Below are 144,179 nucleotides of genomic sequence, written 5' to 3'. Positions count from 1 at the left end.
TTAATGCTATCGGAATTTGTCTCTAAACAATTCTTTTGATTTGATGCTTCTTCAAATTCATATGCATCATTTACATATATAAAGATATTCATAAAAATATTGTACTTATGCATAGAATCAGTTTTGTAAAGGCAAAAGATATTATTTTGTTGTTGTTGTCGTCGTTATTGTTGTTGCCATATACTAGTCCAGGGACCAAAGTCTAAACAATTTTAAAAAATCAACAAAATGTCAAAATGCTTGCATATAAGTAAAACCATATTTTATACAATTTCAGTTTTTGTGAATAAATGAAATATTTACTTTGTAAAATTAGATTGGACTGGATTGGTTTAAGAGAAAAATTTTGTATTTTTTTTTCAAACCCCTCCCCAACGTCGTTGTGACCCCATTCTACCCCCAGGGATCATGATTTGAACAAATTTTGAATCTACCCTACCTGAGGATGCTTCCACACAAATTTCACCTTTTCTGGCCAATTCGTTTCTCTTTGATTTGTTTAATTAAAGATTATCTCTATATATTCCTATATAAAACTCGCCCCTCATTGTGGTCCAAACCTAACCCCGGGGTTCTTGATTTGAACAAACATTAACCTACCTTACCTGAGGATGATTCCACACAAGTTTCAGCTTTCCTAGCTGATTAGTTTCAAAGAAGATTTACTCTATATTTTCCTATTTAAAAGTTCTACCCCAAATTGTGGCCCCACCCTACCCCTAGGTAATTTCACAACTTTAAAACTTTGAATCTACACTACCTGAGGATGCTTCCACACAATTTTCCGCTTTCCTGGTTACGTAGTTTCTAAGAAGAAGATTTTTAAAAAATTTACACTATATATTCCAATTTAATAGTTCGACCCCCCATGGTGTCCCTACCCCATCCCTGGGGTCATGGTTTTCACAACTTTGCATCTACATTACCAGAGTATACTTTAACATAAGTTTCACTTTCCCGGCTGATTAGTTTCTGAGAAGATTTTTAAAGATTTACTCTATTCATTCCAATGTAAAAGTTGAACCCCCCAACTGTGGCCCCATCCTACCCCCGGGGGTTATGATTTACACAACATTAAATCTACACTGCCTGAGGATGATTGCACACATGTTTCAGCCTTCGTTGTTGAGTAGTTTCTAATAAGAAGATTTTTTTAAAACATACACTATATATTCCTATTTAAAAGTTCGACCCCCCCCCCCTTCCTGTTGTTGCCCTGCCCTAAAACCAGGGATCATGGTTTTCACAACTTTGAATTTACACTACCTGAGGATGCTTCCACGCAATTTTCAGCTTTTCTGGCTCAATGGTTCTTGAGAAGAAGATTTTTTTAAATAATTCCTAATTATCTCCCCTTGAAAAAAGGCTTGGTCTTTCATTTTCATAACTTTGAATTCCTTTACCTAAGGGTGATTTGTGCATGTTGAAAATGTGAAAAGTTTACAGACAGACAGACGGACCACAGACAAAATGTGACCAGAGAAGCTCGCTTGAGCTTTCAGCTCAAGTGAGATAAAAAGGAAATGATATTTGCGTCCAAATAATTTATATTCGAACCAAACACCTTTAAATCATACATAAAACAAACTTATAAAGTTTGAAAATGCGGTAAATATCAAACATTGATTACTCTCGAATTTTGAAACATTCAGTTTCGTCAACGCATAACTGCAAGAGCATTATGTTTAGAACAAAAGTTGCAAATATAGCACACTGCTAAATAAATTTTAAGTCATATCATGCAACGCGAATTTCCAACCTCATTCTTGTTTGCGTTAATTACAATAAGCCATTATATACTGAACGTTGGCTTGTATTCACAAAAATATTTGTTCCAGCAAACAACAACTGCGATTTATAGATGATGTATGCGGGTTCACAGATAAAGGACTTTATTCCTCTTTAAAAATATCGTTGCATTGCACCTTTTGTCACTTAGTTCCGCTTCGTTTCATCAACATGGACATGATATGACTCGAAGGAAAGGAATCTACAAATAAATATTCATACACCATGACAACAAAATGTCGATTAAAAGCCCAAATCACCATTACATTTTTCCTCCAGCTTTTGTTTAATCTTAATTAAAACCAATGACGTAAATAGAAAGTACATCTAGAAAAAGATCAATACACATGTAAATAATTTAGTTTTCATTTGTTCCGTCTTTTAAACAAAAAAATAAGATTATGAAAAGAAAACTGGTTGTTGCAGATTTACTTTGCTATTTGTATGATCTTAGAATGTTTGCACACTTTTAATTTAAAAGTACAATGTAATGAACATAGGTCTCTCTAGAGTTCTGGTGACTTTATAAAGATATTTGATTTAAAAGCATTTAAGGAGGCTGGGTGGTCAACTTTACTACTAGATCTGTCATAAACTTTGATAGTTTTCGCAATGCACTCTACCAATAGTAAATTTTGAAAAACCCGAATATTTTAGATTTAAAATTAAAGCAATTTCTTAATTCTTTATACAAAGCTCTTCTTCACGATAGCCTTAAAATGGTCAAGAGAAAAATTCTTAGCTAAACACTTATGGGCTGAAATATAAAATGATTAAAGATAAAAGTTAAATTAGCAATAAAAGTATTAAGTTAACGCTTCCATATATTGATAATTGATTACTCGTTACAGTGTTTTAACAAGATAATTTATCATAAAATTGTTTTTATTTTTTTAATCTATTTGGAATTATGTAACCTGCTTATGCTACCACTAGATGGCTGGGTCTGAGCTTGAATAATGCTATGCCTATATATGTAGAATACTTACTACACACTCCACATTTTTTAGGACAAAATTCTCTAAACATATCTCTCTCTTCTGGAAATGGAGAGTTACACTCCTCATCTGTCAATTCTTGACAAATATCCCAATCTTCGTACATATTTTTGTTTTCACATTCCTCTGAAAAAAAGCCATTGATAATGACATAACACAACCTCTATCTTATAATTTTCTATTCCACCATAAAAGTAATTTATCTGGTCACAAATTCAAAACAATTTATTATTTCTTGTAGATTTCAAAGCGTACCAACCAATTCAAACATGTTTAAGTAAAATCTTAACTATTTCAAAATTACTTACTCTATTATCACATATATTGCTAATTACATTTTTTAATCTGCTGGGAATAATTTCGTGACTTTCAATGACAAATAGTTTAACATACAGACTAGTAAACAAACAATGAGCGATCATGTGATCATTATTTTCGTAAAATTATAAAGTAAACGTCTGTATTTCTATCAAGCTTGGCAAACTAGATTGCTTAATATAAGTACAAATTAAGCATTTTCAATATTACATAAACACAGAATATCGAGTTCACTAAGTCACGCTTATGTTTGAAACACTAGTTCTGTTCGTTTTGTAGTAGGCTATTTTGCTGGACACACGATCAATAGCATTTGTACTTCAATTTTAAGACAGTATGAACTAGATACTTGAGTTTTTATAGTTTACACATGGCTAAAATGTAGTGTTTTTCATTTGTTTTTTTGAAATGAATAAATACCAAGATTTATCAATGTTCTGTCAAATATTTAAAAAACAGTCAATCTCTGCATCCATATTCGGTTTAATCTTGATTCATTTTTCATTGGAAAAAATCAAATAACCAAAACTGGTCACACCATGTAAAACTTTTACTTCAATCGATCGATATGACATGTTTTTTTTTTAAATCGTGAGATCTGTAACCTGAACTTAGCCGAGATCAAACTTCAACAGAAATTTGTGAATGACTGACACAATGAACTACAAAGTGTTTCAAAGCTCAGAACTTAAAGGTCTTTTCAAAGTGATATTAATTTAGAACAATACGCTACAAGTGACATACCCAAACCTCACAGATCTATACTTGCTCAATTTAGATGTGGTGTTATTCCTATCAGAAAAAACGCGGGCGATTTGGGGGGGGGGAGGAGTAAAGGATAGACTATGTATTATATGTTCTGTTGTTCTGTAGAAGCAAAATAAGACAAATTTAATTTTTCATTGCATTGTACATCTTACTTAAAACCGAATTCTTTACTAGTATTGGATTTAGTAATCATTAATTACTATACATGTCAGACTCAGATTGTACTAATTTACTCTTATCCAACTTTCTATGACAAACTGCCAAATTCCTATATTCAGCTTTTATGTACAGACAATCTATCCTATTCAGAAATAGCCCTGTGTAAACGTATTAATTGCATAGGTAATGTTTATAAAGTGACATATAGGTTAACCGATGTACATTCCTTAAGCTATTAAATAATAAACATGTCTCTATGTTTGTTTATATAACACATGTCACTATAATAAATCATTTACTTAGGTACATTCGTCCAGCTGACATAAAACACTGTATAATAAGTGAATGTCATCAAAGAATCCCATTAATTAGCGGTACATTTATTTTATAAAAAAAGCGAAACTATACCACTTAGAATATACATTAATATTTTTGCATTAAGACTTTAAGACAGGCACATCGATAATGGAAAATATTGTTATTTATTCGTCCTTCTTCGGAAATTAAGACTTCAAAAGTAAGAATTAAAATCTAACAGGCGGTCGTCTTATGATATTTACACTGAAAACCGAGAATGGTAGGGAGTAAAATCTTACAGATGTCAACCTTGAGGCATTAACATAAGGATACCTTAAAATCTTAAAGTCTCCTGATAATATTTCATGTAACTTTAAGTTTGTTTTGAAACCCTTGGTTGTTTAGAAATGATAGCATTTGGCAAAGTGTTACATATTTCAGACACTTTTCATATCCAAATATTTAGAATCACTGGATTATGGTTACTTTTACACATAAACAGATCAACTATTCTCACTGCTTTGTGATAATGTACATATCAAGTGTCATTATGGTGCCAAATTCTTATAGCATACAAATATTGAATAAGTGAATTACCGTCACAATTAGGTCCCATTCCAAAGCTACAAGAACAAGTGCAGGTGTTGTTATTTAAAGTCCCTCGGCCTATTAAAGGTCGAAGACAAGTCTTTCTACAATCTGAAAAAGATATTATGATAAAGTTAACAAAACAATCGTTCAAGAATCGTTAACTATTCATTGCTACAATGAATTTCGTGAAAAATATTTACAAAGGGTTTTGAACTGGATAAAATTAAAACATCAAAAAGGGATTTCTATTTAAGGGCATTGGCAACGTTCCTGGTTTCTGGACAAAATTTTTCATAAATTCTTAAATGAATTTATATGTGTCTATATAGACAACAACAGCCACTACAGACCCCTCTTTCCGTCCTTATTAACAAATTTGTCCAAAAATATTAATTTCGCATTTAACATTGATTTCAATGTAATTCAAGTAACAAATCGCAATAATTAATATTTAAAAGGAGCAATATTTTGATGAGTGATATATATGATTATAAATTAAATGATACATATTATTGTAAATCGATTTTGTATGATATCCTACTGATGATGAAATGTAGGACCAATATTTTCAGAAAAGTGTGAACCTGAAGTTGCTATTTTCTGTTCAAGAGTTACCGTCCTTGATTTTGTCACTGTACACAAACAGTAAATAATAAAGATCATTAAAAAGTATTTACTTACCTCTGAGGTATCAGGAAAGAAGAAGGTTCTTATATTTTTGAATTCCTAGTTAACCTTTAGGCGTGCTCTAAGAGAGCAAAAGTAACACCATTATTTAATGTCAGAAATGTCTCTTTTACAAATTAATAATTAAACTGTGTGACATCGATAATTCTGGCTTATCAATGAGGTCAGTTTAATTTGGAAATATTCTCATTGTCCGCAAAATAAAGTAGCTATGAATAGTTTATGTGTGTATAATATTTCATGCATATAACTTATATGTGTGTATTGTACTATAATATCAAAACAATAGGTATGAAAATAAATGAATAAAAAACTTTCGGTCAACTGTCTTTTGTAAAAGAGTATCGGAGTTAATCAATGTTTGGTTTACTTTTTGGTTTTTTTTTTTTTGCTTGTTGAAGATGTTGCGGTAGGTCTTACCCCCCGCCCCTTCCTCGGTCGTCTGTCTGATAATTGTCAGTAGTAAATAAAAAAGCCGAAAGGTCATTTAAAATCTTTCTCACAATGTTTGCCATATAGGAATTTGCTCCTCTCTTTTCTGAGGCCCATGTAACCTGCTTGTTGACGGAGAGTGATATATAAATATCACTTCATCTTTATACATATTTTGTTTTCCTCGGAAACACTGCTTTTTTACCATAATATTCAAAAAGAGCTCATATTACGGGAGATTACTCCCAGTTGGAAAACAATTCAAGAGGGGTAACTCTAATTCATTGTATAAAAGAGAAAATGCAGGAGCGGATTTTTTAAATCCGGAGCACTTCGTTGCCAATGCCCTTAACTAAAGATGAAATTTTCTTATGATAAACTCACCACATTTTTCTGTTGAAGGGTCACAAGCAACTTAAAAGGGAAAAAAGTGATGAAAGTTAAATGATATCATCATAATTGGATTATTTTCTGATATGGATTCTTGTTACGTGTATGCAGGGAGTACTCCTTATAATGCTTATGACTTGTAAGGGGAGTATTCATTATAATACCAATATATCGTACGGAGTCCGAGAGCATTCAATAACATGTCTATAACAACGTATGCATTGGAATGCGTTTTCATTCAGAGGACCAGATGAGATTCAAACTCAAACAAGACATATCTTCTGCTACATGTATTAAATTTGTAATCTGAGCGACAGTTGTTTTAAATAAAACTAACAATGGCAATTACCACACAGTCCATTATCACAAAAAGCAGCTTCATCCGAACACTTAGTACAGGGTATACCTGGTTTGTAAACTGGTGGATATTCAGCCCTGCAAGTTGATATCAAGACTTTATTTATGACCATTTCACTAAGTTATCACGTCCTACTCTTTATATTACAAAAGTAAGTAATTACATTATGAATTGCAGATAATGTAAATTTGAAATTTGTAAAATGAGTTGATCATAAAGAAAATTTAACCATATGTTGCCAGTTTTCTTACCCTCCTTCGTATATACATAATAGTTTATTTTTTCCGTTGCAACTTTTATAAGAGCAGCCTAAGGCCTGGTGTTCAGCATTAATCATCTGTAGTTAAAAGAAATAGAAGGTTACGTCTGTCATGGTGAAGGTCATTTGACCGGAACTTCACCACGCCAGACTGGTTTATACAAATAAAATTGTATTGAAGCATAAGGACTATTCGAAGGTGTGTTAATACGAGTCCTTGATCAACTTGAAGCATGTCATTTAAATAGTATATCAAGTGTCCAATCAACGTGGCCGCTAAAGGAAGTTATGTTTTAATGTAAATATTGATATTTTCTCTTTACAAGTTTTGACCATTGAATTGTATCCTGAATTAATGTACCAGTTAAACTTTGATATAAAGGATTAGCATGCACTAAGTTAACACATACCGTTAAAATGTTACTGCATTGAGAAAAGTCGAGACACGAGGCCTCATATGGATATAAATGTTGAATTTCTCGAAACCACTTGTTAATTATCTCATGAATAGAAACACCTTGTCCAAAGTTGACTGTTAGGCTATTCTGGGATAGTTCTGAGCTCTCCGTACTACACTGTAAAATTTCAGAGGCATGCCGCTGTAAGGCATTACTCCACGTCTGAAAATGGAACACAAATATGATTAATATATAGAGCAAAAAATGTTCTCTTTTTATTTTCTCTTGAATATAAAAAAATTCAGAATACAGCAGGACACGTATTGGTGCAAGTGCCAAAAAGGAAACGGCCCAAACAGTTTTTTTTTTTTTTTTAAATATCTTAAAAAGTGGCTTTAAAACGAACAAGATTAAAAGGTATTGGAAATAATCACAGTACATGGAAACTCTCTCAGAGACATATTGAATCAGCCCAATATCTGTATATTAATGTAAGGAGTACAAAAAGCAGAACGTCTTTAATGTCATTTACGTAAATTGGGAAGGGAATATTGTCGAAAATCTAGACATGCAAATTGGCTAATTTCAAAATAATTATTGTTTTAACACTGTTTTTTGAAATAACAATAAAAATGGACAAAACTAATTACGTATGTTCCTTTAAGATAACAATATTGCCATCAACACCACATTTGGATATTGAAATTTATTTCTGAATCAGAAATGTTTGAGAATAATGCATTTTTTTCGAGAAATACCAACACCGAAAAATATATTGCACTCCTGAATGCTTCGTTTTTATTATCCTTTTAATTGATCTTTATTATGTCTAAAGGTTTGAAAACATTCAACTGATGAGAAAAAAAATTAAAGTTATAAAATCCAATTTGAAATATATGAACGTCTGATTTTTTTAATCATATCGCTTAACGACGAAACAAAAACTTTAATTTTTTTCATTCTATTTAAAAATATTTCATTCAATGTTTTAATTTTTATTAAGAACAGCGCATTCAAATATTCAGTAAATTGTATATACTGTTAAAGAATTACACTTTCAAGAGAATCACTATACATGTTTGGAAAGTAAAATCTACTTAGGGGGCGGTCTGTGGTCTCTTTCAGTGATCTATACTGAAACCGCACGATACAGTAGCGGTTTAAAACGATTTGGTAATGTGAATGAAAAGCACAGACTTACATTTGAAGTGGTGGAATACAAACGCTGAATTGAATTAAGGAATGTAAATCGTGTTTTGATTTGATCTTGGAGAAGAAAATGTCTCCAAAAGATTTAATTTGTAAATATTTTGTGACTGTCATTTCAAATACTTAGAAGTTAAAAAGAAACCTTGGCTTAGATCTCACCCACGAAGGTGCGGCATGGTTTAATTTCGTTGACAACTAAAAACAGGCGCTTTTTTATTAATAATATGCCACAAAAGAAAAAATAAAGATTGAGCGAAACTCTTCATTGTGTTCATCGATTTTCATTTTTTTGGAAATAAAATTTGATAATAACTTTTAAAAATATCAATTTTTCGAGAATTCAGAACCTCATTTTGACGTTTGTCGTACAAATTGTTGGAATATATGAGGAAGGATATCCGAATTGTTGAAATAACTTGATAAAAAAGAAGAAGAAACTTACCAGTTTTATCATGTTTGAAACAGAAGTACCATACAATCCTAAGGCAAGATCTCGCCTGTGTCGATTATGTTCACGAAGAATTTCTTCAATTTGTCGAATTCGTAGCCGAGATGCCCCCAGCCGTGTCACTGCTGAAAAGGGAAAAAACCATCAAGACGTTTTACAAATTATTGGCTGTCTGTTAAAGAAACATAAGCACGCACAAACACTACAATGTTTTATTTTTGGTGAGGGAGGGGGAATATACGTCACCGATTTTTGTGAAATCGTTTTTACCTAAAAAGTTTAAGAAGAAAATAAAGTAGATCCGATGTGAAATCATCGTTGTCGAGTTATTTTCACCGGTCGCTTGACCTGTACGTCGCTATGAATCTGTTTATTTCCATAAAAGTTTTAAAGGTTCTTTTATTGAATTTGCTCCCGGGTTCTGACCAATCAGATTTTGTACTCTCTTTGTCCAATTGTACTATTCAGACTCCACAAATAATCGAATGAAATTAAAGAGGCACGCAAAGTTAAGCCTAAATCTCAATTGTTTTGTTTTTGTTTTACAATAATTCGAAAAATCAATGGCCCGCCACACTAAAGCTCAAATCGTTGGTTCCTAGTAACAGCCTTCAGTGATAAAGAATGCGTCTCCTGCTTGCGTTACAGGTGAAAATATCTTTAGCATCATTTCATTTATAAGCCCTTTCTTGCGTACCAATATTTTATTCTATTGGAAGATCCATTGTCCAATAATCTTTGAACGTCTCGTTTATTTCATCATTACTGACAAAATCGATTTCTATGAAAACTGACATAGCTAGATTATCGTTTATCATTTACCTTTAAGGAGACTGGGTGGTCAACATTGTAGTCTTCAGGTCCACCTTTAATTTTGAGATTTGGTCTTCACATTTATCATAAGACAAATCTTAAGATCTGACTTATAACAATCATAAGATTTCACAACTCTATCTTAGGTGTTTGAAATCTTAAGACATTACTTAAGACACACTTCATGCTAGCAATTACTTTATTGCGAATTGTAAAAAAAAAATATTGAAATGCGCTTTTTTCATTTTGCATAGAGTTTTTTTTAAAAATACCTTTTCGTTAGTGTATCTAACAAACTCTAACGAGTTTTATGCTCTGTTTGCATCAATTGAATATCTTTTAAGGGGGAGGGGGCTGCTATTGCTTAACTGATGGCATGAGCCTTATGTTTCTGTATTTTTCCCCAGTTACCTAAACTGTAACTTAAACAGATCCCCATCTAGGACATGCAGAAACTAAACGAATGATGTTTAACAGTCCATCGATGTTTTGCAAATAAATACAAATTTAATAGAGTACAAAAAAATCTTCCTTATGAAAACAACACACAAAACTAATATAAAAGGGCGGGGTTGAATTACATACCAAATGACTTTTCATGAGTAAACTAATAAAACACACATTTAATACATGAATGTAAAAAAAAAATTGCGTATCGCAATCTTACTGTGTGTTCTACGTTGTCACTTACCTTCAAAAGAGTGTAAGTTTTGTAATTATTTTTTTTTGGGGGGGGGGGGGGAGGGGAGAGGGATTTTTTTTTGTCTGTTCATTTCTTTTTCTTTTCTCCCTCTTCCTTCCCGCAAAACAACTAAATCTGTCAACTTTTTAGTTGGAGGATGTAAACACAAAAATTCTGTGAAAACTTAAATAAAGTATGCTATTTTTGTGTTTATATTAGTAATGAGACTGAGAGTAAAACCGGTCAATAAAGAAGAATATAAAGAATATAATATTTTCACGTACATGTATTTATAACAATAGGATTATCCTAAGGGAAGGCTGAGGCCAAACTACACTAACGAAGAGGGCATATCTCCCACTTTCAAACATTTAATGATCAAAGATATTATTTCAACAAGCAGTTTGAAAGTATTGGAGTACATGTTCCCTAACAGGACACAACTGTCGTCCGCAGTTTATGTGCTAAAAAGGTCTAAAAATTAATCGGTGAAAGATTTTATTTAAGATCAACCCCGATAATTAAATTTTAAAAAAGAGTTGTTTTAAATTAATTTCTTCGTCATCTGTTGATTATTCTCTATAAAACTCAAACTTAATGTGTATTTTCTCATTATTAGGCAACGCAGCAAGCTTCAAATTAATTAACAAAACCATAACGAAAAACAGTATAGACGGTTTCAACGGTATAAGGGACTAAAAAAATCTTAATCAACTACTAGTATATGTAAATATATTGTTAGGTGTGATTTTATTGGAAAAAAAATTATGAAATTTTAGGCTTTGAAGAAAAATAAAGTATAATAAGAAGCAAGGTTCTCTGTTGTTGCAGTGATATTACCGTACATCCGGGGGATTTTCGCTTGTCACAAAATTTGGGAAAATGGGGAAGATGTGTATCATTTTTAATTTGCGTTAGTCTTTTTTGCTATTTGAAAAATATCTTATCGAAAATTAAAGGCCCTAATTTCTGCGAATTCAATAATTTGCAATGTAAAAGTGATCGTGAAAAAAGCTTAAATTAGATCTTAATCGAAAAAATTACGGATATAAGGTATATCTTTCATCACAGATGAAGACAATTAATAATGGAAAAGGGGAACAAAATATGAGCAAATTAACAAGATTAAAAAGATTTCTTTTTCAAAACAAAGATGCTTCAGTTTTTGAACATAAATAGAAAAAAAAAAGTGTTGAAGTAAAGAAGAAAAACAATGGAAAAAAGAACTCATTCTTATCAATTACTTCCAAGGATGTCTAGGTAAAGCGATACATTTAAGAAAAATAAATTGCAAAACAGAAATTATGTAAATTGTCAATATAGTCCCACGCATGTTTATGAAAACAATAATTTCAAAAAGATCATAAAAATTATGTGTTGTGCTTATTTTAAGAATTCCAGAGAGACGGTAAATACAAGTAAATAGAAACGTCCAAGCTGTTCGAAACTGTCACCAGGGCTTCAGATTAGAGATGTTAATTAGACAATTTCTAGGGAGAAAACAATGTTAACTTTCTTCTGAATCTAATCTAATGATCTAAGTTTCAGTCCTTCAACTACCTCGGGATTGGAAAGAATTACCGGTAATGAAAACCCAAAATTTCAAGGTTGACAAATTCATAAAATTTTAGATCATGTTTCTTTGAAAGTATTTGGTCAATCAAATTTATTAGTTTTTAATGCTTACAGTGCCTCAGTAAGGCAATTGAGAACTAAAATGTGAGTGTCAGTCGTAGAAGAATTAGCGAGATACAGAGCTCACAGTTCTATGTTATAAAACAAAGCTAAGGTAATGTAATAATAGAATTCTAGGTTTCGACCTAAAATGAATGTGGCAAATGCTTTGTATTATTTATTTATGTTCAAACAAATTAGCAGATAGAAAAACTGGCTTGAAAAAGAACTTTTACCGGTATAAGTAGATCATTAGAAATGCATTAACTAAACATGATAAACAATAAAAGTAGAAAATCTAAATTTACCAAAAATATGACCATACTTTTTTTGTAAAGAGTCGGTTGAGAGAAGATTGAAGGAATTAAAAATTACCTTTGCGAACAAATCATCGAATAAATGGAGTGGTAGACTACCGGTTGTTAGGAGTCTAGACAATCAACATCAACTTTAAAATTATAGACATAAGTTATAAACGTCATAAACTACTATATAGTAACGGAAAACACCTTATATTTAAGCTTTTTATAATATTGGAATCTTATAAAACAAATCTTCTTTCAAAGGAGTTTATTATGTTCTAAAACATCATTGACTCATAGTAAATTCAGCTGTGGCAAAAAACCCCAAAGCGCTTCAAACTTGGTTTCACCCTTACTGTAAAAGAAAACATGAAGAATGCAGAAACTACTCACCATTTTAAAGATAGATTTTAAAAGATGTTAAAGAAGGATATGCGCATTAAATTGCAATTGAAGATGCTTTATACCTTTTGTTAAACCCTCTTATATATCTTTTATCTGCTGATAATACTACTTTCTATAGTTTTTTTTGTTATCTGCAGAACAAGACAATTACCATATAAAAGAATCTGAATACAATGATTAAAGGAATACACAAAAAATTATAATGGAGAATTATACATGTAACATGCTATAAAATAGAAAGTCCTGGATTAAGGTATTCAATGTATAATGAAGGGATATTGAACAATTTTGAATCATTTTAAACTAGTTAAATATGTATTGCTAGATAACTATGAAAGTGAAATGAACCAAATTCACATGACATACAACATATAAGGAGGTGGTCATTTTGCACCTTAAGATTTTTTAAAGAGTTATCTCCCCTTGATGAAAAAAAGAAAATTTTAATTTCGTCAAAATATCTGCGGTAAATGATTAATTTTATTTCATATTTTAATAAAGAGACAGTTTATGCAGGTATTAACCGAAAGAGTTTTACAAATTATAAGTTACTTTTAACAATATCTTACTAAAACATATGTTGCCCATAGACTTCAATGCAAAATTCAAGGTGTAATAAGTTGGACCATAATCAAAATTTTGAAAATTCCTTTGGTGGAGTATTTTATTTTGATAACACCTTCAAAATGATATTATGATTAAGAATATTGGTCCATTCATTTATTAGGTACAAAATGTGGTCGTTATACATCAAATACCTTAAAGTGATGGCCTTGCCCCACTTCTAGTGAAGCGCTTATGAATACAGTTATAACTGTTATTGTTCATTAATATCGTTGAATAAACGTGTTACCAACAGAAAACTATATACTGCATGAGATCAATACCAGCGATGAATGTGACAAACTGCTAGCGTCAGACATCAGCTATGTTCGCTCGAATTTGCATATTCTGGCATTCACAACATATTTTGAATGAACATATGTTTTTGGATATTTTGTAAAAAATAATGTAAAAAATATATAATTGCAAGAATACTATCTGTCTTCATTTAATCTTGAAAAGAATTTTTGCAGAAAAAATTTAAAAAATATTCTTTTTGTCTGCAGGACTAATAACAGAAGAATAAAAATTTTCATAGGAGACAAGTTATTTGTAATTTTTAATTTATTCAAATTATTTATCACGTAGATTTAATTGTACTATTACCGAATCAGAGATATTCTAAACATTTGAACCACGGACAATGTTAAAGACGGGCATTATTATTTCATTATATGGTTACGACATTTTATATAAAAATGAAAGAAGAACAAACTAATATGCATCATGTTCCCACATTACTTGACAATGATACACAAAACTGTGCCGGATAATTATGACAGTGCTAATGTGGCATTTTGCACCCATTTAAGGTGAATGTGTCGAAAAATCAAAATATGTCACACAATAGACGATTGTTAAAAGTGTTTATAACCACTTTTGTCGTTGGTGTATCTTAACTGTCACTTGAAATAAATACCTTTAAAAATGAATAAAAATGAATTCCTACCAGCTAATAATTTTTCCCATAGGATAAAAAAATTTCTTATAGAATTCTACTGTTTGTAATTTTATATCGGAATAAAGGAATTTCCTGTAGGAAATAAAATTTGATAGAATTAATAAAAAAAAAAACAACTCTCAATGGATTTTAAAATTTTGGTTTCTTATAGGAAACATGTCTGAATCAAATTCCTGTAGGAAATACTTTTCTCCTATAGGAAATATATAATTCCTGTAGGATATTTTAAATATCCCACAGGAATCTCAATATTTCCTTCAGGAAAATTATTTTTTATATGAGATTAATTTTTTCTCATGGAATATTGATTTTTAAAGGTAAATATCTCACCTTTTAGGTTAGCTGCAGGTCTGTAGCTCCCGGTCTGAAAAAAATTTGGATGGACGACCTGGGAGCTACAGTGCCTCCAATAGTAAAAAAAAACTGCAATTCTATGGCGCACAAAAATACTTAACCTTATTCTCATACAAATTCTGGGAAAACAGTTAGAACCATAAAAATTTTCAGGCAATTTACTACTGATATCATCACTTTACTTGCCTCAGACTATCTCTTAAACATGCTATCTGACCTCGGAAAATGAGGTATATTATTTTACGTGGAGCTCGAGAGTCGCCATTTTTACATGTGAACAAACTGCACCACTTCACTTAACGGGGCTGGTGATGGTGTTTAAAAGAATATCAGAGGCAAGTGAAGTGACGATATCTGTAGTATAATGTCCGAGTAATTTTTTGGAATCAAACATTTGTACAGAATGTGTACGGAAATGAGATTAATCAGTCCAAACCTAGCGCGATTTTTTGTGCGCCGTAAATTGCAGTTTTTTTACTATGGGAGGCACTGTAGCTTCCAGGTCGTCCATCCGAATGTTTTCAGACCGGGAGCTACAGACCTGCAGCTATTTTTAGGTGAGACACAGTAAAATTAAAAGAGGTCTTAAACTCTCTTAGCAATGGTCTATCATTTTGTTTAAATGGATTTTTGTGAAGCTGCATCTTTAGCAGGTACAAAAATGCCACCTTACCACTGAAAAAGTGTCACATTAGATTTGAAAAAGTATGCACTCAATCTATAAAATATAGATAAAAGGAGCAGAACTCCCGAAAAAACTATTAAATCATAAACATCCTGTAAATAATCCCATCTAAGTTACGTTATGTAACAACAACGTTAATTGAAATTCGATTTAAGAAGAGATGCACTGGCACTGTTTTAAATGTATATAAAAAAAACTTCTAAAGAAGTAACTACTTAAAGAAAAATGGAATCCGAATTTCTTGTTAATATACACATTTAAATACTTATTAACAACAATATTTTATTAATTAACTATATACATGTATTTTCATAAAATTCTGTTTTCAGACGTTTCAGAGGAGTTGTGCTGACCAAAAAAAAGGACACTCGGGCTAACTGACTAAAGGACGGTCAAAGAAATTACAACTTCTGTCCTTTCTGATATATTTCATTTTATCAAATAAAATATACAACATAGTCATGTTGTATATTTTATTTGATAAAATGAAATATATCAGATAGGACACTCCCTTCCCAACAATTCATTTTATTGGGTAAACATACTGTTAGCATAAGCAAGCAGTACGTTTAAATCTTTTAATTGTTTGGCACGCATATGTTTTAAAAGGGCATGTTTACTTTGCTTGTTTCTGTTGTTGTTTTTTTTAGTTGCCAGTTAACATGTGTTGAATTGAAAAGAATTGAGCATTTTATTACATGTGTCAATGTAAATGAGACAATACACATGTAGCGAAAAATAACTGATCTTTGAATAAAAAGCACAACTGTTACATATCTGTGTTATTACTATTACAACTGTATAAGAAGATTATCATAGGATTATCTCAAAAGGAGCGATGCCTATTTCAATGAATAGTCGCTTCCACGCCGAGTGTTTGTATACATGCAGCGTAGACTATAACGAATTTTTGATAGTTTCTGTTCAATGTTATATTTCTTCCAACATTTTTTCTTCTTACAGAATTGACAGATTTCGGCATTTATTTACATGAACAAGGTAAGTTAAAGCATATCATTCTGAGCATTGAAGTCTAAAATTGTATGCAATGGAAATACTGTTTGATGTATATTTTGAATCCAATCTGTGTAAAGAGTAGTTCATATATTAAACTATTAAACTATTTATAGCTGTATGTCATGAAAACAAATGTCAAACTACATTATATTAACTAGTTTAACATGACGTAATATAAATTCATTTTGAACCACAGACAATGTAAAAGACGGGTATCATTATTTAATTATATTATTTTAATAGATAACTCTGTGCTGTTATGCGACACTAAGCTTGCAAATAGATATTTATTAAAAGTGGAATATTTTAACTCGTTGAGTTAGTCATTGATACCTTATGTTTCAATCTTCTTTAAACTATATCAAACATGATATATACAGAAACCTATAATCTGGCATTTAAGAAAATAGTATAGTCTTCTACATGTATTATTATTAAGGGGTAAAATATTTTTTTAAATAAAGTTTGTCCCGTCTTTATAAACATTCTCACAATTAGCTGTGAATTTGTAGCTCCCGGTCTGATAAAAATATCGGATGGACGACCTGGGAGCTACATTTCCATAAGTGTTAAAAATATGAAATTTACGGCGCACAAAATAAATTGGACCGATTAACCTTATTTCCACACATATTTTAAGTGGAAAAAAGTACCATTAAATTTTTCAGGCAATTTACTTCTGAAATTGCTACTTTACTTGCTTCAGACTTTCTCTTAAACACGCTAACTGACCTCGGAAAATGAAATATATATTAAGTTCACGTGCAGATCGAGACTCGCCGTTTTTACATGTAAACAAACTGCACCACTTTACTTTACTGGGCTGGTGATGGTGTTTGGAAGACTATCAGAAGCAAGTGACGAGATCTGTAGTAAAATGTCAGAGGAATGTTCAGAAATAAGCTTAATCAGTCCTAAAGTAGCGCAATTTGTTGTGCGTCGTAAATTGCAACTTTTGACACGTACGGAACAGTAGCTCCCAGGTCGTCCATCTGAATTTTCTTTCAGACCGGGAGCTACAGACATGCAGCTTTCTTACTATAAAACATCAGTCATGCAAGATAAGGGTTCGTGTCTTTGTCACAATTTCCACGATTTTATATTTCAAGATAGCGCCAATATTGAAATTTTCAAAAATATAACGCAGGTAAAAGATTTGAATCTGAAACACAGTTGACAAAACTACTTCGTTGTCTTTCGTTATGAACAAACTGCAATGTCACTGTTGCATTTCAGTGGGTGCATATTTTATGTCATGCTTTACGATTATGACTTTTCCTGACACTGTCTTTATGTGTGCAGCTGCACCTTTTAATTTTCTTTCAGTATTTTAAATGAAACAGATACGCTCGGAGCAAGAACCTGGCAAGCTTCTACCATCCCACACCGCGCCAACTTGGGAAGACGTTTAAAAAAACGATAAAACTTCCCGTTATTGGCGTATTATGCTAATCAAGACAACATTTGATTAGAAAAAAGTGGAAATCGAATGTGAAGGTCATGGTACATTGTGAGTAGTTTAAAGGATTGTCAAATCTGAACATAAGATATCAGTAAAAAGAGCAATACAAGTATTTAGTTACTGTATTGAGTTAAGTGCCATTGAAAACTACTCCGTACCATTTGAAAGTTCGGGAACTTAACGCAGACTTACATGTACTGTATATTACATATAAAAAGGTAAATGAACAGTAAATTACATATCTTGTATTGATACTTTTTTTCGGTCAAATGATATAGTGGCATGACATATAGGCATGCGTGACAAATAGTATCGGAGTTGTGTAATGAAAGATACCTTTAGGTCAGGAAGAGGCTACAAAAGAAATAAAACAAACAAACAAATGGGAGAAGGAATCAAATTAGGACTTTGTTAATAATTTCTTCTTCAATTCAGCCCCAGAATTTTCATACGAGTATATTATTTGGCTAAACAAAACAAATACAATATCATAGTGTTCAATGATAATGGCTTCTAGATCTTAAGAAGGGGTATTTCATTGGTGACTTTGTAAGTAGAGAGAGTAGTCCTGGGTTCGATTCCGAGTCCTTAGAACTTAAGTCACGCAGTGAAAGTTGTAAGTCTTCTAAGGTCCTGTTGCATGCGTTGGCACGATAAAAAACTCTTATTGTACAAAGGTCTTGAGTGCCGAATGACCATCTTAATGACATTTGAAAATGTGAGTAAAATGATTTCTAAGTGATATAAAATAGCAACATATACCAAATCATTTAATTAAGAGATAAAATACATGTGTTATAATTTTTAAAGATCCTGTAATGATCTTTCAAATGTAAAATTTGAAAACCTTATTATCTAAAAAACATTATATTGATAAAATTATGCTAGAAAATAAACTCAATATTTAATTTTTAGATGAATGGTCCTATAATAAAATATTTAATTATATTCACAAATAATTTTAGATGTATGAACGTTAAGTTGCCAAGCACCAAATTATAAACATCACAGTTTAGAGATTCACCTATGTATGACAGCTGGTTTGTCTCGATAAGCTAATAAATGTGACCTTCTAAGTTATTGCAAACTTATACCTATTGTCTCAAAATGCTCTCGTTTGCAATACTTATTTCGGGCAGCATTTCAAATAATAGATTGGCATTGATGTAAGGGATGCATTGTGGCGAAACCAAATTACAAGTATAAATGCCTTTTCATGGGCGAGTTAAGAAAAGTTGAATTTGATTTGATTTGAAAAGCATGGAAAAAGGAAATGGGTTTATTGGTTCCATCAGGTTTGTTACCCTGGGGATACCATTTCATTTACATGCTCATTCAGATCTGTGAATGAAGAAATGTTTCATTCATTTGCTTTTAGTATTGTAAGGCGAGTTTTCGGCTATATTTACAGCTGGTTTAGAGCAATTCATTGATATTTCCAGGTGGAAAAATCTGTTGACTTTCCAAAAGCAGAATATTGAATCTATTAACATGATTCTGTATGGGATTATAAGTAAGTCATTTATTGATTGACTTAATGACTATATTTGTTCTGCGACAGGCGACGATAACTCTCAGAATTATGGTATACTTGGAGCTACTACAACTTGAACAAGCCCGTCTACCCACAAGTTTCAATATTCTCGACTTTCTTGATCATATATTTCAGAGTAAAGTCCTCTCATTGGTTCTGAAGTTATTGAAATAGGCCAAATGGAAACCGTAAGCAGGTATAGAGCATATGATATATCGAAGATTTAAGTTCAAATTTGTATCTTTAGTTAATCCAAATTCAAATGATAATTTGGGTATGTCCTCATAATTACCCCTTGCGATCCGTTATTTTTCTGAGGTCGATGGTTGACCAATCTATTAACGGGTCGTAGAGATTTCAGTCCTGTCAGTGGTATATTTTCTTTTCTTTTTTTAATTTTACCATGTTCTTAATTAGCTTTTGAAAAATTGTAGTTCATTTCTTTTCTTTTCATAACAACTAAAGACGCCTTCACTATTAGCTTAATGTTCCAGTACATGTGTATTGACTTTCTGGTATTTCAAAATTTTGCCTCAAATATCTATTGCGCAGCAAGTTTATATTTTTTTACTAATTGATAGATAAACAAATCTTTAAACTACAAAGCAACCTCCCCATATTTAAAACTTAGACCATGACCCCTGCTTCTGAGAAAAGCTTAGGCTTAAATTCAAATATCTTGGTACACATAAACTAAACCGTTATCTTTATAAGTAATAGAAAACTAGTTTGAGTTCCTTAAATCAATTATTTATATGTATCAGTGACTATCAGGTTAATATACATCTTACATCTGACTAATCAGAGTATATAACACTGAACGAATATTATCAGGTGTAATAAGACTTCAACTTCAAAGTAAAATTATTTCTTGTCTTAGTCTGAAAGCTGTAAAAAGGAATTGAGCATTTTTTTCCACAAAGGTTACAAAATAATGTTTTAAATAATACCGAAACAGTATGAAAGCACCTTTAAAATTAGTTATATCAGTTGAAGAACTAATTTACATGTAATTGAAAAACTAATTTACATGTAATTGAAAAGTTTAAGTATATCTATATACCGGGTACTATATAAACTTATATTGTACAATAAGTTTAGTATATTTATAATGTTACGCCTTAATTAGTTATCCATTACTTGAACTTTTAAATACATGATTAGTTCTTTATAATCCAATACACTGGTCTTTTAAAACTACAATCAAAGAATTATATTGAAAACGAAAATTAAAACGAAATTGCAAAATTTGTGATAGATCGATATGCATAGTAAAAGCAATTTATTTACAGACCAATTTAAATAGAAACAACCTACAGTAATTGCCAAAATTATTATTTATTTCCAAGTTTAGTAATTTCGGGTTCAGTTTAAATTCAATCGGTATTAGTTTAAATTTTTATAAACAATTGCAATTTCTTTTCAAACTTCATTTTAAGATTTGATTGTTTGAAAATTGCTTTATACTATTGACTTATATCCTTTAGAATTATTCTATAGATTTGATTCAACAAATAACAATTTTTATATTTACAATTTGATTTTTCGTAGAATCTGTTTATCAGCAATGAAATCATAAAATGTTTTAAGCAGGTTATTAGTCTCAAACTGCTATTTCTGTCATATAAGTGTGCAATTCTTGCCATTTTGGTTTCTGTAACAATTACGGAAACGTATAAATAAAATCTTCATTATCATGTTTATCATCAGGTTTTCACTTATTTCCTGCTTTGTTTCTAGAAATATTGCCCTGGATAAAATTCAGATAGGAATTACTGAAATGGTAACCATCAGAACCAAAGAAAAATAAGAGTACGAAGACTTTTACTAGGATTGACGATGATTCGGCTCGGCTTTTAATGTTTCTCGAACCCGGGTCATTCCTGTGTGAACACAGATTTACGACAATTTGTTACAGTGTATATTTTAGTCAACTAATAGGGTAAGGAGAATGACAATTTCTTCTTATCATTGTGTGAATTAAAGGCTATTCAAAATATTTTCATACATATTTTATTGTAGCTTATTGTCGTGGGAACGACTTTCCCTAATTAAAATTAAGGTCAAACGCGACTTATCTGTCATTACTTTCCTTTTTTCCTTCTTCACAATGTGACGTAACTCTGTAAGTATATTTTTTATATGATACTTTCTCTTTATATATATTGTTTGAATGAAAACTATACCATGACGTTATTTATGAGCATTCAATTGCATTTTGGATGATATGGTGTTATAACGCACTTTGAAAAATTACGCACTTAAATTTTTTTTAAAAGTGCGTTAATTTTGGGACCAACGCAACGCACTTTGATTTTTTTTTCAAAGTGCTTTTATATTGTCGATATTAACGCACTATGAAAAACGTGTTCATGGTTTAGTCGAAATAATTAATACTATTATATACAAAAAATATAATTTGATTAAACGTGTTAAGCTCAATGGGATATATTAAAAAATATGACTAATGCATTCTCAGCCTACTTGGTAAACAGTTTCTAGATTTAATTTTTTTTCTTTTCTCAGAAGGTTTAACAATTTACACATAAAGTACAACTCGGGGGATTTGAATTATCCAAGTCTGAAAAAGCTGTATCTCTTAGCAACTGCCTTTTCCTATTTTTGTGTATGCAGCAAAATTACTTCTTATACTTCTTATCTGTTACATTAAACTATGCCAGAAACGAAAATGATTTATGGAGATCAGTGTATAACATATTTCATCCAGCTTAAATTGCATGTGCATATAAACAAACATGATGTAAAAAAGGATACATAAGTTATGTTTATCAAAAAAACAATATGATCTTTTATTAGAACATCAGTGGGGGGGGGGGATAATTTTAATGCTCATTTCGAAGTTTATATTAATGTTTGTCAATATTACTTTTTGTTACAAATGAAGAGATTTATTTGATAAGAATCCGAAAAGAGGGTTTATGTTGAAACCCTAAAAGTTTTTTAACATACATTTGAAGAAATCTTTGTTGGGCCAGCTCGTTTTTACGATATCGCTGTACTTTATTTACAACAATTCGTATTTCTTTTTCAGTTTTTATATGTTTACTCCAAGTTGCTGAATATCATATGGATTGGAAGGTAAGCTGAGAGGTAGGGGGGCTTTCTACCTGTTATCAGTTGAATGACCAGTATCTTTAGTTAATCCAAACCCAAACTCCACTCTCTAAGACGGTAAATTAGAAACACTAGTGTTAACAAATTATCATACTATCAACAAACTAGAAATTTTGTTATTAAAATATTTTTTTTTCAAAGTGCGTCAAGTGTTAAGTGTCTCGATGATAAAAAATATTGATGTACATGGTCCCAAAATTATGGCACTTTGAAAAATATTTTCTTACCTACAGCTAGGACTCTGCTTTCAGCAAAGCCGGCTAAAATATTGTTGATTTCGTCCAGTCATGAGAATTCATATATCAAATTTTATAAACCTGCAGGCACCTTTCATTTACTAGACCATTACTTGACATTAGGACAATATTGTGCAAAGACACCTGCATCAACACATTTAACATCAGTGATCAGTGATGAGGTATTGATCCAAAGGAACTTGTGTCCAAAAAGATTTTTTGTTCTATACCCTTCCATATAAAGAAACATTTTTGAAATACAATTTTAACCCCACAAGTACAATAAAATGGCGAAACAAAGCGAAAACTTTAAAGTCCTTTTGTTTAGGAACGGATGAAAAAGAGCATTCAATAGGAACGGATTTTAAAAATAAACTAGTGGGTACTATTTCTAAACTGATAAACTAATGTGTTTTTAAAAAGTTTTATATTGTTTACCATATTGTTACATGTTTTAAAATGTTTATGCTGGATAATTTATTTTTGTAAATGTCAGAGAATAAAACAATTTCGATTATTATATGCGTTGGTTTCTGTCGTAATTTATCGTAATCTAACTTAATCATGGTTTGAATCAGCAAATATATACAAGAATAAATTAAGAAAAACCAAGGATCAGCAATTTTGTAAAACAAGAAAATGCTTTTTATGGTTCATGATTATATGATGGTCGCGATCATGACCTTTGGTCCCGGTTTCTCACGATAAGAGAAAACGTGTAGTAGGTTACGAGTTTATCTTGAATACACTTTTCAAGAATTTAAGACAAGTGGCTTCTTATTATCATTATCGTGTTTTTAGAGATGTCTTTTCAAAGATACTACCATATAACTTTCTCGATGGACCAATGTTTTGCACGTATATGAAGTGAGCGTGAAAGATATACAGTAATATTTCGGTCATTTAATGATGGACCGATGTTTTGCACGTATACATGAAGTGAGCGTGAAAACAAACTTAATCACGTGATTACAACCGATGATACAGTAATATTTCGGTCATTTAATGATAGGATAATTAAGGTATTAATGAAATATAAAGGATGACTGTCAGATGTTTTAGTTTATGGCGGGAAAATCAATGCTTACCTCGTGGGTATTTGCATGAACAAACAAAGTACATGTGTACCACTGTCTCTCCAAAAATGATCGAAATTCACTTTGCGCGAGTCCTTAAAAAATCTGGTCACGCTTTATTATTTAGAAACTTTTTGCGAACAAAAAATATTTTTTCTTAAAAAAGATTCCCTTGACATGTTTTCTTGTTAACCTTTCATAAAATACCTTAATACTTGTTAACAGACAATCATAAACTATTCCGAAAAACCTCTTACTGTTATATAATAGCTTTTCCAGCACATTAAGACTCATTTCCGAAGTCATTAATGGAAATTTTCCCTCATCCCCTTAGGGCATTTTGTACTATGTCTTATTCATTCTGAGAGGATTCATTGCAAGTCAAGTCAAATGTGATGGACGACGATATTGCAATATTTAGACAACCTGCCCAAAATGTATGCATAAACAAAATTGGGAATTTCTTAGTTGATCTGGGATCGCCCTTGCTTAGATACTCAGGGGGTTTTGAATAGGTGGTTCTTGGTCCTTGCAAAGCTTTAGATACTTTGTATAAAACATTTGCAAGAAATTTCCTAGATTGAAAGGTTTTAACGGTCCATTTAAAATTTGGATTGGTAAAAATTACTAATATATTAGATTTACTGTAACTCTTTTCTTTCTTTATATATATATATATATATATATATATATATATATATATATATATATATATATATATATATATATATATATATATATATATATATATATATATTTCCAGTTGTTGTTTTTTTCAGAAGCAGTTTTTTCTTTCAGAAAATAGTGAACAAACAAAATATTTTAATCAAAGGTGTATATATCCAAAACTTATAAGTGGCAAAAAGTTTGTTCTAGTTCAAGGATTCGCTTTATTTTACCCTTTTTAATAAAGATAAGAAAATGTCAATTTTGGCTGATTTTGAATGAATTTTTCTAACGTCATATTCTGTCAGGGAGTGCAATTAAATCATATAAATAGGTGAAAACATATATCAACTACTGTATTCTAAAAAATGGTGTAGAATGTACCCGAAACACTTTCAAAAATTGCGAATTAAAGGGACTTTTATCGAAAACAGTTCTTTTATATACGATATTCTAGGCCAAAACTATTACATAATATGTAGTAAAAAAAAAAGTACAGAGATTATGGCATTATTAAATTTTTTTTTACTAAGTTGATATTAACAAATATACCATATTTTCTGCTATTTCACAGATTATCAAGATTGCAGATTATCTGTCGGCCTTACTTTTGGCTAATCTTGATATTTGTACTCACTGCATTGTCAAATTTCAGAGCAGTCCTTCACAATTCACGTCAGGAAATTCTTCCCTATATTTGGTCGAAATAAATACAGTAATGAAATGACAAAAGAATTTCATGCCTTAATTATTTCAAAAGTGTTTTAATTTTTTTTTTGGGGGGGGGGGGGGGGGTAGTTGCTTAGGTTTGGTTTGGACATATTTTATTGCATGTTGCAATTGGTTTGAACAAAAGTTCTAACAACTTACGAGGTTCTTACCAAGTATAACAATTTACAACTGTGTAGTAGTTTAGAATGGAAAGTACATAGAAATGGATAGTACTAAAGTGGTTAAAATATTGAACAAACGTACATGTATTTATAAACAGTTGTGTTTGAATTTAGTCTAGGCAGTAAGACTGAAATTATGAGTATCTACCACAACCTTTGATAAATCTTTGAACAGCTAAAAAAATACGCTGGTTTAAATTGGTTGGTTTTAAAAAATCCATAGAATGTATGAATGCTCGCTGTACCAATACCTTTACGCCACTGAATGATCATTATAGATACATATTATATCAACCCGTTTTTTTATCAGATTAATTGCTCACCCAAACGTACGTATCCACTCCTTTTCATAAGAACATTAGCATTGTTTTAAAAATCATAATAAATTACAATATGCATAATTACTTAATTCATGGATCCCCTCTTTAACAATAGGTTAAAATCTAAATTTATCTTGGCGTTTTCTAAACAACACATTTTAATGATAATGTAAAATTTGATTTTTAGAAGTCAAGTTACAAGCGAGATCCAGAGGAAACAGTCGTTGTTATGTAAACAAAGCTCGAGTCATACATTTCTTTACAAATGATGTAAATTAAAGGAATTACCATTTGTTTGACAAAATAACTAGTGGCAAACAAGATAAACTGATTCGATGTGTTTATAAATAATTTATTTACAGTAAAAAGCAACATTAGATTGAAACTGATTCCAATACAACACATACGTAAACAATAAAAAGACTCGAGCTTTGTTTACAAAATAAAGAATTCCAACCTCTGTAACTGGATTGTAACTCAATATTTGACTTTCAAAATTTCACAAAGCATTAAAAACAGCCATTTTGACCATTCTAGATGTTTAAAAAATGAAGAAGTAAATTTTGAAAAGTTTGAGCTCAAATCGAGTCTTACACTTGCCGTTTACAATATTGGATAATCATCACTTATTGGTACACTGTACTTGTTTCTAGAGGGATTCTAGTTTGCCTTTTATATAATGTGTGGCAAACCAAACGAATGCAAGTACATTCACATATGTATATTTACGTCCGCTACATGTAAGTATTTTCTTCTAATACGGGTTATGTAATTTTTTCTGCAAAGCTCGTAATCCATGGGAATCAATTTAGTTTAATGTAGTACGGGACACCTATTAAGTTTAGAAACAAGTTTAATTTTTTTTTAAAAACATATCGCAATGGCATAAGTCTTTAAATAGATTATTCATTAAAAATTTGAATGATACCACTTATTTACTTAGGGCAAAAAAGGGTAGTACTTTTAATCCAAAGGTCCAAGTTCAAATATGTTGACATTGTTTACGATTATCATTCAGTCATCTAAAATATTTTAAAAATCCATATTAATCTTAAGTTCATTGTTATTAAATCATTATTTCATATATTGTAATAATTAAGTCATGGGAATCCTACTGTATAATAATTGCAATTTCTTAAAAATATTTATAGGTTTCATTACATAGAACAACGAATAAAAAATTTTCAGCAAAATTTAATTTTAGGAAAACTTTGGATTAATCAATAGAAATTCAATTCTCTCTCTCTCTCTCTCTCTCTCTCTCTCTCTCTATCTCTCTCTCTCTCTCATTGCACTTCTTTATTGTGAAAAATGGGCCATTCATTCAGAACCAAACAAACGGTATGAACTATAAAAACTTGATTTCTGCTGTAAGGGAAAATACTTTATTTCATTTCTTGCAAGAGAAAAAATTCGTACAAATTAATTAATCAAGATTTAAGAACCAGACATGACATTATTGTAATGTGTGGGCATGAATAATTTCTCAGATTGCTTGGCGACAATTAAACTGAATAGGACGATTTCCGTTGTCTGCCTATCGTATCATTGTCTAGCATTGATAACTGGATTTCTTGTGCAAGGACAGAGTTAAATGTGTGAAAATCCTTGGACGGGGTATTAATATAGTCCAATTTATTAACATGGAGATTTCAATCTTAACTTGTAATCAATTCAGATTTCGGTACTTACAGCTATAATAGTAAAACAATCCAAAAGGTTACATAGTCTGTATGATTTACGGTTAGTTGATTAATATAGGGTCTTCATCCCAGGTAAAAACGATATTTGACATTCATACGGAGGGAAAAAACCTTTAAAGCAAAGCCGCCACGATCATTTTTTATTTCAGATAGTCTATCAATTATACATTATAATTGTACATGTAGTTAAAGAATTTGATATTAAACCAGGTTGCAGATTCAAATATTCTGTTGTTATTTTAGAATTAAGGTTTAACTCTTTTTCAAAGAGGTAGGGGCTTTGAAAATTTAAAAATGTTAACAAGGTTTTTTTATAAGGCTTAGGAAAATTTATCCTAAATAAAATGGCAACTCATCAATTATTAAGCAGGTCGAGACCACTATATTTTGTGACGTCGGCATAAATTTGCATACTAAATTAGCCATATGTTTACTTTTATCGACAAACCAATCAGGTGAATGAGTTGCAAGGCATTGTGGGCTACTACAAGTTTTAGTGTATACAAAGCGTATTGAAAATATATACAATTTTAAATTGTCCTTTGGAAACTCATTTTGAAAGATTTTTCAGAATTTATGAAATTAATATGGACAGTTATGTCTGAACTTCAATTTCTATGCTCACATTTAAAAAATATTGCATATGAGGACTTATATCAACCTATTTAAATACCCCATTGTCACTGTTCAAAAGAGAGGTACGTCCTATAGAATTAGAAGCAGCGAGTACCGTTTTTTCACGTGATATCCCATATTTAAGACAACATTATTAGAATGCGCGTTGATATTTTCTTCAGGGACATTCATCAGAATGCTTAACGGACAAAATACTTTATGCTGCACGGCTTGCGCTTCTGCGTTTGTATATTTGTGCATTTCTACTACCGTGGCTATTCACGTATGTTAAACATGTACATATACCTGTATTTATTTCTAGAGCACAATGATAAAGTCACCAATACACATTTGTGCACTTTTTTCTTACCAAAATCTGTTTGTACTTGTATGCGTATGTTTGTTAGTCGTTTGATACTGATCATTTTTGAAGCAACAATTAATCAACTAAAACAACAGTATTTTTCAATGTGAGCATGGAACAAAGTTAATGGTACGTAATCTTTCTTTTTATACCTTCTAAAGTAAAAATCAAGATGTACAAACATTCCGGCAAGCAATTAAATATTATGAATAAAACAGACAAAAACCACGCGCGTCTGTTGAATCGTAAACACGATGTAGACCGTCATGCATTGCAACTCATTCACTGGATTGGAGAATCTGTTTGACGAAAATACTGTCACGTGTTAAATAATGCTTTCCATATAAGGTAGTGTACCCGACCTGTTAAGAGCCTGCTTGAATTTGTATGAAAATCAAAATGTGACAAAATTAAGAGAGAGATTGACACTCTCGACTTTTCTAAAGATGGTTCAAAATGGTTAACCTCAATAACTTGAATGCAATAAAGTTATTACCAAATAAGACATAACAATAAGACATGCTCTCTCCAGATTTGATAAGTGATAAAATATTTAGATATAAAATGTATATAAAACTTTATCTGACGCTTTACACACAAAACGTTGATGTAGAGTGTACATGGTATTTTGCAAACACACTGTAAACTTTGTAAACTTTTACCATTAGGTGAAATGTGTCAATGGGCTTCAGTGAAAACATGGTCGTGGTACGCGCTACACAAACACAAATATGTACCTAAATATTAAAGACAGGTTCTTGTAATGAATTGGCTGGGTTTTTATAGAAAATTTCTTGAGCATGTTTATTTGTTTATTTTTTAGTCTCTGAAAACTGGAATTGTCACAAAACGTCACATTCTGATAAATTTTAGAATCCAAAATTACAAGTTTTGAAGTGCAATTTAGAAAGTTTTGAATGAATCAAAATACTGTTATGTAGAAATCACAATATTTTGATTGTTTTTTTTTTATATGTTTTAATATACATGCATTACTATTCTTCAAGGCAAGTTCAAGAACACCAATTTTGAAATTGCAGAATTCAAAGCAATAGATGTCATAAAAATACTAAATTTTATTTTTAAAAAGGCAGTTGATTAAATATATATAATTTGTCGCAAGGCAAGAAAGTGGATGTGAAACATTGAGTGATGTTTTCAAGATATCAGATTTAAGTTTATTTTACTTGACATCGATTAGTTGTTGTCATCGGTAAAAAGGGGTGATGCTTGTTGTTATTTTGTAAAAACCTTACACTTGCCAAATATGTTGATTGAAAATTGATCCCATGTACATTAATAAAAATGCCTCTTGTTATTTTGTATAAACCTTACACTTGCCAAATTTGTTGATTGAAAATTGATGTTATGTATATTGATAAAAGCTTGTTGTTATTTTGTATAAACCTTACACTTGCCAAATTTGTTGATTGAAAATTGATCCCATGTACACTTGCCAAATTTGTTGATTGAAAATTGATCCCATGTACACTTGCCAAATTTGTTGATTGAAAATTGATCCCATGTTCATTAATAAAAAAGCTTGTTGTTATTTTGTATAAACCTTACACTTGCCAAATTTGTTGATTGAAAATTGATCTCATGTTACTTTCTTAACCTCAATAACTTGAATGCAATAAAGTTATTACCAAATAAGACATACAAATAAGACATGTTCTTTCCGGATTTGATAATTGATACCATCTTTAGAATTAGAATGTACATTAAACTTTATCTGACACTTTACAATCACATAACGTTGGTGTAGAGTGTACATGGAATTTTGCAAATACACTGTACATTTTCACTTTTAGATGTAATGTGTCAGTGAACTTCAGTAAAAACATGGTACACGCCACACACCAAACACAAACACAAATACATGCCTGAATATTAAAGACATGTTCTTGTAATGTATTGGCTAGGTTGTTATAGAGAATTTCTTGAATTTATTCGGGGGGGGGGGGTGAAAACTGAAATTGTCACAAAAAGTCGTAACTCCAAGGGGTAATTGCTATTGTTTTGTATACACTGAAAGCGAACAAAGTATCTCTAAACATTTTATAGAGAACATTAAATAATGAAGTTTTAGATATGATTAATTTTTGTACTGTAACATTCTGATAAATTTTAGAATCCAAAATTACAGGTTTTAAAGTGCAATAGTACATGTATATCGTTTTTCATGAAATCAAAATATCGTTATGTAGAAATTTCAATATTTTAATTGGTTCTTTTATTTGTTTGATATATTTCTATTCTTCAAAGCAAGTTCCAGATAATCAATTTTGAAAATGCAGAAAACAAAAATGTCATAAAAATGCTGGATTAAAAAAAAAACAGTGAATGTGAAATATTAGTATAATGGAGAGGATATTTTAATACATTATTGCTATATCAAAAAAAGGAGAAAAAAATATTTGATTGATATTATTAAGATATCAGAAATTAAAGTTTAATTTACTTGAGATATATATTTCGTCGTCACGGGTTAAAGAAAGGTAAAATAAAGTTTGTGTTTTTACAAACATAGCTGAATTTGCATAAAACTTACACTTGCTAAATTTGTTGATTGAAAATATACCTCACGTACATAAATGCAATGCTTTATTTCTTGAAAGATTATCAAAAGTTCTTTAAAGAAAATATGGTATTTTATATTCTACACCTTGCACATGTACTTCTTTAATAGCCATGAATTAACCATACCGATAGAACGCCTAAATTGGTCGTTAATTTCTTTCGCCGTGCAGGTTGCAAAGACATGTACTGTAGAAGCGTCTCTTCATATGCTGAAGTACATTGTCCACTTGCCGGCTGGTTGATCGTTCTCCCGGGAGGGGAATGTACCGACCAGACAAGCTCCTCACCACCCCCGGGCCAGAGAAAGTCCTAACAAAGAAGTGTCTTCAGGTATATTATTATGCGGTCTTCTAACTTCGCTGTAGGTCTCAGATATTAACCATAACGAACCGATGTCTGTCACCTAGCACTGTTCTTCGACTTGGTTTAAAAGTGCTGATGTACCATTCGCAAAATAGCATCCAAGCAAAGACTGACAACTCTAGCAGTCCACAATGAAATCTCATGTTTTATATCGATCAATACTCAAGAAAGAACTAGCAAGACAAAAATACTGGCTGTGTGGCATTTATTATTGATTTTAAAGTAGGTATAAAACTTAAGTTTAAGGAGAACCAGAGACATAAATAACAGAGATTGGCAGCTGATCGAAATATCGCGAAATTCCGCGGTCCTTATTGTAAAGTGTTCCCAGTTTAAATCAGTATATCTTTCTAATAAACAATTATATCGAAAAATAAACAGCTAAAACCTATTACCAAAAACATTCAAAATATTATATTTTCATGAGTTTATGTCATATAAACAATATTAATAGAGGAATTTTAGGAGGCAGTTAGCTACCAGTCGTCCGAGATTTCGCCGATGTTTTATAGCTGGCCAATATATTTTCTATATATTAATCTTATTTTCCAATTTTTTGTTTAAAAGATGTCTAAAACCTATGCACACTTTTCATGAAAAGAATATAGTTTTGGTTTAAGATCATTATCTCAGTTCACTAAAATGTAGGTCTCAAAGTAAGGTTGATCCTGTACCATTTTTCAACTACAAAACACGCCAATGGCGGAATTGCCAATCTCTGTTATTTATGTTTCTGGTAAAACATAGGTAAAGACATATTTTAAAACGTTTACATTGCATTCAATTCTTTACACGGTGGTTAGCATTTGATATAACTTAACATCATTCAGGGCAATAAAAACGCCATGATCACTCCATCTTTATTATTTAAAGTAACACCAACACTATATCTCAGGGGAGACAGGACATTGACCAAGTGACTTTTATTGACCACATGACAGTTATTACAGAAAATATAGCAATAGATAATAAACATTGTGAACATCAAGTTGTTTGAATTGTTTTTATAATCAATAGTTATGCAAAGAAAACATCTATATTTTTGGGTCTCCAAAACCCCAAATATGCAGCGTTTTTTTGGTGGGGGGGGGGGGGGGGGTGGGGGGGACATTATTTGATCAGTTGTTTACTGTAAAATTTCTTAGTTAAAAGTACATCAGTTAGGAAAAATTTAACATTTTGAATTTAGAAATGTAATTGTTCAAAATCATAAGTGGTTAATATAATCATAGATATATTCTAATTATATGTATGTTTATGTTAAAAAATAAATCCAATGAACGTATTACATTTTGATGTTTCAAAACAGAAATTGTCACAAAAAGTCATCATTTCAGAAATAGGAGTAGGGATAATTGCTATTGTAGTATTTCCACGGGATGCTAAAATAGTTGACATGAAATTTGTATATGTTATAAAACACATGCTGGCGTTCATATTATGAAAGTTTTAATCATTTAGTATTTTATGTGCTATCACATTCTGTTTAAATTTAGAATCGAAAACTTCAAAAGTTTACAATGTAACTGTTGATCTTATCAATATTTTTGTAAAATTAGGATATATCTATGTAAAAAAAAGAAGACAATTATTTTTTTTATTTATTTCTGTTCTTAGAATTGCTTAATAAATTTAATAATAAATTCCATCAAATTAATTATTTATATCTCATCATATTGGCTGAAATCGTAAAAAATATTCATGCAAGAAAATGGGGATAATTCCTATAAAATATTTACCTTGCAAGGCAAGAAAGTGACCACAAAAATAATATATGTTTTAGAAGTCTTCTTAATGTTGATGTGTTTTAAAAAAAAAGCAAACAATTTCATTGACAAATAATTCGCTGTAATGTCCTCATCCCCCATAATATCTCTAAATAGTTTAATTGTTTCATTCAATGTTCTTGCGGGGCATATTTGTCAGACTGTCTCAGCTTTATTGTTGCACAAATCGCCATCATTTGTTAGATAGTTATATCGACTTGTAAGAAAATTTTACTGTCATGTCAGATCTTCATTTCGTGTTACTTATTCAGGTGTCTAAACATTTGAAACAAAAAAGACGTACATGCCCATGACATATGCTTGTTTTAGGCATTAAATGCATACATTTATAATCATATTAATGATAATTTGTATGAAGCATTTGTTTATCGTCGCTTTAAGGTCGTTATATACGCTCTAAGTCAGGGATCTGAAACATACATGGAACAACCGTACGCGTATTGAGATATCTCACTCCTCACGTTTTGATTTCATTGTGCAGATGTTCATTATATTTTAAATAAATAGGATTTTATCAATTTAATCCTCACAGAAAGATCATCATTTTAAAATTATATAACATTCATAAAAAAAATCCATTTGAATTACAGAAACAAACAGTTTTTGGGAGAACTATTTTCTCGTGCGGAAGGTTTTTTTTAGACGAAAATGACAGAAACAAGCAATTTTATGAATTTTCAATACACTTTTCTTTTTATTATACTTTATTCATCATTCATATTTTTAACATTTGATAGGCTTGTAACATGTTCTATAGGTCCTGTGTGACTTGTATAAGACTACACTTTGAGAGAATGATCGACGCTTAGCATAAATTCTTGCAAAATATATAGAAAATTTTTTACAGCCATATTTTGCGAAATTTTACCTTTGAAGCCATTTATCTAAAATTTGACATCACTGACCCCCATGTTTAATTATGTCAAAATGATACTGAATACATATCTAGACAAACTGGATGAATCTTATAAAATTCTTGATATTCAAAATATTTTTATTTCAAATCAAATTGTAACTATAATAAAAATTGTCGATTTTAAGTGCAAAATGGTCCTACAAAAATTGATGCATCTTCGTACAAATTTTTTTTGTAATCCCTCTATTCAATGTGACCATAGTGCATAATTAAAAGATATTTCAATGGAAAACTTTGCGTGATCAAAACTGCTGACAACAAATTCTAATCAGGCTGAAATCGCATTTAGGTGCAAAAAGGTCCAATTAAATTGCCCATAACTCAGAGGGATGAACACTGACCCCCCATTATCTTTGTATTTTTCAAGTATGTTTTGTCTACATATTTCAATGATATACTTCTCAAGAAATTCTTGATACAAGAACATTGATAAGAGGGATACCTTATCATGTTTAGTTTGCTTCCGCGACTAAAAATAAAGTGCTAGAAACTTTGTTGAGAAAATCTTTTATATTAACAAGTAGATATGATTAAATGATTATTTTTCATAAGCACGCATCAAATTTGTTATTTAAGTTTGAACATATCATTTAATCATACAATAAACGCGTGATGACTCTATATTTGTGCTCATGGCGTATGAATACGCTAGGTGTAATAACAGGGAATTGAACGACGCAGATTTCTTATGCAAACATAAGGGTAAATGTACACTCAATAAAAAACTTGTAAGTTGAATACTTAAACATTACACTTGTCAAATATAATTATGCTGAAAAAGTAATAATGATAGTTTTAAATGGGTAGGTCAATGTGTCAGATCTTTATGTCAACGTGTCAGATGTTTATGTCGACTTGTCAGATATTTATGTTGACTTGTCAGATCCTTATGTCTACGTGTCAGGTCTTCCCAAGTCAAGGGTTTCTGATCCGCACTCTCCTCACAAGGAGAACTACAGAAACCTATAACCGCCTCTTGATTTTATGTTTAAGCTCTAAACGGCAGATTAAAATTAGTGTCATCTTCCTATAAAATCTATATATTGTCAAAATTATGTCGACTTATACAAAGAAAAAACATACAAATCGAAATATTTTGGATGATTTAACCGCTCATTTCAAGCTTTGTTGACTTTGATTAAGTCAAAATATTATTTTGCGTTTTAATTTTGTCGCATTTATATAAATGCGTGGAAATTTTCTCGCTATCTTTTATGTTAAAAATTTATTATGTTGAAATTGTATAATTTGTGGAGCTTTCGCGTCCATGTTTTGATGACTTCTTGTCTGTTTACAAGGAATGTCAACTTAAGTATGTCGAATTAATGTCAATTATAAACACAAAAATGTAAAGCAGTAAACGTAATAGCTAACAGCAAAGCTCTATAAGCGTGAGAAACAGGGGCGTGGCACATTCTTTAGTAATTAAAAAACAACAGCTTTAAAGTGTAAATAAACGAGTGCAAAGATAAAACAAATATGATACAACAAAGATTTAAACAGGTTTTTTTTTTATTATTTCAGTAAATACTTTAATCAATACATGATTTTAGTTAAACTAAATTTGTAATACAAAACGAAGAAACTTTTTGTAGATTTTAATTAGGTTTCAAATTATTCATGTATAAATGTATACATGAAGAGTTATATATATACCCAATTAATGATGATTCTACATAATTCGAAGTGCTTTTGAAAGATTAAATATAAAATTACTGAGAAAAATATGCATTTCCGAATGCTCTACATACTTCTTAAAAGTTCAATTTAAAAGTAAAAAAAAGAAAGACTAAACCTTTAAGTTGGGAACCTTAATAGCTGAGAGTATTTGATGGAAACGAAAAAGGATATAACAAATCCCAAAGAATGCAGTTTTTGAAATATGAAATGAATAGTACCTGATATAAAAAATGTTTTTCTTAAACTAAAATAAGTCAAATTCAGTCTGTATATATGGTCTTCACCAGAGCTTAAACTCTAAAGCATCTAGGGAGTTTACCATCCCTTCACCATATCATGGCATTCTGTAGGTAAACTAATTATTCTAGTCGTTCAAATTTTAGTGAAAATTCCTCTCTAACTTAGATAAGTCGCCAAGGTGAATTCGCCAAACACAATTATGTTGCAATAAATTATGCGACATTTAATTTTGGCGGCATAGTTTATACACATTATTTTAGCTCGACATTGCGGAATTCGACTTTAACAGATTAAGGTGCTTAAGACGTCAAAAACATGTCGAAATGGTGTCACTAAATAAATTTTGTTGTCATAAATAAATGGCTAAACCTTAAAAAAAATCATAAATGACAATATATTTATGTGAATATATCGCGTTCTAACGCAACAATGAGAGGCGGTTAAACGTTTCCGTAGAGAACAGAGTGGACCGAAAACTCTTGGCTAGAGAAGATGGTCTTTATGTTGACATGTCAGATTTTTATGTCGATGTGTCAGATCTTTATGTCATGGAGATGTCAGTAGGTGGCAATATAACTTTTAAATAACAAAATATTGATTTCCTAGTCTTGATGATCATTTTTGACAAGTCAACATAAAGATCTGCCAAATTGACATAATTATCTGATATGCCACTAAGGCATATGAAGAAACGACATATATAAAAAAATATCTGACAAGTAGTGGAAGAAATATGGCATCATACATTATAAATGCCCATGGATCTCTTGTTGATGATTTCGATCCATGTTTGAATGTGTGCTTATTCAACTACTAGTACTCTTTTCGGAGTGTCTTTGTTATATGATTTCTACATGTGTTGTACTTATAATATATTTGGTAAAATATGAATTTTGATACCGTATGGTATTTTGTATTATGTTTTTTTTTGGTCCATTCACGAATAGGTTTTATGAATGCATATTGTGTATAATATTGATGGCATTACAATGAATTGTCACAGAAAACCTTCATGACAATTTTTTACATGAATGAAAATAGATCATTATGAAGGAAAGTCAGCTTTTCCCACGAACAAAAATACAAGCGCATGCGGATGCATTTTTGTAAAATGTGCATACAGTGAGGAAACGAGCGCAGATATTTCATGCAGGCAATCGAACATTCTGTGATACTTGTCAATACTTGTAATTTTTTAAACATAGCTCTTTTTAATTTTTTTTTCATTTCCTGGTCCAAACTCAAATAAATTCAATGTTGCCTACGATGTAAATTCTGTAATGATTTGATTGCGTAACAATATTATCCTTATGATTTTTACACACGTTATTATATATATGCCAATAGTAATATATATATATTCTCAGTCTTCATCCATATTTTGCCATGAGGAACAGTACAGTCCATTCCTTTAAAAGATATTTTTAAAGGTTATATAAATGTTTCAATTGCTCATGATATTAAATTAGCAATATTATTAAATTAATGCAACTTCTTTTATTTTTATTTTCAAAAAAACCTAAGACTATATAGTTTTAAAAAGGAATACAATATTAAACAGAGAAATACAATAAAATCTACACATGCATATGGAAGGTTTATAGATGTTACAAGTTTATGTATTTCCATGGCAACGACTCTTGTCGGATTTTTTTTTAGCAATTATTAGCCCCAATGGAAATGAAACATACATAATTCACAACATTGAAAAAAAAACAATCTTCGATATCATGCAGTCATTCATTTTCCTAAAATATTTCAAAAACCACTATCCCGTCATGCTATCTGTTGTCGTTTCATCTTTCCCCCATGAGACTTTGAGAAAAACTGCATATACACTGTACACTGCCACTAACAAACATGCAGGTGTCCAATTATAAACCAATCCAACCGTCCCCATAATAAAGATGCATAGCAACCATGCTGTCGTTAAGATGGCAGGTGAGTAATGATAAAATGAAGCGATAATTTGTCGTAGAAAAAAAACCCAAAATTTAAAGTTAAAGTTAGAAAGACAATTTTACAACAAACAACATTGCTGTTGTGAAAAATATGCATGAAAAAAAAACGAACTTTTAAGAAGGCTTCATTTAAATTATATACATTTAAAGTACACTCAATAAATAACAGGTAGACCACATAAATGGTATTATATTTATTGGGTATTTATCGAGTATCCTCCTTTGTTGTGTAATTATGTAGCACATCATATAATCGCACCTGTTTTACGGCTTCAGGTCCATTCCACGATTCATCTTCCCGGTAATTGCAGGAATCCTCGCGATGGGTTTTGTTATAGTAGTGTTGATTTGTTGATTGCATTGCAAAAAAGAAGCTAATATACTTGTATATAAATATACATTTATGTGTGCGCTTAATCCTATGAAATAAAAATGCAATATAGAGACCAAGCAACGGATGTTCAGATTCGATTATTAAGCCTATTACTAGCAATAACAATTCCAAGCCTATACACCAGTTCATATCAATGTACAAATAGGGACATCTTTCACTAAGAATAACCTTTCCTTTCTCTAGAGGTTTTTTTTGTATTACCTGCACTCAAACAAGATATGGACATGTTTTGGTAAAACTTAACAAGAAAAACATGTGGGTCACAAGGGTCTAAATTACAGTCGGTAGCTTGAAACACAGACAACAGATAGTTTACATCGAAATCAGACTAATGTTAGCACCGCCATGAGTTGTGTGGTTTGCTTCAATGTCACCCCCTCCCTGGTCTAACAAAACTAAGGGGGTAGAAGTTTGTTTACTACGCTACGTACGAAAAGAAATTGTGGCAAACACTACATTATTCGATGCAAAATTTTTAAACTACTGCACGTGAACATCCTATCGAAAATGGTTTACATGTTAAAGAAAATTCCTACGAAAATTAAAAGAAGCAGAGAGAATCCGGAGTAAATGGTGGCGGCACCACTGGTTGCATCAGCGCTTCCTGCATACACAGTCGGGTCGTAAACCACCCTGTTGAGGAACGTGGGAAACCGGAACACAAAAAGTTGTTTGTTACCCTGTGTTTCGAAGGCGGGGTAATTGCCTGGCATATTTTCGGGATCGCCGTTGTCTTTTATAATCTAAAATCAAACACAAACGCATATTGTTTGTAAAAATATTCAAGTCCTTTTTCCTGTTTACTGAAAATGATTTAAAACGGGATACATGTAACACTTATACTCCGGAAATCTTTTCAATATCATAAATATCTTTACATTCACCATAGTTTTGTCCAAATACTCTCTCTCTCTCTCTCTCTCTCTCTCTCTCTCTCTCTCTCTCTCTCTCTCTCTCTCTCTCTGTTGGACACTGACCTTTTTGGACAGAGCTACAGACGCCTCCCCTCCAAGGTCGTACTCCTCCCCGTCCGTGCGTTTATTGTTCCCGGTTTTGCGGCTCGGCGTTCCCTTCCCTTTGATTGAGATTGTGAGGTCTACAAAGGCACCGACTTCCCCTGAGCCACCTTTGTTGCAAGTACTCGCTGTGCAAAATGTCCAGCCATCCAGAATGATGTTAAATTTAACGGTTCCCTTCTCAACCTTAGTTATTTCCCCGCCAATTGTAATGTTTCCAGCCTCGGTAAAAATGTAAGTCTGCACTCGCAAAGTGGCGGATACACTTGTAATGGACGCAGTGAAATTAATCCGCTTTGCCGTTAAATTTTCATACGTCGTGTCTTGTAGACTTGAAATTTCAAATGGCAACTGAGCAAAGTTGTTAAAGCTGTGTTTGTCACTGCCGCTTTTCCCGACAGTGTTGCCACTGCTATCCCTCTCCTGGATGGCGTCAAACTTGATTTTTATCGCGTTTTTGTCTTGATCCGGATTCTCGGTTCTTCCAATGGTCATCCCCCCGGACTGTCCCTGGATCTTGACGGATACTCCTTCGGCTGTCACCTCCTCGTCAGCCTGACTGAGGTGTAAACAGCCCACCGCCCAAAAAATGACGACACAGACTCGGAGCATGATCAATGATGTATCCAAAGCTTCTAACGTTTTGTACAAACTGAAATAATGTTTCCCTTTCCACAGGAAACGTATTTGTTAAGCGCCTGCTATAAATTCGAGTTTACTGGACGATTACACGCCCCTTCAATTTGAGAACAATAAACTTTGCTTATAAACTCTTGAAACTCCTCTCCGCGCATCCGCCATAAACAAAATAATAAGGCGTAGATTGCAGGTACAGTCTACACACGCCTTTCACATTCCTAAGCATCCTATAAATCGATCGACATCTTTCCCTGTTGTAGTTATATGGTGTCCACTGGTGTGTGCAATGAATGATACACATAGAGCCTTGGAAAGCATGTCAATTCGCCTGTTATGTTTATTGTATACCAGTGTCTCTCTGGTCATAAAAAGGTGTGAGAATATTATTTTGTATGTATTAAGTCGCAACGGCCCGGTCAGGTGGCTCGCAGTATCGCTCGATCCTCGTTATGTCTCATGATATATGGTCGGAGCCTAGTCATCACTTCTGATCTCTCGTCTATTGTTACATGGTCAGAATGCGCTTTCCCGTAAAGATGACCGACAAGGTCTTGGAAAGCGTGGGGCTTAGTATGTCATCTTATAGCATAACTAAATGGCCTCTTAAATGTTAAATATCTCACGGTATCCTTTTGTTAATTTTTAAGATTTGTAAGATTTTAAATTATATCTGACAAATATTGTCAATGTTGGGCGAATAGAGAATGTCGGTATCGTTATTAAACACCTAAAAGTGTCGTTTTGTTCAAAAAATGATTTTTACAGTTCAACTCTCAAATACCGGTTAGTCTTAGTTGGATGAGCAGGGAAGTGTATGGTTAAACGACAGGTGAATAAGACAGGTGCAAATGCAATGGTGGATTCTTTATTTAGCATTTTTGAATTATATATAAGGCTTAGATGAATAATTAATATATTTATCTTTTCGAAAGATGCACACAAAGGATACGGGGACAGAGTTATTGTTATTTCTACAAATATACAAATAAGCTAGTGTATAGAAAACTGTCGAACAAAATGTATATGTAAAAACATACCTTTAAGTATTCAATAAAAGATTAGGTTTTTTTTTACTTCTGTAATTCAGTAAGCGATTAATAGTGGCGGCTGTTACTTTTTAACTTTCTGTAATGTCACAAAATATTGATTTTCAGCAACATTATTGAAAAGGTATCTACCTAAGTATTTACATTTAAATTATCTTTTAATAAACTTTAAAAATCAAATGATTATAAAACATATTCATCAGCCGACAAATTGATCGCAACATTTCATTTTATACCATTTATGTGTTAAAGGTGGAATAACACATCATTACAAAATGGCTGACCGCTGATCGAAACGACATTTCGTTTTATTAAAAGGATTTTATCGACTGCAACATGTAACTTACTCCATAGCCGAGTGGATAAAGTGTCGGACTTGTGATCTGTACATCACGGTATGATAAGGTATTCATTTTTTATCCCCAAACTACAAATTTTTCGTTTATTTGACACATGAACGGTTTATTTATCATTATGTCTTTTATTATCAAATAATGTCCTGTAAATTTGAGTGACTTTGCAGCTGTGTTATTCCACCTTAACTTATTAAATTTAGCGCATGCGTCATGCTTTGAAAAAAAAATTGTATCCATGCAGTTTGCAGGCTTTATAAATAAGTCTCTTTGTAAAGTTTTGCAGAATATCCTTTCTGTTTTCAGTTTTAATAATCATTTCCAGTCATGACTCATAAATCAAACAAATTTGAACGTCCTAACCAAATGATGCTTTTGGTTGATTCTTATGAAGTAGTTCCTAAGAAGATGAAAAGGTGAAAAGTTACCGTAGAGGACAACGACAATAACGACCACAGCAGTCAACGGATAAAGAAGTCTCCAGCTCAGGTGAGCTAAAAACGAAAGCTAGCACGAGAATTTAAAATGAAAATCGGAGGATATATATAGGAAGAGTTTGATATCCTCTTATAGAGTAATTAATCCGATTACTCTCCTATTGTCAATGGAAGGGTCCTCCGGGCGATATTTGATGAAAAACAACCAGCTTTTACTCCTTAATTACATGATTTGATCGAACGTTACCCTAACGACCCAATATTTACTGTTCGGGTGCTTCTACACCCCCCCCCCCCCTCTCACAAATCTAACACAGATTCATCTACAGTGCAAACCGTTTGCCAAGAGTATAGACCTGACGTTAGTATGGCATATACATCTATACCAATCAATAACTACCAGTAATTAATAGTAACTACGTGTAATAAATATTAACTACATGTAATTAGATTTTACTTAACGATTTCAGAGAAATTGCTGGATGGTCAACTTATTATCCATCATGCAGACTTGCCTTAAAGTTCTATTATTATAGAAAAAATCCAAACATCTTACATTGAAAATCCGAATTATATGTTATATTTTTATAGAGAGCTTTTCATCTAGAGGAGATGGCCATGACAACCAAGCCCTCTTAAAATGAGCCCCCAAAACATTTTTCATTAAAAATCTGAATTTTAAAAAAAAATGCATAGAGAGCTTTTCATCTAGAGGAGATATATATGGGTCAAAAATGGCCATGACAACCAAGCCCTCTTGAAATGGGCTCCAAACATTTTTCATTAAAAATCTGAATTTTTTTTAAAACAAATATTCTTCATCAAGAGGAAGTATATATGGTTTAGAAATAAAAACAACAGAAAAGTGAACCCATTTATAGGAGGAAGCTATCCGTGATCAACAGGAACCAGCGGCTTCTCAAGCCTGTCCCCTTGTAATGCGTACTTGTATGTGTGCCAAGGGCTTTGTCACAGGACGATGATCGTATTGTATACTCAGTAATTTCTGTCAAAGCCATGTGATAGTTCAATGTCACGTGGTTATGACTGAAAGGTTATTGAACCGTCATCATATCCCCATCTTTGTCCGGCCATTCATTTCCCTTGCACGTTAAACCTATTGCACCATGAATCATTATGAAGGTCAAAGTCATTATATTACCTGTATCTTTGTTGTGTTAACGGTTTCACTCAAGATGACCCCTTTAACACTCACTTTTTAATCATCAATGTATTACTTCTTGACCTTCAATCAAGTTTTAAGTTCGAGGTCGATAGTGTAGACTGCAGTCTGTCAACAACTATAGGCTAATGTTTTATTTTGATTTAAAACATGCTTAATCCTGGTAAAAGATCTAGATGACACCGACGTGGTAGAACCCCATGGACAATTTCGCATTCGCTTCCATCCCGACCCATGGTAATATTATCGTTGTAGTTGTAACTGGCTTTGCTGTTGATTAAGGATTCTATTGTTTAGATGATGAAATTTTTGCTGAGTTTTGGTGTGTGTACACTTGTGAACTGAATACATCACGATGATGCACTTGATAATTAGAACCTTGTGTAATTCTATTTTAATTTTTTTTAGCAATTGAACACTTTGAAAATGGCTTTATATGTAACAGGAAATTAAAAAAAGTGAAGTCCAAAGAGGATGGATTAAAGGCAAAATTCTAAATATATAAAACATTAAAACTGCACTTGCTATTTTTCGTAGAATATTATGGACCTTTTGATTCATGTTCGTTTAAATGAGAGAGAGAGAGAGAGAGAGAGAGAGAGAGAGAGAGAGAGAGAGAGCACTCCAATCAAACTACTTAAAACCATTTTCATGACTGAGAAGCCAACTATACATTTTACACATTTTCACTTATATTTACAATATTTACATTCTACTGTGTTTTTCCATTAAATTCCGTGATGTTTTTATGCCTCTAAATGCAACACCTATTCACTGCGTATGAATTTACGAGTAATTTACATAAGTAGTTCTCAAACAGTGATTTCTATGTTATCGGTTAAAAAATGTATTTCATGAATGTTGTCAAAACACCATGTTTTATAATTATTCAACAAAAAGTTGACTTTATTGTTAAAAGCAACAGTTTAAGAGTTATTTATCATGGATTATATTTTCATGCTCGTCGATCTCATCTCAACAGTCTATGTGAAAACCAGTTTAAACCGGTTTTACAAAACAGCTGTTCTTGCTGTTACTTATTCACTCCCTCCGTGATCTGCACTTTATATCGATTTATTTTAGTAACATTGATTTCTTCAGTAAGGGAATGTAAATATAAGCATTGAATGATTTATTTTTGACGTCGTCGTGTCAATAACTGCCGCCAGGTGAGCAGACAAATTATCATAACGCGCTAACGCGCGTTATTCAATTTGTCTGCTCACCTGACGGCAGTTATTGACACGACGACGTCAAAAATAAATCATTCAATGCTATATTGCATCATAAATAATGTTGCAAAGCAATTAGGACTGATTTTCATTATAATTTTTTCTAATGTTGTCTGTAAGTTTCATTTGTTATCTTGAAATAAACACCCGTGTGTGTATTATTCACCAATTAGAACAAGCTTAAACATACCCGGATGGGGGAACGGCAAGAAGATACTAGTAGGTAGACAACACTTGTGTCTTAAAATATCCAACAGTCATGATTGACAGACATATATATTATATATATTATTCCATCGTCTCTCTGACAACCTGATTCAGAAAGTTCAAAAGCTGCTGTATGCCTTTTCTTAATCAGTAAATAATCTAAGAACTGACAATTTTATCTCTCAAATCAGATTTATTAGTGTTTTCATTTGGATTTCATATCGAGAGAAAGTCTGGCAGCAGAGAGGATAGTTTTATTGGTTTCATTGCTCACTTGACCTCAAACGTAGCGATCTGGACAGTGCCCTCATATAGTGTTGATTTAAACCTCGCCTCGCCCAAATGTTTACATGTATGAGTCAATATTTGAAGGAAAAAGTCACGCGTCAGAGATATTTGTCGTAATACACATTTACATGAAGTAGATGGATTTACCAACATCCCTTCAAAAGATCACCTATATATCAAATGAAATTCTAACACTATAGATAAAACTGATTCTTTATTATCAGGTTTAAAAATATGACCTTCATAAAAAGGAATATTTCAATTGATAACAATCATATAAAGTTGCTTAATTTTTTTTAGATTTAAATATTAAGCAAACAAATGTACTAAATACAGGAGACGTGAAGGGAGTTAATTGTAGTTTTCTCGTAGCTTTCTGTTGCTCAAAATAAGAAATTAATATTCTGTTCGGTTCTTTACTAGCCTGTCGTTTTATTTATGCCGTACCTTGGTCTACTTCTATGAATAAATTTCTTCCTGTCTCAGCTTTTATACCCTATTGAATTACCAGTCAGTCAAGGATGCGGGTCGTTGTGCATGACTCAGTGTCCCCCAAACTGTATTGACGCAGGTTATTGTTCAAACACCACGATTTCTATCCATGTATAAAAATTAAATTTCACATGGTCCTCCTTTATTCATAAGAATTCCTTTCACACCCACAGCCATATAATGAGCGAGGAAATCATTCCTTTTAATATTTTAAAAGATTTACCTGTGAATATTCTTTTATTGACAGCAATGAGGAACTCGCATCATAATCACATGATAGTTACAAAATACTTTGTTGTTTTATACGGGTACATGTATTTGGGCTGGGGGCGTTGCCAAAAATGTTATTATCTTCATCATCGGTTAATGTAAATGAAAAATTTTAATGTTTCTCAAATGATCCTATCGGTTTCACAGGTTTAAAACAGGCAAGAATCGGTGGGTGATTTTTATCTCTGAAGAAATACATTTAACTTAAAACATTTAGTTAAGTACAACTAATAAAAAAATCTTTCATCTTGAGAATTGGACCGCGAGATAAAAAAAAAATCAACATGAAACGCTTACTTATCCCTATATGTGTATGTAAAACAAGTACGGCCAATGAATCGTCATTCATAGTTAGGCATGTGATACTCAATTTATACTGTAACGTATTTCAACACCCCATCCTACCTTCCAACAAATTTCAGGTGAAGTTATTTTTCATATCGTAACCGCAGAATTTGTCCAGTGGCTGAGAACACCGGTATAAGGATTCGGGATACATTATCCCATCATCTCCTGTGTGGTCCGAATATTTGTAATACAGATTCATTTCTACTAGAATGTTATCTGTATTTCAAAAAACTGGTTGGATATTTGTTTCTAATGTTCTCAATTGAGAAAAGAATGTGTTTTTATCATAAAGTATACTAGTATACATCTAGATGGGAGTTTATCATTATTATTTTTTTTTTTTTGGAAAAAGGGGTTCATGTATCACCAAAAAAAACAGCAAGATGGGTTTAATGATATTAAACATTTTATTAATGTAATATATTAATATAAGTATAACAAATATAAACAAACATTGGAAAAATGAAAGGCATGTCCTTCGCACGTACACATCCTCCTTAGATTGGATGCCAGCACCCATAATTACTTATACTCTTTCACACAGATAGATAACGGATGATAAATGAAGACATTATGCTAAATGTACACTTTCAATACACAGTTACGCTGTATGCATACAGACCACATTGCATTAAGCTGACTTGAGATTCGACCATTGGTTATTATGCTGCCGATGATTTTTTTTTTCATTCTAATGAAGAAGCCTTGAGACTAGGACCATTAGACACGTGATCAAAATGCTGAGAGAGGAAGTGACGACATTGGAACCGCTGGCGTCGGGAGTTGCCAACACAATTTGGGGATCGTAGAGAACGGATGAAGTAAATTTCGGGAATCGGAATACAAACGACTGCTTCCCACCCTTGGTTTCCAGTTTAGGGTATCCTGTGGCCATATCTGTGTAGTTTCCACCATCTACGCTAATCTGGAAAAAAGTAAAATGAATGTTTTGTAAATAAGTAAATAGGGTTGCTAAAATTCAGTTATAGATTATTAAGCAAAATATGCGTGTTTGGTAAATTGTCAATACCTTTCGCGAGAGGAGAACAGAGCTGCCTCCCCCCAACTCAAACTCCTCGCCGTCTGTCCTCTTGTCGGTCGTTTTTCGTTGTTGAGTTCCCTTGCCTTTTATGGTAATAACGAATTCTATAGCATCCCCTACTTCATCTTTAGATCCTTGCTTGCAGGTGACCCCGGAGTTACCACAGAACTGCCAGCCTTCTATCTGTATGTTAAATTTAACAGTTCCGGCTGTGACGGTCGAACTTTCGCCGTCTATGGAGATGACCCCGCCATTTGTAAAGATGTAAACTGGAACTGTGAGCTTTGCGTTAACACTTTCAATGTCAGCAGTAAAGTTCAATCTCTTGGCTGTGATACCTGCAAATGAAGTATCTTCCAAAGCAGAGAAAGTAAAGTCAAGGCTTGCGAATGTATTAAAGCTGTGTTTCATTGCTCCACTAGCCCCGACTGGATTTCCACTGCTATCGATTTCCTTCACTTCATCGAACGTGACCTGAACTTTGTCGGCATCAGTGTCTGGATTGCTGCCACGCCCTATTGTCATCTTGCCAGATCTACCCAGGATCTTGGTGGTGATCTGGGCAGCTGACAGCGTGGATTCGGGGCTTGTTGGGGTCTGAGTGGTGGACTCTCCTGTCGTGTCGTTACCGTCCAGGTTCAGCTGGGGGTCGTAAAACACCGAGGTATTGAATTTCCTGAACCGAAACACGAAAAGCTGGCTGGAACCTTTCATTTCAGTTTTTGGAAATCCCTCTGGCAGATTCTCGTATGCTGAACTACTGTCGTACCTAGCCTATTGAAATAACAGAACCAGAAGTTACTTTCAGCATTTATGACCCTCACTATTCCCAAAACATAAAATGTTGCTCCATAGTATTTAACAATAATTTTAACTTCAACAACAAAATTTGAAGAAAAAAAGTGTTTGACCAGTACATTTGTAGGAAAAAAGATAATATGATCTGACACCTACCTTGCCGGAGAGGACAACAGAAGCATCCCCGCCCATGTCGTACTCCTGAGCATTGGTTCTCTTCTTTCTCCCTCCCCCCTTCTTCGTTCCAGACTTCTTACCCTTTATTGCTATGACGAATTCGATGTATTCCCCGACGGACGTTTTTGATCCCTGTCTACAAATTTCTTCATTCATACCACAGAATGACCAGTTCTCAAGCACAATGTTGAACTTGAGCGTTCCCTTGGACACCTGACTGACCTCATCATCTTGCGTGATGTTTCCTTCCTCTTCAAATAGATACATTTGGGCGGTCAGCGTGGCACCAACAGACGTCAGGTTAGCGACAAAGTCCAGTCGTTTGGCGGACAGATTCTGGTACTGGTCGTCGGTGATATTAGAAAACATAAACGATTGACTGGCAAACGTATTGAAGCTGTGTTTAACGCGACCGCCCTTTCCTATGACGGCGCCATCTTTGTCCAGTTCTCTTATGGCGTCAAAAGCCACTTTTAGTGCGTTAGGATCTTCATTGGGGTTACTGGTTCGCCCCATGATAAATTTTCCGGACTGTCCAAGAACGCGGACAAAAACTCCCCCTACTGTTATTGCTGTTGTGTTTTCATCGGTGAAGTTTCCTGGGAATGTGATTTCAGGGGCAGGTGAAGAAGTATCGGAAGTAACTGGGTCATTAGTGGTGGACTGAGTCGCCACAAGAGAAACTGTTAGAATCAAAAATAACACCACGCCTTGCAAGGCATCCATCTTCACCTCTTAGTACTTGGTAATCGTCTGATTAAATCTCCAGTCGACTTTTATTTATATACCCTCTTCCTGACTATGACAATGACTGGACGCGTACGTCACGGTTGGCTCACTGAAACAGGATTGTGAACTAACATGAACCCTTTTCAGTCTTTAAACGAACAAGAAATCAATATAACGGTAGTATCTAGATGTAGCTTTATCACTTAAAGATTTTACATAAATAATATACCTTGTGAACGTAGAACAGCGATGAAGTTGGATGGTGAATTTGATATAGTTTTCATTCTTTTAATTTGATAGAGGACACAGCTCGGCATGAATCATGATTATCGGAAATCCGTTAAAATGATGTAAGGAAACTGAAGGGAAGTATGTACAGGCTGGCTCAGTCTGCTAGGATCTATTATAGACATCAGTACTAGAGAACAGATCTATATCCATTAACTGTTTGATATTATCATATTGACTTATATTGATATAATCAGTAGTTCTTAGTTGTCAACTGCAATGAATTACAGGTATGTCATTTTTATGTCTAAATATACCCAAAGTTCTAAACTAAGGTTGATTAAATCCATACAGAGCCTTATTGATTCATCAAGGTGTAAACAATGTATACAAGTATCGCATTTCCTTTAAAAAGAAAAAAGAAAGAAAGAAAAATGTGTGCCCACTTTGACCCAGACGTGGAGAACAGGCATGTTGATTTTATTTTCATTTTTACTGTATCTTGCAATATTTTAACATCATTCACCGAATACATTTGAAAATCTTTGACCACGTAAACATAGAATTATAATCTATATGGTACAATAAATGAAGCTGTTACTTGAAGATTATTTAATGCGAACAAACTCTAATACAAATAAAAATAGACCCCTATCATGGCGAAATTCCGAACAAAAAACACATGTCCTGAAACAGGGCTGATCATTTGACTTGACAAATATCCAAAATTGCATACAATCCTTACAACTACGAAATTCAATACCTATTGAGTGACGTCACGCGGACTGTGGCCTCGTTATTTTTTCGCCTGTAATTGTTATTTAAATGAATTCATCCCGTATTATAAAAAAAATATCTTCCTCAGTTAGTTTGAGTTCGTGCAAATTCTCAGAGTTTGGAATGTACTCTGTTTATCAACTGTCAATATTAAAAAAATAAATAAAAAACATTAATTTGAAATTCCACAAAGGCGATTCCTTCCTCCCAAAAAGGAGTTTAAAGGGAGTCGTTTGTTTACAAATTTTCACGCATGTTTAAACCATAATAAGAAAAATTATTTAAAGTCCTCCTTGTATTAAGTTAAGCCGACATCACGTGAGATTAGGATAACGCCCTTCTGTTAATGTATATACGTGAATGGAGGCCTACGTAATGGGTGATTCAGATTAATAGAGTCGCCTTTACACCTACTCTTTTTGCCCTTATATGGAAACCCCCAATATACACCGACTATTTCTCCCAGACCATTTTCCATTGACCAACAAACATACGCTTTTTTTTAAAGTAAAAAAAGTTTATGAAATGAAATATGTCTTACTTATATATCTTTTAAGTTAAAAACAATGTATTTTATTCATGTATACAACAACATAATAGATGGATACACTGTTGTGAACGGTTGTATGCTAGTTGAGTTTAATAAACTAATTGGAAAAAATTTATTATAGGGAAAGACATGATTTGTATATACAGACATTTTCGTACATTTTTCTACCAAGAAGAAATCGGAGGTAAATTGAAATATACAGCATGGCATTCGTAACAAAGTGTAAAAATGTGTCTATGCTCAAGAAAACCTTAATTACGTATTTAAGACCATTTCAGAATATATGTAGCATTCTCTCGCCTTTGCAGAATGAATTTCTAACAGAGGTTTGAAACAGTCCTAGGGCAAGGTTTGTCTCTTTAAATTTTTAAATATTGATTTGCTAGTTAAAATTCGTTATTTAGGTACTAATTTAATAAATTAATGTTTGTATACGCTCTCTGTGAGAGATCGGTAATGAATATTTGGTTAGGCCAAACGTTGTGTCAGATTGACTATAGACGGTTGTTATACCCTCGAAGCAACACAGAGGAAGTCGAGCGACATCTTTGTCCATTATTTCAATTCATGGACTTATTTCGTCGATTAGCGCATGCTTACGAAAGAGAGGAATTGAGGAATTTCTAGAAACTTCAATACAATTCCAGCGATCAGAACGAGTTGACCATGGCGTATGTATATGATAAAATATCAAGACAAATGCATGTCAATGTGTTTACCCAAAGGTTGTCGGTGAATAAAACATACAAAGATATTGATGAGATGATGATGTTATACAGTGGATGTATAAAACCTAGTGCACCAGGGGTGTAAACTCTCGAATTTTCTAGCATAGATTAGTTATACTGTAACTTTTTCATTATTTTATATACTTTACTAGATTTTTACATGTATGTAAAACTTTGTAGGCAAAACATTAGTTAGTCTAATGATACAGTGCATATCATGTTCTTCAAACAAGGATGGCTATGGATATACACAACGATGTAGGCCTATTTATTTTAATCTTTATCATCAGTGCTCTAAACATAGTCTGAATCTACATGTAAACAATGCCCATGCTGGAGGTTCCATATATTAAATCTTCCACTATTTGTGCCCTCTCTAATCATATGAGATTTAAGCTTGATGAAAAAATGACAAAGAACGCTTGCAATTCATTTGATTTCCTGATCAAAAGATCGAAATTTTGCATTCCATGAAAATCCACCCACAAAAACATGGACAAAGTTGTGTTACTATTTATTTGAAAATTTGATACGGTAAGACTAAGTTGCGCATTTTACTTTCATATCAAACGCAACTTCCGATAGAGCCCAGAAAAAACACTTCAAATGTATTTTAAAACATCGCCGGATGTTAGAATTTAATAATAATAGGGACGCTTCCCATCAATTGAAATACCGGATAAACAGCCTTATGGAGCATTTTATAAAATAGGATATATCATTGAATTTCATAGGTCTAATTCAGGGGCTCGTAACATAAAGGGTACTTAAGTCTAAGACAGTGCTTAAGTAGGACTTATGTACATTCTTTGACTTAAGTCCGTAACAAGAAGAGTGCTTAGCTAAGACAATTTACCCAAAACTTAGGCGGCCGGTAGAGGTGACTTAAGTATGTCTTAAGTATTGTTTTCACACATTTAGAAGTTTATTGTTAATTATTCAATTCAGCATATGATTACAGAGTATTAATCACATTATGATATTTACAAAGAATGAATATCATAATATTCACCAAATGAATATAAAAATTTTGATATAAATATTAATAGTGGTCGTAATGATTTGTAACATTTTCCATAAACCGGTAGTATGCAAGTGGACTGCTGAATAGGTTGTAAACACGTAATGGTCGGTTTACAAGAAGTAACTGCTTCTATAAACTCGCGAAACTTGAGAAACTAAAAAAATGACGTTCGAAGACAGAAAAACACTTAGCGATTTTAAAGACGACGATTGCCTCACTTCAATATATCGACTAAATGAAGAAATTATACCCAAAATATGTGAATTGCTTTATTGGTGAGGTAAGAGGTAGAACAGAAGATAAAAAGAAATCCACTATATAATTATATCAAGTTATACGGCATCGCAATATTACGCCACAGGCAGTCTTCGAGAATGACTAAATCGTGAATATTCGTCAAAACAAACAAGCAACAACAATAGACTGAATAAATTGTCCGAGATCCATCGCTTTGAGCTTTTTAAAAATTTTAGGCACATATGTATATATACTCATGCCACCTTAAATGTTATGTCTGTACATTTACATCTACCCCATCAAATATCAAAGATGGCAAATCTATAAAAACAAATACATTCAAATTCGACAAAAGAAATGAAAAATATGTTTTTATTTTTTAACATAAACATGGCTTAGCTAAGACATTGCTAAGTTTGCTTTATGTTACGGTATAAGACATACTTAAGTCCTACTTATGACCCTACTTAAGTCAAAATCTTAGCATGCTTTATGTTACGAGCCCCAGATCACAAAGTGTGTCCTACGTTATTGCTTCCGTTGCTTTTTGGTGAATTTTAATAAAAATACACATACCTGTGAAAGAAATACAAATGAAATCGATAAAAGTGAAAATATCTTCATTGACCATTATAATTTTATCATTTTTCAGTCATAAAAGTTTACAGGAACGGAATGAAATTTTTAACGGAGATTTATAATTGGGAATGTTAACATCTTTTAACCTTTCCGAACTCTCCGGAATACTTCGCACAATTTTTCAACGTTATCATCCGGGCATCAGTATGGCTGATGCCAAATGCAATGCAAAATTCCCGTAGACTTTCGAATTTGTGTCGTGTACTAGTATTGAAACCTAAAGCGGTAGAGGGGGCGTTTCAAAACAGATAATCTGGACATTTTTCATGCTAGTTGATGAATGTAGATTGAGCACAAAAGTATTCATGATTATCGAAATATCAAGCAAAACGTGGTGGAAGCAACAACTCAGGACAGAGTATAGTAAAATGTTATGTCCTTATATCAAGTTTCATACAAGTGAAAAGCTTTCAATGTGACAGAAAATTGGGTTTTCTTTTGTGTAAACTGTATTCATTATCCATTTGTCGATCATGAATTGATGAACACTACCTAAAATATGTACAATTGATCCGCAAAACAACACCTTCCTGTATATCTTGAACTGTAGGAGGTGTTACCCGTACAATAGGGGTACTCTATATGCAATATAATTATGAAAAGTTCAACAGTTGGTGTTTTTGCATATATTATCAAAACACCAAAATCCAAGGAATTGCATATCCTTAATATATGTACAATTAATCGTAAAATAAAAACTTTATATCTTGAAAACTATAGGGGGATTTATCCATACGACAGTGGTACCTTATTGGCAGCCGCCCGCCAGACATTTTTACCATTTTAATAACCGGATTTTTTCTTTGAAAAGCCCGGTTAAAAAAGGACCCTGGTGTTGTCATGGGTGCCTACTGGTATTTTTCGTTTGTCGGAAAGGCCCAAGAAGTTGCGATTGCTTTTCTATCATATAACCCATCGAATGGTGACCATCTCAAAGAACACGCTTTAATGAAGGACATTAGAATAAGAAGCATTTAATCTTAAACTCTGACTAACCTTAAATTTTTAGTTTATTATAAGATAATTGCACATTTTTGACCGAACAAGCAATTACAGATTTGGTTTTGACATTTAACATAGGAACTTGATTCAAGGTCGTGGTATTTCCTTCGCCAAATCCTTAATGCACAATCTCTCTCTATATTTATGAAGAATGAACCAGATTGGGACATGGGTTTATGGAAGAAAGTAGTCTTGACAAGGATTTGTTCACGTACATTTGATATGACCATGACATTTAATCTAGAGATTTTGTTTGAGGTAACTGTACTCCCTTTACTCAATGGGTGAGATATGAGCTAAATTGGACCAAAGGGAGAGAATGAGTAATTTCGGAAGGACTTATAAAGATCGATTAATCACATCAAGGCCCTAGTCTATCAGGGCCCTTTGTCATTTTTGTTTAGAGGGACGCTTGTCTCGCACGAAGAAAAAGTACAATATTGTCACTGTTTTGCAAACAGACATTCAGATATTTTTCTTATTTACAATTAAAGAGAAAAAAACAAGGTAATCCCCCCTCCTCCCCAGATTAAGAAAATTTGATTTTATCTCCTCCGTGTCGTATAACAAACTCACGAAGGAGGGGTGAGGGTGAATATTTGTTTAAAATAGATTCATTTACTTTTATATTGATTTCTAGTTAACAATAAGCTGGTTAGAATATGATTACACAGTATCTCTTTTCGTTTGACCAAATTGCTCATATTTTATGAAATTTCGTGTCTACATAAATGATCAATGTACTGAAAGTACTTAAACCCGATTTTTTTTATTAGTAGTGGTAAAAGTATTAGCGTCGTATTTTGTTTTGGACAATACTCATACACTAATTTCCTACGTAACTGTGTTGCTGGGGGTATTACTTAAGGTTTGTTCTATTGATGAACAAGGTTAAGAGAGGATTTTTGCACATAATACATTGTAGGTTCGTTGTTTTATTGTTTTTTATTGGGGGGGGGGGATAGACGGCATTTTGAATATCCATTGCTTTAGACATAGTCTAGGAACATAATAGCAATACATTAATGTATCACTAAAATTAGCAACACCTTGAACATCAAAAGTCAGCAAAATTGGCAACACCTTCAGCAACTAAACATCCACCAAAATTGGCAACACCTTCAGATACATTCTGCAAAACAATCACCGAAATTTGCGACATCTTGAGCAACAAAAAATATCAACAAAATGGCAACACCTTCAGCAAGCTGTAACAAATAATGATAAGTTTGGTAATAAACACAAAAATGTTGGTATATTTGGAGAATCCATTGCGTGGAATAGGTCTAAGTCTGATGTAACCATATTTTGTATAACGTTGCATCCTGTCGTGTGAATGTCATAATATAGTGTAATTTTATAGCAATTATATAATACAATCATGAAAATTTAAAGAGCGCGAGAAGACTTGCTATTCTCAAAAGCATCGATAATAATGAAAAAAAAATTGATCTACACCTAAAAATTAAAAAATCATATCCGGGGAATTCCGGACAGTAATTAGGTCAGCGATACTTACAAAGATTTTAAACGAGAGAGAGAGAGAGAGAGAGAGAGAGAGAGAGAGAGAGAGAGAGAATTGCTTACCATATCATAGAGAGCTAGCCAGTTAATAGAGAGAGAGAGAGAGAGAGAGAGAGAGAGAGAGAGAGAGAATTGCTTACCATATCATAGAGAGCTAGCCAGTTAATTCTTGTTTTGATGACGTTATATCTTTCTTTTAAAATATGACGTCACAGAGAATATGCGTTAAAACGGAACTTCCGAGTTACGGATTCGCTGCGAGATTTATCGCTTCACTTGCGTAATGGGAGGGGGGTGATGCTATTCACATACATGCAAATAATATATACTAGGCCTACCGATATTCGGTAGTAAATTTTATTATTGCGTCATATACTATTCATTCATATTGTTATATTTTTAACAGATCTAGATTATTTTTAATACACATGCATGTACACATTCTCATCTCAGTTTATGCTACTATAATTATAAAAATGGTTCTATAAATGTCTTTACCGTCACAGGTACCTCATGCATAGCTTATGTAATAAAAGTTATTTAAACAAGAAAATGCATTCTTTGGTGATTCGTGCGGAATATAAAGGTAGCGACATTGCAGGAAAAGTATATAACCCGCATTCCCAGGTTATGGTAGGCTATATTTTTTCTGCAATGATCGCTGTCTTCATAACTTGACCCGCATGAATCATCAAAGAAAGCATTTAATTGTTTATATTTACATATTTCTTTTTACAAATTGATAATTTTATTTATGTCCTACCGGATAAAAAATTTCCGTTTTGAAAGGGTTTCAAATTTACAATGCAGTATTGAATATCCTGCTAAAAACAGATCTGTGAAGCGTTCAGAAAAGGTAGCTCTTTGACAGTCTTTGTACATTATATTTGAATTCCATGATGTAAAAGTGTCCATGTTGCTATGTATCCTTTTTTGTGCACAACATAAACTGAGTGAATTTCACTTTTATTGTACATTGTACTAATATGTTTTACGGTGCTACCGTTCTGGCGAGCGCAGCAAGAATTACACTATTCTCTTTTGAGAAGTGGACAGGCATAGCCTACATCCACTTCTCTTCGCAAGCCCTCATGTTTTGATTCTGGAAAACGTGTAAATGTCGGAACCAAAGACGGTTTACACTTTGAGCCATGTTTCGACTCCAGTTTCCCTGAATTTTCGTAACAGACCTATTATTTCTATATTCTAAACATAAATGCATCCATATAATATGTAAAACGGTGTGACCGTTGGGCCGAGCGCAGATTTAACACAGTGCAGTTTGATTTTTGTATGATAAAATCTATTTAAAACGCACAAAGTAGGATCCGCCTGCATGGTTGCCTACTCAAATAATTCATCAAAGTTAAACTAAACGTCGCGTGCACAGTCTACATTATGACGTCATATTTCAGACGTAAAACGTTCAAGTTTTGTCTTCGGAAAGTTACGTGATTCCGAATATGTTTTAATTTCTTCTTTTATTGTTCATCAATTTAATTCATATGAATGCCAATGTAATAAAATTGAATACTTTATTCAGTATCAAAAATATCAGTTCCTTGACGTTAATGTTTTTATTTTCCATCTGATAATTTGATAAGACATACATAGAACAAGTCGTATTTCTTGATTGAAGCGCTATTGAACCTTATCTGGTTTCCTTTTTAATTTCTTTTAATTCAAATTACCTTCTATTGAGACACTGGAACTTATTTAATCGAATTTAGGGGCAATAAACATCGATAAGTACCAGTCAATCAATGATCGAACTAAGTTTTTAAAAACAAAATGGCTGCCAATATGGCGGCGCCCAGGGCTGGAAGAAAATATTTTTGGCCTTAGTACCCCTGATTCAACTTTCATTTTTCACTGATTTTCGTATATATACGTGTTACCATTAATCCTCGCTTCGCAAGGCGGGCTTCGCCCGCCTCTCGCTGCGCTCGGTATAACAAACAAATCACCACTAACCCGCTTTCAAATCATTTTCTCAACCTCTACATTCCGGGTTTAAATTATGAGATCACTCGCTATAGGTGGTTTAAAAAGTAGAAATTTTAGAGTCGGAAAAAACGGAAAATAGTGTTCCGATTGTAGACTTTAGATTAAAGGTATTTTTCTTAAAATTTACAGAGCTATATAGAACGGTTTTACAATTTAACACAAGTTAACAAAATGCATACGATAAAATAAGTAACTTTGTCACATAAAACAATGAAAACTCTTTATTTTAATCTTTCTTGTATGCTATATAAATCAATGTTCGTTTTATTGTTTAAAAATAGATGTCAAACAAAATTTGTCACCATAAAAGATGGTTAAAAAGGGAAGAAATACCACTTTGTAATTATTTGACTCAGTATTTGTTTGTATGTTGTAAGATTACCGGTAAGTTGATTCAGTTACGTTTTTGACATTATTGTCTTAAATAGGTTTCCAATTTTATCCGAAACATAAACTTTTAATCTGCGATGACCTAGAGAAACATTTTGACAACAAAATTTAAACCCGGGATGTAGAAGTTGCGAAAATGATTTGAAAGCGGGTTAGTGTTGATTTTTTTGTGATATATGGATGCATTTATGTTTAAAATGTAGAAATAATAGGTCTGTTACGAAAATTCAGTGAAACTGGAGTCGAAACATGGCTCGAAGTGTAAACCGTCTTTGGTTCCGACATTTACACGTTTTCCAGAATCAAAACATGAGGGCTTGCGAAGAGAAGTGGATGTAGGCTATGCCTGTCCACTTCTCAAAAGAGAATAGAATTACACATACTGTACCTTGCATCATTGTCAACTTATAGTTTTATTTAGGTATCAACGAACGTCAAAGAATTTTTGAGAGAGTATTGCTCTACAATAAGTATGCCAAATGTACTAATTTTAATGGTTATGATATATACAGCGCAACCCCCTACCCAGAGAGAGAGAGAGAGAGAGAGAGAGAGAGAGCCCGGTACCTGTTTGTAGGTGTGTAATTTTTTTTTATTTAATTTTATGACTATATGCAATATCTACATAATTTTTTTACCTGTTTATTTTTTCATTTTATTCCTTTTTATTTAGTTCAAAATGTCCTATTGTTTATTTCCTCCCTACTCATATACTTACCTGCCTACTGCACGGTACATGCATGCACAATTACTTTAAAAATGGATCGACATGACAGTAAAGTATGGCCCTTGCTAGTTTATATATATATAAAATCTTTATATTAAAAAAAGATTAAAAACAAATCATATGTCAATGAGGCAGGTATCGCAGACTATACTGAAATAGCCAGTACACTCATTACAGATGTTTGATCCACCTCTAAATTTTTCGCGAGAAATATAGCGCGAGTGCACTGTGACGTCATCCATGACTTTGTTCGTCTTTGTTTACGTTTCTCGACTCAATACGAAGGTATGGAAGCATGTAACAAATCTTTTGAGTCTTGCCAAAGCATATGCGGTACTCAAAACGTGTCTTCAAACTTTAAGTCACCATAAATTACGAGTTAAAAGTCGGCCATTTTTGGCATAGCACCACGGGTGTAAACATTAGAGAGCATCATGGGACGTAGACAAAAAATTTTGTTTGATGAACTGTAGGTTTAGCTCGTTCTTTTTCCCGCGCACACTGGTTCTTAGAGCTCACTTTGCTAGCCGGCGCTGCGCGCCGGCGAGCTGCGCTCGCTATTAATGAACAGTTGAAGTTAGGCACCAACCTCCGTTTGATGGTTTGACTCCCATTTGGTGGTTAAAAATGCCTAAATGTATTCTCTTTTGAGAAGTGGACAGGCATAGCCTACATCCACTTCTCTTTGCAAGCCCTCATATTTTGATTCTGGAAAACGTGTAAATGTCGGAACCAAAGACAGTTTACGCTTCGATCCATGTTTCGACTCCAGTTTCCCTGGAGTTTCGTAACAAACCTACTATTTCTACATTTTAAATATTATTGCATCCATATATCACAAAAAAAATCATCACAAACCCGCTGTCAAATTATTTTCCCAACTTCTACATCCCGGTTTAAATTTTATGTATTACATTGTTTACCTAGATCAGCGCAGATTAAATGTTTGTGTTTCGGATAAAAATGGAAGCGTATTAAAGACAATAATGTCGAAAACGTTACTAGATCAACTTAATCTTACAATGTACAAACCAATATTGAGTCACAAAAATACAAAGTGGTATTTCTTCCCTTTTTAAGCATCTCTTACGGTGACAAATTTTTTTCTACAACTGTTTTTAAACATTAAAACGAACTTTGATTAATATAGCATACAAGAAAGATTAAAATAAAGGGTTTTAATGTATTATATATGACAAGATTATTTATTTAATCGTATGAGTTTTGTCAATTTGTCTTAGATTGTAAAACCATTATTTATACCTTTTTTAATTTAAAATAAGAACACCTTTAATCTAATGTTTACAATCAGAACACTCTTTTCCGTTTTTTTTCCGTTTTTTTCCGACTAAATTTTCTCCTTTTTAAACCTCATATAGCGAGCGATCACATAATTTAAACCCGGAATGCTGAAGTTGAGAAAATAATTTGACAGCGGGTTAGTGTTGATTTGTATGTGATATATGGACGCATTATTGTTTAAAAAGTAGATATAATAGGTTTGTTACTAGCTGCAGATCTGTAGCTCTCTGGTTGAAAAAATTTCGGATAGACAAACCAGAGAGCTACAGTTCCAAGCGTTGTAAAAACCTCCGATTTACGCCGCCGTTTTTGTGTCGCTCGCTTCGGGAATTATATCCGACTTTAAAAGCATTCAACCGCCTAAAAAATTGGATGTATTAATTAAACATATAGTTTACCCTAACTCTGCTAACTTTGTTTTCCTTTCAATGGTTCACAACGGCCATCCTTCGCCTTGGAATGTCATCGTTTTAAAAAACTCGCCTTATGACAACCATGTTTGATCTCAGGTGCGTCGATTTACCCAAATGGACCCAAATGAACCCAAATGGACCCAAATGGCGATTAAAGTGGAAAATAATTATAATAAAATCCTTATTACTAATATTATCACTTGTTTTAGTCATTTCATGGGGTTGTTAGCCGTTATTAAGAAAAATAAAGACCTACATGGCGACCCAGATGGCGATTCAAGCGGAAAACAATTATAATAAAATCATCATAATTTAGGGAAATTTGGAAAAATAAAAGCCGAAGGTCCAAAACAATAATTAAAATTATTTCAGTATATCTTTAAAAATTGTTTTTGAAAAATAAAAATGAGCATTTTATCTCGATTTGTAAAAGTATATAATGTATGTAATTATATTCAAATGATATAAATATATATATTATACAAAAATAAAACAACTTTTTAAAATAATTTTAATTATTGTTATGGACGTTCGGCTTTTATTTTTCCAAATTTCCCTAAATTATGAGGATTTTATTATAATTGTTTTCCGCTTGAAGTTGGGTTCATTTGGGTCCATTTGGGTAAATCGACGCACCCGAGATCAAACATGGTTGTCATAAGGCGAGTTTTTTAAACGATGACATTCCAAGGCGAAGGATGGCCGTTGTGAACCATTGAAAGGAAAACAAAGTTAGCAGAGTTAGGGTAAACTATATGTTTAATTAATACATCCAATTTTTTAGGCGGTTGAATGCTTTTAAAGTCGGATATAATTCCCGAAGCGAGCGACACAAAAACGGCGGCGTAAATCGGAGGTTTTTACAACGCTTGGAACTGTAGCTCTCTGGTTTGTCTATCCGAAATTTTTTCAACCAGAGAGCTACAGATCTGCAGCTAGGTTTGTTACGAAAATTGAGGGAAACTGGAGCCGAAACATGGGTCGAAGCGTAAATCGTCTTTGGTTCCGACATTTACACGTTTTCCAGAATCAAAATATGAGGGCTTGTGAAGAGAAGTGGATGTAGGCTAAGCCTGTCCACTTCTCAAGAGAATAGCCTAAATGGTGTACCTATTTTAACTGCCAAATGGGACTTATTTTCGTTCATCTCGGATTACGTTTTTCTGCAGCATTAATTAATTAAATACACACAGGGTGGGGTACATATGTTTTAGATAAATCACAGGCACCTGAATTTTTATCAATAGGTCGCTCAATAAGCCAAATATAAAAAATTCTACCCCTAAATACACAAGGTGTGCAACGCCATTTTGACCCCCTCATCGAGTCAGGCTTTAATTTGTCACATAAATCGGATATGCCTACCGGTTTGCGTGTAGCATTGAGTTCAAATATGATATTTCTCATTATGTGTTTCCTCCTAAAGTTTAAATCCATCGCATCGATAATGCTATCATCTAAAATTCATGCAAACTTTGAATTTCGTCCCGAGGCTTGATAGTATGTGCTCAGTCTAGACATTGTGATGTCATGTTTGTTGAGCAGACATCTCAACAATTTCCATCAAAGAACTGGTAAAAATTTGCCAAGAAAATAGCTTAAAACAACTAGATGCAAACCAGTTTTTAGAATTAGCATAATGTTATAGTCATCTTTTAAATGCATGGCATTCTTTAAATACAGTTTACCTATTTTCATTAGAACATGACATTGGTAGCCTTATGCAGTTATAAAAAAAATTGTGGGTATGAATCTGGCAACAGAATTTCACTCAGTTTGTCAAAGAGAGCACTACAATTGTTGTTCGAACTTTCTCTTCCCCCTGGTGTTGTCATTAGAGCTCACAGTATTTGCTGGTGCTTTACAGTGGAAAGCTTTGCTTACTTTTTATGCTCCAGGACATGCATATAAGCATTTCCACATTATTTTGTTTGAATAATGTGGAGAACTTGGTGAATTATTAATTGCATCTCAGCTATGATTTAATTCAATTTTGTAAACTTCTTTCCCCTATTTAGAAAGTGATTGTAATGTCAGAGTTCACATTGGCATTTCAGGTATATTGACATCTGTTTTTGTTTACCGGGGTTCTAGTAATTTAAACTATCTCAAGAATTAATCACATGCAGCAGAATGTTTTATTTACCATTTTAATAAATGACGTTCTTTAATTCATTTTTACCTGATCTCACGAAAATGTGAAATTGGTAGCCATATGCAATGTACACAGAATAGTGTATATGATTCTGACGACGGAAAATTCAGAATGTCAAAAGGAACAGTAGTTTGAATTTTCTCTTTGCCTTTGTGTTGTCATTATAGCCCGTAGTGTATGTCAGCACTTTGATCCAGCAAGCTGCACTTGCTATTAACATTATTTTTTATCTTGCAATAACAGATTTACCACAATACTGTGTTCACTGTTCAAGTTAACTTTTCTGTCATTTTTTTTTATTGTTTTTAACATATTAAACTGATAAAAACACATACCTGTCAAAGAAGTACAGTTAAAATGACAAGATAACTGTGAATTGTAATTCATTGATAATACTGCACTCATTTTAACTGAATAATTTTTATAATAGGGTGAACATGTTTATTGGAAAGCAATTTTAACACATAATTGTGAAAAGAATGGAGTCTTCAAGCATTTCACCAGTCAAGCCGACTTCAACAAGCTTTGCCAGCAAAGTGAAAGCACTATTAATGAGGGCGTGGCGGGAACGTTGGAGTGATCACCAGTGGGGAGTTCATCTCAAGTCTGTGGTCAACAGCTGTAATGGAGACTCCAAAGAGCTGCCAGGTCAGAATTCAATAACCATGTCCAAAAATAAGGCCAAGTTGTTTGCCCTCTTTTGACTCAGTGCATAAAGTTAAACTTTGAATCGGTAGATAAGGAAATTATTTTCTTTTTTAAATTTGCTTCATAATTTAATCAAAAATTTGTGACGTCAACAAACAGTTGGATATCAAAGCAAAAAGATATTAATTATACTCTGTCTCAGATTGCAAAAAAATAGAAATATATTGAGTCAAGAAGGTGTTTTTCATTAATGGGCAGGTTACAATGATTTTGATTTTTATTCAGAAATTCTACTGCAGCAGGCATTAGTTGGACCCAATCCCAATGCTCTGATTATCGGCTATCTCCAGCATATTGTATTGTCACAAGTATGCTTTATTCTACTAATTTTAATATTTTGTATGAATAATGATGATTTTTTTTATTCTTGCTTCATTATGAAAATATATGTAATTACAAAATTATTTAGCTGACTGAAACATTTTTGAAATTATTTAAATGACCTTTCTATTTTCAGATGATCCCACCATGCTCTGCATTAAATTTAATTCAGAAGTACGATGATATAAGTAAACCATATTGCACTATTGGACTGATAGAGCTTACAGATGCCATAGCTTGTAACATCAGGTTATTTTAAATTATCATACAGTAACATACATGTAATATGCAATTTTGGACCTACATGGGCATGTGTGTCTATTGGTCAATGTTTATAGTGCAGATGGCATAAACTGCTGAAAGAATGTTGATTTAATTCCCATCACAACACTGTTGAATAGAGGAATGTATGGTGTTAAGTGACCATCATGTGTGATAATCATACAAATGTATATAAAGTTGCAGAAATGGGAAAATCTGTAACATTAATAATTTGCGTCAGTCATTTTTTTCGATTTAAAATGTTTCTTACAGAAAACGATACAGGATATAATTTCTGGGTATTCAATTATTTGCGATTTAAAAGAGATCATGAACATTAGATCATAGCAAAAATTAGGGGATGTACCGGTATGGTATAATAATTCTGTGTCTGAAGTTTGTAGGGTTTTTCTTGAGACAGACAGTTTACTTCCAGTGTCACAAGTGGTATGGAATCCAGCGTTGTCCTCTGTAAATGTCTCCAGAAGACGCTCCACTGGCTGATGATGTGCATCCTCCAGTCCATGAAGGCCATGAAAGACTCCCAACAGCAGCAGGAGTACATCAGCATCATCGACGCCGCGAGTGTCGCCGCCCTCCACATAGCTGATAACACCACGGTACAGGCCTTGTTATACGTCGCCATGTCAGAGGATCAGGGTAAGGACCACAGTTGTGATCTCTGTACCTTCTGGATAAAGCTGTTGAAACTGATTTAGTTATACATGTTGTAGAATCCTTGACAAAAGTTGTAGAATGTATTTTTGTAATGTTTTGATCAGAATGGTATTGATACACCAACAGTCTCTCCCCATCTGTGGTAAAAAAGAATTGATTTATCTTGATAACAGTACCGGTAATCTGATATTTTCAATGATGATTGTGTTTGTTGATGACAGGGAGTAGTATACATAAGGGTTTTTTTTTTTAATCAACACACCTGTGTCACTGGCTGTATGTTTCTGTAATGCAGTGTAAAAGATATGAATTGTACATGGGTTTTTTAATAATTTATGTGTATAAGGTTTCTAACTATTTACAGATAACTTCCGCGATTATGAACAGGCGGTGATCAATGTGCGAGGTACCCTGAGCCAGCCGGTGTCTGACATGCTGCCCTCACAGACCAAACAGAAAGTACTGATAGCTCAGCAAACCATGTCAAAGTAAATGAATGTAAAGTAAATGTTTATGTCCATAGTTTCCCTACTACAGAGTACATTTACCTGTAAAAAATTAAAGCAATTTGCCTAAATAAAAAACCATTCTCTTTTCCACCTGTATTATTAACAATGTTTTTGTTATTTTGAATGGAAGTACAGCTAACTCCACTTATATTGAAATCGCTTATTTTGAAATTCCGCTTATTATGAAAAAGATATAAATCCCCAGTTTTTGCCTCTCATTTCCTTTGCATTGATTTAATGGATATAATGAAATCGGATATTTTGAAATATCGCTTATATTGAAGCCACTGATCGGCCCCCATTAGTGATAATTAGTTGTTTTTATAATGGTTATATTGAAGTACTCCCTGGCGGCTGTCATCACAGTTGGTGACAGTAATTATGCCAGACTGACCGGTATATATACAAAGGTGTGAAATGTTCTCATCATGTGTGTTTTTATACTTCTTTTAAAAAGTAAAATCTATTCACTGTTGAATTTCTTTTTTTTACATATACGGATGTATTGCGGCTAGACGTAATATGGAAACCACACGGAAAAGAAAAACCTTATCTTTGGACACTAAATACGAACTAGTTATGGCTATTGATAAAAGGACAAAGCCTAAATTCAAAATAGCTAAGGATTTTGAGATTATCGCGAGTACACTACCGGTGATATACAAGCAGTGTTCAGCAGTATTTTAAGCGTTTGAGTCTGGCAATTTTTCTCTGAAATGTTAAGGAATGCGATCAGAGATTATGATGAGGTTTAAGATAGTAACAAAATAAAACTTACAAAACTTACGGATATAATTTTAATCAAACTTTGAAGGACTAATATTTCATGTAATCTATTCACTGTGATAGATAAATGATGACCAAATAATTTGTTCAGGTTTGGTTCTCTATGCTTACATCGGGATTGAACTTTTAAAAATGGCGGCTTCACGTCAGTCAATTTCGCCTATATTGAAATACGGATATATTGAAATAATTTGCATGGTCCCCTGAATTTCAATATATCCGGAGTAGGCTGTATGTCCTTTGACTAACCATATACATGCACATGAATATTTAATGCATATTGTAGACTACCAAAAGCCTTCATAAAGATAACACATTACTGTATCTGTTCGAATAATTATATAATTAACAGAGTGCAAGACATGGCCCTACCCAGCCAGCCACTGTGCGAGGTGTCCCACCTAGGAATCTACCCCACCATCAACACACTGGTCACTCTTGAGGCGGTGCTGAACCCCTCCAGTGATGTCCAGCCATTCATTGACCAGCTGTGTGTGTCAGAGAGACTCCTGGTAGGTCACTAGTGGGGGCACCCAGAAGGGGAACTAGTGGTCCCTTTTCCATTCCTCAATTGTAATTGGGACAGTAGATTGGCTAACAGTCACCCTAGTCTCTTACAATATGATATAATGACTGTAAAGGTGATTTCTCTATTGATTGGTGTTATCAGTGACCCAAAATGAAATATGTCAACAGTTTGGTGTGTAATTACACAGTCAGGTAATGTATATTGCTAGGGTTGTTGGGGGAAAAAAAAGAAGAAATTATGACAATATGAAATTTTTACCCATCATTTTCATAGGAGTGACCCCTACTGGTAAATTTTATGTGTAATAAAATTTCTACAAGAAGTGGAAGGTCAAAGCACTAATGTAATTATTAATACATGTACCAGTACTGTTTGATTAAGGGGACTTTCATTTTATTGAAGCATCTTCCAAGACCTTCCCTTTACTGTGAGATTTTAAGGGCCTGCTTTATGGGATTAAACAACTGTGCAGACACTCCGGAGGAGTTGAAGTGGGCTGCTTTCACTTATCTCAAGGTATTTCATGTTCTCTAAACTGTATGAGGTTTATTTGTGGGAGAAAATTTCTCCCCAAAGATTCAAAAGTACATGTTCATAAAGGTACATTTACTTTTTTCAATTTTTAATTGTCTTCCGATTTCTTTAAAGATGACTATTTAAATAATATTAATAACATTTTTTGCAATTAAAACTTTTTTGTTTGAGATAATACCAAATATAGCAGAAAATAGCACCCAACAAACTATTTCAATTACATTAAATGGGTTGATTACTATTGGTATATTTATTGCTGTGATAACTGACTTGAGTTTGTTATATTTACTGAAGCTGCCTCAGGCTCTGCGCTACATGAAACAACAATCACCGAACCAAGACATTGCGGAGGACCTGTACCAAGGACTGAGTGAGCTCATGAACTCAGTGCCCCTCCTAGACCTCGTGGAAATCAAACTCAAGTGAGTCTCAGAGCTCAGTCAGTTGGTATACAAAAACAGTGTACAATGTACTGGTACCTTAAAATCTTGTTTGTTGGAGGGTAATTTGAAGCAATTTTCAAAACAAAGAGGCTAAGGAGGCTGGATGGTCAAGAAATTACCTTTGTCTGGCTTAAACTTTGAAATATTTAATTTTGGCAATAAACTATTATTCAGTGAAGAAAAAATAAGAATATTTTAGCATTAATATTGTTAACATTTTCCTATATCTTTATAAACAGCTCTCCATCTAAAAGAGGTTAATATAGCCTTTAAATGGCCAAGACCATCCAGCCTTCTTAAGGTGGACATGATTATTCAGTAGATGGCAAACCTTACTCTACAGAGTATCGGTATTTATGATCACGTTTACAGAATGTCAAACTTCAAAAGGATTTGAATTCTTCTATAGTTGAATAAAATACAGGGGTATGATTACTCCAAGAAAGGACTAATAGTGACTTTCAAAGCTTAACAGCCATTAGAGTTTTCTTGCTTTGGCATATTGACTTAACAGATAGTTCCATTTATATACATGTTTTCTGTACATGAAGGTGCGAATGCCTTAAGTTCTTGATTGGAGAATTCAGCAAAAACGATCTACTGGATAAAGCTCAGACACAACAACTCATGAACAGGAGGTAAAATACTTGTACATGTGTATAAATTTACAAGAAATGCTTAGAGTAACCATGTACATCAATCAATACTATATAATTTTTGCTGTTTTAATCTGGAAAATGTTTCGTAATAGAAGGTGTAAACATGTTCTGGACAAAAGATTTGTCATACAGTAGCAACTTTATTATAGGAATGTTTGCTGTAACTACGTTTGACTGTAATTTAAAAGACTATTTATGAATTTTGATAGCTCGGTGTACTGTCGTTTTAATTTCAGGAGTGCTGACTGTGGGACCAAGATTGAAACAAGTAGCCAGTCTTCACCAATTCAGATCATTCGCAATGAGCAGCAGCTTCCAAAAATCATTAAGGTTACCTTTAAGTATGGTGTTATCAGACCAGTGGCGGTCTCAGATGCTATTGGCTGTTTTGAATAGCGATTTCTGCAGCTTTAATAACGTTGTTCTATATTGAATTTGTCTACTGTCTTTTTTGATGTTTAGTTTATGGATAGCAAAAATAGGTCAATACGTGACCAGATTTACTAGATAGAAAGAAGAAATAATTAAGAGATTTTCACTATTAAATACTGTAGGTAGTTAAAACATGTTTTAAAGATGGAAAACGAATGCATTGTTATCAAATGTCTGTATTGATTTCTAGGCACAGTTGACCTAGTTTGCCACTATTCTTTATGAATGCTTTTAGCTATTGACTGTGGCTTCTGCACACTTTGTTTCTCATAACTTTGTTGATCTGTAGGCAGCTTTGATTATATACTGTATATATACATGATTCAGAGAGACCAGTCATTCCTGTCCAAAATTAAAAAAATTGCCAATTTTCCCAGAATTTAGATGCTGATCAAATGCTTGCCATCTCAAAAGAATGCCAAATGGATTTGAGGTGAAGTCAGGAATGGCTGGTTGAATTTGCTTGCTGTGATTGTTTTGGTTTTTTGCAGGGTCTGAGTAATTTCTCTCATCTTGACCCAGGAAAAGAAAGTGCTGTACGTCTATATTTTAGCTTTTTTAGCTCTTGGTGCCAGAGGCATTAGAGAGCTTTTCTGATCAGAACTTGTCTGAATACTGTCAGTCATGTCATTATGTTTAAATGTAAGGAATTTCTTATGCATCTAAATCTGAAAAGAGTATGACATTTCTATCTACAAGATTATTAGTATCCAGATTAATTATTTATTTCAAGTTGCACTGAATTTGAAACTGCCAATGTTAATGCTATAAAGTGTTACAAGTGAGTATGGTAATCTGTTATCATTTTCATATATTTACAGTATGTAATGTAGCTAATTTTTCATTATACTAACTCTACTTTGAAATACATGTACAAGAAAATGACATTTTCTTCACAGATTATGTTTCATTTATGAACATGAGTGATATTTTCATTTAACATTCCTGTAATATGAAAAATTCAAATTGTGGAAAGGAAAAAAATTGCCTTTACAAAAAATCAATAATTACTCTTTTTCAATGAATTAAGAATAGGTATATGCTTCTAGTTCTTTTGTATTTGTGTGTGTGACTCTACTCTCACTAACTTCAACACTGTGTCTGCTCTGCATGCTTTACACTCTTACTACTTGGTGCCCACCCCAAGGTCATGTCAAGGTCACTTAAGTGTTCCTTCCTATTACTTCACAGACACTGGACAATGCTGACGCCTCTAAGACCCCAAGTGATATGATGAGTCTGTTGTGTCTGTTGACGTCGGGGAGGAACCTGGACTTTATCCTGGCTGTAGCGTCCTCTACTGGGAAACTTCTGGGACTGGCCAGCAAACTAGTCAAGTAGGTCACAAGAATGTGGGATAACCGTAGATGTAGGTCAATTATTTGGTCCAATCTCCCTGATATATCTATGTCAGAAATGAGGGATGTGATTGGCTGAGGAAGAAAAAGGAAGAAATATTAATTAGTTGTGGGTCTGCACTGATATCAAGACTGGCGGTATTCACTTTCAAATCTGTTGAAATCAGTGTTTCTGCTGAAAAATAACATCCCTTGGAAATATCAAGGAACAATAGTTGCATTCATGATGGGGAAAGGTGAAGTATATAACCTCTTTATATTTGTTACATTTATCAGGAAGACTAGTACAAACTGTTTTTTTTTGTTCCAGGATTAATGAATTTGCAAAGCAGACCCAAGGAGAAATGGGGAAAATGGCCCAGACCAGAATCATGCTGTTTGACATTTCCTTTCTGATGTTGTGCCACATCTCCCAAGTCTATGGACTAGAGGTAAACTTGCAACTTTCTTATACATGTACTTTTTTGGCCTATGATTAGAAATTGAGGGTTATTTCATACTTAAGCCTAAACTGCATGTTCTTTCTCATGTACTTGTATTATTCTTAATTGCTCTTCCCATCTTGTTGTAGATAATTGCCCCATCCCCAGAATATTCTGATTCTTTTTTTGCCCATTGGGCCACTCGATGTCTACCAGAAGACGGGAAATACAAGTGTATTGATAACTTCACACCAACGGACCAAGGCAAGGTGGATTTACTGATCCAGCATCTCATCTCTGGTGTGGACGTGAATAAACTCAAGTAAGAAGACTTAAGGGATGAATTGTTGGGAAAAAACTTTTGTGTCTCCTAAAATTGAAATTGTCAGCTAAAGTTGAAAATGATATAAATTCAAATACGGTATAATAGCAGTTTAATTAAAAATTCAATTTTCTAGTTGTGGTAATTTGTTCACACTTGCATGTATTAGTAATCTTCACTGTTTATTTGCAGCATTACAAGGATGAATGAGTATTGTTTGAACTTTCCGTTGGCTCTACAAGAGATTCTGATTGCCTGGGAGCATGGGGCCGTGTCTGCAGACTCTATCAAGGTCAAACTGACAGTGTCTGAACACACTGTATAACTCAGAAATGATTATAAAGTACCTTGGTTATTTATAGAATACAGTTTTGAACATACAGTATGTTTAATGTTCCCAACTTACATACAGTGTACATGAGACCACCTTGCCTTTATACATAAAAACAAATCTATGTACAATAACTCTTGTTCTCAACATAATTATATCAACATGAAAGCACCTTGCATTTATGCACAATACCCTTCTGAATACATTGTAAATTTATGGTTCCCATCATACATTTATATGTATATTAGATCACCTTGTTTATTTATACACATACACTTCTAAGCAGGCAGTAAGTTGATGGTATTTTTTTTTGTTTTCAACATAGATGTATATTAAAGTGTTCTACTTACAAGTACCTACACGTACTATTGAATACATTGTAATTTTATGGTTCCCAATATTTATATGAGAGCAGATTGCTTACTTAACAATATTTTTCTCTATTAAACAGATGATTATGGAGCATATTAAGAACAAAATGTGCTGCATTCCCATTGTGCTGTGTGCTTGGCTGTGCAGTTACATTAGTATGATCCCAGATAAAGCCAGGGAAAAGCCATTACAGATGATTCAAATGTTACAAACACCAGCAATGAATCCAGATCCTGACCTTAATTATAATGAAAGGTAATCACAATAATTAATATCTAATAAGTCATGTACCGTAGTACTATTGTAAAGTTGATTTACATGTAATTAGATTATACTTTGTATTTTTTCAATTGTGACTCATTAATAGATATATAGTAACTTGAATTTGTGCAAGTTTCAAAATTACAGAAAAATCATTCAGATTTCAGTTGTTTATCAAAAATGTTCTGTTCACTCGTCTTTTATGACTTTTCAGGTCTCGACCATGCCCCATGAGCAGTATAGTTCAATTTTATTTAAAGATAAATTAATCACCAGTTGTAAAATAAATATAATTGGAGTTGTATTGCTTTTTTTTTTAATTCAGATATGCTTTGATGACACCAATCCTTCACAAACTTATAAATGACATCTTACCAGTGTCGAAACGGGTGAACTACATCAACTATGTACCATCTGACAAGCTGCCGAGTGAGGTCATGGATGAATGCATCAAGGGAGTGTTTCGACGTGGTTGGCTGGACATGAAGTCTGTGCAGACGTTGGAGTATCTCCTTAATCTCTGCGGATCTGATTGGTTCTGTGACAGATGTATTGAGGTATCATGTGTAATCCCACTTGATTAACCAATGTCTATTCATCAAACCCTTGAAATTTTTTGTTCATTGTAGAGGTAACTACAGTACTGTACTTATTTTCCTAATTCCTTAGATTTATTACTACCGTATATTCAAGTAGATTTGCATATTTCTGTCAAATGTAAAAAAAAAAAAAAATTGTTTGATTAACTGGGAATACTAGACATAAATCTTAAATTTCATGTCAGTTGTAAAAATATGGCCAAAAGCTTGGTGTGAAATGTAGTAAGACATCTGGTGGCATTTTACAAGCATGGAAATCTTTGCCTCTCTGATTTGACAGGCAATGTTGGAGAGCAGCCGCCTAGAGGACCTGATGAAGGCCCTGAGTCTGGTCTTTGCTATATTTCATATGGACCTGGAGCACATCACCCTCAGTCTTCTGTTCCACACCCTGCCCCGTCTCCTACAGACCACAGGGTACCACAACTTGCTTAGCGACCCCCGAGGAAACACTCTGGCCAAGCTCTCTGTTATGATTCTTGTGTCGGCCCAGAACTCAAAAAATGCTGAGAAAGGTGAAGTGAATATTAAACTCAGCCTTGTAGATTAATAGATCAATGAAATGATCAAATTATTATTAAATATTATTAAAAAAAAAAAAGGAATTCACAGATAATGGCATTTTAAAAAATTGGCATCAATTGATATTAGATTTCATTTACTCATATGAATTAGATACTATCCCTCATTTGAGAAGAGGAAGAAAGAGATCTAGAAAGGAAGTTGAGCTAGAGGTCGGTTTAGTTTCTTTTCATGACATTTGTGTCTTTATTAAGATGTTTGCTAATGAATACAAACATCGCAATACTTTTCCAAAACACTGATTCATTACAATTATATAATGTACAGGACATGGAGGAAACTGAATGTAGACCAGTCAAGCGTAGCAAGTCTTCATCGTTGGAGCCTCAGCTGACATTGGACTCGGAAGGATTTAACTTTGGTGGGTAAATTCTTTAATCCTCCATTATAAGCAACTTGATCTAAATGTATAACAGAGATATCTATTGTCTCTATTGTGTCACTACTGTGCAGGTTTCAATGTTTTCTAAAAGCATCTGTGGATGCCATTAATAGTTTGTAATTTTATCCATGCAATAAACTCAAGCTTTTTGGGATTTCCCTATTTACATTGACCTTATTTTTATGTCTGACATATATTAAGATACATATATCTATTTTATGTATGTAAATCCCTATTGCAGATTTTTTGTCAGCCAAAGAAGATGGAGAGACTTCCCCAACTTTTGACACCAAGGACCCCCTTAATAAATCACTGGGTAGGTCTATAGCTAATTGATGAACATGTACATGTATTCGTTGATCTTTTTCGCCTTTCATATATAATTAGTACAATATAAAACTTTCAGATAAAGGATATATGTATATTTGTCCAGTTCTGAAGCAAACTTGCTCAACATTGCATTAGGTTAAAGTGTGTCAGCATAAGAGTGGTAGAATTAGTGTAATGGTCATTTAAGTCTTTAAGTAATACTGTACTTTTGCTTATTTTGTTTGGACTTAAACTCAGAGTGAAAAGGCCCTTTCACAAAGGAATTTGATGCAACAACAGATGACAGTGTCCTGTTATTTTGAATTTAAAATGCATAATACAGACAAGGTTACTGAATAATTGTGTAGTGTTATCAGAATCTAAGACAGCATGTTATTGAACAGATACTTTCATGAAGATTGTCATTAGTTTGAATAGTTACAAGTATAGTAAGAAAGGGGGAATGATAAAATGTATATGAAAATTTATGGCTGGACCGGGAATCGAACCCAGGACTCCAGTAATTCTAGTCAGGAGCTTTACAGCTATATAAGCTACCCAAGCCGACAAGTAATATTCAACTTGATGTTTTGTTTTTTTGCAGCAAACCTGATGCGTTTAATGAATGCCTTGTCACAGGACAGCCAGGTTTCCCCACGGATGAGCTTCATCATCAACTTTGTCCGTGAAGCCATCAACTGTGGCAGTCAGAACGCCAAGTTCACCCTGCAGTTTATGCCTCCACAAATGGTAGGTGAAACAAATTTGGAACAGACTTTAAACAGTATAAACTGAAGAACACATAATGACTTGTAATTGTTTTCTTGAATGGCATAGTTGAGGTTATTCTTAGAATTACACACATGTGTAATAACAATCAAGATGTGATTTGAAAAAAAACCTTGACACCACATGCAAGATAGTATTACATAACTATCATTGTAAAAACTTTGGTCATCTTTAACATAATGAGAGAGCATAAGGTAATGTTTATGTGCTCTTTTTGCTTGAACCAAACAATATGCTTGAATTTTACAGGTGTCCAATCTCCTCAAAAGTGTCCAAGGAGTGTTCAACAACAGACACATTCTTCAGATCTGTGATCTGTCCACCAGCATAGGGAGAAAAGTAGCCACACAGGCCATCTGTCAGAACTCTCGGCTACAGGGGCCAGCTAACAGTGCAAAAACAGGGACAGTAAATACTACATGACCGAGGACCACTCCAGTGCTTACAAACCAATGGAGCAACAGGCTCCTCTTGTGAGCTACATGTAAATTGTAGACAGAAAGAGGCAATCCATATTTCATGGAAACAAGTTGCTGGAATAGATTCTTGGTTTTCAATGTGTTCATGGACTATATATACAATATGTAGAATACACATAAGTCAGTTGTCACAAGACAGCTGTTCATCTAAAAGATAAAATCATCTGGATGAGACTACATGTATTTTTTATGAAATAAAAAAAAATTCATACCTTGATTTATCTTTATCTAAAATCATATTATAAGTACCCTGAGAAGTAAATTATAAGCAAGTCAGTAGTGATTGTAGTGATTTATTCACACTTCTATCCGACGGTAATTAGAGTAAGCCTTTTTATTGATCAGTCTAAGAATATACCCAAGTTGCCCCCCTGGTCCCACTTCATACGTTTGAGGAAACTCCTCCCCTAGGGGCCTCCCATATATACTCTGCATTGCCTGCTCCCACTTGATTGGATGAACCAACTGTTCACACAAGTTTTTCTTGACGAAATTTTCCTGACTGGTTGTTTTCCCAGTTACATTATAATAAACTCTGTGTTTTGTTTTGGTTGTGACGTCAATATTTTTGATGGTCGAGTACATCTCCTTCCTAGCAGAGTCCATTAACATTGTATGGAATGCACCACTGACTGGAAGTCTTTTACATCCTTTCAACCCAAACTGTTGAGATGTATCTGATATAAAATCTAAAGCCTGAAAACAAAGAAAAAAAAATACCATTCACAAAAATAGCCAAAATCTTAGTATTTTAGTTTATTCTACCAGTAATGAAAAAATTCATCCAATCCAAGCATGGTTAAACCCAAGAGCATTGAGCACATTGTATCATTGTGATACAGAAGAATTTGGAGTACAATACACAGCACCTATACTGAGGATGCACAAACCTCATTATGTCCAGCCACCACTTTGTGGTAGGGAGTTAGATAACTGGCGGTCTGCACCACTGGGTTGAGGATGCCACACTCTGACTTGCAGAACTTCATGGCAGCTTCCTTTGCCAGACCCAGCTTGGATTGATGAGAGATAGTCATGGTCAGCATTCCACTACCCACTTCCTCTGACGCCTCTTGCATGCTATAGGCACGGGTATTCAGTAGGGTCAGTGCTGGAAAATTGTTAATTAAAAAATGATAGAAAAGAAAAAGAAACCATACTGTGATACAACATCTAAAATTAAAATTATAAATTAAATGGCATGAACATCAAACACTAACCATCAGTAAATGACAGGACTCCAGCACAGACACAAGCTGTGATTTCACCAAGACTGTAACCTGCCATGCATGTTGGTCCTTCCAATATCTGATAAAAGATCACACTTTTAAATTCTAACAACTGATGGTTTAAAACTATTTCTTAGATCAATATCTATTTTGCATCTTCTTTTTAAAATTTTCACGTTGCATTTAAATTCAAGACAAATGAAATAGTGAAAATTGAATTTGATTTTTGATCATCATAAGTTCACATGCAGCTGATATACATACAATAACTTAATAAAGGGTGAGCAAAGCTCTTCCTACAGATAACATGTATATGTGAGAATGATGAATATTTCAGATAACTTGTACGTGTGAGAATGAAGAATATTTTATATTTAGCGATCAATACCTATTGAACTTGAAAATCATGGTTCAAGATGGTGGTCTCTTTGCCATTTTGAATCTTGCCCTGAAATCTTGTCTAAAGAGATTTGCTTATTCGGTCTTCCCATAAACTAGAGTTATCGTTACTGAAAGAGTTATCTTCCCCTCATAGCAGGTATGCATTACTTCCGGTTATTCGAAGATATACGACGTCAATTAATAACGACTTTTCTTACACAAAACATTTGATGATATTTAAATTACCAAACAGAAAACATCAAAAGTTATCAAAAAAAAATTAAGATGAATTCAAAGAATGCGTTTGATTACAATGTATAACGTGATGTACATAGTTCTGCTTATTCGACAAACATTGCGAGTGAAAGACATTTGTGATTTTTTTTCGGGAGTGACAATTACTCCTTTTGTGTGCTAACGGATGGATGGTGGTATTGTGGTTTCTCTGATAAAATGAACACACATATTACACAGAAATAAAAAATGTTATAAATATTAGAGAGGCAGGAGTTGAAAATCAACTTTATTCTTCTTTAGAAATCAAATATAGAAATATATATTCTTAACGAACTGTCCATATTTTTGTTTCTTCTGACGACAACGCAAAAACAATATAGACCTAAAGGAAAGTTTGCATTTATATACTTCTGATTAAATTCAAAGATACATATATATACCAGGCACGTAGCATCGTTTTTGAAAGTGGGGGGGCCAGACCCATCCAAAAAATCTTGACAAGCAAAAAAAGGGAAATTTAAAGTTTTCCAAAAATCTTCAAAATCCTAATCCGGGGGGGGGGGGGGGGGGGGGGGGGTAGACTCAGCTCAAAAAAAAAAAATTCTTCCCTACCAAAATTTTTTTCCCTCCAAATCATGAAATTCCTAATCCGTGGGGGGGGGGGGGGGGGGGGGGGGGGGGGGTAGCCTCAGCAAAAAAAAAAAAAAATTCTTCCCTACCGAAATTTTTTTCCCTCCAAATCATGAATTTCCTAATCCGTGGGGGGGGGGGGGGGGGGGGGGCGGTAACTTCAATTTCACGACTCATTTCCTAATTTTTATACCAATTTTTTACTAACTTCCAAAAAAGTGGGGGGGGGGGGCAACTCCATTATAATTCCTTTTTTTATATGTAAATTTAAAAAAATTTGCTCCTGCGACAAAAAGTGGGGGGGCCAGGCCCCCCCTGGCCCCCCCCTGATGCTACGTGCCTATATACAGGTCCCCCCCCCACCCCCGCTCCGCTATTTTCACAGACTGGGATTTTGAAAATGTGTGAAGTGATTTTTTTAGTTTATTAATTGTTTTTCGTCTTGATTTTCGGTTGATCGGTCTGCTCTTCTAACCCCCCGCACACTTTTTCAAAATACGATGTTTGCGCTAGCCTGTTGAGATGCATTCGTTCGAAATGCCATGCCCTCATGAAAAAAAATATGTATGTACACGCAGTGGGTATTGGTATCTTACCAGGCACCGACGGTCATCAATTCAGGCAGCTGTAGTGTACCTGTCATGCAGGATGTTTAATCGATGACAATCATTTGAATTTCTCAACAAAACAGATTTGTTGTATAAAATAGATACCGGTATTTAGGGTTAAGAGGAATGACAGCATTGAAAATAGAGCTCAGTGCTTTTAAAAAGAGATTTCATCGAAATTTGAATTTGTCTTTGGTTTAAAATAAGAGATCCCTTTTCTTTTAAGTCTTTGAGGAGACAGCTTAAATAATTTTTGTAATTTGTTTGTTTTACTATTAGTACATTTATTACTTTTATCATTTATCTCAATGCCCTTTATATAATTGAACTGCTCTTTATTCACGTACCATCTATAGCAAACACCATTTTAGGAACTTTTCATGAAAAATTAAGGATGGAATGAACTATATATAAAAATATAGACGTGAATGTTGTCAATTAAAATCGGAACGCAACTTTAAATGAAAACATGATTGCAAGTGGTGTATGCGAAAAATTGCGCAAAAGCTAGGTTGCATATGTTTTTATCCATTATCTCTTAAATTCCCATGATGATGAAATTGAAATTAGTCATTCATTTATCTAAATGAAATCCATCAAGAGTAAGTATAGATAGGTCCGCCAATGTTCAGTGCAGATACATTCATACGTAGGTATAATACCTATCTTTGTACTTCGACCTCCTGATAGATTGAAATATTCTCTTTTGAGAGGTGGACAGACAAAACCATCCATGTCTTTAGGATTGCTTTGCATGTCTACTTCTCTGTATAATGAATTGTACATGTATCAGCAGCGCTCTTCTAAAACCACGCACTTCACCGGCAGCAACTGCATTATTTTTACTGGTAGATGGAAGGCGCGTGGCATCAATGGAGGGGGGGGGGGCTACCCTCCCCTCTTCTTGCAACAGATATTTTTCATAAATTTACATATAAAAAAGTGAATAAAAAAGTTACCGCCCCCTTACCTTTTTCGTAGCAAATAAATAAATAGTGAATCTGTGAAAAGAATAAAATGCTTCATGATTTAACTAGGTCTGTTGTACAGTAAAGTACATTATACCCCCCCCCCCCCAAATTAGGATTTTCACGATTTGAGAGGTTGTAATTTTCTTTTTCTTTTTTTAAATTTTCTGGTTTTTTAAGTAGTTTTTTATGAACCCCCCACCCCCTCCCAATCCACGTTCAAAAACCATGGTATGTGCCTGGATATGATGGTACGATTAGGCGCGCTCGACAAATCTCTCTACTTTTTTTTTACTATTTTAGTATAACAGCATCTTTTAATTGCACAGTCGTCTTTCTATATTGACAATTTACACCAATAACCGATTAAACAAGACAAAACACGTTTGTTTCAACCATCTGTTTATACTGGTTACATAGCGCTATACCTGCTCTAATGGAGAGATAACTCGTGTTACGAACGATAACTCCAGGTTATGAAAATCCCGAATATCTGATTAAAAACCCAGCATTTCAAATTCAAAGAAATACTGAAAATATTGTTTAAAAGATTAAAATGTTCTATTTTTCTGCAACAAATCATTTAAATCTATTTTTCAAATTGATTGGAGCCTTGTTACATTGACATAAATTGTCAAGTAATGTCTGCCTCTTCTAATATGATGTCATAATGTGGACTGTGCATGTGACCTCTAGCTTTACGGTAATAAATTATTGGATAGGCGGATCCAAATCAGCCTGTCATCAATAAAGAAATGTGATTGCATACCTGTTAACCTTTCAAAGCTGCTATGTGGGAGAATCTCCCCCTTACCAACTTGGCTAAGGGGGAGATTTTGCGTAAACGACGTTTTTTCACGTGAAATGCAAATATATAATAAAAATACTGTTAGATACCTTATTTTACCATTGTAATTAATGCATTTGCAATCATTTTAAATTTTATTATTTCTATGACTACCAGTGTGCAATTACAGCTTGTGTTGCTGTACAAGTTCAAAAAACTATTATTTTGTTTGCATGGTACAATACAAGAAGTCAATAGTGCCACTTTTTATATTAAGTCTTTCTATTGTTCAGTATTGAACCATCACTGCATGCCGACATCTAGGGTAAACACAGAAAATTTAATTTATTTTGCCTATTTTGAATTTGCAGTGAAACACAGTTAAGAAAAAACCAGAAAATAATATTCATTAAAATTATTTTTTGCCTTATATATAGGATAGATTTTTTAATTCACAAAACAATTTTAACATGTATTTCTCCAGTATCATTTAAAAATGATCTCTGTTGTAATGTCTATAGCATCCCTGTAATTTATAGTACCGGTACTATAAACTTTAAAAACTCTTGTGAAATAAATGCTTTTACACTTTTCCTCGAGCTTCATTTTATTGGTAGCTTGTATAAACACTCATTGTTCCAAACGCACTTTGATTTTACCGACCGTGCTGGCCAGACAGAATTAGTCACGACTCACTGCACGTGGCTTGTGTGCTTTACCTGTGCACCTGTTAAGTGACAACACTGGCTGTTATTGTTTTCTTTGGTGTTGCAGGGTAAAATCAAGATATTTTAAGCTTTCACTTATTTTTTATAAGGCCTATGCATAACTAAATACGTAACTGATTTAAGTCAAAACCGGAAGTAATCATAACAAGAGGCCCATGGGCCACATCGCTCACCTGAGGAACAACAGGTATGATAAAGTCAGCTTAATGGAGTCATAATACAATCTGGACAATGTACATTAATACATGTAGATCCTGTATAAATAAAATCCATTTTCCCCCCTTGGAACTCGGATAGCCCTGATTGCTGCCAATATTTACAAGAGCAGACTTTAATCACCGCTCCTGCACATATATAGGGACTCAACGTTACGCAGGTAGGGATGACCGCACACCTACGCAACTCAACAGGTACCAACGTTAACGCAAGCAGAGATAACGCAAGCAGGGATGACCGCACACTTGCGCCAACAGCTCAACCTAACGCAGGCGCCGCAATCACCACCAATGCAAGCAGGTATGACCGCACACTTGTATTAATGCGATACAGGGCAGAAATGACCACACATTCTGTATCGTTAGTTAGAAAAACACTAAGATTAGATAGACCAGGGATGTTAACACCCTCAATCTCTCCGTACCCCCAAACAGTCGCTCGATCTAAAGCAATAGACACTGTCCCTATATATGTGCCGGCCTAAAATAATTCATAGTATCTAAAAATTGGAAATCAAAAATAAACAAACTAATCCAGCCTAACCCAAAACTACTTATGCAAAACAACTTATATACATTGAATATTAATTATTGTATAAAAATAATCATCACAATAATTGGTTAACAGTGGATGCATTAATTAAAATAATCAAGAATCAATAAATCAAGGGCAATAACCCAAAACAGTAATACAAAAAGATTCTAATGAAAAAATAGCTGCCTGCTTCAATTTTATAGTCATATCACATGTTGAGTATTGCAGTTCTCAAAAAGATCCTTTACAATTGTTTATATATGGGATATTTTGCTACATCAAACTCTGAACCTTCTTGTGAGGCCGAGGATTTGTCCTGGAGCCAAAGTCTTAACAATTATAAAGAATCATCTTGCTGATTAGTTTCTGAGAAGAAGATTTTTAAAGATTTACTCTTTATTCCTATGTAAAACTTTAACACCCCCACCCCCTATGTGGCCTCACCCTACCCCCAGGGGTCATGATTTTCACAACTTTGAATCTACACTACCTGAGGATGCTTCCACACAAGTTTCAGCTTTCCTGGCTGATTAGTTTCTGAGAAGAAGATTTTTAAAGATTTACTCTATATATTCCTATGTAAAACTTCGACACTCCATTGTGGCCCCAACCTAACCCCAGGGGTCATGATTTTCACAACTTTGAATCTACACTACCTGAAGATACTACCCACAAGTTTCAGCTTTCCTGGCTGATTAGTTTCTGAGAAGAAGATTTTTAAAGATTTACTCTATATATTCCTATGTAAAACTTTGACCCCCCATTGTGGCCCCACCCTACCCCTAGGGATCATGATTTTCACAACTTTGAATCTACACTACCTGAGGATGCTTCCACACAAGTTTCAGCTTTCCTGGCTGATTAGTTTCTGAGAAGAAGATTTTTAAAGATTTACTCTATATATTCCTATGTAAAACTTCGACACTCCATTGTGGCCCCAACCTAACCCCAGGGGTCATGATTTTCACAACTTTGAATCTACACTACCTGAGGATGCTTCCACACAAGTTTCAGCTTTCCTGGCTGATTAGTTTCTGAGAAGAAGATTTTTAAAGATTTACTCTATATATTCCTATGTAAAACTTCGACCCCCCACTGTGGCCCCACCCTACCCCTGGGGGTCATGATTTTCACAACTTTGAATCTACACTACCTGAGGATGCTTCCACACAAGTTTCAGCTTTCCTGGCTGTTTAGTTTCTGAGAAGAAGATTTTTAAAGATTTACTCTATATATTCCTATGTAAAACTTCGACACTCCATTGTGGCCCCAACCTAACCCCAGGGGTCATGATTTTCACAACTTTGAATCTACACTACCTGAGGATGCTTCCACACAAGTTTCAGCTTTCCTGGCTGATTAGTTTCTGAGAAGAAGATTTTTAAAGATTTACTCTATATATTCCTATGTAAAACTTCGACCCCCCACTGTGGCCCCACCCTACCCCTGGGGGTCATGATTTTCACAACTTTGAATCTACACTACCTGAGGATGCTTCCACACAAGTTTCAGCTTTCCTGGCTGTTTAGTTTCTGAGAAGAAGATTTTTAAAGATTTACTCTATATATTCCTATGTAAAACTTCGACCCCCCATTGAGGGCCCACCCTACCCCCGGGGGTCATGAATTTCACAACTTTGAATCTACACTACCTGAGGATGCTTCCACACAAGTTTCAGCTTTCCTGGCTTTCTGGTTCTTGAGAAGAAGATTTTTGAAAATTTCTCGAAATTTTTCATTAAATTCTAATTATCTCCCCTTGAAAACTGGTGTGACCCTTAATGTTCACAACTTTGAATCCCCTTTGCCTAAGGATGATTTGTGCCAAGTTTGGTTGAAATTGGCCTAGTAGTTCTTGAGAAGATGTTGAAAATGTGAAAAGTTTACGGACAGACGGACGGACGGACAGACGGACGGACAGACGGACAGACGGACGACAGACAAAATGTGATCAGAATAGCTCACTTGAGCTTTCAGCTCAGGTGAGCTAAAAAGTAATCTGGGCTATAACATGTCATACTATGATCACGGTAGATAGTACTTGGATGGATTTTGATATATTCAAGCTACACTGCAGCCTTTTTAGTTCAAAATCAGAGAAAAACCCGCAATTGATGTGGAAATTTGCATGTAAAGATTCAGAATTGGGGGGTGGGGGGGTATGGGGAAGACAAAAACGATTGCGGGAGAAATTTGTCTCCCGCGCTGGAGATAGGTTGGATGCGGTAGATCTTAGATTTTTAGGCCGTTTTGCTGGAGTCTCCCGCGCAATGCGGGAGGGTTAACAGGTATGTGATTGTGTTACTGGCTTTGCCCACCAAATGGTCACACCGTAAAACATTTTAGATTATTTTCTAAATAGACAAAACCACACCACTCATCTGAAAATAATAATTCAAGACCAATATAAATATCTGCTCGTTTTAAAATGCTTTGTAGAGAATGACATAATACCTCAGGATACAGTTCTTTCATCATTTCAACAGCAGCTAATGATGTAATAAAAACTGCAGGCTGGCAGTTGATTGTTTTATCAAGCTCCTCCTTTGGACCAAGTAAACAGAGCTTCAGAATGTCCTTCCTGAAGTGTTCACTGATCTCTTCATACATTTCTTTGACTCCCGGGTAATGTAGAGCTTTCTTACCCATGCCGACAAATTGGCTTCCTTGTCCGGGAAATAATAAAATAGGGAATCTGGCATTTACAAATGCTTTTCTTTTTATTCTCTTATCCGATATCACTTCTTTAGTGGAAACGGTCTTATCGCGAATATTAGCATCAAATGCCATATCATCACTGTGTCCACCATCTCCACCCCTGCTATCACCAAAACCGTGAACTTGTCTTGCTTCATTTACTTTCACACGTGAATTTTCCCTGAGATATAGTATGTTTCTAAGCAAGCGAAGCTGTCTTCTGTACATTTTCATGCTTTCACATTTACCGGATGTTGATCCATGGGGTCGAACGACGGTATGTCGCAAAAGCATGGGCAAGTTTTATTGTTTAATTGTTTGCACAGTATTATGGTCAAATGTTTGAATACATGTAGATTAATGTACTAATCTCTATCATTATATGATATAAAAGACAGATATTTTTGACCTGGTGTATTTCAACCTTGTCGTAAAATGTTTTCCCGCGGATTTTGAACACGTGACAAAAACATTGCCCTCTTCCTTGCTTTGTTCGGGAAAAAACCACGTACGAGAGGCAGTTGATATTCCCAAGACATTAGTATTTGTGACTGAAATAGGTATATATTTAAAAAATGTTCTTTATCCAACTTTCCACAATTATTAAAAGCAATCAATAAGGTTTGTCTTGAATGAGATCAATTTAATATGGCACAAATAATTGTAAAGTTATAGATTTGTGATGTCTGACCCACTAACCCCCCGCCGTAGAAGTAAGAGAGGGAGAACAGAAGAGGACCCCTCCTCCCCTTCCCAAGCTAATGGCGTGGAGGAACCAGTGACACGTAAGTTGATCATTATTTTAAGAAAGTACTGTACAGCCCTGCCATCTACCTGAGAGCAAGCTTATAGATGTTCCTTGAATTAAGAGTCGGTATTGTGATTCAGTTGATAACCAGCAAGTTTACGTTTTATTATGATGTGTAAAGTTTTTTTTTAATCATTTCCAGCCAATTTTAGACAATAGATTTTAAAGCATTAAATATAGTCTCCTTATGACTGATAATATTATTCTTTATATTGAATAAAGATAATTCTTTCATATGGAAGATGGGATAATTCTATTCCTGTAGATGATGGGATAATTTGATGTACTTACGTAATTTCAGCATCCAGAAGAACAAGATCAGGTGCTTCCACTCGTAAGTAATTGTCACTCTATTATATTGCTATGGTAATTTTCATTGTAAATATCTGTTGTAGCCTCCTGGAAAGACTCTAATCTAAAATTGTTATTTAGCATCATCAACCAGAAGTAGTGCTAGAAAGACTCGCACCTCTCAGGATGAAACAACTTCTCCTCCGGCCAAAGGTCCCAGGATCGACAGTTCCCCTGGAGGTGATCTTGAACCACTCCCATCGTCACCTCAATCAGGGGGGATTAGTCAGGAAAGGTCCTTGTTTTCAAGTCCACCACAGTCTAGACTTGGGGGTAATCCACAGCAACTCTTTTATGCTAAAATCTCTTGTAGAGCAATTAAAATGCTGTCTAAAGATAAAGAAATTTACTATATTTTACATATTATACAAGTTTTAACTGTAAAAGTTTTTAATTTTTAGCTCCAACAAGTGAAATTGATTTGAGTTCACCATTGAACTATGGGACCCCAAGTTCAAGAACAGGGGGACCTTTGACCCCAGGAGCTGCTGCCACGCCAATCCGATCTCGACCTGATGTTAGGAGCGACCGGAAAATCCGCCAAGTTACCATTGGAGGATCAGATCCTAGTGTAAGAATTCAATAGTATTCAAGTCGTGAAGAAGTACGGGTATGAAACACTGAATGTTACAGCTATCACGGATATTGTCTTTGTTTAGAAAAAGGAACAGATAAAAATAATCCTTATTTAGATTAATAGCATGTTTCAATTAAGTTAACTTCTTCAGATCACCAATAGAAATTGAAAAGTTTCCAGGTATTTTCCATACCATTTTGTGAATGGGGTTCGGGCCCGTGGAATAGGGAATTTTACTACAATTTGTCAAATATTGGAAAAAGTTAATGCTATTGTAGGACTTAACTTCAAGGATATGACACTTAATAGGTCAAAATAAAGTTATTGCCACACAAAGTCTTTTAAATATGTTTGTTATAAATTCCAGTCCTCATCATGATGCAAACAATTTAGAGGGAAAATTGGCATGGAACCTATGGCAAAAGGGAGGGTTTTTAACCGGGTTTTCCAACGGAAAAATCCGGTTATTACAATGGTGAAAATGGCGGGCGGGCGGGCGGCTGCCAAAAGGGTACCCTCATTGTACGGATAACTCCTCCTACAGTTTTCAAGATAGGAAGTTGTTCTTTTGCAGATCAATTGTACATATATCAGAGGTGTGCACATTGCTAGGATTTTGATTTCCGATAATTTATCGAAAAAATACCAGCTTTTAAACTTAGTCATTTTTTGGCAAAATGTTGCATATAGGGTACCCTCATTGTACGGATAACTCCTCCTACAGTTCTCAAGATAGGAAGTTGTTCTTTTGCAGATTAATTGTACATATATCAGAGGTGTGCATATTGCTAGGATTTTGATTTCTGATAATTTATCGAAAAAATACCAGCTTTTGAACTTAGTCATTTTTTGGCAAAATATTGCATAAAGGGTACCCTCATTGTACGGATAACTCCTCCTACAGTTCTCAAGATAGGAAGTTGTTCTTTTGCAGATCAATTGTACATATATCAGAGGTGTGCATATTGCTAGGATTTTGATTTCCGATAATTTATGAAAAAAATACTAGCTTTTGAACTTAGTCATTTTTTGGCAAAATGTTGCATAAACATGTAGGGTACTCCATTTCACTGGATAAGGGTTGACATGGATTATTGATACAGTTTACATGAAAGAAAACCCGGTTTGCTGTCACATTGACAGCTTTTCACTTGTTCTGTTTGAAATGGGGCCAAAATTCAGCTCCTTGTGGGTCATCGGAAAATCCCTGTTTACATAATTATATAGACTCTAAATGTAACAAGTCACAAAGCAGGCTTTCAGACCTATTGCTCAGTATCATATCTGTTTCTCTGCAGGAACCAACAAGAATTACAAGTGAAATCAGCAGCGACCCCAACGCTGGCCCCCAGTTGGTCATATGGGGCACCGACGTTGTGGTCAGTCACTGCAAGGAGAAGTTCAAGAGGTTCATCTGCAAGTATGTGGATACGAATGTTGCTGACGATGAACAGTTTGAAGGGATGGACATATCACAGCCATACTACTTGCAAAGGCTGGAAGAGGTAATGGAAACTTGTGACAAATTTAAGTAATTTTGAACATATTGTATGAGTATGCAACGTAATCGAACGAGAAATTACAGGAGTTGAATGATTGTTAACAGTCATGAAAAATTTAAACTTTTTTATAACATGGTTTAAATGTTTTCTTTCAATTTTTTTCCTCAGATAAGTCTAATTGGAGAACCTTTCCTGAATATAAACTGCGAACATCTGAAGGAGTTTGATGCAGACCTGTACAGACAACTAGTGAATTACCCCCAGGAGGTTATCCCCACATCTGACATGGCTGTCAATGAAATGTTTTTTGAGAAGTTTCCTGACGCAGCACTTGAGCATCAAATTCAAGTTCGACCAATGAACGCCGATCGCACCAAAAATATGAGGTCTCTAAATCCTGAAGGTATTGGAAAATTTTTTCACTCATTGAAAATTTCTGTAATAACTATGGATTTTATGTGCTAAATTTTCATCATTACTGCAATTATTTGATTTATCTGAGTGTATTTATTATCCTGTTGACTTGTTAAACAGACATTGATCAGCTTATCACCATCGGTGGAATGGTGATCAGGACCAGCTCTTTGATCCCTGAGATGAGGGAGGCCTTCTTTAAGTGCTATGTCTGTGCTAACACAACCTCGGTGGAGATTGACCGTGGCCGCATTTCTGAGCCGGTCCTCTGTACAAACTGCAACACCAATCATTCCTTCGCTCTGGTTCATAATCGATCCCAGTTCACTGACAAACAGATGATCAAACTGCAAGAATCACCAGGTAATACATAGCTTGATAATTAACAATTCTTTCCTCAGTATTGAAATAAAGAAATTAATTTCTGCAGGCAGGTTATATCAACAAGAACAGAATCACTCTTGAAAACAATTTTAGAATTAATATTTCATGTTCAAGTATATATGTCTATTGAATTTTAAGAGTATTTAACTTATTATTGATTGTTACCGGTATTTTATTTTATGAATTAAAGATCACGGTGTGTTTTTATGTTTTGTGCAGATGACATGCCTCCTGGTCAGACTCCACACACAGTGGTTATGTACGCTCACAACGACCTTGTGGACAAAGTCCAGCCTGGAGACAGGGTGACGGTCACCGGAATCTACAGAGCGACGCCCCTCAGGGTCAACCCCAGGATGAGGAACGTCAAGTCGGTGTACAAAACCCACATTGATGTAGTCCACTTCAGAAAGGTGCATGAGAAAAGACTTCGAGAAAATGATGACGAAGGAGATGGGTAGGTGTTTTAAGTTTAATCATTTGCTGGTCATACATGTTTGATACATTAAATCTAATTGTACATGTGACTTGTGTCCCACTGACTTAATTTGTTTTTCATTCTCTAGGAAAGAGAATTTGATCAATGAAGAGAGATTGAAAATAATCAGAGAATTGTCCAAAAAACCAGATATTTATGAACGTCTAGCTAGAGCAATAGGTAAGAATTTCATCATCATTGAACCAGGCATGTCATTAAATACTACTGCCAATTTAAAGTGATTAAACTTAACTCATTTTCTTTGTAGCTCCAAGTATTTATGAAAATGAGGACATCAAAAAAGGAATACTTCTTCAGTTGTTTGGAGGCTGCAGGAAAGATTTCTCACATTCAGGTCGAGGAAAATTTAGGTAAATTTTAAAAACTTGAAGTGGTCTGGAAAACTTCAAATGATTCTATGCTGTTGAGATTTGACATCATTGTAAAAAAAAATTAAGTTTACAGTTTTAACCTATTAAATGCATTTTAAAGTATTCCAAGGTAAAAATTGTATAACCACAACCAGTTTTGATCTCATGACTTACAGAACACTATGTGATGCATTTAACAAATAGACAACAATATAAAAGAAATTAAAATTAATTTTATTGTTACATTATGTATTTCAAAAGACAAAATGGAGGTGTCCCACATCTTCTTAAAAGAGTACATATCACTGATTTACACTAAGCTTGTTTGATACAAATAAAATCAAAATTATTTGCTGTTCTGTCAACAGAGCCGAGATCAATCTCCTGCTGTGTGGAGACCCTGGTACCAGCAAGTCACAGCTGCTTCAGTATGTGTATAACTTGGTGCCCCGAGGTCAGTATACCTCGGGTAAAGGATCCAGTGCAGTGGGTCTCACAGCATACATCACTAAAGACCCAGAGACAAGACAACTTGTCTTGCAAACGTATGTATCCTCCTTTTTGGTGTAAAGCATGTAAGAATCGTCACATACATGTAGTTTAAAAGAGATATGAAGCTCAAAGAAATAATTCATGATTGTTATGATAGAGAAGTTAAAAATTGCTGTCTAGTCTAGAATGCAATAAAATTGTACTGTAGGGGAGCATTGGTGTTGAGTGACAATGGAATCTGCTGCATTGATGAGTTTGACAAGATGAATGACAGCACTAGATCAGTCCTACATGAAGTCATGGTAAAGTTTAATGTTCCAATTCTACTAGCACTTTAGCATTTGTTTTGAATTGAAATATGTAGGTCTGCCATGCTGTTGTATGTAATGAAATTAAAGTTGACTTTAATTGCAGGAACAACAAACCTTGTCCATTGCGAAGGCTGGTATCATTTGTTCCCTGAATGCCAGGACCTCTGTCCTAGCCGCAGCCAATCCTGTTGAGTCGCAGTGGAACAAAAATAAAACAATCACAGAGAACATCCAGCTCCCCCATACCCTGCTGTCAAGGTAAGAACCAAGAAAATACCTGATCTCAATTGTCCATCAAACAAAGAATGAATTAGAACTTTCATATACCGTAGTTTGTTTAGATTCCAAGACACTGATAATTATTTTGTGGAGTTGTAACCCTTTTACATAATAATTTGTTGTGTTTTAAGCATACTCTGTGCCATTCATTTTTAGGCATTATCAAATTATGTTGGAATGTTGAAGGGTATTTGGGATTGCTCACTTTTTTGTTTCATTCTTACAGATTTGATTTGATTTTCCTGATGCTGGACCCACAAGATGAAATGTTTGACCGGCGTTTGGGAGGCCATCTTGTATCTCTCTATTTCAAAACCCATGAAGATGAGGAGGATGAAAATTTGGTCAGTATAGACACACTTAACAGTGCTAAAGTCAAACACATACAAGCAGATACCGTTTCACATGGTAATCTACCTGTTTATTTTGGTTGAACTTCACCAGTTTGGCCTTAAATGTTTGGAAACAGTCTTGATAAAGTAAAGTCAATTCTAGTCTTCGTTTCATAATGCTTTCAAATCCAAATTAGACCTTGTGCTTGTAAAGGAGTTCACTGTAAAAAGGGGATTGTTAATGAGCTGCCACATGGTCAGAATTTGTCACGGTAACAATTGCCGATTCTTTTACAGGACATGAGTATTTTGAAGGATTACCTTACATATGCCAAGAAATACATTCACCCTAAGATCAGTGAGTCGGCAGGACAGACCCTGATCGAGTCGTACGTCAACATGAGGAAAATGGGCAGTGGGAGGGGACAGATCTCAGCGTATCCCAGACAACTGGAATCTCTCATCAGATTGTCCGAGGCTCATGCCAGAATGAGGCTGTCAGAAATTGTGGAAGTAGCTGATGTGGAGGAAGCCAAAAGGTAACATGCATGGGTTAATTATACCTTGTTAATCATAATTATTATAAGCAATATTATTACAAGTAATGGATATTGCCCGAATCAACTCTTTTTCAAATATATGTAATATAATTCACAATTTTGTTTTTAAAAAAGCATCTTTGAAGTAATACAAGAAATTTAAGGTTATTGTGATCTTCTAGAAACAAGGTGGATGTGGAAGTTTGTGAATGGAAATCTAGTGTGATCATGAGAGTTCAAATCAATTGAACTCGTATAAAAGTTTTGCAGCGTATGAATGTTGTGACTGCTAACTCTAGATTAGCTATTAATGATGCACAACACACTGATTATAATGGTGCTTGTTAGATACATATAGTGGCCTTAAAATTTTGCATTGCCTGTTTCTTATTATGGGTCTTGTTTGATACAGGTTGTACAGAGAGGCTCTGAAGCAGGCAGCCGTGGATCCATCCACAGGGAAGATAGACATCACCATCCTGACCACAGGACTGAGTGGTGCCGCCAGGAAACGAAAGGCAGAGATCACCCAGGCTCTCAAGAAAATCATACAGGGCAAGGGCAAGGTGTCCACCCTCAAACACCAAAAGTTGTACGAGGAATTCAGAGAAAATTCAGACTTTGTAAGTACTCTCCCTTGAGGTCATTTAAAGAATCACAAGTTATTATTATCTTGTGTTCGTAAGTCTCAAATGTCTTATCATATGTTTAACATATTTTAGTGTCTTTGGCTGTGATAACCCTATAAATCGATAGTCAAATACATTTCATTAATGACTATTTTAATATTTAATAGTAGAATCGCTAAAAATTGTAGATTTATAATAAGGTATCATTCATTGAAATATTCTATGGTGATCAGGGCTCTACATTAACTTTTTTTCCTACTTGTCCATTCGGACAAGTGACCAAGATATTTACTTGTCCGAACTTCAACTTCACTTGTCCAAAAAATTTTCAATATTAAAGATCAAATATTGTCAACTTGAAAACTACAGTTCTGTATAAAAAAATAAAGTCATTTATTGATTATCCTTGCCATAATTAATAACCTGATTTCTTAAATGGAAACTTAAAGAATGTATTGGTTCCATATATCATTAAACATGATTTGTCAGCTGTAGCTTTGTCATGTCAAATTACAACTTAGAAATTTTAAATTTAGCATCAGGTTTTAAAATACATGAAACTCTTATATTGATTTCTCATCTGTTTTTTAAACTAAACATGGAAAGTCATCATAGTCTATCAATGATGAATGAAACCTGATATAAATTACATTTCTTTACATAATCCTTAAGTTTATCTTTGCTACCTGTTCTTCCATTCTTTTTGATAACGTGTGTTTGGTACTGTGTAAGAACTAAGATCCACACCTTTACAGTTCAATATTGAAAGTTGTTTGTAATTAGTGAACTTCCATCCCGATCAAGAGTAACTCAATTGCATTTCAATTTGAAGTCGGGATCGAAATTCAAAATAACTAATCGATAAACTTATAACGGGACTACGGATAAACTTATCACAAAACTTTCTTTACTTTTTAAAATGTTGGAGACTTCTTTACATAAAAATGCACTTGTCCAGTCGGACAAGTGACCAGCAATATTCACTTGTCCGTATATTTTTTTAACTGGTACCGGACAAGCGTTAATGTCGAGCCCTGGTGATCAAATATTATCAGGCGTGATCAAATCTATCATAAAGCCCTTCAGCTTTATTAGATATGATCACTTGTGACTGAATTTGATCCCCTCATAATACTCAAAGAAAGATTCCTTATTCCATAAATATTATTATCACATTCACATCAGTTTTTTGCTTGCCCACAATTTGGAGATGTGCTACTATTTAGGGTTGCAAAATTTGTGCAAATAAACCTGTTCCTCTCCTTTTTAGGCCATAACCAAGGACATGTTTGATGATGCCCTGAAGGAATTACAGGAGGAGGACTTCCTCATAGTCACCAACAAGCTGATTCGCCTTTGTCAATAAGCTGACATCTTCTAGTAGTCACAAAAACATTCTTCACCTCTGTCAATAAGCCTTCAGTACTTGGATCTATGCAAAAATGTAGTTATGTTTGAGAGTATCAAAGATATTAGGTGTATACTTCTGATTATCAATATAGAAAAAGTACATGTATGTCAGCTACGCTAAAAATATGCTGATCAGTTTTGTTGTATTGAAGATTCTTGTAATTCTTAAAATTGTTTTTAATTTATGTACACCTGCATGTATAATGCTTGTCTTGTCTCTGTACAATGTTACCCTGTCTTATGCTCGTTCAATCTCTTGGGAGAAAGGAGGTCCACCGGATGTGTTCACATGTATATAACTCGAGTTCAACAGAAAAGTTTTGTATTCTATAAGTGCACTTTATATTGTCTATAAAAGCAAATGATGCATATTGAGTGCTTCCATTGTTATTGCGTTTGTCATCATAGATGTATACTCAGATGGTGATCAACATTTTATATATATTTATCATGTTAGAGTTACAGCTGTATAACATTGTATATAGAGAAAGGTGCATGATGATCTGACAATTTCACTGTTACAAAATTGTTTAATTTAAATATCACTTGATTCCACATTAATACACAAGTGTACTAAATCACTGCCAACACAAGGCATTATTTTGATGTAAATAAATTTATTGATCTGCAAGTTAAAGTAATAAATGCTGAATTTATTATGTGTTGTTTGTGTTTAACTATTTGAAAAGTAATGCATGTGTACGCGTCAAGACATGGAGGACAAGAAAATTATTGAAACAGGAGAGCCAGTTGTGCTAGCAGGATGTTTGTTTTTCATTGATGGGTAATAGTTGAATTTTTAATCAGGATTTCTGTAGGAAAAATCCAATGATTGAAATGCTGAAAATGGCAGGCGGGCAGCTGCTAAGGGTACCCCCTTTGTACGGATACATGCAACTTCTAGTTTTTAAAATGGGAAGTTTCTGTTCTAAAGATCAATTGAACATATATCAGAAATGTGCATATTACTTTTTTTTTTTTTTTTATATAATACCGGTATATGCAAAATAGTTGACTTTTGCATATTATTCAAAATAAGCAATACACTTTAACACCTAAATGCAGAGATTTTATAAAGGTCAAGTTCTCAATTTTGTGTTAATATAGTATTCCCATCAACATTTTCTTTTAATCACAACACAAAAATGAGTTTCATTTCATTTATGACAATAATAACTTGTACACTTCCTGGAGTCTTAAAGTTTGTAGGTGCATGTATAAAAGAAATTTTACTATTCATAACAGGGTGAGAAAAATGAAAATAACAATCTGCAAGTAATGCTACATAAAATAATTTCCAGGTTTACAAGGTAGAATTGGAATACGGTCCATTTTGCTATCAACAAAATAATCACACTTGGAATAAGGTAAATTAAACAAGGTGTTTATTTAGGTACAGTCTTCTTGTAGAACATTTTTTCAAATTTTATATCACAGCTTGGAATATGAAAAAAAAGCAGTTGAAATACATGTACATAGTACACACATGGATTTCAGTTTCTCCTAAAAAGACTGTCATTTTTGAAATTCAATTAAAAAAGTCTGTAAAAAATATGTTTAAGTGAAGCATTGGAAATGGAGTTATCGAAACAAGTACATGTGTATTTGGGTTTCAGGGAAAACCATGCTTAAAATTCTCCTGGATAATTTGTCTCATATTTTAAATATCCGGTAGGTATAAAGTGTAAAAAAAAAAAAATATCTATGTAAATACAAAATGATCTTGCAAAAATTAAAATCTTTGACCTTCATTTGAAATAAAGACTGCTACAAAGTTAAAGAAAAAAATTGTTGTCATGTATTCCATCAACTGTCTGTCAAAAAAAGTTTCCTTATCACTCGATATCAATAAAATGACCAGGTATATAATTTGGCACAAGCTGTCAATGGCATTAAAATACCCCATATGTATAAATCTGTAATAGACTTGAGGGTGGGGGACAAACAACAAATAGGCTACAACAGCAACTGCATGAAAAGATAACAGTATTTTCCTTTGGATTTCAACAATAAAACAGCTAGTAACAAATGATAGAGACATGATTTCGTGCAGAGGTATTTACATTTGACCAGTATAAAATGATTAAGAAAATCAAGAATTGACAAAATTGTCCTACTGGAATGCATACCATTATACCATTTACCTGGACTTACTCTGATAAAAAAAAAACAATATGGCTTCTGTCCTGGACTGTCTAGATGTACACTTGACAACAATGGAATGTAGTTTCTCAAACTTGACCCAATGGAAGCTTGAGTACACACAATCATTGATCAAAATTGTAACAATGAACATCCATAATTGCATAGATACTGTACATAATAATTAAAAATACAAAATGCTTTGTTCACTCTCTGTATATAAACAGTTATCTGGTAGGGTGACAAATCGTTGATAACAGATGAGGATCGGTCAGCCAGGAGGGATACTGGCGCGCGGAGATCCGTGAATCGTCCCTTACCCTGAGAACACCAAACACTACAACCATACATGATTTAGCCTATCTAACTCCGATATATAGATTTGTTCTCTGCTACGTGGGTATATAGAATCGCCAGACATTTCTAGATGACCTCAAATGTCCTGAATCTTCAGCTGTTCTATCTTTACTAGTCCTCTCTTGGAGCCCACCCTGAATTTAGCCAGGTCTTTTCTTGTCACTATTCCCACAGGCTACATTGAAATAAGAAAAAAAACATAAGAATCAAAAATAAATGCCACACTATCTAGAAAATTCTAGCTAGGTAAAGAACTCCACTTTAATACAGGAAAGTTGGATAAAGAGATGGAACAGTGGTATGACCTTAACCTTGGACTAGGAAATTTTAAAAAAGGGTCACTGCACATCTTTTGCTCACTAGCACTGGATTTTAAATGATATATTCTATAAACTTAAAATCTCATCTTCGAACTAAGGTCAAGGTCATTCCACACTTTAAATTTTAGGCAACTCCGTGTGTGAAGTATTTGACAAGGTGCGTGTACAATTTTCATAATTTTATCTTGAGGGAGTAAATTAAACTTAAGTCATTAGGACTATTTAGCTTGAAACTTGTTATTCAGAAAAAGACAGGCGATGCTTATAATTTAGAAAATCCTTGTAATGCTATGGACTCACCACATTCTTTTCATCCGTGACAATGAGGTGCCGCAGCCCGAGGCCTCTGAACAGATTGAACACGCGGGGTAACGAGAATTTCTGTTCCACTGTGTACGGTGAAGGGTTATAATAGGGTTTTAGGTCCATCACATAACTCTTCTCCTCATCGGACAGCTCTATCTCCTGTAAGAAAAATAATCAGAGTTTCATTGTGCATGCACACATAATTGCACAAGAAATTTTTTACATATGGTACCTGTTCATAGTTAATACAGGGTTATGACTTACAGCTAGATGCTTTGAGGTACACAGGGAAATAACAAACAGATACTTTTATTCATGACTTACTGATACTTTGAGGTACACAGGGTAGAAATCTCTGAAATCCTTGATGGTTATATTTCTGGGAGGTACCTGACCCTCTGGACAAAATATCTAGAAATGTCCAATGTAAAGCAGTATTAGTCGTCAACATTATTAGTCATTTAAATAATTTGGAAAAATTCATTTATGCATTTTTACCAATGCAGAGAGGATACCCACCTTCTTCTGCAGCAGAACCAGCAGCTGACTTCGAAGAATAAGGCCCTTTAGTTTCCCTTTCCCGGGTGCCTGAATTTTCATATTAATTAATAAATATTAATCAACATTTATAAGCTACACTTTATTCTATACATTAAAAATCTTCATCATGTGAAAAGCAACATATAAAGGGGCATTGTTAAACTTATCATTGGCATACTTGAGATATATTCATTTTTCCCCACAATTTTTTTGTAGTATATTTACAAAAGTTATAACTTCTATTGGCTGAAATAAGTTGTGGCTCTAATTTTTTTTCTTGTGCATGTTGAGTTTGATTTACTAAATAGCATCATAAACTTAATCCTTGAACTACTCTCTCTCTCTCTCTCTCTCTCTCTCTCTCTCTCTCTCTCTCTCTCTCTCTCTCATTTGGCTGTGTACTATTTTTTCGTATTTTTTATTTACTGTGTTTGGAGGAGAGTGGTTCCCGCAATATCCAGTACAGTGATTATACATCGCTTAATGCCTTGCTTCTATGTTTAGTAATAGTTGCATTCAGGTGAAAACTCATCCATACTATCTTGTAGACAAATCTGTTTCTGCCAAATATCATATGGTAAATATATTGCGTTTACAGTTATTGTTTTACAGCGTGGCTGTGCTACTGACCATGGGGTCGTCCTCTATGACTGGGAAGCCACAGAACGTCTCCTCTTTCAGCATCCTGTAGATGTTCTCCACTCTCTCCTTTGTTTTGAACGTAGCAAGTGGAGCACTCATTACATCACTTAAATGTACAATAAATCTCTCATTTATTTACCGTAACACTGAAATTATAAAATATCCTTAGAACTAAACAAATGCATTACAGAAATCAACACAGAAATTCAATTTTCGGAAGCACTTTTTTAATCATGAAACCTGCATACAGTATTTTGGAATTCTTCCCATAGATTCATATCATAGTTATTTCAAAAGCTTGACAATGTAGCATTAAGCATTTGCAATTTTAACTTTTTCAGTTCGGAAGAATTTTATTTGAATTTTCCAATTAAATTTATCCCTCCTTGACTTAATTACCAGTACAATCAGAACCCTTTAGAGCCGTTTTAACATGAGCTTGGACTTAACTGGATATTGATGCTTCATCATATCTTATGTTTACATACAGTGATTCACAATAAGAAGTGATAATGAACATTGGGAATATCGATTTATGGAACACATAAAAAGGTTCGTTTACAGAAGATGATATACTGTGGTTTCATAAATTTTTGTGGATTTAATAAAAATCACATTTATAGTAACGTAAATCTGTGGACAAAAATCCTATCATACAAAAAGTTATTAAAAATTATATTTCATTAATTTCATGGATCAACTCAACAATGAAATCCATGAAAATAGGTATTCAATGAACATTGATGAAATCCCAGTATCCTGTATTCAGGTAAGTTCTTACCTGGCTCTGAGGTCATCACAAAGGGGCGGACACTCAAAAGGTAGTGTAGGTATCCCCATCACCTCCACATTCATGTCATACAAACCCTTACAGATAGAAACAAAAATCTGTTTATAACACCTTGTCATAAAGACAGACTAGCAGAAAAATTGTAAAATCTGACAAAGAGACAAATAATTTATTCAATATTTTTAAAGTTTAAGAAATTAATATTTGATGTTCAAATGATCCAGAAACTGATGTATCATTCAAGTTTAGAAAACTGATGTTAGTCTAAAACAAGAGGCCCATGGGTCACATCGCTCACCTGAGGAACATTAGGTATAATAAAATCAGCTTAATGGAGTCACAATACAAACTATTCGGACAATGTATAATAATACATGTAGATCCTGTATAAATAAAATCCATTTTTCCCCCTGGATATTCTTATGTTTATAATCATTAGTCCCATTTCTAACAGGATGATTTTATAGTCATATCACATCTTTAGTATTGCAGTTCTCAAAAAGATCCTTAACAATTGTTTATATATGGGATATAAAGCTATATCAAACTCTGGACCTTCTTGTGAGGCCGAAGAATTGTCCTGGAGCCAAAGTCTTAACAATTATAAAGAATCATCTGGCTGATTAGTTTCTGAGAAGAGGATTTTTAAAGATTTACTCTCTATATTCCAATGTAAAAATTTGACCCCCCTATTGTGGCCCCACCCTACCCCGGGGGGTCATAACTTTCACAACTTTGAATCTACACTAGCTGAGGATGCTTCTACACAAGTTTCAGCTTTCCTGGCTTTATGGTTCTTGAGAAGAAGATTTTTGAAAATTTCTCAATTTTTTTTATCAATTTCTAATTATCTCCCCTTGAAAAAGGGTGTGGCCCTTTATTTTCACAACTTTTAATCCCCTTTGTCTAAGGATGATTTGTGCCAAGTTTAGTTGAAATTGGCCCAGTAGTTCTTGAGAAGATGTTGAAAATGTTAAAAGTTTACGGACAGACGGACGACAGACAAAATGTGATCAGAAAAGCTCACTGTGTGTTTAGGGTAACACTGATGAAAAAATTAGGTTAGGAAGGTAGGGATTTTTTTTTAATTTATCATAATTTTTTCTGCATGAATCCTAGAATGTTTGTTTGTGTCATATTTAAAAACGGATTTTTTAATAGAAATACTATAAAATTCACAATCGGATAAAAACAGACATCTTAAAATGGTAGGTTCGGGGCATTTTTGTTGTAAGTTAGGTAGGGTTACCCTAAACACACAACTTTTTTTTAGGCCTTAGGTGAGCTAAAAAAACCAGTAATGAAGTTACAAAACATTGAAAATTAAACAGAAGTTGCAATAAATCCCTTTAATTGAACCGTCCATGACTCTAATTCTTGTGGAGAATTTGATGCAGTAAGGTAATGGATATGGGTTGGTACTTACTGTTGTTATAAAATCACCGACCCATTTAGAGATCATGAGAACTATCATGATGGGGAGTCCGAACGAGATGTCGTCGGTACACTCCACAATGATCACAGTCAGACTGATGGTGGTACGCAGAATCCCGCCCAGCTGACACGCTGCTCCAATCAGGGCAAACTTGCCCACATCTAATTGCTGTCAAAAAATCGTAGTACTTGTGATTGAATTTTTTACTTTAAAGAGGTTATTATAACTTAAGAAGACGCGTGATACATTCAATGTTTCCAAACTCACAAGTGTTGGCCAGGTACTTTATAGAATTTTTCATATATACCATTACCGGTTAAATATTGTGAGTTTTGATATTAGTCTCTGATACATAAAATCAATATACCGGTAATAAAAAAAAATATATAAATTGTGCTTGCAAAAAACCAAAAATTATAGGTCTCTTTACTACCATAAATAAATGCATGTATCATGCAAGTGAGGAGTTGTCTGCTTTCATAAACAACTGTGTAATTGTATACATGTGATATGTTTATAGACTTCAAAGCATATTAGTAAGTTCATTTTGATAAAAAAAATAGTGATTGATGTTCTTAGACAACAAGCAGAATAATAAGTATCCAATACTTTGTCAATTAAGAATTCTACAGAAATAAAAGGAACTAAAAAATATATTTTTTAAAAATGCATAAAAAGCTTGGGCATGATATAAATTACACAACAAGAAAGAGGATTTGACAGCCAACATTACATACCTAGTATAGAGACATGGAAGGATACAAGAGAAATGGACACCATTTTATTTTTTTAAGTTAACTGTACTCCATGTGCTTTTGCAGCATGAACCTTTTAATTCTAGTCTAGAAATACACCAGTCTTGTGCAACACTTACTTTAATATGATCTTGATATATAGTCTTACAAATACACAAGACCAATGAAGCTAAGGCAAACTCTCCTATCTACTACATCTTCAATCAATATCCAAGGTAATTCAATACAGTTAATCAGTTTAGAAAATGACAGATATGCTTTATATAATTTTAATGATTAAAACACTCAACAACATATATTATGTTATCATAAACAATGGCCTGTTTAGAGCAGACCCACTTCACAAGTGTATATATATATTATATATATAGTTATACAGATCAAGACACTCTAATGAGGCCTGTTCAGCAGAGCGTCCTGGCGCTTGCAAGCCAGTGCTTCACAAAATTTAACATATTATTAAATGTTGAAGAGCGCTAGCAAATTTCCACTCTGCTGAGCAAACCTGCAGTCTTCTGACATACACTTGTCTGTACAAACACTACAAACCCATCAACAACACTGACACCTAGGGACTGGAGTTAGTTCGCAGTTACCTCATTTAACAATTTCAGAACAAAGAGTTAAGCAATGCTTTCATGCAAAAGCTTCATTTGGACTTACTGTCTAACAAGCAACACTATTGTTGGAATCACCAGAAGCCAACATGTGACAACTTAAATGGGAGTTTTTCTTTTTGTTTCATTTTCCTCTTGGACCATCATAATAATGTATACCTCTTTTGGTACTGATAAGATTGCCTCTTGAATTTTATATTTTTTATGTATTTCTTATTGATGATACATTTTACTCCTAAAGCCTCTTTTATTTTGAATGATGTAATTTAATATTAAAAAGCATGCACAAAAATTTTTGCTGAAATCAAGAGTAACAAATAAATAACACGATCATTTTTTCACATTACTAGTATGAACAAAATCTGAAATTTGAGTTTTTTCCCCTAAATAGCTCTTCAATTTGCAGGCAACCAAACTTGGTTACTCAATTTTACATTTAGGTAATCTTCATCATGAAATTAAACAAGAGGCCCATGGGGCCACATCGCTCACCTGAGCAACAATGGGCGTTCAAAAGATATTGTGCCGTATGGTCCCTCGGTAGAATAACAAAAAATAAATATTGTAAAGTATTCGAATTTTACACTTAATTTTGCATACACGTAATCTTTGACATTGTACCTTCATGAAATACTATTTTTTTACAAAAATAAGAAAATCCTACGCAAGATATAAAACTAAACATTTGGTAGGAGTACACTGTTAAGTTGTTAACTTCCAATTCCCTATATTTTCGTTCTGCCCCCCCCCCCCCCCCCCCCCCACTTTGTAAGGCGATCAAAATATATGAAAGCAGATAGGTACATTTTTTTCATCAACTACTTACAAGTTATTGTATTTTTAAAAAGAAAATATAATAGTTATTGTTTTTTATTTTAAAAATCCTGCATGTATAGATGTGAAGAAGAAAATTGTACCTCAATGTGCTCAATTCCTCAAATTAAAAACATTCAAAAAATTTATTTGTCTTCTCCATTATAATTAAATGACTGTTATTTACTTCGCGTACAAACCAGGATAATTTTCCGATGTGATAACTTCTTAGGAATAGCAATAATTACTTTATCCCCGCAACAGAAATGTGTCAGAACTATGGAAACTGTTGTAAAGATGTCGTTTTTATTTACCCATGTCTGAAGAACTATCAAAATTGATGTAGATTTCACATTATTTATTGTATGAAGAGGGGGCCCCAGAGAGTAAGTATATACAGAAGACCATTCTTTATTTTGTTTGTACAAGTATTTAACATACTCTAATTCATATAGAATTTCTAATGTTCAACCAAAATTTCTGCGTCAATCGTAGAATTATAAGCAAGATACAGAGCTCACAGTTCGCCTAGGTTTGAGTCATATTTTGTTCCCATGAGTTTATTACATTCAACTTAAGATTTTTAACTTGGTATTTCCTATTCAGCATTTAAAATGGAAAAAAAAGAATGGCCTAAGATTTTCAATTCTTTTATTCACTCAAGACCAGTTCACTGGTATTTGAGGTTCAAAATCAGTTTATACAAATGTACACAAACACAGTCAAGGATCACATGTACAGTAGGAGTAATAATGACGAAGAAAGGTTAAGTTTACAATACAATAAGTTGTTAAAGTTGGTTTCTGGAAGAACAGACTTTGAAAATTTTCTTAATAAATATTGACAATTTTTTTTACTTCTTTAATCTTTAGTTTTTAAGATCTGTGTACAAAAATAGAATTGTGAGCAAATCTATCTATCTTGCTTATAATTCAAAGCTTAACACTTAAATATGGTTAGTAAATAGAAATTGTAAACAATTAAACACAAGAAACATGCACTATAACAAATAAAGAACACAATTTATTTTTTGTAATCATATATATACATGTTTATTCCTACATATTTCCGTCAGCGATATCAAACTCTATTTAAACTGAATAAACTCAAGAAAATGCCAAGCATCTCAACAAAACCTACTGCATTAATCTACCATTACGCAAAAGATAAGATAATGCCGATTTACCGATAGAATGAATTGTATTTCAGTACTTTTTTGATACATCAGATTTTGCCTAATTTGCGCAGGTGAACAGTTAACTGTTTGATTTACCGAAGTCTCTGTTTGATTTGATACGTAAAAATCACGAAATACAGACAATAGTTCCCAGATTACAAAGCATAAATAATGAAAACGAAACAAAAATCAGAACAAGCTAACACCAACGTCATGTGTGAAAACTGTCAACGCATTGAAATATTTAGCCTCAATTTACTTCACAAAATCGGCACCAATATATTTTGCATGTTTCAAAAATTTCCCTTCATTCGCGAACTGTTGTACAACAAGCAAATTCATCATAGTCAGATCGACCCTTTTTCGTATAATGTCATGGCTGCTTTAAACAAAGAACCTCGTTTTAGAAGTATGGAAAACGAGTCTTGGTAAAATGGGTATGCAAACCCAGGCCGTGGCAAAATAAAAGCCGGGGCAGATCGGCAATCGCCAATTCCAAATACGCATTATTTTGCAGCAATATTTACAGCAAATACAAATATACTGGTCCATCAAATATCCTGAAATTTTAATGAGATTGGCAGATCAATAACTGCGAATCTTTTGTTATGCCCAGGCCAACCAAGTCTTGTCTACCCATTTTACCGGATACCGAACCTATCGGATGCCGAACCCGAAGCTATTAAACTGATTAAAACATGCCTTTCCTTTATTATTATTTTCGTAATAACTCAGATTTGAAACAAAATTAGACCTTAATTTTTGCAATTTATATTTTCCTTCCCATAAGGATAATTTATGCTAAACTACAATGAATTGGAATCAGTAGTTCTTGAGAAGAAGATTTTTAAAAATGCACCCCCCTTTTTCTACAGTTTCAAGGTTTTCTCCGCTTTGAATACAGATCGGACTTTTATTTCTGCAATTTATATTCGCCCTCCCATAAGGATGCTTTGTGCCAAATTTGGTTGAAATTGGATAAGCGGTTTTAGAGAAGAAGTTCAAAATGTAAAAAGTTTACAGACGGACGGACGGACTGACGGACAGCCGGACGACGGACAAAAGGTGATCGGAAAAGCTCACTTGAGCTTTCAGCTCAGGTGAGCTAAAAACTGTTAGTGACAAATCAATGTTTTTAACTGTTAAAGAAGAAAATGAACAAACAAGAAAAACTCCACAGTCACGTATTAACCTTACCTTGATCAGAGTACTGTTGGCAGCCTTTATACATGTATAGTAACTAAAGTCATTACATTTCTACATTTAAATCACCAAAATAGTGAAATACATATAGTAACCGAAGTCATAAGATCTCTTTTAATAAATTTAAGTCACCAAATATAGCAGAAAAGCACATCTTGGAGTTCATCTAATTTAAATTCTTTCGATAAAACTCTTCATCAAACTTTCAAGGAAATGAATAACTTAGAATTTGTTAATTCCTTTGTGTTTTAATGGCAAAGATTTTAACACAAACTGTTATCAAAATATCACATTTCACTTATAAGCCGTAATTTATTTTTCACTTGATTTTAGAGAAACACAGTTCTTTAATTTTAAAATAACACTAGCTTCAGCACCATGAATTTTCTAAAATATAAATTCAAACCAATAAACTGCTGGGGAGAAATTGTACCATGGCCTATAATTTTTTTTATAGCTAAAACAGCAAAGCAAAGTAATTCCGAATCAAACACTGTGATTATAATTGATTACTTACCAGGTTTGGGTTTTCTGGCATCAAGTGTGCCACTCCCATACCAACGAGTCTCCCCCAGGCAGCGCCGATAGCGAGGGAGGGGATGAACACGCCACTGGACACGCTCAGTCCGTACGTCCACACACCCAGGACAAAGAAAATCAGCACAAACGCCACCAGACTCACCGCTCCATGACTCTCTGTCACGATAAAAGGCTCCAATCACTCAGTCGGCTTACAAGTATTCTTTTAACACATTTTGTAAATAAATATTTAATCAACTAAAGTTGAACTATTTTATCTCAAACATTGATTTCTAAAGATATACACATTTAATTTAATTCAGGTTGCAACGCCTCATTTGATTTCATCCATATCCAATCATTGAGTCTGCTTACAACACATTTGTGAATAAATATCTAATCCAATAAAGTTGAACTATTTTATCTCTAACTTTGATTCATTTTGATATACACATTTATTTCCTATGTCACTTTTACTGCGAAATCTGATTACCGGTAGTTAACAAGCCGGGTGTAAATTTCCGTACCACCTGCTGAAGTTTGGGATAAATAATGAACTAATAATGAACAAGGGGAGAGAAGATATGCTCCGAACAAGCGATCCCGGATAGACAGATGGATAAAAAGACAGACACTTTTGTTGAAAGTGGTCAGCAAACTAAATACACAGCACTATATAAATACTGTGTGTTAACTCACCGAATGGGTCGTGAAGCAAGGCTTTCAGGCAGCCCTCTGGAGTGGTCAGGAATAGTGTTGACAGACCATTGTACTTCTTGTCAGTACAATACACCTACAAAATCAAAGTACTACTATATATTCAACTGAGAGGTCTCTACAACCAGTTTAAGAACTGTTAGATAGCCAAATATGCAATAACAGGTCTTATACTGATCTATAAATCAGGCAAATGCTTAATTACAGGTCTTCTAAGCGGACAAATGACCAATAGATAGCCATATGAAACAAGACTTACAGATGCTGTGACAGCATGGCTGTCAAATGGGGCCTTGTCTGTGCATTCATTAATTCCAACCATCAACCCAAAGGCTACAGCTGCTGACACCACTGCCACTAGGCCAGCCTCAATTATCTTTATCCAGTTCTTGTTTAAATATCTACAAATATGAACAAAATTAATTAAATGCTTATACATACATGTATGATTTTGATTTATATCTCTCAAATCAAAAACTAAAATTCTTTCTCTTATGTTTAAGTTTTTTGCTTTTGCTGCTTCTTTTTTTTTGTTTTCTGAGTGTTTGTGGATGGGGGGGGGGGGGGGGCTATTGATGTTGGAAGTTGGAAGTTTTTTCAGCTTTTTCATTTCCGTACAATACCATATCATCTGTTTATATTGCAAGATTTAAATAAACATGCTTTTGCAACACAGAAAATGGTCTTGAATGTTATCAAGCTCTTAATTAAAGGTCGTATCACAAGAAATATTTTCATAGAGAACAAGCTGAGTGGTGTTAATTCAATTACATCATACATTAAGTATGATATGTTGATCGATGTACAACAATATGAAGTTTGATATGTATTTGGATTCTCTGGGAGAGGGTTATGTAAATGTGGATATATCTATATATACCTTTTCCTAAACACTGTTAGTTTGTAATTCATCACCACAAAAAGAGCACCCATTAAACCACCTAAGGAGAGAGAAGAAATACAGATTAGAGGTCACACAACAATGAAACTCCTATGAATATCTTGTACATAGAAAACTTCACAAGAGATCACCTTTACAAAATCTATTTACTCAGGCGCTAAGTGGTATACCCGTCCTGTTTAATCAACAATGTTTACAATCAACATTGTGCACAATGAACATTAATAATTCATTTGACGCTCTAAATCAAATTAACAAATATTTATCAGCTAACAAAAAGCAACTTCATGAGAGTAATTCAGTTAGATCATAAAGGTTAAATGCGAGAGGTTTAGAGCTGAATATGCATCGCTCCTTGATTTGTTAAACAGAATGTGTGACAAAAGTATTTTACCTATCACTGCCATGAATATAAAGACTGGGATTTCAATCAAGTCAAACTTTAGATCCTGTATGAAATAAAAAGAAGACAATTGATTCAACAATATGCAATATAGAACATATGTATATGTTTATATATGTATTCAAAAACCAAGTGTTAAAATCCATTTTATGACGCATTTTGCAGAATTTAACTGACACATACCAGGAAACCTAACAAAAACTTTGCGTAGTTTCTGAACAATCAATTTTAAGTGCAGGGAAAATGATTTTTTTACTTTTCTTCAAAACCTTGGTGCGTATATACATTTTCAATAAAATTTCTACCAATGAAAAATTGATCATTTTCCCTGACATTAAACAGTAAAGAAATTTCTGTTTATAATTCCTATTCAGAGGACCATTGTAAATGTGAAAGGAAATCATGACTTACAAACTTAAAGGCATTGAATCGGATCAATCCAGGGTCAGTCAGTTTTGTTGGGTCTCCATTTATGGCACTGATTAAAAAGTTGGTGGCAAAACAGGCTACCATTGAAGAAAAAAACTGCGAAAAGAAAAAAAAAATCAAACAGATATCTCCTGTACTCGTAGACTCATACACCTATCCATACATTTTAGTTTCTTTAGCTAAGTATAACTTACCACTCTCCATGTTAGATCCTGATTCCAAAAGCTGGCTGCTTCTTCTAAACTAAAAAGAGTTCCCCCTATGGGAGCCCCGAAAGCTGAGGAAACCCCTGATGCTGCTCCCCCTGCCACGAAATCCCGGATCTCGTGGTCGTTCCTAAATGCTGAATAGAACTATGGAAGAGACGAAATCATACAAAACTAATACACTGACATACCAATAGTGGGATATGTGAAATAGAAGTTATAATGAATTAATCATACAGATTACAACTAGACAATTTACAGACTTGTGCACACACTGTGTATGCAATTTTCATATACCGGTATATACACTTGTTCTTCCAATCTGCTGCATTTAAGTATATAAGTGAGTGCAGTACAGTAAAAAACGCTTATAATGAAGTGCAGGGGACGGGCGATTTTACTTTGCTATAGGCGTAATTCGTTTACATCATGTAAGAAAGTCGAGGGGAATGAAAATCACCTCACTGTAAACTCAATTCATTCTAAGCGTGTTCACTATAACTGTGTTTTACTGTACCTTGTATTGTATATACTTAATATTTCTTTATGTATTCATATGGGATTTGGGATTTTATGTGCACTGTATATACTATTGTTTTACTATTGTTTTCACTTTCTGTCATTTTTTTTTTTGCCCAATCTGCTGTAAAATCTTTCGCCCAATTCTAAATTTTTCCTTTCACAATTGTAGTTAAAGAAAAATAACTTTAAGTTTCCAAATTAGCTCCCAATTAAATCAATCCATTGTTACTAAGGGTTAATGAGTCAAAAATAAAAAATGCAGACAAAAATCAATCTGTGCACAGTATTCTTCTATGCCATCATCTATACATACCCAGTACACGTATCAATAAAAATATTCTAATATTCATATAATTCTCCAGATACAATGGGAAAGCGTTAACTGTTGGCTTACTCACACTGACAGTCTTTCCATTACAGAAGTTGATCCTCCCCCGCCCCAGACCTGCTGCTATGATGCTGCCAGAGTGGGCCATGGGTCCTTCCTGAAACAGACAATGCAACTCTTATCATACCAGCAACTCAATGATGACATCTGTGCAATGAATGCAATTCAAGGCAATAAGCTTTGTATGTATTTGTGTTTAATAAAGCATCAAACTGGTATCAAGTTGTATCATTGAAAGCAGCACTAACTATATAACATCAATAGGTTTTTTTAATAAATAACCTTTACCATACTCAAATACAGTCAAACCTTAATATCTCTTATTTGATAAGGCAAAGAAAGAACTTCAATATATTCATAGATTTGGGATACTGAGGTTAAAATATGGCTGGAACTTTTCCCTTTGGCATATCCATGGTATTCGGGATATTAATATTTGAGATACACAAGTTGGACTGTATTTTTCCTGTTTACCTATTCACCATTCCAATACCCTCATTTTCCTTGTAACAAAGGCTATCAAGAGCATGCATGTTTTGGGTTCATGCAAAATGTTGTGAAAGATGTATACCAGTACATGCAAACATTTAATGAGAGACATTAATAAGAGATGTTTAATGAGAAAGGAAGAAGAAAATGGGAACATAATGTAACATGTACCTCAACCAAACAAATCTCCCTTAAATAACAGATAAGGCAAGACAATTTGTGACATGACATATATTCATGCACAAACTCTGGTCTGCAAACTTTGGTTCTTCTCAAATTATGATAATTTTTTTATTACAATTTCAAAGCAAATGGAGCTTCAGGTTAAGAATTTTAAACACAAATATGGTTTTAGTTATTATGACTATCATATTTAGACATCTAAACAATAAAAAGTTGCAAAAATATGTATTTAAGATTTGCAATATTGAAAATTAACAGGTAGATATTAATTATGTAAGCATGCATTTTGAGTACAAAAAAAACTGTGGGATGTCTTCAGAAGAGTGTTAGTTTGGTTGTTGTGTTGATTACATGGAGCATGCTGTCTGGACACAGACTGAGAGGCATTGACCGTTAGTTCCTGGTTGCGACTACTTACTGCTGTGGTGGGCTCTTACTGTCAGACAGATAAGGAAATTCACATCAAACCATTCAGCGTTATACAGGTTACACAAACTCATTGTCAGCAAACTGAGTTGTTGACTTAGCCACATGCTCAAGCCAATATATTAGCGTGTGATTTAAGGTGGTGAAAATTAAAATTTAATATAGGATCATTGTTTTAACTTTGGTTATTGTGTTCATTAGAGACAAAAGACCCATGGGCCACATTGCTCACCTTTGTTCTAAAGTTAACATTTGGATCCATTTTTTTAAGTTCTTACATTCTAGCTTCAGGGTTTTATGATATAAACATTTTAAATTTCTTATAAGAAAGCATTCATATTTGTTTCTGAGTTCTGAACCCAAGGATTCATAATGTAACTGCCATTTCCCTTATTTATAGTTTGAATATTTAGAAAATTATGAAGTTTTCTTGTAAACATTAGTATTTTTGCTACTGACTCCCATTTATTCTAAGACTTCTGACTAATTTTACAGTGTTTTTTTCAGTCTCCCCTTTGATAAGAGCGAGACCCTTCCTTTGAAAATTTCTTAAAATCGTTTTAACAAGAGCTTAGACCTTACGTAGTTGTGTCAAACAGCAATGCGACGTAGGCATACATATGCATTTCATTGCCAGCCACTCAGTCATGGCTCTTTGAAATCAACGAGATTTGTCTAGCTTTTGAGCTAAGACTACACAATTGGTGCATATTTTGCTTGAAACTGCATCATTTTTAACTTGTTTTGATAAAAAAAAAGATAACCACATCCCACTGAAAGTCCAAGGTCTTGTTAAAATGGTTCTATTCCTTAGGGTTATTTTAAGCCAAGTTTGGTTGAAATTGGCCAAAAGATTCTAGAGGAAAAGCAAAAATGTGAAAAGTTTACATATTGTTGGATGGCAGTGAGTAATCAGTTTAAAGCTGCAATGTGCTAGATATTGGCATATCATGATTCACTTAAAAAAATCTTTCCTTTTATATATAATTCCAACCTGTGTAGCAAAATGTGCTTCTTAACAAACTGATTTGTACAACTTGCTCACTATTCACTGAAACTTAAATGACATGTTTCCCAGTTAATTGTTAAATGCTGTACAGCTTGCAAAAATACACTGCAAGTCTCTTCACCATCAGCCACCTTTAGTGGTACTTGGTCACAAAAAACACAACTGCTATTATTTTCATTTACTAACTTTGTAACTTTAAGATTATTCAATGGAAAATTAATCCAATTTCTTCAAGCAACATAAGAACAACACACTACCAACAAATATAAGCAAATCATCTATTTCTTAAAGGAGTTTAGTCAACCTTACACACAATTATTGAAAATATATTTACCAAAAGCCTGTAGCTGGGTTTCAAATCTTTAATAAGAGCACACCAAAATGAGTTATGATAAGTATCCCATGGATTGCATCACTCACCTGAGTACCGGTAACAGTTCTCAGGTGACTTTTGTTGAGATAATATTAAGACTTAAAAAGACCTATAAACTCACTTTTTTATTAACCAAAAAACTGTATCTTCCTATTCAAATGTTCTCATCCCTTTTTAATAACAATTTTAACAATCCTTTATCAATGAATGTTTTGTGCTAAGTTTGGTTGAAATTGATCCTTCTCAAGAAAAAGGTTTCTTTTAAAAAAGGATTTCGCTTACTTTGTTAACCAGAAAAACTGAGAGAGACATAAAAATTCCAGACAAGTAATCAGAAAAATTGAATTGTCCAAATATTGACCAAGTACTCAAGAGAATGTGAGTAACCAGTGACTAGTTATCGATAGATATGACAACACTTTCTTATTTTGATGCATCTATTGACTTTTTTGCACTTATCGAGAAAACTGACAACTGTGTGATAATAGCTGGATGTTTCTAAACATTGCAATAAAATTTCAATATAATATCACCCATTATCACAGCGATTTTTTCCCAATTAAGTTTAGCCCATTGATTTCTGATGGACCAGGGGCTCTCTACATTGAATTTAAATAAGGTGATGGAGTACATAGCAATTTTTATTGCTCTAAAATACCAGGTACCACAATAGGAAAAGAATTAGGAATGTAAAGTGTCTGACATTACTATTTCTCATAGTTCTATACACAAATAGTCTTCCATTTTAAAATACAAGCACATATTGTACTTATTATGTGAGACCAAGAGATTTTGTAATTTGAGCATATTAATGTGGTATATTATTATAATCCCTAGAATTTCTGGGTTAAAGAATTCAACTAAATGGTTGGTAAACTGTCATTGAATTAAATTAATTTTTATATGTAAAGAATGAATCAAGATACAAGTCACTATTGCAGCCTTCACATCTTTCCTATTGCCAATTGGGTGGAGGAACTCTACTTTCTGTCATAAATCATATCTTTGATGTAATAATGATCTTTCTTTTTAAAAAAAAAATACATTCTAAATTGAATCTTGAGACAGATCTTGTAATTTTCAGTACTTTGATTTTAACATGTAGGTAGTGTAATAAGTACATTTTTTTTGTATATTCCTTATTTCTCGCTTAAGGCCAATATTAACTCTTTTTCATCACTTCTGCTGCAACAATGAGACACCTACATGTACAGTAAGCTAGACCATTTAATAAATTGGTTTCTTACTTTTTCTTATCTTTTCTCTGCTATTCAAACATGCAGACCATGTTAGACAGGAGATTCACACTCAGATTCATTCAGTACCTATTATACTTTGATTAGTACAATTTTTAACAAAATATTACCGTATTCAAAATTAACAGTCATTGTCACAATGTCACAAAGATATAATTAAGAGTCATTGTGTATATTACTCAAATTGTTTTACACTGTAAATTATATGAAGAGCAGACACAGGTCCCCATAACTAATGCTCGCTAAAAATAATGTTTGTCCAACTCTTTGCCTCTTTAATATTTGAGAGACTCTGCAAGAATTGTTTCTCTTAAAAATAATAAAGAAATTTTAGAGCTGAGCAGTTTAAGAAAATCTGGTCACTAACTCCCATATAAAGGAACCCAAATATTCTAAGAGTTGTTTTTTTAAAGGGGGGGGGGGGGGGGGTCATCAGAACATATATAGTTAAATTTGTTAGTTTTGCAGTGATTTGAAAAAAGACATACCAAGTCCCTCGTTTTTCTAATAACTTTATCAGAAGATTGGCCCCTGTTATAAATGCGCATCCTCACATAAAATAAAGTAAATGTATTGGGAACTGATCAGAAACTGCCGCAGTGCCTGAATATTTTCTTATCACATGTACAAGATTTTCCTTGACAAAAAAAGAACCATGCAAAAATGACTCTTTCTGACCTAGTCATACAAATGTAACTCTACAGTGCAATAATAGCTTAATCACTGAAACACTAAGAAAAAATACTGAACTTTATAAATGACATTCAAATAATGACAAAGAAGCATAAATAATGAAACAAATTTAAACAATGAACCTTAAAAGAAATAAGGAAGAAAAAAGAGGAAATATGACATAATTTAGAAAAGGAAACACCAAGTTACCTTTCCACAGGCCAGTCCCCCCAGAATGGACAGGACCACACCCACTGTCTTGGCCACGAAGGCTCGGAATGTCAATAAGCCTGGAATCTTTACACCGTTGAGGTAAGACTTGATATATGGAATTCCACTCCCTGCTGCCATGGGCTAAAAACATACAGATCACACATTTATTCAATATATATAGCCAGTATATTTTCAATAATTTTAAATCTTGTTTTGTTACATACAATAATAATAAAGATAATTTAATAAAACAAAAATGAGAAAGTGCATGGATTTTTCTCAGTTATCATAAGCTGCAACAGAGTGTATTTCAAAGCAATGTACATTACTCCTGCTATCCTCCTTGGCCTTGTGTCACAGAAGAAATAACTAAAGACAACTGTTAAGTCTGTGCCATTCATTCTCAAGGAATGATCCTTAAAGTGCAAATCTTTTTACAAAATTATTTAGAACTATTTTTATCTCTGTAGGTGTATTTTATCATTGCTAAATGAATGAAAAGGTTACTGATTAATATCTAGCATTTATAGATTTGACCATAAGTCATAAGTTCTTCTGTAGAACAAAGCCGTTGTTGCAGCACTCTGTCAAGATGTTTCAAGTGTTGCAGCATACCTGTAGAAAGGTGACCAGTGCGGCTCCAGCTACAGTGATCACCAAGTTGATCCCCATCCACATCAAGGCCGGCTGATATAAACAGTTATTTTTGGCACAATCGTCAAAATCTTTGCTGGGTCAAGGTCATCTCAATGTAACAAAATATAATAACCATAGATTCAAAATACCCCCCCCCCCTTTTTTTTTAAAAAAGGCAACAGCATTTAATGTACTGACAAGTCTAAGTTAAATGATTGTCACAATGGTAACAAGAGGCCCATGGGCCACATCGCTCACCTGAGGAACAATAGGTATGATAAAATCAGCTTAATGGAGTCATAATACAAACTATCTGGACAATGTACAATAATACATGTAGATCCTGTATGAATAAAATCCATTTTCCCCTGGATATTCTTATGTTTATAATCATTAGTCCCCTTTCTGACAGGATGATTTTATAGTCATATCATATGTTGAGTATTGCAGTTCTCAAAAAGATCCTTAACAATAATTTATATATCGGATATAAACGTACATCAAACTCTGAACCTTCTCGTGAGGCCAAAGAATTGTCCTGGGGCCAAAGTCTTAATAATTATAAAGAATCATCTGGCTGATTAGTTTCTGAGAAAATTTTTAAAGATTTACCCTATATATTCCTTTGTTAAACTTTGACCCCCCCCCCATTGTGGCCCCACCCTTCCCCTGAGGATCATGATTTTCACAACCTTGAATCTACACAACCTGAGGATGCTTTCACACAAGTGCCAGCTTTCCTGGCTGATTAGTTTTTGAGAAGAAGATTTTTAAATATTTACTCTGTTTATTCCTATGTAAAACATCGACCTCCCATTGTGACCCAAACCTATCCCCAGGGGTCGTGATTTTTACAAATTTGAATCTACACTACTTGAGGATGCTTCCACACAAGTGCCAGCTTTCCTGGCTAATTAGTTTCTGAGAAGAAGATTTTTAAAGATTTACTCTATATAATCATATGTTAAACTTCGATCCCCCATTGTGGCCCCAACCTACCCCCAGGGGTTATTATTTTCACAACTTTGAATCTACACTACCTGAGGATGCTTCCACACAAGTTTCAGCTTTGCCGGCTGATTAGTTTCTGAGAAGAAGATTTTTAAAGATTTACTCTATATATTCATATGTTAAACTTCGATCCCCCATTGTGGCCCCACCCTACCCCCGGGGGTCATGATTTTCACAACTTTGAATTTACACTACCTGAGGATGCATCCACACAAGTGTCAGCTTTCCTGGCTGATTTGTTTCTGAGAAGCAGATTTTTAAAGATATACTGTATATATTCCTATGTAAAACTTCGACCCCCAATTGTGGCCCCACCCTACCCCAGGGGGTCATGATTTTCATAACTATGAATCTACACTACCTGAGGATGCATCCACACAAGTTTCAGCTTTCCTGGCTGATTAGTTTCTGAGAAGAAGATTTTTAAAGATATACTGTATATATTCCTATGTAAAACTTCGACCCCCCCCCCCCCCCCCCCCCCATTGTCGCCCCACCCTCAGGTGAGCTAAAAAGATTAAGTTTACAATACAATAAGAAGAACAGACTTTGAACATTTTCTTAATAAATATTGACAAATTTTTTACTTTTTTAATCTTTAGTTTTTAAGATCTGTGTACAAACATAGAATTGTGAGCAAATCTTTGTATCTTGCTTATAATTCGAAGCTTAACACTCAAATATGGTTAGTAAATAGAAATTGTAAACAATTAAACACAAGAAACATGCACTATAACAAATAAAGAACACAATTTATTTTTTCGAAATGAATCATATATATATATATATATATATATATATATATATATATATATATATATATATATATATATATATATATATATATATATATATATACACACATGTATATACCTACATATTTCCGTCAGCGATATCAAACTCTATTTAAACTGAATAAACTCGAGAAAATGTCGAGCATCTCAACAAAATCTATTGCATTAATCTACCATTACGCAAAAGAAAATTCCGAATTACCGATAGAAGGAATTGTATTTCAGTACCCCTACATCAGATTTTGCTTAATTTGCGCAGGTAAACAGTTAACTGTTTGATTTACCGAAGTATCTGTTTGAATTGATACGTAAAAATCACGAAATACCTGTAGACGATAGTTTCCAGGTTTAAAAGCGTAAATAATGAAAACGAAACGAAAATCCGAACAAGCTAACACCAACACACTTGTTTGATCCTTGTTGGAACAATTAGAAAATTAATTAATAAACAATAAAAACAGAGGGAAATGCACTTTAGTACGTTGTTAATGCATCAGATTTTATCACTTTCGCAGGTAAACATTTACCGAAGTCTATGTTCCAAATACAAGGCGATTGTTTCCCAAGTTAAAAAGCAAAATGAAACGAAAAAATGAAAACAAGCTAAAACCAACATCACAAGTGAAAATGACAACGCGTTGAAATATTTAACCATAATTTACTTCACAATAATCGGCACCAATGTTATTTCCATGTTTCATAGATTATATTCGCACGTGAACTGTTGCACAACAAACTGCCAGCTTCAAACAAAGAACCTCGTTTTCGAGATGCGGTAGACTGGCGATGCTTGTCATAAGACCAGTCTATCGCAATGAATTGCCAGTCTACGATATATGGAATAACGAGCCATTCTTTATAAGTATTTTCGCAATTATCTCAAATTTGGAACAGAAATCGCCTATAATTTTTGCAATTTATATTTTCCTTTCCCTAAGGATGATTTATGCTAAATTACGTTAAGATTAACTCGGTAGTTCTTGAGAAGAAGATTTTTAAAAATGCACCCCCCTTTTTCTACAGTTTCAAGGTTTTCTCCGCTTTGAATACAGATCGGACTTTTATTTCTGCAATTTATATTCGCCCTCCCATAAGGATGCTTTGTGCCAAATTTGGTTGAAATTGGATAAGCGGTTTTAGAGAAGAAGTTCAAAATGTAAAAAGTTTACAGACGGACAGACAGACAGACGGACAGACAGACGGACAGACGGACGGACAGACGGACGACGGACAAAATGTGATCAGAATAGCTCACTTGAGCTTTCAGCTCAGGTGAGCTAAAAAGTACAAAGTATTGCGCTATTCTGAGCTGTTACCATTTTTCCAGTTTTTTAGACAGTTGACTCCTAAGAGACCAATAATGAAGTTAATCCTGGTGTAAAATCAATTAACCTGCTCTCAAACTTTAATTACAAATCTGCTGCTCTTGAACTTAATTGCACTTTTGTTAAGGATACAGTGTTTAATTAAATCAAATTTGAAATGTGCAAGCTTCTCCACAACAAAATGAATGGCTGCTGCTAGGAGAGCAGTCCCTATTCCAATGAAAAACATCACAAGCCATTTGCTCAACCATCTCAGTGTCACCCATTTCTACAACATACAGTTAGATGATCGACATACTGGTCACTTTGGATTTGTGAAAACTTCCATTACATTGGTAAGAATCCATAGGGTACACAGATTTTCTTTGATTGAAACTAAGATTTTTGTAACCAAAAATAAAATAAAGAAAATATTTTCCTATTAATCACTCTATGAACAGGTATCTGAAATTCAAGGTCCTTTTCTATTGGACAAACCCACTTCACTTTTTTCATTAAAATACATCAGAAACCTTATTACTTCTCTTAATGAATGCCCTTTGACTTTGAAATTTCAGGAGAAAAAGAGAACTGATGTTGGACTATTAATACAGATGATAAATGACAAGCAATATTCTAATTCATATTACTAGAATTAATTAATTTATTTATATATACTGAGAAACAATGTACATTAAGGTCACACACCTTTGATTTGTACTTCTCTTGATCCTTTAGATACAGCACATTCTCACACACATCATAGTTCAGGCTCTGAAACAAAAGCAACCTTGACATTATTTGAAGCATACCAAGTCTTTTCTTAAAATCAATGCCAACATAGTATTATTTCATATGATACAATATCAAATGATATTATATCATATTCTACAAGATCATTTTATACAAATTTGTATAATACATGTATCATACAATATCACATATTACAATATGACCTGCTCCAAAAAACATTACCTCCTCCAGCATCAAAACCCTATGGCTCAGATTCAGCATCCATGCCTGTGGAGTGCATCAGTATCACAAGATGCATTCCCTATTTAATTTTGGAAAGAATGAACCAATAATAACTTAGAGATATCTCTCAAAGGGCATGTGCTCCAAAAACTTTAACCAGCTCTTAAAACCTATAACTCATTTAGCATCCGAAACCTATGGCTCAGATTCAGCATTCAATCCTGTCATGTGCATGAGTATTAAAACTTTAAAGACGCACATTCCATGCAAGTTTGGTGAAGTTGGGACCAGTAATCATCAAAGGGCGTCTGCTCCAAAATCCTTAACCTCCTCCAGCATCTGAAATTCATGACCCAGTTTCAGCATCCAAGTATTTTAAGTCCATAAGTAGGTCCAGATGCATCATCAATGCAAGTTTTGGTGAAGATAGGACAAGTAATAACTTAGATACAGGACCTTCACCAAAAACTTGAACCAGGTTTGGATGCTGACGCTGAAGCCGTGGAGCCAGGGGTATAGCATAAGCTCCCTCTGAGATTCATCTCATTGAACCAAAATCTTAAAACAATGACTGGCCAAAAGAGTCGAAACATTTAATTCCCATATGGTTATACTGGTAAAGATAAATAGAGCAGATGAATCATCTCTATTTCAAGATATGTTACATAAAAGGAAAAAAGTACTGCTTTAGAATTCATTTCAAAGATCTCCATATAGTGTCCGTTTTGAAAAGAGACCCAGTTTGATTCTACAAAAGACCTGGCTACCCCCTGGTTTGGCTGGTTACATGATTATGACAAAAATAACTTCAAGAGTGTTTATGAACAATTGAGACCAATGAATCAATAATAATTAGGTATTCTTTTTAGAGTTTGATTGCTTTACAGAAATTAAATGATCAAACAATCAAACTAAAACTATTGCTAACACCAGTGAGGAAATCAATAGCGCTTCACAGCTCACATGGAGGGTCTAAAACAAATGAAGGCAGAGAGTCACCCTATGTTGTCCACGTGCTTCATGTCAAGCCACAAACAAAGGTAGAAAGGCCCAGAATGAAGTCTTTGTGGTATAACATGTCATTTATAACCAAAACAGAGGCAGAAAGGTACAGAATGTTCTCTCTGTTGTATGTGCCAAGCAGAGACAAAGGAGGAAAGGCATACCATGATTCCTCTGTGATACATATAAAGCCAAAGCAAAGGTAGAAAGGCACATACTGATGTCTTTGCTGTGGTAAATGTTTAGACAAAACAAAGGTAGAAAGGCACATACTGATGTCTTTGCTGTGGTAAATGTTTAGACAAAACAAAGGTAGAAAGATATATAATGATGTCTCTTAGCTGCAGGTGTGTGGCTCCGGTCTGAAAAAATTTCGACAGACCTGGGAGCTACCGTGCAACCCATTGAAAAAAGATTTATTGCGCACAAAAACGTGGACCGATTATTGGTAACCTTATTTATCCACAAAGTCTGTGAAGACAATTAGTACCATTAAATTCTTCATGTAATTTACTACTGATATCTCTAAACTTGCCTCAATAGATGTAAAGCCACAAACAAATGCAGGCAAAAAGACTTAAGATGACATCTGAGTGGAATATGTAAAGCTACAAACAATGGAGGCCAAAAGACTTAAAACGTGGTCTGAGTGGAGCATGTAAAACCAAAAACAAATAATGGCCAAAGGACCTTTGCAATTGCTCACTAACACCTAGTAATAATTATCATAAAATAGAGACATCAATTCAATCGCTTTCTTGTAAAAAAAAAAAATTTTGGGGGGGGGGGGGGGATTTCCTGAAGAAAAAAAATTTCATTTAATATTTCACTATAATACTATAATAAAATCTGATAGACATTTTTGTTGTTGTTTCATCATTATCTCCAAGTACTTTTATCAGTATTCATTTAAATAAAATAGTAATTTGTACTCTTTGAGAATTTTTTTTAGATAAAAAATATTGAATTAAAAAAACGCAAAAGAAAATCCAGAAATTGGCCAGATTAAGAGATAGTCTAATTAAACAAGTAATATCCTGGGACTGCTCCCTTCCCAGGAATAAATCAATAAATGGTGAACCTAAGTTAAGGTCAAGCTTTAATTAGTAATGATGGAATACACTGACATTTACAATACATGTACTACTGAGCTTGAGAATTGAAATATTCCTACTCAGAATCAAACCTCAGCTTATTTGGTTTCTCTCAATAACTTTACTTACTTCATAACTGTCATACAACTGTGACCCGCAATGCAAACCCACATGGAATTGACATCTTATAGTCCTCATGAAACTAAGGCATTTATTCCAAATAAAAATTCCCTTTTCTGAAAATATTTCTCTTGTGCACATGATTACTCTGCTTGTGTACAGACAATTGCTTGAAAAGTCAACGATTGTCAGATGTCACCATCCCATGTTCTCACTGTTCATAGAGAGTCTAAGGCACTGGACTAGGTTACAAGATATATTCTTTGTTTCGTGAAATTGGTGGTCTGTCTATTCATAGAAAAAGCCTCAGGGTTTGGTCTGGCTATAAACATGGTAAAGTGTGCATTAACTTTGTGAATCATATACCCTAAACAGGATGTCACTTTAGATGTTACATTAGCAAAGAAATACAAACGATGCATCTTAGTAAACCACTGTGACATGACGGTAAAGTGGTACGTATCACATAGCATCAAAAACACTCTCTGAACATTTGAAAAATGGAGAAGATGTTTCATATAAGATAACAGTTAATTTGGACCTTAATTGGAGAAGTGATAGTTTTACTTGTCCAATTGAACTAATGAAAGGGGGGGGGGCAGTTATATGATGTCTAAACAAAAGACATTTTCATTCAGGCTGAATGTTAGAGGGTGTGATGATTAGAGCAAAGGATACTCTTTGGACCAAGAGTGATTGAGTTAAAAATTAAAGTCCAGGAAAACCTAGTAAATTCTCGAGGTGTCCATTGGGAAATATTCTGTATACCACAGCATATACCCAATGTAAAAGGTAGAGATTTACTTTATCAATTATAATAATGGGATATTTTAATGATATACGCATTAACAATTTGACATACAACTTCAGCCCGACTGCCATTTTGAGGGGCTTAGTCCGCTTACCTCCCATCGGGAAACCAGCCTTTTCCTAAAGCGTGGTGATTCAATACCATACTGCTTAAGCCTCTTCTGTATATCCTACAAAAAAACAATGACATTGCATTTCTTGTTGTTAAATGTGTTCATTATAATCATGTTTTACTGTATCTCCCAAGCTTGGTCCATGCAAGACTTCTATATAACCCATACAGGATCTCAGTACATGTATTACCCACTAAGGACTTCTATTTTCACCATACAATTACCGACATAGAATTTCTATATTACCCACAATGGACTTCCTTATCAATCAAAAAGGACTTTTAGCATATAGACATAGGACTTCTATAATACCCATATAGGACATCTAATGTTAATTACAAACATTTTCTATATTACCCATAACGAAGTTTTTTATTGCCCATAGAGTACTTCTATATTTCCATATTACACACAAAGGACTTCTATGTTAATGATACAGGACTCCTAACTCCTACAAACATTCATCCACAAAGGATGAACTATATTACCAATAAAAGACTCCTCTATTATCCACAGCACCAATATATGACTGCATTATAACCCATAGAGGACATCTATAATTCCAAAACAGGACTTCTTTACTACCCATACAGAACTTCTGCATTAGCAACACAGGACCTCTATATTTTCCATACTGTAATTTCTATACTACTCACACTAGACATGTATATTACCAAGTGAACACAGGTCTTCCTTATTTCCTAAATAGAACTTCTGAATTATCTAAACAGGACTTCTTTTTCACCCATTTAGGACTTCAACATTACCTATACAGGACAGGTAAATTACCCACACTTGTTTTCCTTATTACCTAAATAGGACTTCTGTATTACTGAAACACTCATGATGACTTCTATTTTACCCATACAGGACTTCTAAATTACCTACACAGGACAGGTATAACATACTAAGCCTTTCCTTACCCTGAACTTGGAGGAGAGCAGTGCTGTGATGCTGTTGTGGTTACTGAGTGTATCCCCTTCATCTTCGTCAAACTTGAGCTCTGGAGTGGGGCGGCTCGGCACTCGGTTGTTCAGCTCGTGCTCTTCTTCAGATACTGGTGTCACATGAAACTGTTCAAATCAGGAAGCAGAACTTTAAAAACGTCCTTAGTACTATGGGGTCAAAGGTCAGTTTGCAAAGTAAGAACCTAGGACAATGGTCATTTTGAATAGAAAAAAAATTTCACTTTGAGTATAGAAAGAGTAAGTAAAAAATAATCTTTTGTCAAAAGCAACTATGCAAATTAAATTCCAAATATAATCATCCTGATTACAGCAATAAAAATTTGGTCACTTTATACTTGCTTGTCCTTTCTACATTGATAACCCGATACAATTTTTACCTTCTTCTTCCCCCCCCCCCCCCAAAAAAAAAATATAGATACAATTGTATATCAGACTGGATTACTTTTCAACAAAACCTCCATTTATTTTTGTACCTTGGCTGACCATTGTCCGTATATTCAGTAAAGAATTTTATTATCAAAAATAAAAAGGAACTCTGGTGAAATCAATACAGTTATTTTCATACATCAACAACAGTAATCCTGAGGAAATGATCCAAGAAAAAGAAATACCGATAAAAGAATTATCGGTGTCACATCCTGAATCTATAATGACTATGTACAGAAAGAGAGCAGAGTGTTACACTAATACGACAGATGTGGCTATTTCTGTGCCTATTTAAAGTATAAATAGAATTCTTATTTCAGCAAAAGTAATTAGACAGGTTTATTTTCTCTAAACTTACACAAGAACAACATCAATAAATAAGCAAATCTATCATCTAAAATGAAAATTCCATGGCAATTTCAACCAAATATAATATCTAAACTAATCAAAGAATACAAGAGCAAAAAGTAAAACATAACACATATAAACATTTAATCATTTTTTGATGCTACATTAGACACACTAAACAGACACTTTAAGTACTAGTACACAACACTGAAATCTGAATTACTTTTCAACAATTACAAGCACAATTAGCACCCAGGAATACTTAAGCTTCAAGAAGAGATATTTACAGTTGGATAAATACAGTTACTGACTGCTCGGTACTGACCGGTAACTCCTGTATACTAAGAGCCCCCACAGTGAACACGGTGATCTGCCGAATGGAGCGGACAGTCACACCCGATCTAGAGGCGGACATCACTACCGTAACCTGAGAACCTACATTTTTTGAGATCGCACCACCATCTTATCCACTTCTTTCTGAATTTGGCACCAGCACCATTTCACAGAACCAAGGGTGTTTGCAAATTCAAAGCAATGACGCAGTACAGTTTGATCAAGTCTCAGAAATCAATTTCACTCTTTAAGACACCTATTTCACACACTGACTAAAACAAAGTTTTCACAGTGTGCCATTATTGTATCAATAGACGGGCCGCAATTTAATTCACCTCCGTGTGGAATGCCCTGTTCTGCCGCCCATATGTTGAAGTGAATTCTCTACAATTTTCCTTCAGAATATCATACAACCTAAATATTCTTTAACGACTGGAAAACGGTCATATTAAATTATCTATTACATTTATCATAATGGAATTGCATGACGGCCTGACTGAAAGTTAAAATCAATGACAAGAAGAAAGCCATTAGTCAATTCTCTGTACACTAAAACAATTCAGAACAATATTCTCTTTAAGAAATCCAAGATAAAATTATCAGTATTGGTATTCATTAAATAGCACGTTTAATATTACACAAAATTGGATCCTTAAATAGCTTATTTAGAGAGATATCAGTATAACCTGATATTACTTTTTAACTAAAATATTGTCCCACAAGTGCAACTCTCTCCACCATAATCTTTTTTACACATAAAATGGTGTAGAATTGAAATGCTTTCAATAAAGATTGATGCACTGTATTTTGATTCAAAAACAATTTAATGAACATATAGTAAACATAAAAACAAACAAAAAGACAAAAAGTCTTTCTCTGATACTTGCATGTACCTTAGATCATACCTTAAATTGATACCTAATTGTTTCATCATCAGATTGTGAAAGATGGTGAAAGTTATTCAATGAAGAGCATGAGAGAAAAGGGGGATCCAATTTGTTTGTGCTTGTACATCCTCCCCTGGTTTCTTTAAAAACTTCTGTTTTCCCTCCCTCTCACTTTATTAAACACCTAATTAATCAAACAAACCCTGCACACACAGGGGAGATTTGGGGCCATATGGTTCACAGGGAGCTAAATCTAGAACTACTGGTAGATCCAATGTCTTTAGCACACCATTCAATATAAGTGTCTAAGTTTACACTTTTTATCTTGCTTATCAAAATCAAAAAGAGATTTGTAAGCAGTATATTTTTACAACTGAAGTCTTCGATGAAACAGATTTTTTTTTTTTGGGGGGGGGGGTGTTAAATTATTTAGTTCCAACTCCACCTGATAAATGTACCAAAAAATTCTGTGTCAGTTTCAAAGGCATCAGACAGCCAGAAAATCTAACATAAATAACCAAAGCTTTAGTATCATCAGGTATCTACAGGTCAAAAGGCAATTCCTTTTCCTAATTTTATCTGTGGGATAATTCGAAAATTGTTACAGATTTTCTTAAAGGGAAGTGAAATGATCAACAAAGTTAAAACTCTTGGAAGCTAGATTCTGTTTTGATTTGGGTTTATCACCAGCTCTCAACTAATCCTTAGGTTCCTGCACCTCAGTCATAACACAGCTCTTGTAAAGAGTTTCTGCATAAGATCTAAATCATCTGCCAAAGTCAATAATTATTAATTTATACCTTATTTCAAACTTGCCAACCAGCATACTTGCAAAGCGTACCTTCGCTACATTTTCATACTTTGGTAGCCTTTTTTAAAGTGTGTACCTTATCAATTTCCTTCATACCCAAGTTTTTTAACCACTTTCTTTTTCATCTTTATAACTTTTTTTCACTCTAGACTAATATTAATGACTAGGTTCCTTGCAGATATTCATAACAAAGAGATTGCGGACCCATTATTCAGCCGACTATATTTCTTTTGTTCCACGTGAGTTTTACAAAATTGAGTCCCCCTTGTAAATTTCATGACCCCAGAACCTGGGTGACAATAGAGTTGACCCTATACAATATCAATTACTATGTCACAATGTCGCAATAAGACACTCTAAGAAATGAGGGAATATAAATAATTTGTATTGAAGATTTCAGGATATCCGATTAATCATAAGATCATTCCAGTAACAGACTATTACTGTATACCAACAGCAAAAAAGTTTAGCAATAGATATCTTTCTTTACTAAACCTGAAAATTATTGACCAATACTGTGTTGCATTAACTTAGAGTATCCTAAATCTGTTTCATTTAAATGTCTCAATTGAAAAGAAATCAATGAACTAAACAAAGTTACACCTGCTGAGACAATATGTGTTCTTCAACATTGTAAGCGCACGTGAGAGGGTGTGTTCTATGCTTTGCATTCAGTTAAATAACTTTGCAGGAAGTGCATAGCGGTATATGCTCCACAAAATACCAGTAAGATCTACCAGTAAATGTTGATCAAAATCTATGCAGCTTTTTTATTGACACACTTAATGGAATGAACCCTTATCAGAACACTTTCACAAAGAATTCTTTCAAGGTTTCAGAAAGAAAAATTAGAAATAAAAATATGTTTAATTTATATCTAACTTAAAAATAACTTAAAATAAATACACTAGCAAGTTTGGTACATGCAGTTTACATTTTCTGAGTAAGACTGATATTTGAAGCCTTTGGATAAAAAAAAAAATACTGTATGAAACAAACTGTCACATGGGATTTCCAAGAACTGGGTTGCCCATTACTCCTTAATGAAGTCATCATTTGTTATCAATGATCTTTTGTACTACACCCTTATGAGAGATGGTCATCGAATAGCAAGGTGTCCTATATGGCTCTACACAATGTAAATGGCTGCTACTTCACAACGATCGTTATCAAAAAACAAATTCAACGTACCTCAACGCTCCAAAAAATAAGAGCAAATTCTTATCAAAATGTCATTATAAATTTTTCTTCTATCATTCTAAAAGACAGTCCTAATTTATTTGCAGCAAGAATTAAAATCAAGCTAAAGATAGTTTATCAATCCTAACATTCAATTCAATGATTTCAAAATCATGAGCAAGTTAAAAGATTAAATTCAAAAAGACCCCGTTTGTTAACTTTTTGGTCACCTTGAAAAGTTAGTGATAATTAAAAGCCATGAATAATTGATCTTTGTGCGTATGTGCCAATGACGTGAACATTTAACATAGAAGGAATTAAATTGGTTCACGCCCCTGTTTCAAATTAACCAGTCAGAGCAATGACTTATACAGATCAAAGCTTCGATTGAAATCTTCATCAAGATGTAATGGAATTAATGGTTAAAGTCAAAGGGACATGCTGATGCACAAAAACATGATTTTGCAAATATCAAATTTTTACACGATTTCCACATTTTTTATACATGTAAATCAGATGAAAAAATGAACTTTTGAAAAATTACAGTGTTCAAAAGTAAATAAATCAAATTTAAAAGAGAACAAGAGAAGTTTGTGAAACACTTATACCCCCCCTCCCTTGGAAACATCCACAAAGAAAATGAATGTAGACTACAAATAACTGGAATTTTTCTATGTCCAAGAGCCATAACTCTCTCGAAAACTGCTCTATCATACTCAAAATCCAATTTGACCTAGATATTGTCATGATAAACCTGTATACCAAATTTCATATAAATATGTTCATCCTCTGTGAAGAAAATGTGGGGAAACTGCAAATAACTGGAATTTTTCTAAGTCCAAGGGCCATAACTCTGTCGAAAATTCCTCGATCGTACCCAATATTGAAATTGACCTGGAAATTATCATGATAAACCTGTATTCCAAATTTCATTCCAATATGTTCATCCTCTGCGAAGAAAATGAGCGGAAACTGCAAATAACTGGAATTTTACTATGTCCAAGGGCCATAACTCTGTCAAAAATTGCTCGATCGTACCCAATATCGAACTTGACCTGGATATTATCATGATAAACCTGTATACCAAATTTCATTTCAATCTGTTCATCCTCTGTGAAGAAAATGAAAGGAAACTGTTGGTGGACCGACAGACCCACCGACAGACAGACCGACCGACCGACCGACCGACCGACCGACCGACCGATAGCAGCAAAGCAATATGCCCTCCCTTCTTCGAAGAGGGGCATAAAAATAGAATTAAGAATTGGGCGAACACAAGACTATTGAGTTTTCATGACAAATACTGGTTTTGGCATGTGCAACACTGTGACATCACAATAGTGTAATCAACGCCATTACATTAAGAACCAAATGTAATACTGTTATGATGTTGAAGAGAATAAGTTTTTTATTTATTGTAATAAAACAATTATAGCCTTTTGATATCAGTCAATACGTGGTTTTATAGACCTGGAGTGTATTCATTTGTTCGCTTGGAGAGCTGCAAGAGTGATCCTCATTTGCACTATGAAGATCTCCAGTAGATCTCCATTGTCTTCTTTCTAAATACCAAATAGACAGTGGAGATATCCTGTACCAGTTCTGGAGGTAGCAAACGAATACAACACTGATGAGGGTAAATCAACTTTGGACTTCGTTGTCAGTCAAAATTCTTTCATCAGGTCTCTCAAACCATGTACTGACCTCATCAAAAGGCTATAATTGTATAACTTCTTCAGTCAATCTCTCAGAGCTACAAGTAACTCATAGTAAATATAGTTCTTGTATTAAATGTAATTTTTTATCACTATTTAAATTTAATAAAATCATGCAGAGCTGTTCTTACAAGTAAAATACCCCCACTGGGATACATCCTCCCATTACTCGATCTCAGTTCTGTGTTCAAAGGCAATTATATTCTGAGGATATTGATTGAAATCAAACAGTCTAACATTTGTGTAAATAAGAAATGAATAGTTGAAGAAAACAGAGCCAAAATATGTACAAAAAAGGTGAGCATTCATTGTGAAACAAAGGAAACTTCTGTTATTTCTTGAAGGCCAATAAGGGCAATACATAAAAGACCAAACATTTTTATCGGGTGGTAAATCTCAGGTCAGGGTGGGGCTTAACTTTTACACACATGACTGCCTTAAGGGTTTGCAGAACAGCTACCATAATCGTAATCTATGCTTATTGCTTCATATAGGAAGCAATCAATAAATTATACTAAAAAGTTTAGACCATAGCATGCTATGCAATCATGACAATAATATTTCTTTGTTTTTGTTTTTAACTTGATTGACAAGCAGTATTAATTTGAAGGTAGATTTTGGGGAGGAGCTTAAATGTTGGGTTTATTGAGCACTGCTATTTGTTTGCCAGTGGCCAATAGCATCCTTATATATCCCATTATTTTTTTATAATTGTATGCAATTTTAGTTTATTAAATTGGAAGTTCAAGAAAGTTAACATAGTTCATGGCACTTGCAGGATGACACTGGAAACCAATTGTGTGTCCCCAAAAAATAATATATATTACAAAGTGCTTTGGATTTTCAAAAAAAAAATTCAAATTGATTAATAATATGTTCCATTAAAAGAATGTAAATTTTATTAGCACAAGAAGTATAGACCTCAAAAATACTTTCAAAATACCAGTACTTAATCCTAACTTCATCAATTTTTTAAAAGATTATAAAAAATGATAAAATCATCTCTATTATAATTTTCATTCTGAGTTGATATTCCTTCAAAACCCCTCATACTCAACTATGAGATTTGAAATTGAGAGGATTGATTTTAAGATCTTTGCTATTGATATTAAATAGAGATAGTCAACAAATTAACTATCAGATCTACCTTAAAAATCCATGAAGTATGATATTTTTTCTATTAATTCTACAGTAAAGAAGAAATTCATTTATGCTGACTTTGAATTTTTATAACATTCTCCTACATCTTCATTTTAAGGAGAGTAATTTAGTCTAAAAATGGTCATGTAACCATTCATCCCTCTTAACTTGAGATTGGTTTGGACCTTTATAGTTCATTTGGTGACACATCAAGAATTCCATAGCTTTTATTGCTATTTCAATAATGAATGATGCAGAATCCAAAACATACACAGTATAGTGCCTGATCAAGATTGTGATAAATATGTAGAAAAGTCGTCATGATAATATCATTTTTGTTCTTTGAAAAACGGGGTTAACATTCCATGTTTCTTCCCCCAAATGAATAACTCATTTAATCTGATTTACAATATCAGCAAATGAAAAATTCTGCAATATAATAAATCATATCCTCAAGTTCTCTGAATATTTTTTTTCAATTTAAAACTTGCTGGTCCTGGCTTTTAGTTTTTGGAGAATTAAAATACTATGATTTTCAATGTTGCTAAACATTACTTCATCCAAAAAAATGCAATATGCATTGATTTCAATCCATAAAACTGCAGGTCGTTTCAAGAGAAAAAATCTTTTGAGAATATTGGGTGAAAAATCACCCAACCTAAATGAGAGTATCTACCAATTGAATACTCACATCTTCTTCTAAGATTGTGATCTGCACCAGTTCCAACATTTCACTGCATGGTGATGACAAAAGATCTAAAACTGCTGAAATCCTCATTCAGAATCATAGGTTTTTTCATCACCCGAGAAAATCATAGGGGAATGGAAACTGGGCCACACCAAAAATAACATGTAAAATATCCCTCCTGATACATCCGCACATTTGGTGCTTCTAAAAATCACTTTAGAAGCTCAATTTTTCCTTCTGTCGTTTTTTTAAACCAATCATGAAAGCTTTGTATAACTTTTAATCACCTTATTCTAACTGATAGAAAAGGTCCAACTGAATTTGACACAATAGGTTCTAGCCTGTAGAACCTTTCTACCAATATATATGGTATGTAATATTGATTCTTAACACTTTTTTATTCCGGCCCTTGCGTTGGTAGTGAGATTCCAAATGTTTACATGGCTTTCAGGTTAAATATAAGATCTTTTCCTGCCAAACTGATGCTTCAAAATCAACACAATATCTATCAGAGCCAAAGTTTAAATTGATGGGCTTCATACCGTATTCTATTTTCATCCTCCCTCAATGTTTAATTATCTATCATTAATTCACTCCAATATTTTTTGCTTCAGTATTGGAAACCAAATTTTGATTAATTATTCAATTGACTCATTGTGTATTTTTTTATTTTGGCTATCCAATATCATATTGTAGACAAATTATATCTCTTTTGATATCTGGTCAACATATAGTTTTCTGACTGGATGAGGATAACGTGACATAATGAAGACCATTAATTCCCCAACAGAGGGTTATCATAGAAAATTCAAATTTATAAAGCCTGCTCTTGCATCAAATCAAATGTAAAAGAATTGAAATAAATGATTTAAGATTTGGAACCCAACAAGTTGGGACCCAACAACTTGGAATCCAACAACTTGGAATCCAACAACTTGTGATCCAACAACTTGGAATCCAACAACTTGGGATCCAACAACTTGGGATCCAACAACTTGGGATACAACAACTTGGAATCCAACAACTTGTGATCCAACAACTTGTGATCCAACAACTTGGGATCCAACAACTTGGGATCCAACAACTTGGAATCCAACAACTTGTGATCCAACAACTTGGGATCCAACAACTTGGGATCCAACAACTTGGAATCCAACAACTTGGGATCCAACAACTTGGAATCCAACAACTTGGAATCCAACTACTTGTGATTCAACAACTTGGAATCCAACAACTTGTGATCCAACAACTTGGGATCCAACAACTTGGGATACAACAACTTGGGATCCAACAACTTGGAATCCAACAACTTGGGATCCAACAACTTGGAATCCAACAACTTGGGATCCAACAATTCGGGATCCAACAACTTGGGATCCAACAACTTGGGATCCAACAACTTGCTAGTACACTAAGCCTGTACTTACATGTACCATCCACTTTACTGCATACAGTGATTTTGGTCCTCAATGCTTTCCTCTTTCTGATCCATGAATCAATAAGTAAAAAAGATAAAGAGTTCAATCTTAGCATGAGCAGTAAGGGATCATCTGTCCATAGGATTTTGACATTGGCGGTACATTATGATTATCTTTGTGTCAGCTATATGATAGAGCCAGAGGTTTCTGAGTTGGGATCTGTCTACATTTCTATCCATGAGTAGTGATGCTATTTCACTTAATGCTAGATTATTATCAGGTTGCAATGCAACTTCAGGAATGATAAATGAAATGATATAAAAATATGTAACTATGGATCCATTATCCACATTCCTTTGGGTTTTTTTAATTTAGTTACATGAATAAAATGTTTATTGATCCCTTTTTCTTAATATCTATATATTTCAAAAATTACATGTTCATGAAAAGAAGGAGGGTGTGAATATTATCAGAAAAAAGACTCCATTAGAATTTTTTTCCTGCATTTACCTTGATTTTTTTACCATTGTTCACCTACTTCAAAAAAATAGGGCTGTAGAAAAATAACCCAGATTTTGAAATGTCGTGCAAGTTACGTAACAAAATCTAGGACATAAGTTCAAAGTCTATATTATTATCAATGACATCTATCACCTTTCTTTTTTACCTGCACTTAACAAACCTCAAAAATCCACCTTGATAAAACCAACAAGCTGGTTACTGAAATATTGATGTGAACTTCAGCCTAATAGAAAACCAACAAATGGTAAAGTTGTCAATAGAGCCAGGGTCAAAGACAAATGAACTGACCAATAAACATAGAACAGGTGTGAAAAAGGCTGGTGCTGGAGCTTATATTGTATTTATACATATACAAAAAACATAGTTCAATACCAAACAATATACCGTAATGCTAATAATAATTTAAAATTCATTATGGTAATTGATTTAATTTAATTATTCAACTAAAATAAAATTGAGAAATACATATCTAAAAAAAAAAAAATTTTCATCAGTAATTAATTTAATCAAATGACCTTTTGTTTTGGTCACGATACTCTCACACATGATGTTAACGTTTAAATCTGCATCACCAATGACTTCCCAGTTAGTTAAGAGATGAAGCAGATTAGTTATTTGACCCTCAATCTTAAATTACCTCTCGTCAAGGTCATATTAAGACACCTTTATATTTGATCAATCAAAGGACCTAGTTTGGACTTCTTGTGCTTGTCTTCAGTTTCATCAAGATCATGCATCATGACCTTGACTAGTGACACAACCGACTTGATGATTTAATACCCTCCTCCCCATCCATACACACAACTTATGTAATAATGTTGAGTAGATATATACATCACCAGAGAGATTTTCTTTACCAGCAATATTGCTTTAACTTTACATTTCTTAAATAAAGCATGAATCATTCAACTTTTTTCAGGTGGTATGGGACACTTCCATGTTGTGACGTATTGTTTATCAAAATTAAAAACAACAAAATGAAGTGTAATTATATACATGTAAGTAGTTTTTTTCCCAATATTGTCATCTAACAGCATAGCGCAGTGGGTTAGAGGGTTTAATTCAAACTTTAAGTCATGAGTTCGAATCCCGCTTAGGGTTTTACAATTTTTAGCTCTCCAAATTTTTTTAGAAGCTATTTTTTGGTTAAACATTGTAAAATTTGAAAATTCTAAAATGGTGAAAGTATTTCAATTAAAATGTACTTTAATCTACATTAATATCAACAGATGTCCCATACTACTTTCATTAGAAATTACTGGTAAATTGAAATAAGAAAGTAATCAACATGACAGTGTAGAAAAAAACAACCAACAAATTTACCAAGAAGCCTCATACGGCCCCTAACATTCAGTTGATCACTCTTACTGCATCAATTCTTCAAATTTGATTCTGGCAACCAATATATCTATTAAAATCGTTATTCAGCATGTGAGTAATGATTGGGGTAAATCTAGCTGCCTGTTTCCACAGCATCTCTCATTCAGAACCATTACTGTGTACCTTGTAATTATTCTTATGACAAATCAAGTTAATTGTATAGGATATTTTAGTTTTATAATATACTTATTAATTCTGCTAAATAATTTCAAATTGGGAGGGGAAAAGGAGGTTGAAAAAGCCTATTAATCACAATAAATGACCAAAATTTAATGATTTTGATTTAAAGAAAGGTTTCCTGCAATGGTAATTTACTGACCCCAACCACCCAAAAAAAATCCTGTATTTGTTGTTTTTACTTTTCAATATTGTCTCAGTATGAATATCATTTTATTAATTTCTCATTTGACATGACTTTCTAATTAGAAATGACACTGGGTATACACTGATTGCAGTAACTCTCCTACAAGTAAGTCACACACACACACACACACACACACACACACACACACACACACACAACTGAGAGAAGAAAACAATCTACTTCTATCTGGCAATCCACTAGTTCATGAATAGTGACAACACAGACATTCACCAAAACATTACCTTACTTGTCATTGTTCTGATTCAGTGCTGCCTTGTGGAAAGGAAAACACCACAGTTCTTAGAAAGTACCCTATAATGTCTCAATAACATTGTCCTTACTTTACATAAATGTATTTAAATCTATTTAAATCCTAAAACTTTTTTATGGTAAACATTACTATATACTTATTTTCAACAATCAACATGCTTATCATGATCAAAGCTACCAATTTTGAATTCTGATTGCATATATGTGAACACATTACAAGAGAGATAACTTCAACCTAAAACAAGCAACCTGAGACTTATTATAATGGATCTTCAACAAATTAGAAATTGAGCTGACAACTTAATCACTACCAACAAATCTGTTGACATCAAGAGTCAACCTTTTAATAGACTCTGAGTAAGAGATCATGCTTATAACAAACTAGTGTCAAGTGGAGCTACCTTAATATCTTATGCGGGTATACTCAATGAGTCAATAACCCTTTGAAGTTCAATGTCTTACATATGTACACAGGGAAACTTTGCAAACAATGGCTTCCAATAAGCACACTGACATTTACATTTAAATTAAAATCAGTCTGAGTGTCTTCAACACATCATTGTACATGTACTAACAAATTTTGACTGATATATTGTACTAACAAATTGTGACTGATATCTTGTACTAACAAATTTTGACTGATATATTGTACTAACAAATTTTGACTGATATATTGTACTAACAAATTGTGACTGATATATTGTACTAACAAATTGTGACTGATATATTGTACTAACAAATTGTGACTGATATATTGTACTAACAAATTTTGACTGATATATTGTAATAACAAATTGTGACTGATATATTGTACTAACAAATTGTGACTGATATATTGTACTAACAAATTTTGACTGATATATTGTACTAACAAATTGTGACTGATATATTATTAACATGCTGTTTCACAACAGCAAGTCTTTTTTTTTCATGCCCACGTTCTTGAATAAATGATTGAACATTTAATACAGAACATAATAAAGAGTACAACTGGCACTACATAATACACAGAATAGAGTGTCTATCACCAACCCCTACACAATAATGACCGATTTCAGAAAAGGGTAAGCTTCTTTTATAGAAAGTAAGAATTAATGCTTTGTTCCTGTAATACACTGAATATATGATTATAGCTACAATAGCACTGTAGGGTATTACCAGTAGCCATGCAGTATGTAATAACATTGAGTCATACATAAAAATACCTTCGATTCATGTCCCGCATTGGTAATTTCTTCCTAAATAAAATTAGTGAAAGCAATATTGTGTTAGTGCCTGCGAAAATGAGCATATACGTGTGTCAGAACTTATGATAAAAAGCAAAAGTCGACATGCAAGTCTCCACAGCAAGAGCAGTTACATCTGGATCCAATGACCTACAAAATGAGATATTTACCACACGTCCCTGTAGAAAAAAGAAAAAAACAAGTGAATTATGAATAATAAGACTTAATTGATATTGTTGCACTGTTACCGTGCTAGGCCGTCGCGTGTTTCTTCCGTGCGGAATCACAGTTACTTCTTTAACACCTCCGGCCAATGAAACTGTTTGTACTTCATCCATTATGTCTTGACGGTCTCATAAAAGTTTCAATGATCAATCGATCCTGCCTTATAAATGGCCATCTACTAAGTCATCTATTATTTAGAATCAAAGTACATATTTGTACACACATGTCACAGAAGGGGTAGTTGATAAGTATACACTCAGTTCATTTCAAGTGTACTTATACCTAAAGTAAAGCAAGTGATCTTTTGCAGTTTATCTGATCAAGACATATAAATGTTGACACAGTCTGAGTTATCGCAATTTTTAGTGATAACAGTTTGCAAATATCGTCATTAATTTAATAGTGCTGGATCTACCTCCCATATTTCAAATTATTGAGATTTCTTCACATTCTATCAATTATTTTAGTACAAATATGTTATCTCAGTTTACAACTTGAATGACGGTGAGACTGTTGATACCTAAGATCTGCATGATTAAAACTAGCATTGCATCTACTGACCTTATGATCTGGACAGGTGATTTTCAGTGAGTTTATTTTAGAATAATTTCCAATGGGTTTTTTTCTTTCCTTTGTTTAAATTGTCAATTTGTAGGTGAATATGATATTTCATTCAATGATAAAACATTATTCAATGTCGGTGCTGCATTGATTATCGATGATATCAAAATTAAAATGGCTCACTAGTAAATTTCAAACTCATAATATTCTGCAAAAATACAAATAAATGTAATGAAAATGTATCTATATTGAATATAAAAAAATATATGATAGGACAGTTTTTATCCAAAATAATAAAAAAAATGATGAAAAAAATTTAAATATATCAACCGAAGTCTACCTGTATTCTGATATCTTCCATTTCAGAACAAAATCTGCATTATAATGCTTAAAATTAAAATATATTTGTTATAGAGTTGTTAATTAATATTTTCTCCCCTAAAGAAGGGAATAAATAGAGTATAAAATGCTATTAATGTCTAATTGATCTAACAGTTAGGTACATATCAATGAAACACAAGATCAGATTTTAAATATGTATCAGTAATTGTTGTACAATATTACAATTAATAAGGCAACCTGAATAACAGCATATATAAATATATAAAAGTCTTATGTTGTGCCTTGTAAGTAATCTTGTAATGAAGTAGATCTTCCTCGATAATGGCATTTAATAGTTTAATTACAGAAAGGTAGATGATTGAAACTACTTATCAAGAACATTAAACTTTATTTAGCTGTGCTGAGTATGTCAGTATAATGAATTTAATTAAAGTAGAATTTGAAGGCACTCTGCATAGAAATGTAGTACTACATATCATGTACAGCACAGACTAACTCATTGCATTTAAACTCATGTAGTACATATATATGCATTAAATATACCGTTTTTTAACTGCATATGTGTAGTGCAGACACAGAGATATGACAGTTTTTATGGGTCTCTGAGAAATTTGTTAAATTAAAAAAATTAAATGCTTCATTAAAAAAAATAAAGATAAAGCACGTACACTGATTTGGAGTCCTGCAGATTGAGGCAAAGAAAAAACAGTTTTATCATTAACAATTAAATTGCAAATCCTACAAGACACTTGCGTAGCAATACTTTATTTCATGTTCATTTATTATATTCAATTAAATCTAAATTCCAAAAATTTTAGCTCTCTTAATTTGACACATACTAGACTTTGCATTTAAAATATCCATAATCTATGGGAAGAAAAACATACATTGAAAATTAATTTGATATACTTATTTAGTTATTACAATTTTGTTCCAAAGTTATTATCAATAAAAAAAATTGGATAAACTGTTTATTGGTGGTACAGAGGGTTCCACTTAATTTGATAGCGGTTTATCGAATAATTCGGTTAATCTGATATAATATCAAAACACCGAACCATTTCTTATATTATCCTGTATCATAGATAAGTATACATATATTATCATTATAAAATCAACAAGTCCGACAACTCCTGTTCTTTAAGTTTGTTTTATCAGTTGGAAGTAGTCAAATTATGGTTTATGCATCAGAAAATGTTCTTTGGGAAGATGACTGACAATCTAATGAATCGATTTGAATTTTAACTATTTATTATAAAATGAAAAATACAATATATTGCTTCAAACTTAAATCTGTCCAAAATATCCATTCTCATCCCTTTTTTTTTTTTTTTACAGTTTTTAATCAAATATGCATACCTGTCAGAGAAGTGATTGAAATTGATGAAAAGTAAAAAATAGTACCGGTAGAAATCTTTATTCATTGAGATAATGTCACTTTCTACCCAGAGAAATTCACAGGTATAAAAACAGATTCATTGCTATTTATTTGGTATTTTATTTTTCAATGTTATCATCGCAGCACTTTCATGATATCTTCTGCAATTCTTAATCACTGAATAATTTTTATTTTAGCTGTGTTTTGATATCTGACAACTAGAGGGAATGTTTTAGAGAATCTTCTAATTGGTCATACTATTAAATGAACATCATTCCAACCATGAGATATTTACAAATATCAAATAATTTATGAAGATGAATCGCATAAATATAGTATAGCATAGTATTAGTTTACAAACACTTCTGGCCCAAATTAGGGGGACCAAAATGGCATCAAGCTGCAGGACTCACTGGGGTAGAATGAATTTTTTCCCCCACTGAATTAGATAGGAAGGACCTCTATGAGTAGAATGCAGCTGATTACTTTTTCCATAGACTTCTTTGGAAATGCAGTATTATACAGAAAAAGCAAAAAAATAAATTAAGCCTATTATCACTTATTTGTTTAGTCATATCTTGAGATTTGAGAACAGTGCAAACATCATGTCATGTATGTAGAGTAGATCAATTTAAAACTGAGCGGTTTTATCCTTACTTATTTAATTACGTTAAAAGGTATTTCATGTCATAGTACATTTTTTTCTCAAAATTTTGTCGAAGTTGTGGAAAATACCAGAACTATCCAGTAATGCCGGTAAAAACCGAGAATAAAAGTTTCACCCTACAAAGAAAATGTGACCTTGGGGACAGGAGAAAAATAGTTCACAACAGACTGATCAGCTGGGACGTATATATGTGTGCGATGGAGAAATACCATGCGTGTTTCATTATTTGTGTCATAATTATACATAATCTCAGATACATCTCAACAAAATCTCCCAAGACTTGATAGATTTTACCTTTACTCGGTTCCGATGCCTTGTATCTTTCCCTGTTTTGTTGCTGTGGTGGGCTTCAGAAACGCCATGCGTAGATTCTGTTGCGTGGTTGTGGTGATCATCTGCGATTCGTGCAGACGCCATTCCATCGAGGTGAACTGTCATTTCAACCTTATAAACACAAAAGAGTTCCAGAGATAAGGGGTATAATAAATGGTTAATTGATTTATGAAACGCGCGAAATTTAAACTTGACAGGAAAAAAAATCTAAGACTCATTTTCATTCTCAAAATTACCGATTTTTTTATCCTCGAAAACAATTAATGATTCGTAATCCATGGATTATAATGTTATTTGTGTGAATAAATAATATCGTCTTTTAACGTTATAACGTTAGGCCTATAGTTATTTCTACTTATAGGCCTAGTATTCTTACATATAGTATTTGACCAAAGAGATATCCAATCAAGAAAACAGTGACGCTCTTTCGAAACCAGCTCCCAAAAACAAAACAAAGTTACTCGAAACCAAATAGCGGAGCATATTTTGCGATATTTTAATTTCAGTAAAAATTCTCCTTTTCGTGATACTTCGGTCCTAGTCAAAATCAGTCCATAATTGATAACCAGAAAAGACGTTTCTTATAATGAAGTGAGTTGTGATTAAAAAAAATGACTATGAAACTCTCTCTCTCTCTCTCTCTCTCTCTCTCTCTCTCTCTCTCTCTCTCTCTCTCTCTCTCTCTCTCTGATGGGCCTTGCGTCAGTAACAGGATAGGGTGAAGCGTTCATATTTACACTGATATAATGAACAACAAATTCTTTTATCTATGATAACATTTGATGACCCAAGAAAGACCCTGGCGAAGTTTATCTAATGAACATACGTAGGTATATATACATGCAATGTTATCTGCCTTCCTGTGGTCACTACTTGCATATAAGAACACTTTAAATTTATGACAATATTTACGTCAAAAATCTTTTATCTGTAAAATAGATATTATCAAACGATAAGCTCTCATCGCTGCATCATATATTTCAATTTGTGTTGGCTGGGAGAAACATATGAAATGGTTTAAATGAATATATAATCCAGTAATTTATATATATACTTGTACATGTACATGTATACGTATGGGAAGCACTAATGAAAATATTAGGGTCAGTGATTTTCTGTTCCTTGTACATGTATATTCAGTGACATATCTTTTGGTGAAAGTTATTTTACCATTGTCGTCCAGTGCAACGTCATTATATTCACCTGATTAAACTTCACGATTTGTTTGACTTTTATTTATCTTAAAAATACATATATTATGAATATCATAATAGCAGGGTTGGTTTTTTGGTTTGTTTTTTGTATTTTTGGAGTTTTCTGATTACTTGCAGCGACTGGTTTTTGCGATCAAAATGTTGCAAAATAATATACCAGAGAACTTGTTCTCAGCGAGAAATATTGGCGACAAGACGCGAATTGAAGTCAGTATTTCTTATCTTCGTGTATCTATCTATTTCTTCATCTATCATCTATCTATATCTACCGTTCTGTCTGCACATCTATCTATCTATCTATCTATCTATCTATCTATCTATCTATCTATCTATCTATCTATCTATCCACCCATCCATCTATCCATCCATCCATCCATCCATCATCTACATTTATTGTATATCAAGTACAGTTTTACACTCGACGTATTATTTATTATAAAATACTGTTGTGTTGCAAACTCAAATAAAGTTTCTGTTAGTTACGGGATGAAGGGTACATGTTACTGCCCCACTTTACATTGCGAGTTATTTCATTTATAGTTGGATTACATCCCCTCCCCCACACGACTACATCGAAGTAAAAACACAACCACAATATCTCTAATTTTTAAATATTTGAACTCTATTTAAAACACTAAAAAATGACAGATTTTACTAAATAATACAAGAAATCTATTGATTTGAAACTGTCGTTCATGTACACAATCAAATCATTTTCATTACACGGGAACTTATACAGTAAGCTCCTTTGTATCAGTTTCTTAGGTAAAACAGGAAAGTATGTAAAATATAATTTGTATGTGATATAGATAAAAAAAAGTGTAAAAAAAAACAAAAAACAAAAAAAAAAAAAAAAATAAAACACGATAAAAAGTACCACTGTAACAGCCTTCAATTTACTTACCTGTATATACCTTAGTCAATGTCGAACCCCCGGGCAGATCTGATGCCGTAAAGTGGTTTGCTCTAAATACTGAAATCTCCTCAAGAAACCCTAACAAACCATGTCAAACAAACTTAACAAACTTTTTACCCTGGTGATGATTTCTTCGGGAGGAATTCGGTCAATGAAAGAAAGCTAAAAACGACAAATGGTTTGTGGTGACCTTGGATCAGACATTTCAGGGCTAATCTGGTCAGATATTCAGATATCTGGGAGTACCTAATGACGGGGACAACAAGAGTAAAGGCACCAAACTTATTAGCTCACCTGAACCGAAGGTTCTTATAAAAGCGAGCTTTCTAGATTTCTGATCACGTGTCTTCGATATTCTATTTGTCCGTTAACTTTAACTTTGTTTTTCCATTTTTGAATTCTTCTCCACGACCAATTGGCCAAGTTCAGCCAAGCAGACACAAAATATCATCAGATGAAGGACTTTAAAAGAATAATTAAAATGTGGCGGGTTGTTTTAGAATTTTTATTCCCATGAGCCAAATTACTAGATATTTCTAGACCTTTTCATAAACTTTATATAAAAAAGTTTGTCGAGTTTGTTCAAACCATGTGTCGGTGTAGGAAGATTCCGTGGACTTCAAATTTCATCTGAAAAAAAATTGGGTGGAAATTATTAAATTCCAGCATACGCTTGCAAAAGGTAGGCGAAAATCAGACATGCTAGGTTCTTTGTTGGATTGATATTATTTAAAACTTCGAGAGTATTTTTTTTTCAGTTAACGTTAGTATGGAAAGACACAAAGAAACCAGATTCATATACAGAAATACGGCATAATTATACATGTGCAGTATAATTAAAATGTTTTGAGGAAATCCGAATGTGACAATAGATGTACTTTTATACTTGATAGGAATTATTAGGAATCTGTATAAATAAACAAACCATTCATCTTAGTAAAGCTTAAAAATAGCTGTTTGAGTCAAAGTAGGATGGCGGTATATACTCATGTGAGCGATGCGGCCCGTGGGTCTCTGTTTTCATCTTGTTTTCTGTTTATTCCATGCCGAGTCCCTGTTGTTGTTAAAACCTGTCTCTGGTTTTACTGTTTTCAAAACTAATTTGACCCTTGATCTGAATATCTTTAAGCCCCATCTCCGGATGTTTGTAATCAAATGTAAAGGGATTACAGAACACTCCAGTTTATTGACCCTGGTCAAACCCGATCTCACCGGCTCATACACCTTTCCTATAAGGTTTTAATTAGTACTTGAATATTTAAGTTAGCGTGTTTAAAGGATTATTTCTCATTTAAAATAGTTTAACGTTAATCGTAAAGCTATTCTTGCATCGTGTCTTAGAGGGCGTAGAACTTTTATACTTCGTATGCTTTCAGTCTACAAAATCGAAGTTAAGATGAAATGTTACACCAACATTTTGGTGTCATTTATGAAACATGATTTCGATGTTCAAAAAAGGATATTTGGTGTTATTTATTATAGGCTATTTCTTTTTCTTTTTTTTGGGGGGGGGGGGTTATTTTTTATATGAGAAAGTGGAAATCTGTACGTACTGATTGCAAATAAAACAGTAGTTGTTAAGTTTAAAATTTGGGTTGAATAAATACACGATATTAATATCTAATAAATCATGTTCAATAATGTCATAAAGGACTATATAATAATGGTTTGAGCCTAAAACGGCCCCCTTAAATGAACATTATCATTTTACCGTAATTCTTTGTTTTATTTGTACAATTGTACAAATATACATTTGAAGTTTTTTCATAATTTTCATTTTGATTTTAATGCCCACAATTTAAAAATATGAAATCATAAAGTTTACCTTTTCCCGCCATTTTCGCATTTTTGGCATAAAACGGCTTGTTTTGAAGTAGTTTTCCTTTGAGGAAACATCGAGCGACTGCTTGAACAAACAAAATATTTTCACCAAAGATGTATCTCTCCAGTACTTATAAGTGACAAAAAGTTTGTTCTTGTTCAAAGAGTCGCTCTATATTTCCCTTTCAAAAGAAGACAAGAAAATTGTCAATTTTTGACTGATTTTGATTGAATTATAAAAATAGCGTCACTTCTGACGTCATATACTGCCAGTGAGTGCATATAAATCAAATAAATAGGTGAAAAACATTTTATGTCAACTCTTTTATAAAATAACAAAACAAATTAATGTACCTGAATCACTTTAAAAATAGCGAATTATGGGGGCCAAATTTGACTAATATCATATGTATAAAGTTCTTTTTGTTAAATAAAAATTATTAATGAGAAAATAAACATATTTTGTTCAATTTTCAAAACCTATGAATAAAGGAGACGTGAATTATGGAGCTTTCTACACAACTAAAGAGTTCCGGTACAGCTAGAGTGGTCTGTCCTTTGATGTAGAATAGAATAAACAAAAATTTACATTATATGCCATATTCAACGTAAGATTTCAGGTATTCTTAGCATTTAAGTATTTGACTACGTTAAGATAACCAAATACTTTATTTAGTAGAATTTCTCCTATTTAAACAACTATGATTTCTGTTCATCCACTAGAACACCCTTCAGTGTTGAATATTTTTCAGGGAGATGGTAAAGCACGTGTATCCTGTACGAAAATGAACAAAGTCATATACACACCTTTGTACAACTTGGTTTTCTTCAAGTTTTTCAATATTTTTTATAGATGACTCTCATTAAAACCGGCATTACTTATATCCGATGAGTATTTGGTGTGTTTTGTTTTTAATGTCTTATTTTTAAATTTTATTAAAACCAATTTTGTTTTGACATTTTGATACTTAGACAACTGATTCACGACTTAACAAACTTACATAACCCTTAGCTTTTTGAAACTGCTTTCAAACGTGTTATTTAGCAGCGTTTATCCGGTTATTTTCGCGATGAGATGATTTTCCCTTTTTCGCGATCACCTTTACAATGCAAAATATTCAATAAGCAGAAATTATAACTGGTCGTTGTTGTTTGCTATAAGAACCTTTTTCGCAAATTTGGTGACATGTGAAAAAAATCCACGGATATACGATAATTAAGAAACAGCGTTCGTTTGCTAAGAACCTTTAATGATTAATGTAATTGTAAACATTGTAAAATGGTGTATTATTATTAATGCTTTATTTTATTTTTATTCATTTTTTGTGCCTTTTGTTAGGTTTGCTTTGCGTGGATTACAAGAATTTTGAGATCGATCGAAAGCGTAAGTTAGATTGAAAAACACAGAACCTACGAGCATACTTCGAAGTACCGGAATTAAACAAACGGTTAAATAGATCTACAACGTACGTGATAGAACTGACCGTCTCTTCCTTTGTTTGATTGACAATTACAATTTTCATGAACTTTGACCCTCGTATATCTAATATTAAAAGAATTCGATAACTGTAGAAGAAATGGGGTTTTTATGTTCGCTTAATTCATATCCGCATGCATGAACTACAATGTACACTAGAAAGCATATTAAACCGCGTGTGGATCCCATACGCTTTTTAACAATTTTAAAACACAAACTGAATACGAGTTAAAACTGGTTTGGACAGTATAACTATGGTTCCACAAACTACTTTGCACTGAGCAATTTTTTTTGGTAAACTGCATCAACCCAGTTCATACTCGTATAAATTAATGATCAGGTTTTTTGTTATTAGAACAAATGCATATGTGATCAATACTCTAATAACTATCAAACAAATACATTTATAGGCAGCATCGCATCTCCGCTAATACATACATGTACGTTTAATTAAGGTTGAAAAGCATGGAGATGACAATCTCTTTAGCGCGTTACCTAATTCTGCGATATTTACCTTGTACCCTGTCAAAGATAAATTGGACCGAGAAAAAAAACTTCACACAAAACCCAAGATGTTTTGCATGATACTGCAAACACTTGACCTAGAAAATGGCATACCTAGATTACATAAAGGTAAGATAAGACATCAGAAAGAGTTAACCTTGACCGGCGACCATCAGCCTAGGTTGCTACCTCAGTGGCCTCACAACATTCACTCCCATGACTTTTATGCTTAGATATTTTTGCCAGATGTCGTTTGCAATAAGGACGTTATTATAATTTTTGTTAAATAAAGCTTGGTAAAATAATTTACATGTACTTTGAGTAAAATGAATTTATTACATACCCGAAGAGAAAATTAGCTATTTACTATAACTGTAAGGCTTAGATGTTTCCTATCCTGAGCCGATAAAAAATAAGGTCGGAAGGAAAAAAGGAAAACTTTTTATTTACCAAACTTGACCATCTTGTCTTGTTGCATCTTAGATTTGGTCACTCGGGCAGCCCCTCATAAATCGTCTCACTTCACATCTATGTCACCGCAAGAATTAAGGCGCTCATTTTACAAAATAAGAAAAATGTATTAAAAATTTATGTTTGATTAATTAGAGTATTAATTAATACGTCAATTATACAATAGATATGTATTCTGTCAAATTACTATAGTAAATCAACATAAACCCCATTGAAAATATAAATTAGATATGAAACATTTGAAGCTCATGAAACATTGCATGTCAAAAATTGTTGTAAATATAATGGAAAAAAGAGGCCATTAGGCCTTGACGATCACCTGAGTAGCGCCATCTGGCATTAAGTTTCAATTCAGTTTTTATTACAGGTGTGTGGGAGTAGAGAAAATGATTTTTAAACATTATATGCATTAACACTATACATCCATTTTGGCCCTGCCATTGAGTTAAAACCACATGAAATTTAAAATTTTAGTAGAGGACTTCCCTGGTA

General features: G+C 33.5%; 7 protein-coding genes across 21 annotated transcripts in view; 2 read left to right on the top strand and 5 right to left on the bottom strand.

Moving 5' to 3' along the window:
* Window positions 1-9,523, bottom strand: part of LOC128190751 (cysteine-rich venom protein helothermine-like) — a 9,841-nt gene extending 318 nt beyond the window's left edge. Inside the window, exons 1-9 of the mRNA XM_052862929.1 lie at window positions 9,371-9,523; window positions 9,095-9,225; window positions 7,456-7,665; window positions 7,038-7,123; window positions 6,778-6,863; window positions 6,423-6,452; window positions 4,926-5,027; window positions 2,778-2,912; window positions 1-1,990 (exon numbers count right to left, since the gene is read on the bottom strand). The exon at window positions 1-1,990 is cut by the window's left edge and continues 318 nt beyond it. Of these exons, the coding sequence (XP_052718889.1) occupies window positions 1,932-1,990; window positions 2,778-2,912; window positions 4,926-5,027; window positions 6,423-6,452; window positions 6,778-6,863; window positions 7,038-7,123; window positions 7,456-7,665; window positions 9,095-9,225; window positions 9,371-9,416 (885 nt within the window). The 5' untranslated portion in view covers window positions 9,417-9,523 and the 3' untranslated portion in view covers window positions 1-1,931. The remainder of the gene's footprint in view (window positions 1,991-2,777; window positions 2,913-4,925; window positions 5,028-6,422; window positions 6,453-6,777; window positions 6,864-7,037; window positions 7,124-7,455; window positions 7,666-9,094; window positions 9,226-9,370) is intronic.
* Window positions 9,524-38,309: 28,786 nt separating this feature from the next.
* On the bottom strand, window positions 38,310-40,477 carry LOC128189059 (skeletal aspartic acid-rich protein 2-like). The gene is made up of 2 exons (XM_052860486.1): window positions 39,502-40,477; window positions 38,310-39,267 (listed from the first exon to the last, which is right to left on the bottom strand). Exons 1-2 carry the CDS (start codon window positions 40,150-40,152, stop codon window positions 39,037-39,039), a joined length of 882 nt encoding a protein of 293 aa, XP_052716446.1. The 5' UTR covers window positions 40,153-40,477; the 3' UTR covers window positions 38,310-39,036.
* Window positions 40,478-46,423: 5,946 nt separating this feature from the next.
* On the bottom strand, window positions 46,424-48,890 carry LOC128188407 (uncharacterized). The gene is made up of 3 exons (XM_052859446.1): window positions 48,032-48,890; window positions 47,066-47,851; window positions 46,424-46,960 (listed from the first exon to the last, which is right to left on the bottom strand). Exons 1-3 carry the CDS (start codon window positions 48,776-48,778, stop codon window positions 46,727-46,729), a joined length of 1,767 nt encoding a protein of 588 aa, XP_052715406.1. The 5' UTR covers window positions 48,779-48,890; the 3' UTR covers window positions 46,424-46,726.
* Window positions 48,891-50,667: 1,777 nt separating this feature from the next.
* On the top strand, window positions 50,668-74,767 carry LOC128188403 (mediator of RNA polymerase II transcription subunit 24-like). Of its 5 annotated transcripts, none has more exons than XM_052859431.1 (24): window positions 50,668-50,685; window positions 62,915-63,132; window positions 63,418-63,500; window positions 63,650-63,762; window positions 64,211-64,434; window positions 64,817-64,940; window positions 66,100-66,259; window positions 66,679-66,792; window positions 67,105-67,232; window positions 67,805-67,891; window positions 68,149-68,242; window positions 68,836-68,880; window positions 69,536-69,681; window positions 70,013-70,133; window positions 70,274-70,446; window positions 70,639-70,738; window positions 71,229-71,404; window positions 71,736-71,967; window positions 72,290-72,524; window positions 72,685-72,743; window positions 72,859-72,952; window positions 73,215-73,289; window positions 73,887-74,032; window positions 74,321-74,767. In XM_052859431.1, exons 2-24 carry the CDS (start codon window positions 62,964-62,966, stop codon window positions 74,492-74,494), a joined length of 3,072 nt encoding a protein of 1,023 aa, XP_052715391.1. In that variant the 5' UTR covers window positions 50,668-50,685; window positions 62,915-62,963; the 3' UTR covers window positions 74,495-74,767. The 5 variants fall into 5 exon arrangements, with proteins under 5 accessions (XP_052715391.1, XP_052715390.1, XP_052715388.1 ...); XM_052859430.1 differs by lacking the exon at window positions 50,668-50,685 and adding an exon at window positions 50,794-51,007; XM_052859428.1 differs by lacking the exon at window positions 50,668-50,685 and adding an exon at window positions 56,245-56,346.
* Window positions 74,768-74,829: 62 nt separating this feature from the next.
* LOC128188408 (malonyl-CoA-acyl carrier protein transacylase, mitochondrial-like) lies at window positions 74,830-83,843 on the bottom strand. Its single transcript, XM_052859448.1, has 4 exons — window positions 83,322-83,843; window positions 75,771-75,858; window positions 75,441-75,661; window positions 74,830-75,246 (listed from the first exon to the last, which is right to left on the bottom strand). Exons 1-4 carry the CDS (start codon window positions 83,796-83,798, stop codon window positions 74,848-74,850), a joined length of 1,185 nt encoding a protein of 394 aa, XP_052715408.1. The 5' UTR covers window positions 83,799-83,843; the 3' UTR covers window positions 74,830-74,847.
* A 152-nt stretch (window positions 83,844-83,995) lies between these two features.
* LOC128188404 (DNA replication licensing factor mcm4-A-like) lies at window positions 83,996-93,098 on the top strand. Of its 2 annotated transcripts, none has more exons than XM_052859434.1 (18): window positions 83,996-84,124; window positions 84,234-84,349; window positions 84,674-84,706; window positions 84,805-84,996; window positions 85,125-85,294; window positions 86,599-86,805; window positions 86,971-87,205; window positions 87,337-87,579; window positions 87,820-88,057; window positions 88,167-88,258; window positions 88,347-88,449; window positions 88,818-88,994; window positions 89,150-89,243; window positions 89,356-89,510; window positions 89,758-89,875; window positions 90,161-90,402; window positions 90,815-91,025; window positions 92,302-93,098. In XM_052859434.1, the coding sequence occupies exons 2-18, from the start codon at window positions 84,247-84,249 to the stop codon at window positions 92,395-92,397; spliced, it is 2,709 nt and encodes a 902-aa protein (XP_052715394.1). In that variant the 5' UTR covers window positions 83,996-84,124; window positions 84,234-84,246; the 3' UTR covers window positions 92,398-93,098. The 2 variants fall into 2 exon arrangements, with proteins under 2 accessions (XP_052715394.1, XP_052715395.1); XM_052859435.1 differs by having other exon boundaries at window positions 84,015-84,124; window positions 84,240-84,349.
* Window positions 93,099-93,587: 489 nt separating this feature from the next.
* LOC128188405 (H(+)/Cl(-) exchange transporter 7-like) lies at window positions 93,588-139,549 on the bottom strand. 10 transcript variants are annotated; one of them, XM_052859436.1, is made up of 25 exons: window positions 139,403-139,549; window positions 137,246-137,395; window positions 133,758-133,790; window positions 121,027-121,176; window positions 120,086-120,160; window positions 116,698-116,763; window positions 116,143-116,278; window positions 112,860-112,969; window positions 112,242-112,385; window positions 107,634-107,720; window positions 106,702-106,860; window positions 106,490-106,603; window positions 106,070-106,124; window positions 105,655-105,715; window positions 105,034-105,175; window positions 104,757-104,850; window positions 104,056-104,234; window positions 103,533-103,556; window positions 98,965-99,141; window positions 97,530-97,615; window positions 96,737-96,854; window positions 96,086-96,154; window positions 95,891-95,977; window positions 95,561-95,725; window positions 93,588-95,115 (listed from the first exon to the last, which is right to left on the bottom strand). In XM_052859436.1, exons 2-25 carry the CDS (start codon window positions 137,387-137,389, stop codon window positions 95,017-95,019), a joined length of 2,574 nt encoding a protein of 857 aa, XP_052715396.1. In that variant the 5' UTR covers window positions 137,390-137,395; window positions 139,403-139,549; the 3' UTR covers window positions 93,588-95,016. The 10 variants fall into 10 exon arrangements, with proteins under 10 accessions (XP_052715396.1, XP_052715397.1, XP_052715398.1 ...); XM_052859437.1 differs by lacking the exon at window positions 103,533-103,556 and having other exon boundaries at window positions 139,403-139,548; XM_052859438.1 differs by lacking the exon at window positions 133,758-133,790 and having other exon boundaries at window positions 139,403-139,548.
* Between the last annotated feature and the right edge of the window lie 4,630 nt (window positions 139,550-144,179).

Source organism: Crassostrea angulata, chromosome 6 (assembly GCF_025612915.1).
Source record: "Crassostrea angulata isolate pt1a10 chromosome 6, ASM2561291v2, whole genome shotgun sequence".
NCBI classification, from domain to species: domain Eukaryota; kingdom Metazoa; phylum Mollusca; class Bivalvia; order Ostreida; family Ostreidae; genus Magallana; species Magallana angulata.
The sequence above is the reverse complement of the archived record's forward strand: the minus strand, read 5'-3'. Positions and strand labels throughout refer to the sequence as shown.

Excerpts from the sequence above, each read along its gene's own strand:
- LOC128188405 (XM_052859436.1), bottom strand. The coding sequence starts at position 137,389 with ATGACAGTTCACCTCGATGGAATGGCGTCTGCACGAATCGCAGATGAT. Across the intron at positions 105,716-106,069 it reads TATATTCATGGCAGTGATAG|GTGGTTTAATGGGTGCTCTT; the intron begins GTAAAATACTTT and ends CTCTCTCCTTAG. Across the intron at positions 104,235-104,756 it reads CTTGCTTCACGACCCATTCG|AGAGTCATGGAGCGGTGAGT; the intron begins GTGAGTTAACAC and ends TTATCGTGACAG.
- LOC128188408 (XM_052859448.1), bottom strand. The coding sequence starts at position 83,798 with ATGAAAATGTACAGAAGACAGCTTCGCTTGCTTAGAAACATACTATAT. Across the intron at positions 75,859-83,321 it reads TGAAAGAACTGTATCCTGAG|ATATTGGAAGGACCAACATG; the intron begins GTATTATGTCAT and ends ATCTTTTATCAG. Across the intron at positions 75,247-75,440 it reads TGGTGGCTGGACATAATGAG|GCTTTAGATTTTATATCAGA; the intron begins GTTTGTGCATCC and ends CTTTGTTTTCAG.
- LOC128189059 (XM_052860486.1), bottom strand. The coding sequence starts at position 40,152 with ATGCTCCGAGTCTGTGTCGTCATTTTTTGGGCGGTGGGCTGTTTACAC. Across the intron at positions 39,268-39,501 it reads CTGTAGCTCTGTCCAAAAAG|ATTATAAAAGACAACGGCGA; the intron begins GTCAGTGTCCAA and ends GTTTGATTTTAG.
- LOC128188403 (XM_052859431.1), top strand. The coding sequence starts at position 62,964 with ATGGAGTCTTCAAGCATTTCACCAGTCAAGCCGACTTCAACAAGCTTT. Across the intron at positions 64,941-66,099 it reads GCTCAGCAAACCATGTCAAA|AGTGCAAGACATGGCCCTAC; the intron begins GTAAATGAATGT and ends TATAATTAACAG. Across the intron at positions 72,744-72,858 it reads GAAAGGAAGTTGAGCTAGAG|GACATGGAGGAAACTGAATG; the intron begins GTCGGTTTAGTT and ends TATAATGTACAG.
- LOC128188407 (XM_052859446.1), bottom strand. The coding sequence starts at position 48,778 with ATGGATGCCTTGCAAGGCGTGGTGTTATTTTTGATTCTAACAGTTTCT. Across the intron at positions 47,852-48,031 it reads CTGTTGTCCTCTCCGGCAAG|GCTAGGTACGACAGTAGTTC; the intron begins GTAGGTGTCAGA and ends TTATTTCAATAG. Across the intron at positions 46,961-47,065 it reads CTGTTCTCCTCTCGCGAAAG|ATTAGCGTAGATGGTGGAAA; the intron begins GTATTGACAATT and ends ACTTTTTTCCAG.
- LOC128188404 (XM_052859434.1), top strand. The coding sequence starts at position 84,247 with ATGTCTGACCCACTAACCCCCCGCCGTAGAAGTAAGAGAGGGAGAACA. Across the intron at positions 84,350-84,673 it reads CGTGGAGGAACCAGTGACAC|CATCCAGAAGAACAAGATCA; the intron begins GTAAGTTGATCA and ends ACGTAATTTCAG. Across the intron at positions 85,295-86,598 it reads TTGGAGGATCAGATCCTAGT|GAACCAACAAGAATTACAAG; the intron begins GTAAGAATTCAA and ends GTTTCTCTGCAG.